Consider the following 144,179-nt stretch of genomic DNA (forward strand, 5'->3'; position numbering starts at 1 on the left):
TGAGAAGACTAAAAATGGTGCCATAACTGTGCTTCGACCTGGTAGATGGATCAACGGGTGGGTGGAGTGTTATCCTATGTTTTACATTTACTCTGGTAGGTCGAGATTGATCATGGAGATCAGATTGCATGACAAAATTGATTATCTTTGCCTCCTGGTTCATGAATCCATCAAAGTCAAAAGATTAACCGAGCTCCTTATGCATCAACTAGGCCGTGCGGGCCAATCGCATTTCTTTATTTTTCCACCTGGAGGTCCTCCCATGGTTAACCACCCTTTATTAGACTAACTGCGCCACCTTGAATACTATCATGACTGTGATGGTTACACTAACCGCCAACTGCCATCCTAGACTGCACTGACAGGATGCGTGTCGACAAGGCGCTGTGTCGCCAACATAACCCTCGCACATCTCCGCCATAGCGCGATGGTGCCTACCGTTGATCAACCTCGATCCAACGATCATGGAGACTCATCATTCTGCAACCTCTTCCCTTGTAAATCACTGGGCTCACATCACATGTGGCACTTCCCCATTGGTCTGACGATTGCTTAGTCCTTACTGCACCAGCTGTATGAAACATGGTTCCACCAGGACATGTGGCGCACGAGCGCTAACTTGCTATCATAAAATTCATGCAGTTTCTCCATGGCAAGATAGCGCCTGCCGCTAATCCCTATAGATCTGATGGTGTAGAACCCACCACTGCAACGTGCTGGTTGCATCAAGAAACTGGTCCCATGACATGTTCGTGCCCTGACCTCTCATATGTGGCAATTCCTAATTCGCCATGGACCCTCCAATCTGTGACTGGGCCCATCCTATTTGGCACCACCTCAGTGACACATCCTGGTGAGACTTGAATCCACCAACACGTGGCAAAAGGGCGTCAAGTCTCTATGCTAAAAAACTCGCAGCTTCGCCATGGCAAGATGGCACCTGTCGTCGATCCTTTCCAATTCGACAGTCACAAAACTCTCCCTCCTGTGACCCACCTTCTCTATTGAATTTTCGAGCCCGCTGTATGCCGTGCACTAATTCATACACATGGCACCTCCTTATTTGGTTCGATGAAGACTAGCTGGCAACCCGAGACCTGATCCGCAGAGCGACCATGTGTCAGCTAGGTGCCATGTCGCTATGCAAAAATCAAGGCCAAATTCCCATAGCACCATAGAGCCCATTGACAGTGTGCCCTGAGATTTACGTGTGTCGCCAACATATTTTCCATGCTGACTGCACTTGCACAGTACCTAGTGGGACCCATCCATCTGATCATTTCTTGCCATGGTGAACCTTCCGCTTGGGCGCTATATCGCCATCAAAAAATGCATGGGTTTTCCATTGGTGCCATAGCGCCTCACCGTGTTTTTGAAACCTTTGAGCCGTGAAACTTGTTTGCCCACCGCCATGAAACTTCTGACTTGCCGTACTTTGCGATCTACGATTGAACTCTGAATGACACCTGGAAATCCTTGGTGAGACCTTGCCCATGTAGATCCACGTGGCGGATGGTCGCTATGTCGCCATGATAAAATCCATGCATCTCTGCCATAGCGAGATGGCGCTTACCGTTGATCCGAGTTGATCCGACGGTGGTGATCATAAACCCTAACTGTGTTAGCCGTGCCGATAGAAACCTCGACCTGGCACATGTGGTTCCTTCTAATTTGTCACTGTGGCACCTGATTCTGTCAGTTGTTGGAACTCACCACCATGAATATTTATGCTGGGCGCTATGTCGCTATGGAGATTTTCTGGCTGATATGCGATAGCGACATAGCACCAAGGGCATCAAAGAACTTTTTTGACCCACCAAACGCCAGACCCACCCCTACAACTTGTTGATAGGGCATCATCGCGCTATCATAAATATCATGCATTTTCTTTATAGCGTGATGGTGCCAACCGTCGATATCGTTTAGATCTGTCGGCCAGAAAACTCGCAGGTCATAGCATTAAAATACCAACTCTAAGACTAACTATTGAATAAGCCGTGTGTTTGAATCTAAATCCTTGGCGGTAAAACCAGAGGTAACACTTCTGGTGACTCGCAGGGGGCATGAGCCTACTCAATGCATGACTAGTGCTTGAGAATAATCCATTGGGCCATAGAGTCAGAAAAGAGGGCCCAGAAGTTATGGAACCGAGAGCTGCAAGAAACCCTAACCCTTAATGAGGAAATCAAAACATTAAAGAACTGTTGAACTTTGGCTCTGTCTTCTGACTTGAAAACAAAAAATAGGACCTCCTCAACAACCTGAGACTTGTCAAAACTTCGGGAACTGGCAACTCAAGAAGTGAGCCATGTGCACTCGCACTTATTGTGAAATAGGAACAACAGGAAGCAACTAAACTAGCTATGTACATGGATTCACAACTTTCAGAAATAGGGCTTCAAATGGATCCCATTGACTGGAATGGGCAGAATTTCACCATTTGGCCTACTTAGCTGAAACGCATTGGCCTGTTTGCAACTGGAGATCAGATAAGGGCCACTCCATAGTGGATCAAATTTGGAGTGCCTTCCTGGTTTTGCTCTGTCTGAGTCCCACTTGAGAACTAAATCTCCTTCTTTTAAGATTCTAGCCCTTGCCTTCCTATCAAAGCTCTTCTTCATCTGCTGCTGGTGTATCTCCAAGGTTTGCATAGCTTTGTTTCTCTTTTCTTCTAGTTCAATCAACTCTACCATTCTCACTGACATGGGACTATTTTCAACCAATTCCAGCTGATGAGCCAACTCCAAGGATGGGAATTCCAACAAGATTGGAAGTCTGGCCTCCCTACCATATACTAGCACAAAAGGTGAATTCCCAATAGATCTCTTGGGTGTTATCCTATCAACCCATAGAGCAGTCCTTAATTTTTTATGCCAGACCCTTTGATTGTCTTCTATCATTCTCCTTATGATTCTGATCAGATTCTTATTGGAGGATTCAACCAAACCATTACCTTGAGGATAGTAGTTTGATGATGTGCTCAAATAGATATTGTGACTCATTGCTCATGCACAAATCTGGGTTCCAATAAAAGATTTGGCATTATCTGAGATGATAGTAGAAGGAGCTCCAAACCTAGATACAATTCCATCAAGGAATTCAACAACTGATGGCTCTGTAGCATCCTTCAAGGCAACTGCCTCTGTCCACCTAGTGAAATAATCGGTAGTAGCCAAGATCCATTTGTGACCTGCACTAGATGGAGGATTAATGGGGCCTATAAAATCCAACCCCCACTGGGTGAAGGGCTGATCCACCTGAATAGGATGAAGAGGAAGAGCTGCAAGTCTCTATTTGCCTGAGAAAAAGGCACATTTCTCACATTTTCTCACATACCTATAACAATCATGGAATAGAGATGGCCAATAATATCCAGCCCTCATGATCTTCATGGCGGTTGTTCTTGCAGAGAAGTAGCCACCGTCAGGGCCATCATGAAGTTCTTTAATCATCCTCTCGACCCGATCCTCTTCAATACATCTCAACAGGGTCCCATTAAAATCCCTCCTGAATAGGATATCATCAATCACAACATAGGGAATGGATTGCAGTCTATATTGTCTTCTTTTAGCTCTGTCCAATCCCTGAGGGTATCCATTCCCTGATAAAAAGTTCCTCATGTCATCCATCCAGCTCCTTGGGGCATTAACATTTCTTTCCTCCTGCTGCTCTGCAATTACCATAGCAGTCCCTTCATCTCAATCCTGACTTGATAACATTTCTTTGCATAATCCTCTCCCTCTTACCAATTTGGTAATCTGAATATCAACATCATATTCCATTACCCTAGTGATCCATCCAACTCTCTTTTCACTGATTTCCTTGCTTAACAGGAAGTCTTTTATACTCACATGGGGCACCAACAAATGGATCCTATTGTGGGATAAGAGGTGTCTAAATTTCTTCAAGGCTCTAATGACTGCAAGGGCTTGCTTCTCAAAAAAGCTATACGTATCTTCATACTCCTTGAGTCCTTCACTAAAGAAGGCTATGGGTTGCTCCTCATTCTTGTCATTTGTCTGAGTCAAGACAGCAGAAACACTTGACTCACCACCTAAAGTGTAGAGGATGAAATCTTTCTCAAATTTTGGGTTCATGAGAGTGGGGGTTGAGGCTATGGCTACCTTAATTTCTTCAAAACTCTCCTTCCCCTCCTTGGTCCATGAGAAGACCATATCTTTCTTAAGCATGGTTGTGAGGGGTTTCACCATGATGGCAAGATTAGGAATGAACCTTCTTACAAAATTTATCCTACCAAGGAAACTTTGCAGCCCTTTCTTGTGTTTAGGGAGAGGAAGGGCAAGTATTGCTTTTGTTCTTTTTGGATCAATGGTCAACCCATCCTTAGATACAATGTGTCTCAGTAATTTTCCTTGGCTTGTAGCAAAGACACACTTGACTGGGTTGAGGGAAACCCCAAACTCTCTACATCTTAGAAATACCTATCTCAAATGATCAAGATGATATTTTACATTCTTGGAATATACAATTATATCATCAAGGTATACTAAGACAAACCTGTCGATTAATCTTTTGAAAGCTACCTCCATCGCCTTTTGGAATGTGGCACCTGCATTTTTTAGTCCAAATGGCATCTTGCAATAAGCATAGGTGCCCCATTTAGTAGTAAACGTTGTCTTATATCTGTCAGATTCTTTAACCAACACTTGGTTATAACCAGAAAATCCATCAAGAAAAGAGAACCTCCTTGACCCACTGACCTTGGACAGAATTTGCTCCATAGAAGGGAGAGGATGGTGATCCTTAAGGGAAGCCTGATTAAGATCCCTAAAGTCCGCACACAATTTGATTTCTCCATTCTTCTTCCTTACAAGGACAAGGTTAGCCACCCATGATGAGTGTTTGATAGGAAAAATTATGTTAGCTTCAATCAACTTGGATAGTTCCTTCCTCATTAAGGGTTCAATCTTGGGATTCACTGGCCTCTATTTTTTCCTTACTGGTTTGACCCTATCAACTAAATCTATGGTATGCTAAAAAAAAATAGGGTCAAACCCCTTTAAGTCATCATATTACCAAGCAAACACATCATTAAATTATTGACATAGATAAATGAAATTTTCTTGCTCAGCCTCAGAACATACGTTCCCCATGTTAAGAGATTTTCCATCAGCAATAGTAACTGGAGCATGATCATCCTTTTCTGCAAATAGATTTATTCCTTTGACCCTTGTCTGATCATTAGGATTAAAGACACTCTCCAAGGTAATGAGACCCTTGGGAAACTTGTTGGAACTGAGGTGAATGATCTGATCACCATACTGATCTTGTAGTCTTGACTGATTTCTTTCTGAAAATTCTACTTCATTCTGCAAGAAACTCACAATCTTCTCATCAGACTCAAACACCTGCCAATGAGTGTTATTATCAGGAACAATAGGCCTTACTACCACCCTTATTTGTTTCTTCCTCTCTTCCTCGAGATTCCCTAGCACATCAAAAGATGCACCCACTGCTGCAAGTCTATCAGCATATTTGTTTTCTTTCCTAGGAATGCTTTGGATATTAAATGCTTGGAAACCCTCAAGAAAATCCCAGACTCTGTGTTTGTAAGACTTGAGAAGGCCATTTTTGGTGATATTCTAATTTCTCACTTGGTTCACTACCAACTCACTATCTCCATATACTTTCAAGGATTGAATTCCCCTCTTTTGGGCAAGTAGGAGACCTTGGATCAAAGATTCATACTTGACCACATTATTGGTACAATTGAATTGGTGCCTAAAAGAGAAGTAGTATCTTATTTGTGTAGGAGAGATCAAAATAACACCGGCCCCTGCTCCATTTCTATTCCTTGAGCCATCAAAGTACATATTCCATATTCCACTCATGTCATCATTAGCTCCAACAAGATCAGGAACTTGAGCCTCCTTCTCTATTATGCAATATGTACTAAGGCCTATCTCAAGAGTTTTCAACATAGGCTCAAACTAACATGTATTTGCCCACTCATCTAAGAAGAAATCAGGAATCTCTACTATGGAGGTGGCAGGCTCATTTACTATGTCATTTTCATCCATCTCCAAAATGGGGCAATTCATATTAATGAAGTTGGGAGTGTAGGGTTCAGTGTGATGAAGGGCTTGAGGTTCTGCTCTAATTGAAGCGTTGGCCCCATATCTAGTCTTAAATGACATATAAGACCAATCAGCAGATATGAATCCACCTATTTGGGCAGTGAAGTCTCTTGAAAGACAGATGGCAAAATAGGGCTTGACTTTAGCAACAGATATGTCTTGAATCATAGTACAACCAGGGCATGCATGTAGGGCCATTTCCACATTCCTAAGGATGCCTACGATTTTGACAGTACTCCCATCTAGTTGTAACACATCCCTAATAATGGGCTCATATTTCATTCCTAAAGCATCAGCAACACACCTAGGCATTACTGAGCTACTAGCCCCTGAATCTATCATGCAATTATGGACTAACTTGCCCCCTATAATCAGAGAAACATAGAATGGAGGAGGTCTAACCTTTTTATTTTTCTCCACGTCACCTGATGGTTGTACTAAACTAGTGTCACCCTCCATGGTAGATGACTAATCTTTGGGCTCAATCTTTTCCAATTCTTGCTGCAGCATCCTTTTCTGCATTGGTATGGTGGCAACTGCATCCCACATGGAAATGCTTACATTGGTTTTCTTCATTTGCTCTACCACACTCAAGGGTGCATTAGAAATTTTGGCAAAAACTTTGGGAGCTGTACCCATGAGAGGCTGAGATGAAGCAACATAGGGATCACTTGCATCCTCCTTTCTTGGACCTTGCCTTTGCTGTTGTGAAGTGTTTGTCTTCTCATTTGCTTTTTGTGTATGAGGTATAACACTTGAAGTTGAGGCCTACTCAGGAGAAAGGGGGGCAATATGTTCCATAGCTCTCCTCTTGCTTCTTATGTTATGAGCAACAAAATCCTGGTTTACATTACAATGCTCCTCCATCTGGTGATTCATAAAAGAGCAATCACCCTACCTCTGAACATATGAGGCCTCCTTGGGATGATCTTCCTTGTGTGATTGCTTTACTGCAAACTCCTGGACAGTTAGGGCCAAATAAGATTATGCTTTCTGACATAGGCAATAGGTATAAGAATAGTTACATGAAGGATAGAAGTCTTGATCTTGGGCTAAGTTATTTTGAGGAACTAAAGCTCTACTCTGATTTGAGCTTGAAGCAGCAGCATGACTATTTTTCCTATTTTGATCAAAAGAGCTATTCCAATGATTAGGAGGCCTACCACCACTTAGAGCCTGATGTTTTAATTGGGGGGGTTTGCCACTTTGGGCTTGCTGCCTTTCTAAGGCCACCACCTTGTTACTCATTTTTTGTATTAGAGAAAAAATATCCTCTAATCTCTTCCCTTGGTCCTTCAACTCCTTCCCCTGCTCTTGCAATTTTTTATCCAGAGTCCTCTCTCTTTTATCTGTATTCAGCACTAGACCTTGGAGCATTTCCTTGAGTTCCTCTATTCCGTTTGAGGATGTGGAAGCTTGGGGAACTAGAGTAAGGGCTTGTGATGTAGAAATTGTAGGAAGGGGGGCTATCACTGGTTGGTGGTTGGGAACATCAGGAAATAAAGGAATAGGAGGCCTTGGAGCCAACTTTCCTCCTTGTATTAGGATGTTCTCAACTTTTATAGCTGTCTCATAAGCATTCGGTAACGTATCTCCTCCCATAGTTTGGATTGTAGTGGCAATGTCACTGTTGAAAGCTCTAAGGTAATGCAAGAAGGCATTACCAGGGGTAGGTTTCACTATAGTAGGTATTCTATCCCATGTCTTTTGGAACCTGTAATTAAAATCAGTCATACTTTCATGGGGGGCTCTTTTTATTGTAGTCAACTACTCTAGTAGTGACAAATGGTCACTCTTATCCTCAAAATGTTTGCATAATCCTGCTCCTAGTCCATCCCAATCAGTTATGGAACCATGAGCTAAGCCTTTGTACCACTGTAATGCTTTTCCTTTTAAAGATGAGGCTAGAAGTCTGACAGCAACATCATCTTTTGTAATACCATGAATATTGCAGACATTCGCTACCTCTTGGATATGCTTTAAAGGGGAAATAGAAGTTTCACCAGTAAAATTAGGTATACTTTTTAGTGCAGATACTGGTATATCATGTCTTTGGGCTAACAACAGAGGACTTCCACCATTAAAGGTGGCAAAAATATGAACTCTTGGCTGTGCCATATAAACAAGTGTTCTATTGATGAGTGTTGATGGCAATCTAGGCTAAGTTCGAATAGTAGGGGGAGTAGATAAAAATCTTACAGGTATATCAACTGTTATTCTACCCCTAACTGGTGATAATGAAGCTCTAGTCCTTCTTCTCCTAGGATTTGAAAGAGAGAGCTCTTGATATTGAAATTTACCTCTAGAAGATGCCCTTGTCTCAGTCCTAGGCATGAATTACTGCAAACTTGGTCTGGAACCAGGCTTTTGATGTTCAGAGTCGCCAAGTACTTGAAGAATCAGCCTCTTAAAGGCTCAAAAACTGAAGCTAGCACTACTTCTTCAGCATTTATCTCTAGAATTCTTTCTTCTTGACACTAGTAGACCTGAAATCTTCTAATATGAGTCCCACCAGGCGTGCCAAAAACTATTGTCACTTAGGTTTGCACCCTTGTCCAAGGCCTATGCGTGAGGACAACCTAGTCAAACATGGAAACAACCTCCAAGCTGTGGGACTTGAACTGCGAGGTTGAGTCTCTGGAGAAGGCCGGCTTCCTCTTACTGTCAGGGTGCACCTATCTATTCTTAGAAGGGAAAGGGAGAAAGAGAGCATTAAATAAAATCTACCTAGTCTAATCTAAGGCGGTGATGCACCAAAACAAAGTGTTCAGACTCATTTTCCTGCCCATATATGCACTACAGAACTAGGGTAACATTCAAGGTCATACATTCATTCAGACTTATATCAACCACCAGCCACATGTAGATCAGGAGACCAACTGAATAACACCAGGAACAGAAGATTTCACTTGTATATTATTCAATAGGCCAAAGATAGATATAGTATGCAGACCACTGATCTCAACAATGCATCAATGAGAGGAAAAATGATACACATACACGTTGATGGATGAAAGAGATGATATAGGATGTTTACCTAGCTTAGAGACAAAGGGATTTTTCACTGCAAGTCTACAAGTAGCAGCCGAGAAAATCAAGAAGAGTCGACCCTTACAAAATGTACAAAATCTGCCTTTATAATTCAGGCATAACTGAGATCTTTTTTTTGCTGAAATGACCCTACAACTACCTGCCATTGAGTTCCGTGGAAGACAATCATGGAAAAAATCTCCAAAAAATTTGATCTCTTTCGCCAATAATGTCCTGAGAAGACTGAAAATGATGCCATAACTGCGCTCTGACCTAGTAGATGGATCAACGAGTGGGTGGAGTGTCATCCTATGTTTTACATTTACTCTGGTAGGTTGAGATTGATCATGGAGATCAGATTGCACGAAAAAATTGATTATCTTCACCTCCTGGTTCATGAATCCGTCAAAGTCAAAAGATCAACTGGGCTCCTTATGCGTCAACTAGGCCGCACGGGCCAATCGCATTTCTTTATTTTGCCACCTGGAGGTCCTCCCATGGTTAACCACCCTTCATTGGGCTAACTGCGCCACCTTGAATACTATCATGACTGTGACGGTTACACTAACCACCAACCGCCATCCTAGATTGTGCCGACAGGACGCGTGTCGACAAGGTGCTGTGTCACCAACATAACCCTCGCACATCTCTGCCATAGCGCGATGGCACCTACCGTCGATCAGCTTCGATCCAACGATCATGGAGACTCGTCATTCTGCAACCTCTTCCCTTGTAAATCACTGGGCTTGTGGCACATGTGGCACTTCCCCATTGGTCCGACGATCACTTAGTCCTTACTGTGCCATATGTATGAAACATGGTTCCACTAGGACACGTGGCACATGGGCGCTAACTCACTATCATAAAATTAAAGCAATTTCTCCATGGCGAGATAGCGCCTGCCGCTAATCCCTTTAGATCTGACGGTGTAGAACCCACCACTGCAACGTGCTGGTTACATCAAGAAATTGGTCCCATGACATGTCTGTGCCCTGACCTATCATATGTGGCAATTCTTGATTTGCCGTGGACCCTCCAATCCATGACTGGGCCCATCCTATTTGGCACCACCTCAGCGACGCATCCTAGCAAGACTTGACCCCACTGACATGTGGCAAAAGGGCGCCAAGTCGCTATGCTAAAAAACCTGCAACTTTTCCATGGCAAGATGGCGCCTGCCATCGATCCTTTCCAATCCAACAGTCACAAAACTCTCCCTCCTGTGACCCACCTTCTCTATTGAATTGTCGGGCCTGTTGTACATCGTGCACTGATTCATACACATGGCACCTCCTTATTTGGTTCGATATAGACTAGCTGGCAACCCGAGACCTGATCCGCAGAGCAACCACGTGTCAGCTAGGCGCCATGTCGCTATGCAAAAATTGAGGCCAAATTCCCATAGCGCCATAGTGCCCACTGACAGCGTGCGCTAAGATTTACGTGTGTCTCCAACATATTCGCCACGCCGACTGCGCTTGCACAGTACCCGTTGGGACCCATCCTTTTGATCATTTCTTGCCATGGTGAACCTTTCGCTTGGGCGCTATGTCGCCATCAAAAAATGCATGGGTTTTTCGTTGGCACCATAGCACCTCGCCGTGTTTTTGAAACCTTCGAGCTGTGAAACTTGTTTGCCTACCGCCATGAAGCTTTTGACCTGCCGTACTCTGCGATCTACGACCGAACTTTGAATGACACCTGGCAATCCTTGGTGAGACCTCGCCCATGTTGATCCACATGGCGGATGGTCGCTATGTCGCCATGATAAAATCCATGCATCTCCGCCATAGCAAGATGGCGCTTACCGTTGATCCGAGCTGATCCGACAGTGGTGATCATAAACCCTGACTGTGTTAGCCATGCCGATAGAAACTTCAAACTGGAACACGTGGTTCCTTTTGATTTTTCGCCATGGCACCTGATTTTGTCGGTCGTTGGAAATCGCCACCGTGAATATTTCTACCGGGCGCTATGTCGCTATGGAGATTTTCCAGTTGATATGCGATAGCGACATAGCGCCAAGGGCATCAAAGAACTTTTTTGACCCACTGAACACCGAACCCACCCTTGCAACGTGTCAACAGGGCGTCATCGCGCTATCATAAATATCATGTATTTTCTTTATAGCGTGATGGTGCCAACCGTCGATACCGCTTAGATCTGTCGGCCAGAAAACTCGCGGGTCATAGCATTAAAATACCAACTCAGAGACTAACCGTTGAATAAGCTGTGCATTTGAATCTAAATCCTTGGCAGTAAAACTAGAGGTAACAGGTTTCTCAGGAATGGTAATAGGTGTATACAAACTAGTATTCTAACTTACTCCTTTTGCATCTGGAAAAACTCCACAACTCTTTACAAACTTCTAAATTTCCTTATACATCTAAGGCCAATAATATTTTTCTTTCAACAAACTTAATGTCTTATCAATTCCAAAATGTCCATCGTTCCACCACTATTCTTTTATTTAATCAAATTCAATCTCATAGAACTCTTAGGAACAAGGTATTTTTTAGTGGCTAATATTTGTAAATTGGCTAATTTTAGAAAAAAAAAATTGCTATTACTTTGGCTAATAATTTAAGATTTAATGCAACCTAAATCACTACATTTTTATTAAATTTAGCTCTAAAATATTTAAAATCACTGAATAATTTTTATTTTATTTTTAAATTTAAACTCAAAAATTCACTACAATATCCAATACATGATTAGATTTGATTCACCTAAATATTATATATTATCAAAGAAATTTAAAATAATTCACCAATAATTATCATAATTATTAGTTACTTTAGGGATATATCGCTAATATTTAGTTTTTACTATTGATTTATAATATAATGTAATTATCCTCATAATTTCCATGAGATTAAATATGTTCATTTTTTATTTGTAATATTCCATGATGATTAGAAAACTTCCTATTATTATTGAGATTCACCAATATTTTCTAATAAAAAATTATGATTGTAAAATAATCACCAATGTAAATAATATTTAAAATTAAAAAATTGAGAGATTCACTAATAAAAATAGTTTGATTTTTCAAAATAATAAAAGATTCACCAATATTTTATATCTTTTTCTAGATGAGGGTTTCTTAAAGTTTACCCTGCTTAGGAATACATAGTTGAATACCCTTAAGCAACATACCTTCTTGAATATAATACTCATCAAACTTACTTGGTTGTTCTCTCAAACTAGGTATTGTGCACTCTCTCCACATCTTAGAAAATTAAGGATCAACATCATACAACTCCATCTCATCAAAACCAAGAACTTCAAATTTCATCCCAGTTAGCAAAAAATGTCTTCTACTTAATGCATCAACAAATCTATTAGTGATTCCACTCTTATTCTCAATTACAAATGCAAAATTTTGCAAATACTCAACCCACTTCATATGTCTCTTATTCAACTTATTTTGACTTCCTAACTACTATAGAGATTTATGATTAGTATACAACACAAACTCCTTAGGAATAAAATAATGTCTCCATTTCTTCAATTCTTGGAAAATAGCATAAAACTCTAGATCATACACAAAATACTTCCTTTTAGTATCATTCAACTTATCACTAAATAAAGTAACAGGTTTTCCTTCTTGACTTAATATGGCTCTTATTTCACTACCACTTTCATCACACTCAACTTTAAATACCTTATTGAAATTAGGCAAAGCTAATATGGGAAATTTAACAACCTTCTTCTTTTTTTTTTAAGTTTTTAAAAGTATTATCAGCTCCCTATGTCCACTTTAATTCATTTTTATCTCCTCTCATTGTCTTAGTCATAGCATTACAAATAGAACTAAAATTCCTTATAAACATTCTATAAAAACTAGCCAAACCATGTAATGTTCTTACCTCACCCACATTCTCAGGTGTAGGCCATTCTAAATTGCTTTAACCTTCTTAGGATCCATTTTCAAACCACGAGCTAAAATCACAAGTCCCAAATAGACAATCTCCTCTTTCATAAAAGAACACTTCTTTAAATTAATCATCAACTTTTCCTCTTTAAATTTTTGCAATTCTTGTCTAACATGCTCAAGATGTCCTTCTTTAGTCTTACTAAATATTTGAATATTATCCAAATAAATAATCACAAACTTACCAAAGAATCTTTTTAGAACTTTATTCATCAATCTCATGAAAATGATAGGTGCATTATTCAAACCAAATGACATTACCAACCATTCATACAACCCATATTTTCTCTTAAAAGTAGTCTTCCATTCATCACCTTCTTTGATTTTGATTTGATGATAGCCATTGTTCAATTCAATCTTAGTAAATATTTTTCTCCACTCAAACAATTATTTATTCCAACCATCCTTGGCATAATAAACCTATATTTCATTGTGATCTTGTGAATTGATTTGGAATTAGTCATTCTCCATTCTCCATTCTCCTTAGGTGCTAATATAATAGGTACAACACATGGACACAAACTTTCTCTGATCAAACATTTCTATAACAACTCATGCACTTTTTTGTTAAGCTCTTCATTTTTATTGGGTGTCAATCTCTATAGTTAATTTTTAATATGGAAAACGAGCTCCAAGAATCAAATCCATAAAATGATTTATACTTCTAACTAGAGGTAAATCATCAAGTATATCCTCTATAACAATTTCCTTATACTCCTTTAGCAATTTTATAATTTCCATTGGCACTCAGTGAAGACTACCAGTTTCTATTTTCACTCAATTACCATTGATTGACACTCGGTTAACACTTTTTTTTGATACTTAGTTGGAGATGGCACAACTCAGTCTTTTAGGGATTGTAGAAAAATAGATTTGATTATTCTTCAATTTCCTTTTTGAATTGCTTTCCATTAACCATGCAAATTCTCATAGTAGTGCACGTAACCTCATTTGGACTTTCAATCAAAGGAAGAAATATTTTCTTCTTCTCATTCACCTAAAGAGTATATTAATTCAATCTTCCATCATGTATAGAATATTTATCATATTTCCAAGGTGTACCCAAGCAAATATGACAACAATCCATAGGTGTAATATCACACAAAACTTCATTAAAGTAATGTTCAATCTTGAATGTCATAATACATTACTCACTTACCAATATCTTATCTTTGATCCATGAAAAATGATAAGGTTTAGGATTCTCCAACCTCCACAATTGCAACTTCATAACCAACTCTTCTAATTTCAAATTTGTAGAACTTCCACTATTAATGATCACCTTGCAACATTTTCCACCCATCTTACATTTGGTCTTGAAAAGAATTCTTCTAAGGATAGGTTCCTCACCATTTCCCTTATTACATAGGGTTCTTCTCACCATAAAATTTTCTCCAACCTCAACCTCACTAGGTGAACCCTCGATGTTTCCTTGAACCACAACATTTCTATTTCCTTATCCACTTTCAGAGGATCTACATCCAAAAGATCCATGTCCTCCTTTACCACATATGATATGATTACCCTAAAATCCACCTCTAGAATAATAAATACCTCTTCCTCTATAAGAACTACTACGTCATCACTAGGAATCACTACCTTTCCACTTGGTATTTCCTTTATGTTCATTCTTCCATTTAGATTTGTTCTTATCTTGCATAGAACTATCGGATCTGCCACCTTCTACATAAGATCTACCTCCAACTCTCTTAAATCTACCACCTCTACCTCTTTGTCTTTGTTCATGATTCTTTGTTAAGATCTCCTTAGCTTTTAAGGCATAATGATATGTTTCCTCCACACTTTCCAATTTTACAAAACTTATCTCATCTTGAATTCCATATCTCAATCCATTTATGTATCTTGCAATTTTCTCAACATGATTATCGACATGCCCATATCTGATGTCCAATAAATAGAATTTCTTAATATACTCCTTCACAATCATGTCTCTTTGTCTCAAATTTTTCATCTTTTACAATCAGCTAACTTGGTAATCAATAGGAAGAAATTTCTTTTTCACCTTCATCGCCATCTTTTCCCAAGTCTTGATCTTTTCCTTTTCTCTCCTTTATCTATTAGTTTGCAAATTGTCTCACCATAGTGAGGCATGTACTTTTAACCTTGTAACTACAATCTTCACCATCCTATTATCTGGAGTGTTATCTGTAGAAGTTGAGAAAACCAACTTTACAGATCTCCAATAACACTTGCATGCAAATATCCTACAATGAAGAGAAATCAGAAAATGAAAAAGCAAAGCTCAAAAATTCTCAACAATCTGAGAGAAAAATGTATTCCAAGTTACGAAAACAAAAAGTACAAAGGTTCAACCTTTAAAGGTAAACAAAACCCTAGAGGGAAAAAGAAACTAGGTTTGCACAATATAATTAACATAAAATATTAATTATATGCACCTAAGAGAGCTAAAGTAACTAGAGTAATAAATAACTTACTCTAACACCCCCCTTCAAGTGAACCTTAGGAGGAAGCTAACCTTGCAAAGCTATGAAAGCAAGAAAATGGGTCATGAAAACAAGGCCTAATTAGGTACCCAAAACAAGAAAATCTTTGTAAACTATAGATAAAGGAGAAAAACCAATGGGAAAAATTCCTCTTCAAAAGGAGATAGAACAAACATGTTGAAAAAACATGAAGGAAGGCATCAAGAAGACCCCCTAAGGACAAGTTCTAAAACCGCAAGGGTAGACCACAACTGAAGATAGCGTGGTGATGCAAATGACTTGGTGAAGATATCGACAACCTATGCATCAATGAAAATGTACTCCAAAGAGAGAACACCATCCTAGATTAGATGAAGAATGAAATGCATATGAAGCTCAATGTTTTTAGTGCATTGATGCTCCACTAGGTTGTAGGAAATATGAATAGCACTCTGATTATTGCACCACTAAATAGTGAAATGATCAAGAGGAAAACTAAACTCAGTCATCAACTACTGAAGCCATAAAATCTCCTGACTAGCAAGCACTACAGCTCGATACTCAGCCTTTCTAGATGAAATTGCATGAGCATGCTGCTTCTTACATGACCATGTGATAGGTCTAAAGCCAAGACAAAAAACAAAGCCAAAAGAAAACTTTTGATCATCAACGTCAATAGCCCAATTTGAGTTAGTGTAGCCAACAATGTGAGGAGTCCTTGTTGTGTAATGAATGCAATACATCAATGTTCCTTGAATGTATCTCAAAATATGCTTGCCAACATGCCAATGACTCTCATGAGGCTCATGTGAAATTGAGAGACAAGACCCATTGCAAATGAGAGATTAGGACGAGTGTGTGTTAGGTACAACAAGCTGCCAACCAACTGTCGGTACAATGTGGGATCCATTAAAGGAAAAGTGCACGAGGTAGAAAAAGTAACACCCAACTAAAAAGGTGTAGGAGTAGGTTTGAAAGCAAGCATGTCAAATAATCAAAGAATGTAAAGACCATACTTCTACTGGTAAATAAAGATTATAATAGGGGACTAAACAATCTAGAGACTAAAAAAATAGTGTAGCAGGTCAAGCTCAGTCATCTCAAACTATTCCATCAAAGCTCTCTAAACATCCTTAATCATAGAGGATGAGCTACCTATGAGAAGAAGATCATCAACATATAGCACAAGGATCAAAACCTTAGCCTCAAGACACTGAATGTAGATTGTAGGATTAGAATGGTAGCGTGTGAAGCCTGTAGAAAGTAGAAAGGAGTCCATCTTCTCATACCAAGCCTAAGGGGGCTGTTTGAGACCATACAATGAGCATCAGATTCTACAAACCAAGGAGGAATCCTGCACAAATCCTTGAGGCTACTCCATGTAAATCTCCTTAGTAAGATCACTATGCAAGAATGAACTCTTCACATCCATCTGAAAAATGGGCCATCCTTGTGAAGCTGCAAGGGATAAGACAAGGTGAATAGAGTTCATCTTGGTGACAGGGACAAATTTCTTAGAGTAATCAATACCCTCAACTTGTGAAAAACTCTTTGCAATAAGAAAATCCTTGCACTTATCAATGGAACCATCAACAAAAAACTTAGTACGATTCAACCATTTGCATCACACTACCTTTCTTCCCTTAGGAAGAGAACAAAGATCCCAAGTATGATTCTTCATCAAAGAAGAATACTCCTCCTCCATTGCACTATCCCACTTAGGATGTCCTATCACTGTTGCAAATATCTAAGGATCATCACAAATAGCATGAATGAGAAGACTAGAACTCGCAATATGTGAACAAGTGTGACAGGAAGTGGTAGGGTCACCAGCTAGAGATCTTGTAGCCTAAACTATAGCTCAAGCCCATTTAGGCATCTAGGGAGGATCTTGTAGTGGATGTAAATGGGGATCAACATGATCATCATCCTAATCATCCAAAAAAGAGACTAGAAAGGATGAGGAGTGGTGATAAATGAAGTAGACTCTGGAGGTAGGGTATCTGTTGTAGGAAGGTACTCATCAAATTGGACATCTCATCAAAATATGACCTCTCTAGAATAAGGATCAAATAACCTATAGGCCTTAACATCCTTCTAGTAGCCAACAAAATGAGGTGTCAAATCTTTTGCTCCATGGCTCTTCTTTGACAATCTGGTATAAATACCCATGCTTCACTACCAAAAACTTGGAATGTAGATACATCAGGCTTGACATGAGACCAAGCCTCCTCAAGAGTCTTATTTCAAACTACCTTGTGAGGCATCCAATTCTAAATATAGTTGGCACAATTGACTACCTCTACCCAAAAACATGAATGCATGGACTTGGACTGAATCATACAATTAGCCATCTCTTGAAAGGTTTTTTTCTTTCATTTAGCCACACCATTCTATTGAGGGGTGTAGGGCACTGAAAACTAATGCTAAAGACCATGTTCAGAGAAAAAATCCCTGAAAGCTTGGTTCACATACTCACCCCCATTATCTATACATATCTACCAAATAGAAAGACCAAACTACTTCTCAATAAATGTCTTAAAGACTTGAAATGAATCAAAGACATTAGACTTGTACTTCAAAAAGTACACCCATGTACGTCTAAAGAAGTCATCAATGAAAGTAAGCACATATCTGGCACTTAAAAAAGGAGTGGAAAATGACATGATGTCACTATGAATCAACTCCAGTGGTGCCAAAGCACGAGTGGCTCATCCATGTGGAAAAGGATCCCTATGTTGTTTGCCAAGTACACAACCCTAAAAAACACCATCTATGCAAGAAATCTAGGGAAGCCCAAGAACAAGTACCTATGTACTCATTTGCTGAAGATATTTGTAATTGGCATGGCCAAAATGCTCATGCCAAATTTTTCTTACTAAATCTACATGTGCAACAAGACATGAACCTATGTCATCAAATGACTCAAATCCATCAAATCTATAGAGGTGAGATGCAGAGTCAACACTCCCATTAGCCACAATCATCTCAAAATTATGTAAGTCCTAGATAACCACATCATGTGGTGAGAACTTAACTATCTTACTAGAGCCAGAGTGGAAAATCTAATAAATAGACAATAGGTTTGTCAATATATTAGGGACAAGAAGAACATCCTAAAGAGAGCCCCCAGCTAATGCAATAGAACCAGAACCCATGACAGAAAGATGTGATGAGTTCCCAATAGCAAGCTGTGAAGTAGGACAAGGGGAAAGTAAGGTGATAAAATACTAAGTGTTTGTCATATGGTGAGAGGCACTAAAATCAAGAATCCAAATAGGCCCAAAAGTCATAGCTTGTGCAGTAAGAGCATGACCTTTCCCTATAGGTGGGTATGAAGACTTAGGAGCTGAAATGCGATGCTCCTACATGGCTTCCTCTAAAGCCTCCAAACATTTCCAACACCTAGAAACAATATTTCCATCCTTTCCACAAAAACTATAGGTCTTAGTTGATTTCCTCTTAGTCTTGGAGGTAGATTCAATAGACTTTGAAGTAGATTTACCCTTGGAAGGGTTAGTCGAAAGTTTGGAATTAGTTTTTTGTGTATCTTTCTTCAGTTTGGTTTTCTATTTTGGTTTCCCTTGAGAAGTTTGAGCAACGAATGCTTGGCTGGAAGAGCTAGAGGCATCCACCTATTGGATCTTAGCCTATTCTCATGTCAACTAATCACAAAATGTCTCAGAAGAAGGCATCTAATTTCTATTACCCAAGGCATCCATAGTGGAGTAGAAAGTGGAAGAAAAGATCTGATACTATCCTTACAACTTTGAGAGTATCAAAAAAATACACTCATCATTTTTTTTTTACCACATCCCTGCAAAACACTACGCAAAGATTTGAACTTCATCAAGAAGTAGACCTTCAATAGTGGGAAAGTTGGCTGGTGTGAAAGAAGTCAACTCTACATCAAGTTGTAGTGCCCAAAACTCATTCACTATGCCAAACAACGTGTGGAATTTGGTCCAAATAGCCAGTGGAGTGGTCAAACCATCCAAGTGAAATAGTAGACTATCTGACATGTTCAGTGGAACAAGTCCCATGGCTTCATCCATTTTGTTTCTATGCTAAAGAACCTCAAAAGGGCACTACAGATGTAGTGCCTGCCCTCGTTTACCTTTTCCTAGACACATTATTGCTATCATTATCTGACTATGTTAGACTATTGATTAGTGGTATTGTTTTAAGACTATCAGACATTATGTTATGGATTCAATTGATATATGATGAGATCATTTAGACTTTAGATTTCATGTATGCATGATGATCATTACATTGCTTTCAGTTATTGATGATGATTAGTTAGATGATTTATTATCTCATGTGTTTTATTATGGATACTTACCCCATACTTGCATGTGTATGGTGTGTGTGTTTGCTCTTATTGTATGGTGTTTCTGATGTGGTTAAGGAAGGGAATCATAGTCACCTGCTAGTCGGGATCTACATGATGCACCACTTCTTGTCATTGCCTATTTAGCTTAGCATTATATATATTGTATGTACATGCATGGTTTTTATGTAGGTTGCAAGTACCGAGTATTGACTTCCCTAAATTACCAGGATGAGCGTACCCTATTACACTATCTCAATGATAAGAGAAGGGAGATAAATTCTCAAGTCCAAATCCCAAACCCTTAAACCATTTGTCCTAGTGAGGTAGGACAAGTATCTGGATATTTTACCTTCTGAATGTGTCCGATGACATATTCGTGATTTTTAACCCTTTAGACTATTTTTGTGTGCATTGTTCTATGATGGGTTTTCATATTTTATCTTGGAGCTCTATGGTGAATTTTCTATAAATTAAGTCTTAATAAATATATTTAATTAACAAATTAATTATTTGGAAAATTAATATAATATCATGATCTTTGATATTTTGACTATAATTAATTAAATGAGAATTAATTGAAAAAATAATTAAATAAAAATAATTAATTGAAAATTAATAATAATTATAAAATAATAATAAAGTAATAAATAAATAATAATAATAAAAGTTATAAAAAAATTAAAATGAAACTTATATAAAAAAAATTAAATATAAGTTATAAGCTTGCCTAGGAATTAGCCCACCTTTTTATTTCTCATATGTCAACAACACAGGAGTTAGTGCACCAATTAAGCACATGGTGTCTACAACCTTATGCCTCATCTAGAAGGTTGGAAAAAAGAGCTCGTGCTTAGTTGTCTACACCTTCTAGTTGGTTCTAGAGACATTCTAGGTGCTTCTTGAGAGTCTTTTATATTCAGGCACTCCTAGAGGCTTAGGGAGAGCATTTTTGGAGCATTGGAGGACTCAAAAATGTGGGAGAAGGAAGGACCTTGCTCTGCAATTTCTGAGGAGAAGCGAATTAGCATCAGAATCTAGGTAGACACTTGTGATTTTGTTTATGTTATTTTCGCATCTTGCACTTCCTGTCTTCTTCATGTCTTCCATATGCTTTCTGAGGAATTTTCCTATTTTAGTCGTATGCATTCTTAATATGGGTAGTAAAATTTTATTTTGGAAAATCTTATATGTGTAGATCTGAAGAGATTATGGGGCTAGGGTTTAAATTATAGCCAAATCCATTAGAAAATTTATTGGGTAAATTTGGAGAACAAATATTTTATGGAATTTCTTAAAATTGAAAGCCTTTAAAATTGTGTAGATATAGACATGTTTCAGATTTGCATATATATATATATATATATATATATATACATGTATATATATATACATGTATATATATATACATGTATATATATATACATATATATATATATATACATGTATATATATATACATGTATATATATATACATGTATATATATATACATGTATATATATATACATGTATATATATATACATGTATATATATACATATATATATATACATGTATATATATATATATATATATACATATATATATATATATACATATATATATATATATATATACATATATATTTTTTGATATAAATATACATATACATATATATATATATATGTATATATACACACATACGTATATATATATATATAATAATCCGCATGTTAAAATCACTGCGGAAATTTTACCTTTTTTTTTAAAATTTGAATTCACAGTGATTACAAACATGTTTTAAAACGTTATTATAAAATTTATTCATACTGCATAAGTCAGGGGGGATGAAACGCGCACCCCATACTCGCTGATGATGTGGGTACTTGCTACTGCAAGTAATACAACTGCAGGGTACCACATGCCGACAGTGATGTTAATATATATATGTGTATGCGTTTTGGTGGTTACGAAATTGGATATCTCCATTTCATTTTTCTTAAAACATTTTTAATATTTATCATTGCATATTAATAATTAAATAAATATATATTTATATATGTATGTATGTATATATATATATATATATATATATATATATATATGTATGTATGTATGTATATGTATATGTATATATGCAAGTATGTATGCATGTTGTTAGTAAATTTAAATTATTAAAATTGATAAATAATTTGTATTAAAGGTTCATATTTTATAATAGTGAATTACTTGATAATATTACAGTTTAACTATATAGATTTAATTAATTGAATTGAATTATGAAAAGAAATGTTTATGGAATTTAATTGGAATTTTGATGGGGACGTTTTTAATATAACATTATTTTAATAATTGGAAGATCGATTCTTAGAATTATAAAGGAAAACCTGTATTCACCAAACATATACATGGGTTAGAATAAACTTGCAAAACATTTCTTCCATTCAATATCTAAAATTGGAAACGAAAACTAAAACCTCCACACTTAATTCAATTATGTAATTTTAGAAAAACCAAAACATGTGCTTGCATTATGTATTCTTATGCTTCTTTTTTGGGTTTTGGGTTGACTAGTGTTGACTAGTTATAGGACATCCACCAGAGGCTTGGGGGTTATGATTGTGATGTCATGATGATGTTTTATTTTCGATCTTTATAAACCCAACCATGGTTATGTGATGGAATGCTCAATGAAATGTTTGTAATTAGTGATTGTTATTGTTTTCTAGTCTTCTTGTGGGAAGCTGAAATTCTTATGTATGAGACATTTGACTTAACCATTTTTGAGTCATCGATCAGTTATCCTTGGATTACTTTCCAGTTGCCATGATGGGACTAAAATGTTGATTTATGACATCATGTTGTGACATGTTTTGACTCAACCATTTTGGAGTCTTTGATTAGTATTATTTTGAGATATATTTTGGTTATTGAGAACCAATGGATACTTTTGATTATTAGGGATACCTTTAGTTGCCAATCGAGAACTGTTGTGGTCATGATTATTTATTATGCTTTTCAGTCGACTCATGGATATTTGATGTTTATATTGTGGATTATCTTTTGTGATTTTGAGATTTATGATTCCATGAGCTTAGGGTAGGTTATCTGCTTGTAGTGTTAGGAAGTGGCTTGCAATAGGGGTCGGGGCTGTAAGAGGCTGCTAGCATAACTCATTATGAGTATTTTTAATAAGTGAAAACATTCAGACCTAATACTAACTAAATGAACCTAAAATGATAATTATTTTGTTCTCGCCCATGCCTCGAGTGCTAGTACAGACTAGGATGGGATTAGAGAGAATGAATGGTTGCGACCTTGCATTCCATAGTAATGGCCGCATGAGGATCAGTAGGGACCCACAAAGTTATAAGCTAATTGCCAGGGTAACTTCTACATGACATATGCAATGACACTTTCCCGCTTGCATACTAGGTTTCCTACATGTCATTGTGTTCCTTTGGGAATTAGATGTCAATTTTGTGATTGGAACCTTGAGTTAGTATACTTTTAGGATTTGTGTACTTAGAGAGTATTTATACTTTGTGATTGTTAACATGTTTGGGACTTGAGATTATCTCCTCAGCACAATGGGAGTGGACCACTTAGGTTCCATGCAGTCAGGTGGTAGTATTTTTCCACTCTTATCATTTGAGATCTATCTGAGACATCGTGGCTGATGCGTCCTTTATGATGGTGGATATGTATCCTTTCATTGATGATTAGCATATGTTAGATGATGTTATCTGATGCTTTTATTTGCATGTCAAATTACTTTCTGTATATGATGTAGTATGTTTAGGTGTGACATTTCTACTATTTTAATACCAATGATCTCTTCGGTGATTTGGAATGTCATGCACTGAGGGATGGCTAGGACCCACGATGGTCTAATGATGCTATTTATAGTTGGGAGGAACCATGCACTTAGTTTATTATGTTTGATCTTTTATGATGGATGTCTATATCTTCTATGATGATGTATCATGTGTGACTTGTGATTATCTTTACTCTGTTGCATTATGGATTAGAATATGATGATGTGCCTTATTTCACATATATATATTCTTTAAAGCTTTTCAAACCCTATAACATGTATAGTGGATGATTGAGCATTTAGAAATGTAATGTATAAACATTGAACTCATCATTATTATTTCATGTGGATTGTTGTATAAGATGGATTTAATAATGTTAGTTGATTTAGATGTAATTCAACATTAAGGGATCCTTAAAGAATGTAACCTATTATGTATGTTATGTTTACTTTTAGAGGGTTATTGCTATTACTTCCGTATTTATGTATGAGTTGTAATTGGATTAGTTGTAAATGATATTACTTTCAAAAAAAAAAAAGCTACCAAACTTAGTAAAACTTTAGGTTTATTCTTTGGATCCCTTGGTAGGGCATTACATTTGGTATCAGAGCCTGAGTTTCTACATTGGGAGCTCTAGGTATTTTGGAACAACTAGGACTTGAACTATTAAGTGCATCTCTTCAACTTGAAAATTAGGTGAACAGAAAATAGAACTCTTATTTGCATATTTTCATACTTCAACACTTAGTTTTCAAAATTTAAATCTTACTTAAACCTAAACATAGGAAAAATTGAAATTAGACTTAGTCTATTGCAAACATGTGTCTTTTGATTGCAATAGTACTTTGTACTATTGTAGGATGGTATCTGGGACTAGGTCTTTTGTTGGAGGCCATGGTAGAGGCCATGGTAGAGGTTGTGGTCATGGCAGAGCTATTAGTATCCATGAGTCTACCCATGGGAGATCTACTCATGAAGAGAGTAGAGGAGAGCATGCTAGTAAGTAGCAGGAAGAGAGCCATGGAGAGGACTAAGCTGAGTCTAAGGAGGTTAACTTGAGACAGATGATGCAGACCATTCTTGACCATCTACCTCCTATTCAACATCAGCCCAAAGCACATCAGACTAAACAAGAGCATAGACCTAGGTCTAGGAGTCCTCAAAAGGATCGACAGAGGTCCATTATGTCCACTCAGATGAAGGATCTTTCGAAATCCAAGATCAAGCCTTTCAACAAGCAAGGGTCTAGTTATGTGGTCGAATAATGGCTTATTGCCCTTGATAGGATTTTTGCCATGCAAGATTTCAACATCAATGTTAAAAAAAGATTTTTGATTACTAATTTGGAGAATTTTGGGGCCACTTGGTGGACAATTAAGGAAAAGAAGCTGGGTATTGATATGACTAGTGTCACTTCAGAGCTATTCTTAGAGAGTTTTCGTGAATGATTCCTACCAGAGGAATGGAAGTAGCAAAGGGCAGATGAGTTCCATAATCTTAGGTAGTATACTATGATAGTGACCAAGTATGAGTGAAAATTTATGAGCTCATGTCCTTTTCAAGATTTAGTGAAAATTTAGCTCAGTTGACACAACACTTTATTAGAGGTTTGAACAACCATATAATTCTGGGTGTCAAGGTATTTGAGCCAAAAACCCTCAAGGATGCAGTACAATTGAGCCATCCTTGTTGATAAAAGTGTCAACCTTGGTTAAGGAGGCTTTGTAGGAGCGCAAACAGTGTCAGGATATAAAGGCAACTACAATTTAGGTGGTAACAGGAAGCCTTCTTTTTCTAAGGAGAAACAATATCAGCAACAATCTCAGCAGATACAGTAGTAGAAGGGATCAAATTCTTAGGCTCAAGGTGGTGGCAGAGGTTCTAACTCTAAGAAAAACCACAATACTCACTGCAATAAAAAAAATCAACCCAATCAGCCAGCTCAAAGTAGTCAGTCTTTTGTTAGCACGAACAACAATCAGCAATCAAATGCACCACCTATGGGTAAAGCATATGGCAAAAATACAAGATGTTTTTCATGTGGATAGATTGGACATTATGTAGCTCAATGTCCACAATGAGCTCCTCCATTTTTAGGACCTAGGCCTATAGCTTCAGAGCCTACAGTTGGTGATGCAGGTAGAGCTCATAGACTGTTTGCAGCAGTAGATCACTGTCAGGCAGATCATTAGGAGATAGTGGTTGAGACCACAGGTGCTATTCAAGGTATATCTCTTTTAGTATTGTTTGATGGAGGAGCTACATATTCATTTATTTCATCATCTATAGTTTCTAAGTGTAAGCTGGATACGATGAAGCAAGATCATGGTTGGCAAGTGGAACTAGCCTCAGGCAATAAGGTCTCCACAGATTCTATAGTTCATAAGTGTGGGCCTAGTTTAGGAGGATTTGGTACTATAGTTGACCTTCAAGTCATAACCCTAGGTTCTTATAATGTGGTTTTGGGTATGGACTGGCTCAGATCTCATAGAGCCAGTATAGATTGTAGGAATAAGATTATACTGTGCCAAGATGACCAAGGGAATGATGTGAAGATAGTTGGGATACCAAGGCCTATATCTCTATGGATGATTTCTGCTATGCAACTAAAGTGAAGTTTCCATAAGGGATGTCACATATTTGTTGTTATGTTAAATGATCTTTATTAGGAAGATCCTGTGAGGAAGACTTTAGATCACCTAATTTTATAGGAGTATGCAGATGTTTTTCCAAGTGAAATTCTAGGCATGCTTCCAAAGAGGGACATCGATTTTAGTATTGATCTGATTCCTAGAGCAGAGCCTATCTCTAAAGCTCCTTATCGTATGACTACATAGGAATTGGGTGACTTACATCTTCAGCTAGAGGAACTTCTAGCCAAAGGGAGCATTCGACCTAGTGTATCACCATGGGGAGCTCTAGTGCTCTTTGTGAAGAAGAAAGATAGTTCTTTGCACCTTTGTATTGATTATAGATAGTTGAATAAGGTGACTATTAAGAACAGGTATCCTCTACCTAGGATTGATGACTTATTTGATCAGATCAAAGGAGCTATAGTATTCTCCAAGATTGGCCTTAATTCAGGATACCACTAGCTTCACATTAAGGAAGCCGATATTTAGAAGATCACTTTTTGAACTCGCTATGAGCATTATGAGTTCACAGTGGTACCTTTTGGGTTGACTAATGCTCCATCAATTTTCATGAGTTTGATGAATGGTTTTTTTCAATCATATCTTGACAAGTTTGTACTTGTGTTTCTTGATGACATATTGATATATTCTAAGTCTTAGAAGGAGCAATAGGAACACTTGCGATTGGTTTTACAGTGTTTAAGAGATAATCAGCTTTATGCCAATGCAGCTAAGTGCAAAATTTTCAAATTGGAGATTTAGTATTTAGGGCATGTCATATTAGGTGATGGTATTTTAGTAGACCCTGCAAAGATTTAGGTGATAGTAGATTGGCCTACACCGACTAATGTGTCAAAGATTTGCAGTTTCATGGGCCTAGTAGGTTATTATTGCAGATTTGTCCAAAACTTCTCTAGGATAGCACATCCTATCACTTCCCTTTAGAGGAAAGGAAAGAAGTTTATATGGATGGAGAAATGTGAGAAAGCATTTCAGAAGCTCAAGGAGCTTTTGACTAGTGCACCAATTTTAGCCATACCTGATCCAAAAGGTGATTTCATGGTGTGTAAAGATGCTTCCCTAGAAGGGATTGGAGCAATTTTGATGCAGAATGGACGGGTGATTGCGTATGAATCACGCAAGCTCAAGGATCACAAGCTAAATTACCCTACACATGATCTTGAGTTAGCAATAGTAGTCCATGCTTTGAAAAGGTGGAGACATTTCTTGTTGGGGCATAAATTTGAGCTACATAGTGATCATCACAGTCTTCAATACATTTTTACTCAGCCTAATTTGAATGCTCACCAGAGGCGATGGATGGAATTTCTATGCGAGTATGATTTTGAGGTAAAATACATTCAAGGAAAGGAGAATGTGGTGGAAAATGCTTTGAGTCATAGGAGACATGTGATATTATCTATTACTCTTAGTGTGGATTTGAGGAGTCAAATTCTTAAGGCACTTCCTACAAATTTTTGGTATTAGGAAGTGTACAGAGAGATAGATTTAGGAAGACCTTTGGAGGGTAAGTTTGCAGGCTATGTTTGAGAGTCAGATGGTCTTTTGAGACATTTGGGGAGGATTTATGTGCCATTACTAGATGAGCTTCGCACCTTGATCCTAGCAGAAGCCCATCGTACACCTTACTCAGCACATCCAGGTGTCAAGAAGATGCATGCTGATTTGAGACATTTGTTCTTTTGGTTTGGGATGAAGCGAGACATTGCTAATTATGTGTCTAGGTGTCTTGAGTACAAGGTAGAACACCATCACCCGACAAGACTTTTGCAACCAAATCTCATTCCTTCTTGGAAGTGGGATATCATCTCCATGGACTTCATTCTAGGATTACCTATGACTATTTGTCATCATGATGTTGTCATGGTCACTGTTGATCGGTTGATTAAGGTGGCACATTTTCCACTAATTAGGTCTTCCTACAAAACAACTTCTATAGCTAATGTCTTCATGTGTGACATTGTGAGATTACATGGCATTCCTAGAAAGATCATTTCTAATAGGGATCCTATTTTCACATCTACATTCTAGACATCACTGCACCATGAGCTTGGAGCTCAATTGAATTTTAGTTCAGCATATCATCTAGAAATAGATGGTCAGACAGAGAGTGTGAATTAGGTCTTGGAAGATATGTTATGGATGTATGTGATGGATAGGTAGACACATTGGGAGGACTATCTCTACCTAGTGGAGTTTGCTTACAACAATGGGTATCATAGTTCTATTGGCATGGCACCATTTCAGGCATTATATGGATGTCCTTGTCATACACCCTTGAGTTGGGATAGTCTTGAGGATTACATCATGTTGGATCCTAAGATACTTTGTGATATGGAGCAATAAGTAGTGTGTATCAGTGAGCACTTGACTACAAAACATGATAGGCAAAAAAAGTATGCTAATGCTCATAGGATAGATAAGTAGTTTTTTGTGGGAGATAAAGTTTTCTTGAGAGTGCATCCATGGAAGAGTCTGATTTGATACAAAAAGGGTTCTAAGCTAGCACCTCGCTTTGTGGGACCATTCAAGATTTTAGAGAGGATTGGCCCAGTTGCTTACCTCCTTGCTCTATCGCCCAACCTAGCTTGCATTCACAATGTTTTCCATGTTTCAGTACTTAGGTAGTATATCCCTGATGTTGTACATGTTCTTTATTGGAATGCATTGTAGGTAGAGGATGGGCAACTGGCTTTGGAGCTGGTTCATATTCTAGAGTAGCGATATTTGACCCTTAGGGGTCGAACCATCGAGCAGGTAAGGGTCCAATGGGACCCTACTGATGATTCTTCAACTACATGGGAGGATGCAGCTAGATTATGGGAGTTATATCCCTACCTATTTGTAGGCTTCCAAGAGTAAGCCTAATCCAAGGGGGGGTGCATGTAGTGCCTGCCCTCGTTTACATTTTTCTGGACACATTGTTGCTATCATTATCAGACTATGTTAGACTAGTTTTATGTTGATGGATTAGTGGTATTGTTTTGAGACTATCAAACATTATATTATGGATTCAGTTGATATATGATGAGATCATTTAGACTTTACATTTCATATATGCATGATGATCATTACATTGCTTTCAGTCATTGATGATGATTAGATAGATGGTTTATTATCTCATGTGTTTTATTATGGATACTTACCCCATACTTGCATGTGTATAGTGTGCATGTTTTCTCTTATTGTATAGCATTTCTAATGTGGTTAAGGAAGGGAGTCGTAGTCACCTACTAGTCAGGATCTACATGATGCACCATTTCCTACCATTGCCTATTTAGCTTAGCATTATATATATTGTATGTACATGCATAGTTTTTATGCAGGTTGCAAGTACCAGGTATTGACTTCCCTAAATTGCCAGGATGAGCATACCCTATTACACTATCTCAATGATAAGAGAAGGGAGATAAATTCTCAAGTCCAAATCCCAAACCCTTAAACCATTTTTCCTAGTGAGGTAGGACAAGTATCTAGATATTTTACCTTTTGAATGTGTCGGATGACATATTCATGATTTTTAACCCTTTAGACTATTTTTGTGTGCATTGTTCTATGATGGGTTTTCATATTTTATCTTGGAGCTCTATGGTGAATTTTCTATTAATTAAGTTTTAATAAATAGATTTAATTAACAAATTAACTATTTGGAAAATTAATATAATATCATCATCTTTGATATTTTGACCATAATTAATTAAATGAGAATTAATTGAGAAAAAGAATTAAATAAAAGTAATTAATTGAAAATTAATAATAATTATAAAATAATAATAAAGTAATAAATAAATAATAATAATAAAAGTTATAAAAAAAAAATGAAAGTTATTAAAAAAAATTAAATAAAAGTTATAAGCTTGCCTAGGAGTTAGCGCACCTTTTTATTTCTCATATGTCAACAACACAGGAGCTAGTGCACCAATTAAGAACATGGTGTCTACAACCTTATGACTCATCTAGAAGGTTGGGAAAAAAAGCTCGTGCTTAGTTTTCTACACCTTCTAATTGTTTCTAGAGACATTCTAGGTGCTTCCTGAGAGTCCTTTACATTCGGGCACTCCTAGAGGCTTAGGGAGAGCATTTTTGGAGCATTGGAGGACTCGAGAATGTGGGAGAAGGAAGGAGCTTGCTCTGTAGTTTTTGAGGAGAAGCGAATTAGCATCAAAATCTGGGTAGACACTTGTGATTTTGTTTATGTTATTTCTGCATCTTGCACTTCCTGTCTTTTTCATGTCTTCCATATGATTTCTGACGGTTTTTCCTATTTTGGTTGTATGCATTCTTAATATGGGTAGTAAAATTTTATTTTAGAAAATATTATATGAGTAGATCTTAAGAGATTACGAGGCTAGGGTTTAAATTATAGCCAAATCCATTATAAAATTTATTGGGTAAATTTGGAGAACAAATATTTTATGGAATTTCAAAAAATTGAAAGCCTTTAAAATTGTGTAGATATAGACATGTTTCAGATCTGTGTGTGTGTGTGTGTGTGTGTACATATGTTATTCTTAATAAATCTTTGCATATATATATATATATATATATATATATATATATATATATATATATATATATATATATATATATATATATATATATATATATATATATATATATATATATATATATATATATATATATATATATATATATATATATATATATATACACACACATTTTGATATAAATATACATACATACATACATACATATATAATAATAATAATAATTCACATGTTAAAATCGTTGTAGAAATTTACCTTTTTTTTAAATATGAATTCGCAGTGATTACAAACCTTTTTAAAAATGTTATTATAAAATTTATTCATACAACATAATTCGGGGGGGATGGAACCTGAACCCTATACTCATTGATGTCATGGGTACTTGCTATCACAGGTAGTGTGACGACAAAGGGTATGTAGTACCCACTCTCACCATAGGCCCTATGACCGCAGGGTACCGCGTGCCAGGAGCGGTGTTAATATATATATGTGTATGCATTTTGGTGGTTACGAAATCGAATTTCTCCATTTCATTTTTCTTAAAACATTTTTTATATTTATCATTGTATATTAATAATTAAATATATATATATATTTATATATGTATATATATATGTATTTATAAATAAATAAATATATATATATGTATGTATATATGTAAGTATGTATGTATGTTGTTAGTAAACTTAAATTATTAGAATTGATAAATGATTTGCATTAAAGGTTCATATTTTATAATAGTGAATTACTTAGTAATATTACAGTCTAACTATATAGATTTAATTAATTTAATTGAATTATGAAAAGAAATGTTTATAGAATTTAATTGGAATTTTGATGGAGACGTTTTCAATATAACATTATTTTAATAATTGGAAGATCAATTTTTAGAATTATAACGGAAAACCTTATTCACCAAACATATACATAGGTTAGAATAAACATGCAAAACATTTCTTCCATTCAATATCTAAAATTGGAAATGGAAGCTGAAACCTCCACACTTAATTCAATTATGTAATTTTAGCAAAACCAAAACATGTGCTTGCATTATGTATTCTTATGCTTCTGTTTTGGATTTTGGGTTGACTAGTGTTGACCAGTTATAGGACATCTACCAGAGGCTTGGGGGTTATGATTGTGATGTCATGATGATATTTTATTTTTGATCTTTATAAACCCAACCATGGTTATGTGATGGAATGCTCTATGAAATGTTTGTAATTACTAATTGTTATTGTTTTCTAGTTTTCTTGTGGGAAGCTGAAATTCTTATTTATGAGACATTTGACTTAACCATTTTTGAGTCATCAATTAGTTATCCTTGGATTACTTTTCAGTTGCCATGATGGGACTGAAATGTTGATTTATGACATCATGTTGTGACATATTTTGACTCAACCATTTTGGAGTCTTCAATCAGTATGATTTTGAGATATAGTTTGGTTATTGAGAACCAATGGATACTTTTGATTATCAGGGATACCTTTAGTTTCCAATAGAGAACTGTTGTGGTCATGATTATCTATTATGCTTTTCAGTTGACTCATGGAGATTTGATGTTTATATTGTGGATTATCTTTTGTGATTTTGAGATTTATGATTCCATGAGTTAGGGTAGGTTATCAGCTTGTAGTATCGAGAAGTGGCTTGCAATGGGGGCTGGGGCCCTAAGAGGCTGTCAGGGTAACTCATTGTGAGTTGTTTCAATAAGTGAAAACATTCACACCTAATACTAACTAAATGAACCTAAAAAAATAATTTTCTTGTTCTCGCCCATGCCTCGAGTGCTAGTACAAACTAGGATGGGAGTAGAGAGAATGCATGGTTGCAACCTTGCATTCCATAGTATGCCTTGTAAGTATAAGAGGATACTAGTGGCCACATGAGGATCAGTAGGGACCTATGGAGTTGTAAGCTAACTACCAGGGTAACTTCTACATGATATATGCGATGACACTTTCTTGCTTGCATAGTAGATTTCCTACATGTCATTGTGTGCCTCTAGGAATTAGATGTCAGTTTTGTGATTCGAACCTTGAGTTAGTATACTTTTAGGATTCTTACACTTAGAGAATATTTATACTTTATGATTGTTAACCTATTTGGGACTTGAGATAATCTCCTCAGCATGGTGGGAGTGGACCACTTAGGTTCCACGTGGTCAAGTGGTAGTGTTTTTCCACTCTTATCATTTGAGATCCATCTAAGACATCATGGCTGATGTGTCCTTTATGATGGTTGATATGTATCCTTTCATTGATGATTAGCATATGTTAGATGATGTTATCTTATGCTTTTATTTGTATGTCAGATTAGTTTCTGTATATGATGTAGTATATTTAGGTGTGACATTCCTACTATGTTAATACTGATGATCTCTTTAGTGATTTGGAAAGTCATGCATAGATGGATGGCTAGGACCCACAATGGTCTAATGATGCTATTTATAGTTGGGAGGAACTGTGGACTTAGTTTATTATGTTTGATTTTTTATGATGGATGTCTATATCTTCTATGATGATGTATCATGTATGACTTGTGATTATCTTTAATTTTTTGCATCATGGATTAGAATAGGATGATGTACCTTATTTCACATATGTATATTCTTTAAAGCTTTTCATACCCTATGACATGTACAGTAGATGATTGAGCATTTAGAAATGTAATGTATAAACATTGGAGTCATCATTATTATTTCATGTGGATTGTTGTATTAGATGGATTTAATAATGTTAGTTGATTTAGATGTAATTCAATGTTAAGAGATCCTTAAAGAATGTAACCTATTATGCATGCTATGTTTACTTTTAGATGGTTATTTCTATTTCTTCCATATTTAAGTATTAGTTGTAATTAGATTAGTTGTAAATGATATTACTTTCAGAAAAAGAAATGCTACCAAACTTAGTAAAACTTTAGGTTTATTCATTGGATCCCTTGGTGGGGCATTACAGTAGAATAGGTTGGTTCACATCTAGATAGGACCATAAGCCTCTTGACATGAGAAGCTTAGTCATCTATGTCATTTAGGTGTGATAGTTGTGCAGTGTGAGCTGGATCACAGAAGGATCTGACATTGAGAGAAGATGATGGAAGTAGAAGGATCTTATTCTAAAGTAAATTATAGAATAGAAAATGCCCCCCCCCCCCCCCCCCCCAACAAATAAATATATCCCCCAAAACCAAAGCAAAAACTATTGAAAACCACAAAAATTGAGAAAAGAACTTAGAATTCAGATGTAGAGAAGAGGAAAATAGAAGCCTCTACTTCAATTTCAAAAATGGAATCTCAAAGAAACTTAGACTCAAACAAAACCAACACCAGTGTCTCCATCTCTGAGTCATCTTTTTAGCACTTCATTTAGATTGCAAAAAATATGTCCATATGCTCAAGTTATGGACAAAAAATTGACTGCTACTAATTATAGACCTTGTCTTAAATTTGATGCCCATACGACCATCTCAGGCTATCATCAAAAAAAATTTGGTGGCTGGAATGTTGACACCAATGGCTAGGAAGTGACATCACGTGGCCAAAAAATGACATCAATAGAGGCCAAAAAATGTCACTATGCAGTGACATCAGTAGGTTAGATTGTTGATGTTAGCTAATAGAATGCTGACATCAGTAGGTTAGATTGTTGATGTAAGCTAATAGAATGCTGACATCAGCCGATGAGTTGAATGGTAGTGGCACCGCTAGTGGAGGTGGAGCTTGGGTGGAAACTAGGACAGGGTTGAGCATTGATAGAGGAACATGTTATAGTGGCTGCTTGGTAGGGCTACGGTGGCTACTGGGCAGTGCCGCGGTGGCCGCTAGGTGGAGTGTCGATCGTGCATTTTTTATTTTTTTAATCTTTTTTGATTTTTTGTCTATATGATTGTACGACAACATGTAAGGGGGCTAAAAAAATTTCCTAGATGCCTGAAAGCCAAAAATGACAAGTTTTATATGTTTCTTGACTACAAATGACCTTTTGGATCCAATGGAAACATCTATTTGGGCCCAAAGTACCCCAAAAAATTGCCCTTCACCCTTTTAAAGAAAAAAAATTGAACTGACTCTGAATCGTGGCTTCAAGAATCTTTAGATGAGGAAGTAGTAGGTTCACTCTGATACCATGTAGAAGTTGAGAAAACCAACTTCATAGATCTCCAAGAACACTTGCATGCAAATATCCTACAATGAAGAGAAACTAGAAAATGAAAAAAAGAACTCAAAAATTTTCAACAATCTAAGAGCAAAATGTATTCCAAGTTATGAAAACAAAAAGTACAAACGTTCAACCTTTAAAGGTGAATGAAACCCTAGAGGGAAAAAGAAACTAGGTTTGCACAATATAATTAATATAAAATATTAATTATATTCACCTAAGAGAGCTAAAGTAACTACAATAATAAATCACTTACTCCAACATTTTCATTGTCAAATAACTTCTCCATTTTAGAGATCTAATCCAGCACAACATTGGTATCCAATTTTCCATCATAAGGAACAACTTCAGTAGTAAGTTTCAAATTTTCCCTAGCAATACTCTTAGCAACCTTGCCCCATCTTGATCTTTTTTAGGTTTTGGATTAGGGTTTGGTATTTTTTCTTCATCATCACTCACATCATCAAGATGCACTCTTCTCTAGGTTTTCTTTACAGTACCTAATATGACTGCAATCTATCTCAATGCATCCAACATGACATTATCAACATTTCCTCTACCTCAAACCATGATTACAAATTAGGTTCCTGCAAGATCAGAACCCTCTACAAGTTATAGTTCAAATCTGTAGATTTATAACCCCACAACCAAATCCAACTTAGGGTTCTATATGATTGAATCTCCACAAAGATGAACCTAGAGCTCTAATACTACTTGATGAAAGGAAAATGAGATAACGAGGGCCAAAGGCACACCCAGCTATTCAAACCACCTATGAGAGTAAACATAATGAAAATACAACACAAATAAAAAGAACATGGGAGATAGAGGAACAAGATGCCTTCATATATTTATTAGATAATCAAATACATGTCTAGTTATAAGGCCTTCTAGGTTACAATCACATTACAATAAATCTCAAACTTCAATAATCAAACTTCACATCACAAATTACTTATGCTCCTCCTATGCTTCTACCTTCTAAGATTCTATCTCTAAATCTCTACCAAAGACCTGTTTAAATATATACATGGCCAAAAGTCAACTTGTTACAAATACAACCAAAATAAACTCTCATATTAAATGATAGGATAAGCCACAATTTGGCTCACAATAGATACCTATCTTTAAATTAAATGAAAATTTTGTCTTTAACAAGAAACTATACATAGATAAATCAAAAAATGAAGACCAAATGAAATGTTGCAACTTGGTGAACTTAGTAATGTTCAACAACCAAAGGAACTTGGCATTAAAACAATCTTGATAGCCAAAGGAACTCATAACCCAAATAAACTTAGTAGCCAAACTAGGAGAGCTCAACATCCAAAAAATTCTCGGCAGCCACAAGATGACTCGAAAACTAAAGAACACTTGATGACCAAAGGATAACTCAACAACATATATGAAATCGACAATGCAAGACATTGTAAATAAACATCAACAAGAAAGAAGGAAAAATATACAGGATAGCAATGCAACCTAGAATTATCCTACATCAAACTCATAGCTTGGTTAGAACTACATAATCACTGTATCTCAATTAACAAAGAAATCTTAAGATAATGATGTGTATTGACCTTTAGTAACTTAGTTGCAAAAAAATAAAGCAATAAGAAAATAAAATGAACACATGAGATACAAAGATTTTTTTGGAAATATGGTCAAATAGATGACTTGATGGTTATGATTTATTGCAACATATATTCAGCATTTTATTTATGCATTTAGAGATAGAAAATTGTCTAAGTGTTAGACATTTACAACAACATAGAGTATAGATATTAAGAGTACAGATGAGTCATTGAGAGTTAGCTCATGTATAGTTGAGGGTAGCTTCATGAAAACATCACGATGATGTGAACTTGTGAAAAAAAGTTTATGATTAGTACAGTATAAGTTATGATTAAAATACTAGTGCGAGTATCAAATAGTGTAGAAAAGAACATAGTAGAGAATTAAATTATATAGCTTTAGAAATTATTTTGGTTACAAAATAATTACTAAGTTATGAAGAACCAACTATGTGGGCATTATTCTAGAATTTATTTTATATTATGTCAAGTGTGTGAAGACATGAAGGCTGACAATGTAGAGTTTTGTAAATGTAAAAGGTATAATTAAAGATCTTATCGTGCACAGTTATGTGGAAGTTGCATGGATTATATGTGACATGTGAATTGTTGTGAGAACTATTTGTGAGCCTTATGTGTTTTTAATTTTGATGTATGATAAAAAAAATAGATTGAAACACAATAGTGAGAAAAGTATTGTATGTATATCTATTCCTATAAAGAACTAAATTATATAATTGCATGTTAGGGTAGTGGGCTCTTCTTGCATACATTGTATTTGTACTAGCAACTCCTAAAAGGGTTAAGTCTTCTAACAAGGCCTAGTCTCCTAACAAGGACTCGAGACACTATATGTACTTCATAGATTCCTATTAGGGTCAATATCCTTAATAGGATCCTTTTATTTAGTGAATCATCTAGTGGGTATCATCCCCACCGAGGTTTTCCCTTGGCTAGGGTTTTCGTAGTTAGAAAATATTATTGTTCAAATTTTTTGGTTTACTTTCATATGCAAGTTATAAAGTAATTAACAATATTCAGTTGTGGGTAAGAGTTTGTAGAATACTAATTTACTTCCCTCTTAGGATTATCTATTTCTAAAAATTAGCATTAGAGCCTAGTTACATTGAAGAGGCTTAACAACTTAAGGTCCCAATGAACATGGAACAATTGAAGAGGAATCTTGAAGAAGCCCTTGAGTAGATTAATCTTCTTACAGAAGAAAGAGATAAATTAAAAGATAGATATAAATATGCAAAATTTTACATTGGTAAACTAAAAGATGAAGTTGATGACCTAAAATCTGGCAAAGAACCATTTGCAAAAACTAGTGATAATAATGATATAGAAAACATCTAGAAAGAGAATGAGATCTTGAAACATGAGTTAAAAATTATTGAACTAAAGTTGAGTCTTAAGACTAGTGGCAATAATAGTGAGCCAAATCTTAAATCTTAAAATTTATACCTTAGATCCTAGTTGAGTCAAGTGACATCTAAATTAGAATCTATTAAAATATAACATGTTGAGTTGGAAAAATACAACATTATTATGGAAGGAGAGTTTAGACAAGCAAAACAATAGTTGGAAAAACTTTACACAATATATGAGAAAATTAATGAATAAATATTTCATAAAAAAACTTCTTATGACAAGAAAGGCCTTGGATATCTTCTTGGAGAGAAGTCAACAAAGAAAGATGAGATTAGGAAAGAACAAGATCCTATTGCAAAAATTCCTAAAGCAAAGTTCAAGTGGTCTGATGAGATTGAGAAAATTAATTTGTCAAAGAAATTTGATGAACCTAGAACAATAGAGAAAGTTAATGAACCTAAGCAAGATGATACATCCAAAGAAGTCATACATGAATTTAGAGGTAGATGTTTCATATGCAATGAAGCTAGACATATGAAGAGAGATTGCATAAGTAAGTCTTTTAAACCTGTTACTAATTTCTATTGTTATAATTGTCATAGTTATGAGCTTAAAGTAGAATGTAAGAAACCTAAGTTTGATGATGATGATGATAATGGGAATAGTATAATGTTTAGGAATATTAACCTTGTAGGTAAAGGAAGAGGTAGATCCTAGAATAGATATAATGATGGAGAGAAACCTAATGGTGAGAGAAAGTAGTTTGTTTTGTTACAAGTGTAACAATCCTAGACATATTACAAGAAATTGCAAAGCACCTAAAAGTTAGAATGAAAACAATTAGAGGAGAAATGCACCTATATATCAGTTATGTAATAACTTTGGACACAAAACAAGATTTTGTAGAATGGGTAGAAGAAACTTCAATAGGAATCCTAATCACAAAAGGAAAAACAATAGGAATGATAGAAGGAATGTAAATTAAAGTGACAAAAATTAGAAGGAAGTAGTCAAGGAACATGTTGATGAATTCAAGGAATCATTTGTAAAAGCTTGTAATCTAGAAATCTCTTGTATAATCTTGGAAGAGTAGTATTTTGATACACTTGATGGGAAGTTGAAGTCATAGATTATTTGTGGCTCAACCTATTTAAATTTTTCTATTTTAGCAGCAACAAAGTATCAATTGATCAGAATTGATGTTAGAGAGTGAGTTAGAGGTTGCACAATTAATAGAAGATAGTAGACATAAAGATGAAGCTATAGTTGAGTGCACAAGTCTAGATGTGATCACAATAAGTAGCAATTAGGAAAACAAGGTCACTAGTAAAAAAAGAATATATTTTATATTTGTGGTAGATATGCATTTATTGTGCAGTATGACTTGAAATGATTTAAGGATTATAAGAAATATTTAGTGTACCATTTGGTCATGTGAAGCTTTTTTAGTGAACTAAAAAGTAATTTGAGAGCGAATTCAAGTGTGAAGTGAAGTTTGAGAACCCAAAAGTTGCAGAAGCCCTAAATTGCATTTTAAAGTTATTTTATGAAGTATTAAACCTAATTTTTTCTAGTATTTATAGTTACAGAGAAATGGAAAGTGAAAAAGTGTATGACATCAATGATAGACCAAGATATGAGTTCAAGAAACACCCATTTTTTCTTTATTAGATGATCATGTAGGTACATTTTTGTATGTTTCAAAAAATGTGTTACATGTGGAAGACATCAGAAGTTATATACATTATAAAATTGAGAGCATAGGTGATGAAGAGATGCATAAAGATTTATGAAAGGTGTGGCAATAATGACTTATCCCTAAAGACTAAGATTGTCCACCTAGAGAGTTTGAATTTGGTGAAGTATATGTTTTATATGAAATTTGATAATCATGACTAGACCCAAATCACATTGAGCAGGGTACATGATTATATATTTTGGTTGGGAGATGAAAATATTTTTCTTGGAAGTAACCTAATTCACAAGGTCATACGATTAAGAAATGAAGGTTCTAATCCTATTAATGAGAAGAACATCAAGAAAATTGTTGAGATGAACCTAGAGATAAAGTTTGACAAAAGGAACATGAAAGTTGATCCTATTCAAGATAAGGGAGTAAAATTGTTAACCAAGATATTAGGGCACAATTTAACCCACGGATCAATGGTTAACTCAGTACCAACTAGATTTATCCATGCAGCATATGTGATGGCAGTTGAAAGAAGAAAGGTTAATTTATGTAAGATTATCAAATTGCAGCTATTGGACAACATTGCAAAGATCAATAAAATGAAGAGTGCAATGCTCATATTTGAGTCCCTACTGACTCACTTATTTTTCTATGTTACAAAGAAGTTTTCTAGATTGATTAATTGGGATAGCAATGAGAATGCAATGAAGTTAGTGTCTCAATGCTATAGATAAAAGCCTAAGAATGCTAGAGATAATGATAACATAGACAAAATGATGACATAGAAAAAATGATGAAGAATTTCTAGTTTGAGATGAAATTGAGGTATAGAATACCTCCTCATGTGGTGGAAAAGTACAAGGATGATTTATGCTTCATGGTGGAGACAAACAACACCTACATGGAAGCAATGATTCCTAGAATAAAATTCATTGAACCTATGGGTTATGAGATGAGCACAGTGTTGGATACAACTTTTTATTTGTGTGTTATCTTTGATGTTACATAAATGTCATATCAATTGATAGTCAGTGCATGTCAAGCTCATTTAGGTGTCAAAATAAGTTATGCAAAAAAGAGTGTTAACTAAGCTCACTCGATTAACAAAGGGAAAGTTGAACAGAGTTAGTATTAATCAAGTTCACTCAATTACCAAAGGGATTTTGTAAGTTCACAATGTTAACCAAGCTTCTATTGGTTAACATAGAAAAATAGTTCAGAATCAGTTTCTATTGAGCTAGGTTGGCTACAAAATGATTTTCTTATTTTGGCATGTAAAGCTTAATTATTTTACCTATTGATTCTAGCTAACTGAGGTGATAAATATTGGTTATTCTAATTTGTACTTGAGCTGACTTGAATATATAGAAGGTATAAGTAAAAGTTAAAGTTGTGATTTCAAAGGATGTGATATAGAAGTTGAATGAGTTGAAAGAGATAAGAAGAGAGGAAGTGAGCTTGAATGATAAGCAGGTATCCTTGTGGAGTAGAAAAGTGTTATTTGATCAGGAAGGATCAAGTATGAACTAGAACAAAGATCTATAATTAGTAATTTAGTTGCATCACAATTAGGTCATTTCATTGTTACTCTCTAACCATTGTAGTAGTGATCTAAAATCTCTTAATAGAGTTGGTTTGACAACCATTTGTAAATCCTCTAACAAGGTGGAAATTCTATTGAATTGTTTCAAGACCTCGTGCAATGCAACTCCTAATAGGGTGATTAAATTCTTTAATAGGGTCACACCTAATAGTGTGTTTTGTAACCTTTAACAAGGTTAGGTCATAACAAGGCTCACTTCAGAAGAGTGAAAAATAGTAACTAGTTACATTTGGTAGTTTTTCCCAAGTTAGGTTTCCACATTAAATCCTAGTGTCTTATGTGTTCACATTATTTATTTCATGCTTGCAAGTAAATTACTAATAACATCTTAAGATCTATTAAAGTAATACACACTCTACATTTACTAAGTTATAGCAATTTCTGAATGCTTACCAAATATCAATAGTAATCAATTTTATCAATCTAAATTTTATTTGACATCCATAGGATCTAGGACTTATTTTAGTTGAAATTGATTCACCCCTCCCCTCTCAGTTACTCCTCTTATATTTCCAAAAATTGGTATTAAAGCTTTTGGTGCTTGCTGAGAAAATTTCAAAGACCTAAGCTAAAGATTAGGATGTCTTACAAGAGAGAGATTCCAAAGGTAAACGAAGACAACATAAGTGATTTAGGTTGAAAATATCTTGATGAAGAATATAAAACTCCCACTGAAACATTGTCAATTGAAGATATTTCTAAGAAGAAGAACCATAACATCATGATGATTGACATTGCATCTGCTCTCAGTTATGCTAAATTTGATGAGGTCAAAGATTGTAAAATTTCTTTTGATATGTGGAACAAACTAAAAGAAATCTATGGAGGAGATGACAATGTAAGAAGAGCCAAATTAGAAAGCATTAGAGGACAATTTGATCAAATGAGAATGGGAGAAGATAAAAATGTTGCAAAATATGTGAAAAGAATCAAGGCTAGTGTTAGTGCAATCAGAGCATCTGGAGGAGAAATCAAAGAGGAAACTATTGTAAGTAAAATACTTAGAACTTTTCTTCCTATATATGCAATTAGAGTGTCTACTATTCAAGAAAAGAGATGTGATACAAATAACAAGATAGGCTTAGATGCCCTAGTAAGAAGATTAACAACTTTTGAACTAGACAACTTTGACAGCCATGTTCATGTTTTGGTCTCACCACACATGCCCCATTCCTCACTAGGAATGGGGACCTAATACTTTTTTTCAACTCCTGAACTCATAGTTCAAGAGTCAAAAGAAAAGGTATTAGATTCGTCAAAATCAAAAAAGATAAAAAATAAAAAAAGTCTAGAAAACACAAAAAAAATTAGAAAGTTGAAAAAAGATAAAAAATAAAATAAAATAATAATAAATAAATCATCATCATCTATGTCACACAAGGGTACACATGTGGAAAAAGTGCACATCATGAACTAGTGCACCCAACACCCCCCACATGGCATGGGGGGTTATAAAACCCTACCCTCAGTCTTCATTTCTAACTCATTTCATTTGAGAATTGGTGATTCAATTATGAAGGTGAGCACTTAGCATGCCTAGGCACACTTGACATACTATGGCCATGCGGTGCTTTGCACCCTACACGAACCACTCCCTTTGTTTGCACTCACGTGCACTTGGCATGTTGCAACCATGTAGTGCTTTGCACCCTACATGTGCCACTCCCTTTGTTTTAACTCATGCATACTTGGAATGCCATAGCCATGTAGTGCTTCGCGCCCTGTGCATGTCACTCCCTTTGTTTGTGCTCATGCACACATAATATACTATAGTTGCACGGTGCTTCATGCCCTGTATGTGTCACTCTACATCTTCTTCCTAGTGCTTGTGTGTTGTCTTGAACCTAAGGCATGCCCCTTGCATTTGTTTCATTTCCTTGAGCCCACAACATGCCATAAAAAAGTGCCCATGGTGCTAAAAAAGGGTAGTGCCCATGATGCCATAAACAAAGTGCATGGTGCCATAACATTTTGCATCACCACCAATGGCACTTTGCACTCACAACCCTGACACTCTATGTCATGCAACCCTTGGACCATAGCAAGCCTTCCAAAACCCCACATGCACAATCTCACACCGCACCTCCCACATACACACCTATTTTTTAAAAATATAAAAAATTATATAAATATATAAATTTTTTTACTAAAAATAATATTAATAAATAAATAAAATGCCCAAATTGGGAATTTTATTTATTTTATTTAAGTTTTAAATCTTTTTACATTTTGTTTTCTAAGTTTTATCATTGACCTAACAAGCATTCCTTCTATGACATATTGGTGATCAAATGGCATCCACATCCAGAGTAGCACCCAAACCCATTGTGTTCAAGTTCGAAGGCATACCCTCGAAGTCAAGATTCCTTGATGATTATGTAGAAATTAGAGATACCAACCTAGGACACACAAATTTGGGAGAATTCTTAAGAATTTGCAACAAGCCCACTGAGAGGTCAACTCTATTCCCCTCATTGATCCATTCTAGGTTGGTGAATGCATCATCATGTCATATGTTAGTATAATCAACTAAACTAATCATGGCCCTGTCATAGTGTTTTGTTCCTAAAGAAAGGATTGTCAAGAGCATCACTAGAGAGATTGTGTTGGATTTGCGACCTAACAACATTGAGAGGGTCTTCCATCTCTCAAGAGTAGACCAATTTATTAGACTCTCATATGAAATAGCTGAGAGATGGTACAAGGAACACCAAAAGGAGGAAATTGACCTCATACAATCCTTGTACCTCATTAAGAAGCCTCCTTAGGGAAGGATAATAGGAAAAGTGTATATGACTCGGGGGTACATGAAGGAGGACAATGGATACTCTATCATTCTCTTGAGCAAAGTCATGGGCTTACCTGTAGCGGGCCACCTTAGCACCTTCATGGTCAACTACATTGAGACCATAAAATAGGCAAAGATACCATTGGATTGGTCCACCACACTAAGTGAGAACTTGTGTGAGCAATTGAAGATGGTGAAGGGAAAAAATAATTTTTACATGATTTCTTACATGGTATACCTACTTGTAGCAAGGGTGAAAAACTACCCTATTTTATACAGGAGAAGCAATATGCAGGATCCCAATACCTAGCCATACATAGTTTACCCCTAGCTAGTAAAGAAGAAACTCTCAGCATAAAGCAAAGAATATAGAATTTTGAATGATGTGTTCATTTTTGTGATCATTCAATTCATTAAGGGAGACTAGGAGAAGAGGTTATCTAATAAATCAAAAGCATAGATTACAATTCTCAGAGCCTACTTCATCTAATTTAAAACATTCACATATCTTTGGGTAGTTGGTGCTTCCATCAATCCTAAGAAGCTCCCAAGATACTAAAGTGACAAACTAGTGCTATTGGATATTTCCTGGCAAATTGAGTCAGCCTATGAGAAAATAAAGAGACAATGGAGACCTTTTTGGGCATGGCCATTGGTCATTGGACCATATCAGGTGAAGAGGAAGTAGGATATTTTTTCCTTTGAGTTAGAGTGGGAGAATTATCCCCTTGAAGAGTACAACTCTTCTCGGCCATATTTTGACAATATTGGGAGAATGGAAAGTCTAGAAGGAAAGGACTTCCATCATGAGGATGTGGTTGAAGATCACTAGATGAATCTCACAAATTATTATGATGTCTACATAAGGGACTATTGTAGGATGACTTTGTATCTAGTAGAGAAGGCTCTCTAGTTGAACATCCTGGAGGAGATTAGGCAACAAGATTCTAACTAGTTACTAGACCCCCTATTCAACTCAGACAAGATAGGAGAAAGACCCATTATGAATGTTGAGGTTGATAGGGAGGAGGTCAATGATATCAATCATTAGGTGAGGAATGTTTTTAGAATGATGAAGGATTAGATCAAGAAACATTTTCCACTTGATCCAATTCCTGATATAGTGATCTTTTAGGCACATGCCAGCCTTGAAAGAGGTAGAGGGAAGAAAGTGGTAATTCCTACCTTTGTGGCCTAGTCTTCTATCAAGCCAGAGACCATGTACTAGCTTGATCACCCAATTGGATAATATCACCCTCCTGAAAGGAAGGGAAAGAAAAAAAGAAAGAGGACTTCCCCTCAGAGGATTTAGGTAGAAAAAGTTGCAGAACAAGCACCTCGCTAGTGGCAAGAAGAGAGTACACAAGGAGTTACTGAAGTCTAGGATGAACCTCTATTGCCTCCCATTGTACCTAACCAACTAGAAGAGGGAGAGATTCTACAAGTTTCCATTCCTCTTGTGCAAGATGAGCTAGCTTCTCCTTCTACCTCCAAAGAAACATAAGAAAAGGATTAAGATTCAGATGAAAAAAAGGAAAGGGATTAGTAGAAGATTAGTGCCTAATCCATATATCCCTAAAACTATTCAAGAGGGAGATGAGGAGGAGGAAGAAATAGAATCAGAAGAGGAAGAGGAACAAGTTCCATTATAGGGGTAAACTTAGCTAGCAAGAGCCACAGAGTTGCACAGGAGAAAGAGTGCCATGGGTACCTTGTCATCCACCCAAGCAGAACCCTTAGAACAATCTTCTTATAAAGATGAAGTGTAGCAATGGGTGGATGAGAAAAGTGAAGAGGGTGATGATGTTTTTGATTAAGTAAAATAAGTTTTATAGGGATCCTGAAACCCAAAAGTTTTAACAACATATCTGAAATAGAAATATTAAATAAAGTCTAGCTTTAATGCATATGCTTATCAAAAGCCAAAAACAAATGATAGGCCCATGGCCAGGATACAAAAAAAATAGCTACAATAGAAAAATATGAGACAAAAACAAAGTACTAACTATTACTTCTCCCTATCAAGAACTTGCAGGGTTTCTTCAGCTTCATTTGTCTTTTGATTGTCTACATCCTCCTAGTCTTGGTTTTGAGCATTTGTGAGATCCTTGGTTTCCTTCAAATCATCCTCAGCTTGCCCAATGTCCAAGCTATCCTTCTCCATCTTTTCCTCACCAAATCCAGTGCTCCTCAGTGATTCACCTAGACTATTAATATTCTTATTTAGGGTGTTCAATGTAGTAATCACCTGATTAGCCAAGTTTTGATGGAAGAACTCCATGCTTTGGACTCTTTGTTCAACCTTCATGATTTTATCCTCCTAGTCAACATTATGTCCCTACATGTTGCAATTCCATTTTCTTCCATCTTGGCTTCTCTTCTCTTCTGTGTGCCCCTGGTCACTACTGAATCTCTGGCTTTCTTCCTGGCTTGTTTTTCCCTTGAGGTCTTTAATTTCATGGAATAACCATTTGATAGACTGAAAAATTGTCTATCATTTTGTTCTTTGCATTGTTTAGAATATTAAGCCTAGTTTTCCTTGCATTATCTGAGATAATGACTAGAGCAAGGTTAATGAGCTCATTAAAGTGGGCTTTTCCATCATTGTCTTCCATCACTTAGAGATTCATATGCTCCCTGACTATGCCTAGTTTCACAATTTTTTTGTTAAAATTCCTCCAAGACCTCCTCCAATTTTATGTTATCACCTCCCCACTCTCTTTCACTAGAATTTCTATCTTCCCCTTAAATGGGGAAATAAAGAGGTCAGGGCATGGAGTCTTAGGAATTTGGTCAGTGTTTTCTTCCAGTAGCAAAGCCTCATTTTATTTCCTTTTCTTGGGATTCCTTGACATGTCAGCTAAATCCTCCTCCTTCTTTTCACTTTCCCTCCCATTCTCCTCCTCCTTCACATCATCCCCCCTGTTCTTCTCTTCCTCTAATTTTGTATCCTCTTCTTCATCACTATCCTCCTCCTCCTCCTAAAGCTCAAACTAAGAGGGATTGGGGGGTAAGCCTCTGGGGCTCTTTCTACAGGGAATGCATGTAGAAGGAGTGACTTTCCTTACTTCCTACCTTTAGAGGAAGTATTATCCTCTTCTTTCAATTTTATCCTATGCACATCCTCTGAATCCAAACTCCCAATTTTCTTTGATGCACACCCAGTATCACCAAGGGGCTTTCCCCTAGTTTGAGACTTTAGATACTCATAGACCAAGAGGAGTAATCCCTTGTGAAGGGTTGGGTTGGTAGTAGGTTTCCTCTTAAAACCCTCAATACCCTTGCTCATGGAGGTAAAAAGATAAAAAGAAAAAGAGATTTTGATTTCATGCCTAAAATGATTAAGCAAAAAGAAAGGATGCATTATGATCTTATCAAATCTAGGATCCAAAGATATATATATTCAATGATAACCCTTAAGACATACCTCCAAAGCTTTTTAATTGACTCCATCTCATAATATGTCTCTACCTTGATGATTTTCTTCCCCTCATCTTCATGCTTCACAAAATATTTGACAACGTTAGTCAACATTTTCTTATCTCTAAAGAAGTTAATTCCTTCCAGAGGGATCTTCGTAACCTAGGCTATCAATTCTGCATTGACTTGGTGGGTGACCCCATCAATTTTAACTCTCCCATTTTTCTTTGAATCCACCATAATCTTGGTGATCTCCACATCAAATCCATTGAGCTTCTCCAAGAATCTTGTGATACCACCCTTTTCCAACTTATGCCAAACCTTTGGTTTCTTCTTCTAGTTCTCCACCTCCCTCAACGATTGCCACTTACTTCTCTCCCCTACCATGGTTTCCTCAAGTTCAATCAGCCCCCACCTAATCACAGTTCTCTTATAGACTTTGGTCTCCAGCAAAATGTGAAACTTGAATTTTTTTTTTCATTTATCAATTTTAATGGTTGTATACAAGACAACTCATAAAGTGTTCCATATGTACACACTATAATGGTTTGAAAAAAGCTTCACATGATTTTCATTAACTCCCAGTACAATGTGCAATCTAGAAAATATTTCCCTTATTAATTTTGGATTATTTTAGTACTTCCCTAGATGTGGTCTAGTAGAATAAAATCATTCACTGCCACTAAAAGTTTGTTGCCGACATGCCATAGCATCGCCTAATTTTTGGCGATCGCTTCATTTGTGAACCAGTTGGCTACTGAATTGGGCTTCTTATACACGTGGCTGATATAGATCTTGTTGAATTTATCTAGGTTAGATTTTAACTCCTTGATCACATCTGCTATGGTCCAAGAAGGCACAGAGTGGCCGTTTAGACAATTTATGATATTTAAAGAGTCCCCCTTTAGCTAGAGGTTCTCAATCCCAGAAGCCAGGGCTGGTTTAACAATGTGATTAGCCACACTAGCTTTTGTGAAATGATTTTTTTGATGTCCAAGAGGGTAGGAAAAAACCACAACACCTCCTCCAAAGCTATTTTTGATTATGCCTCTACTAATAGCAGGGCCAAGGTTCCCTTTGGTAGCTCTATAAAAATTGGCTTTGTACCAAATTTTAGGGGGAAAAAACCACATGGCCTCCTATCTTTGCCTATCCCTATCCTTTTTCCTTTCTCTACTATTCCCACCTTCTTCAATATTTCCTTCCTTTGTGATGACAAATTTCTCCTTCATTAGTCTTTCAATTTTCTTAGCAATAACAAACTCAGGGGATTCCTTGTCTCTAAAAGTTTAGTTATTCCATTCTTTCCAAATTCCCCAGCAGAAGTACAGAAGGGACCAGGAGAAAATTAATTAGGTTATCATACCAAAGTGTGAGCTCTTCCATTGGTTGAAGAATTCTTGGATGTTAGTCGGGGGACACTAGCTAACCCCAAAGTCCCTGGTTAGAAGGTGCCAAACCTTGGAGGAATAGGGGCAATGAATAAATAAGTGATTGATCATCTCCAAGTCATGCTTACATAAACAACACCTATTGGGGATAATCTGACCTCTCTTAGCTAAATTATCTAAAGTAAAGATTTTTTCTTGGAGTAGAAGCCATAAGAAGATGTTAATTTTTGGGGTAAGGCAAAGAGTCTAAGCCTTAGCCCAAATTGGTTTCTCCATTCTATCCCACAATGAAAATAATCTAGAGGTGATAGAGTATTGCCCATTTGAGTTATCTCCCTAAATGACTTCATCCCTCTTGTTATTAATGATTATAGCATTCAAGCTAATCATTAAAGAATTAACATTCAAAGATATCATAGATAGGTCTTTCTATCCATAACCAGTTCTATAATCACTAACTTTGAGACCATATATACTTATGCGAGGTGATGATGTTTTCTCAATGTTGGATTTTGATTTCACGCCTGTAGGTCTAGAATTAATTGGGGATAAGATCAGGGACACCCCTAAAAGTGAACTTCAATAGGAAGACTGGAGGCAGATGTTGCCAAATACACGAGGTCCTAATCTTACATCCCCATCTCCATCCCAAGTTTTGGTGGTAGATAGTGGCTCGATGACTCCTCCACCTCAATATTTAGAGGAAGAATAGGTTTAGAAGGAGCCATCATCAGAGGAGCAACCAAAAAAAATGGTTACCAATGAAGTTTTGAAGGAAGGAAAAATGGTGGAATATTCTCAACCACCTTCCCAAGACATTGAGGTGAAAACTACAAGATCCTTGGAAACTGAAGCTATAGAAGGGGAGTCATCATAATAGGAGATGACTCCAAATAGGAGTAATAAAGGGAAGGAGGTAGTTGAACACACCCCTTCATCATCAAGAGCCAAGTCATTAGAAAAACACATCCCAAGATGGATCTAAAAGGAAATAATGAGGAGTACTAAGCCTCAATTTTGTGCTTCAGAGGATGATATTTATGATATTACAGAGATCTTAAACAAACCAAAGTCTCCATCACATGAGGCAACGTTGTTGGCATTTGTCACCAACATAAGGAAATATGATTTATTTGCACAAGTGGCTCTCCCTCCTAAAGGCATAGATGTAGAAGACCTTAGCCTCAAGGATTGTGAATTGAAAGATGTTATGTTGGGGAGGACTACATGGGATTAAACCTGACAAATGATGACTATGGGAGTCAAAGAGGTTCTAAGGCACATGGAGCAAGAGGAGGTTGAACTCTAAACACTTTGAAGGCAAGTCAAGATCTTAAAGGGATATCTAGCTAAAGTTGTTGATCCTCTTGATCTTGAGCACCAAAAGCATACTCTAAATACTATACTTAGAGAAGGGGGAGGTGTATAGCTTGATCCATTTTTGAAAGCTTGTCAGGAGTGGAAAGAAAGACTTGAGGATATAGGTGTTACTATAATTACAAGGAATTTGAATTTTCTACATGCTATGCAAGAGAATGTAAATAAGATTATAGCAATTTTGAAGCAAGACTTTAGTATCATGGATGAGGTATGGGCTTGGAGTAAGGAATTGCAAATTCTACAAGCTATAAAAGGGTAAAGGTACCACATTTTGATTGATGTATATATAGGAGAAGAGCTAGATATGATCAATCTTTGGATAGAAAATATTGAAAAAAGCAATAAAGTAATGGGAACATTAAACGAGGAGATACATCAGCTCAAGGACGAAGCCCGAGAGTGAATTTTGGAAGTAGAGAAACTGTATAGTGATGCATGCTTGGACATTTTTTAGGATGAAGAACAAGAGAAGCTATTTCCAATTGAGGTAGTAGTAGAGAATTTTAAGAAGACCTTAGAGGAGGCATCTAGTGATGAAGATATTAGACAAGCCTTCAAGATAGAAGAGGCCTTGTTAGAATTGGATACCAAGCTCAGTGATTTTGCTGATACCCAAATTGAGGTAGACAATTACAAATAGAAGATAAAAGATAAGTATAAGGCTTTAGATCTTTTGGAGGTGGTTAATATTACTAAGATGATAGAGAAATTCAAGGGCAAACATCCAAACATACCTTTGGTATGAAGAAGAGAAAAACCCAAATGCCAAAGTTTTAATTTTGACACTCGATAAAATTTTGAGATTTTTGACCCTGTCAAAGTCCATAGCTTTACAGGTCTGTAGGTACATAGGTCCATAGGTATGTAGGTCTATAGCTCTACAATTTAGAGGTGCACTGAAAATTAACTACTTGTTCCAAAAATAATGCTTTCCATGTTATAATTCTTTAGAATAACTAAGAGAGGGGGGTGAATCAGTTATTCAAGGTCTAATGCAACTTTTTCTCAAAATCCTTAATGGTACATTACTGAAACTATCATGCATGCAATTTGAAAATTTAAAAAACTATGAAAAGTAAACATGCATCACACCATAATACTGAGAATTTGATAACCTAGAAACCCTCGAGGAATAAGAAGGTAAAACTAGAGTGGGGATGATACCCACAAAATAACTGCACAATTGATTTCAACCACTTCTGATGGTCTGCCTTGTTAAAGGCTACAACACATTGTTAAATGTGACCTTGTTAGAGGATTTCACCATACTATTAGGAATGGGCATGGTCAAAGGACTTTGGAACATTCACTTGGAATGTCACCCTATTAAAGGATTTACCACATGTCTATTAAACCAACCTAAGTCCATTTATTTTAACTGTTACAATTGCTAGAGAGTAACAATAATGGCTTTTGATCTGATACAACTTATGACATGTCTTATAGATTACAGATCACACTTTAGCTCAATCCTTTTGTTGGCTTTAATAACTATAGCTCTATAAGCTTGTCATCTCAAGCTTCATCACCTTGAGTCTTCTTACTCATCATACCAATGCAATCATATCTATGGTCACCTTTTGAAGCAGAGTATATGTGCTCTCTTCCACCTTAGCACCTTCTTCAGCACTTCATGCTTTCATGCTCAACCACCTCACTTTGCTTCGTGACCTTATGACTCTTTAAATAGAAATCTGGAATACCTTTTTTGCTCGATTCTCCCTCTCCACTTTAGGGTTTCAATAGATTAGGTAAGATACAATGTATCTATCCCATATCTTGCTCTTATCTAGAAACTTTGTCTAGAATCCAATTATATTCGTCAAGAATGTTTTACATAGTGTTCTATGTCACCAGCTCATCATTCTTATCTTCTATCTGATTCACCAAATTCTAGATAACTACCATGTCGGCTTAGATTTGGCGAGTCTTCAATTTTCAAAATAATGCAACAACTCGACATTATTGTTTTACTGATGCTTGGCTTCTTCTGTGTTACTCGACACTTGTATCTTGCTCGGGACCTATATCTTTACTCAACACCTATTTCTTTCTCGGCACCTGAAGATTGCTCAGCACTTTTTCTTCACTCGGCACCTGAAGACTGCTCAACACTAACAAGGATTTAGTTGATCCTTGCATCTTTGATATGTCTTGGTGTGTCCATCCTCTATGTCTTAGAGTATGTAATCAATACACTATTTCATCAATGGCTTAGCTGATCCTTATACTTCATTACAACATCATAACTTCAACCTTTCTCTAGGTACTCTAGTTACATCTTATTGATTGCCACCTCCTTGTTAATCAACCAACTTATAGTATTTGGATCACTAAAGCAATTGTCATTCCTGCAAGTAGCAAGTTTGACATCAATGACAAAACAATGATTGAAAAAATTCTTTACCAGTTCCATTACTCTTCATTCATGAGCTTTTTAATTATTTCTAGCAATCTCCCTCTTTGGCATTGATGGCAAACCAAATTGATCACTTGATCAACTTAGTTACCACCAAAATTATATTTGTTTTCTACTACATTATACTTCCTTCTTGACTGTTGCATCCTTTATTATTGATCTCATATATCTCCATATCTTTACCTTTCAATTTCTCATAAATCTCCCTCTTTCATATATATCTCCCTCTTACTTTGTATACTTTGTATTGATAAGTTTTCTTCATATATCTCCCTCTTTGACATAAATGCCAAAGATGTAGCATCTTTTACATGTGAAATATAAGCTTTGCATCTCATGTTGTCTCCCTCTATCACCATGCTTGTGACTAATTTGGAGTTCTTTCTCTTACTGTCATCCTCTGTATCATTTTTCTGATATTTCAATGATTTGTTCCTATTGATGCAAGGTAGCTTCTTTGCTTTAAACTACTTGAGTTAGGGGCATTACCCCCAACTTTCCTCTAAGATATTCATAAGCATCCTTAGGTAATGGTTTGGTGAAGATATTTGTAGTTTGTTCCTTTGTGTGAATGTACTCCATCTTCACTTGTTTGTCTTCTACCAATTCTCCGACACAGTGATATTTGATTGCAATATGCTTGGTTTTTGCATGCATTACTAGATTCTTGGATACATTTATAGCACTTGTATTATCACAATACAATATCACAAGTTTGGTTACCTCTTCTTTCATTCCTTTCAATAGATGTGTGAGCCATACAATGTTTGTGCAATTGACTACTCCTGCCACATATTCTGATTCTACAGTGGACTGAGATGTGCATGTTTGCTTCTTGCTAGTCCAAGTAACTAGTCTTTTACCTAAAAATAATGCTCCTCCACTTGTGCTTTTTGTGTCATCAATGTTGCCTCCCCAATCTACATCTGTGTATGCATTGAGCTCAAACTTTTCATTCTTTTTATAATATAGGCCAAAATCATCAGTTCCTTTGAGATATCTCATTATTCTTTTTACTACTATGAGACAATTTTCTTTAGGATTAGCAGAGAATCTAGCCACTATTCCAACTACTAGTGCTATGTCTAGTCTGCTATGTATAACATATTGCAATTTTTCAATCATGGATCTATACATTTTTTGATTAACTTCAGTTGATACATCATTTTTGGATAGTTTATGTCGTATTTCCATTGGTGTGCTAACTAGTTTGGAGTCTTCCAATCCAAACATTTTAAGTATCTCTTTGATGTACTTTGATTGTGTCATAAATATACCATGTTTTAGTTGATGTACTTGCAATTCAAAAAAAAAATTGATCTCTCCAAAAATAGACATTTCAAACTCATGTTTCATTTTGTCAACAAAACTTTTTCAAAGCACTTCCTTTCCTCCAAACACTATGTCATCCACAAAGATTTTAGATACAATAATATCCTTACCTTCTTCTAATTTGATGTACATGTTGCTGTTATCATCAGTTCTTTCAAATCCTATTTGCACTAGATACTTGTGAAGTATCTCATACCATGCTCTAGGTTCTTTTTTCAGACCATAGAGTGCTTAATGTAGTTTACAAACCATATCCCTATTGTTCTCATAAACAAATCCCTCTGGTTGTTCAATATAGACTTCCTCTTCCAATATACCATTCAGAAAAGAAAACTTTACATCCATCTGATAGACTTTAAAACCTTTATATGTAGCATATGCAAGTAAAGTTCTTACTCCTTCTATTCTTGCAATAGGGGCAAATGTTTCCCCATAGTCTAATCCTTCTTCTTGAGCATAACCCTTACATACTAGTCTGGCTTTGTTTCTAGTAATCTCACCATTCTCTTCTAGCTTGTTTCTGAATACCCACTTGGTGCCAATCACATTCTTGTCAACTGGTCTGGGAACCAAACTCCAGGTTTTTATCTCCTTTATTTGATCAATCTCTTCTTTCATAGCTTTATACCAGTCACCATATTGTAATGCATCATACAATGTCTTAGGTTCAAATCTTCTTAACATACTTGATTCATTTCTTAGTCTATTCCTTGTCATTGGTCTTGCATCTTTGTCACCAATTATCTATTTAGAAGGGTGATGCCTCTTCACATATTTGGACAATCTTGGTTCTATCCTTGTTTCCATGTTTGATCTTTTAGATTTAGGATCACTATGTACTTTGTTGTGAGGTAGTTCTACATCTCTTTCATATGTATTGACTTTAGAGTTAGAATGAGCATTTCCTTCATTCTGCAACTCAACTTCAGAATGTAGCTTGGCATTCACTAGTTATGACTTGACTGAGACTAAAACTTGCTGTTGAATCCCAATTTTATTAGTAGTACCCTCATCAATAGGCATTCCTTCATAAGAATACACAAAGGTTCTATAGTCATTCATTCTCTTTAGTTTTTCAACTTGGACATCTGCATGCTAATCAAAGTTTACATTTGCACTTTCCACAATTTTGTCAATGTTATTATTTAAACACTTATATTCTTTACTTCTAGTGGAGTAAAGGAATATGCTTTCATCACCTTTTGCATCAAATTTTCCATTTCTAGCATCTTTAAGGATAAAGCATTTGCAACTGAATACTTTGAAATGCTTTACATTGGGTGAGTGACCATACCATAATTCAAAAGGTGTTGCCTTAGTACCTTTCTTGACTTGTACTCAGTTCAGTGTATGAACAACCACACTTATAGCTTATCTCCAATATTTTAGAGCAACAGTGTTTTCAATCATTAATGTTTTAGCACAATCAATTACAGATCTATTTCTTCTCTTAGCAATTCCATTTTGTGGGGGAGTTCTAGGAGCTTATGTTTGTCTCTTGATTCCTTTGTCTTTGCAAAATATCTCAAATTCATTTGATGTGAATTCACCACCGCTGTCTAATCTCATGCATTTCAAACTCTTTCTTGTTTCTCTTTTGATTCTAGCCACATACCACTTAAACATTTGAAAAGCATCAGATTTTTGCTTTAAGAACATAACAGTCATCATCCTAAAATAGTTATCAACAAATAACATTATATATTTATCTCCTTTGTAGCTCTGTACTTCTATTGGACCACATAAGTCAGTATGGACTAACTCAATTACTTCTTTAGATGTATAGTTTTTACTCTTGAAACTTGACTTGGTCATCTTTCCTAGCTCACATTGTTTGCACATGATATTGTCAAGTTTCTTCAGTTTAGGTAAACCTCTGACTTTCTTCATTTTACTAATATTGATTAGATTATCAAACTTGACATGATATAGCCTTTTATGCCATAACCATACATCATCAAATTTTGCAACAAGACAAGAAGTATTTTCCATATCAAGATAAAATAGATTACTTCTTGTTTGATCTCCTTTTCCTATCAATTTACCATTAGTATAATAGATTTTTGTAGTTTTATTTCCAAATTCTACTTTGCACCCTACATTGCCTAACTGTGAGACACTTAGCAAATTGTAGTTTAGTCCTTCAACATAGTATGCATTATCACATGAAATTTTCTCTGTAAGCTTAATGGAACCTTTTCCTTTGATTTGACATGGAGCATCATTACCAAATCTAACATTATTTCCATCATAATGAGTAAAGTTAACAAACTTACTTTTGTCTCCTATCATGTGATGTGAGCATCCACTATCTATGATCCATATGTCATTCTTGTTCATACATGTTACCAGTGTTGTAGGCTCTTCTTCATTAGATTGGTCCTTCATGGCCACGTAAACAACTTCATCATCATTATCATCAGAATCTTCTTCAACAATATAGAACTTCTTGCCTTTGTCTTTGTGATCTCTCTTATCATCTTCTCTTCTATGTTTGTACTTGTTACCTTCCTTGTATTCCTTTTTCTATGTACACCTTGTAGCAATATGTCCTACTACACCTTGCAGCAATATGTCACGCATTTCAAACTCTTTCTTGTTTCTCTTTTGATTCTATCCACATACCACTTAAACATTTGAAAAGCATTAGATTTTTGCTTTAAGAACATAATAGTCATCATCCTAAAATAGTCATCAACAAATAACATTATATATTTATCTCCTTTGTAGCTCTGTACTTCTATTGGACCACATAATTCAGTATGGACTAACTCAATTACTTCTTTCGATGTATAGTTTTTACTCTTGAAACTTGACTTGGTCATCTTTCCTAGCTCACATTGTTTGCACATGATATTGTCAAGTTTCTTCAGTTTAGGTAAACCTCTGACTTTCTTCATTTTACTAATATTGATTAGATTATCAAACTTGACATGATATAGCCTTTTATGCCATAACCATACATCATCAAATTTTGCAACAAGACAAGAAGTATTTTCCATATCAAGATAAAATAGATTACTTCTTGTTTGATCTCCTTTTCCTATCAATTTACCATTAGTATAATAGATTTTTGTAGTTTTATTTCCAAATTCTACTTTGCACCCTACATTGCCTAACTGTGAGACACTTAGCAAATTGTAGTTTAGTCCTTCAACATAGTATGCATTATCACATAAAATTTTCTCTGTAAGCTTAATGGAACCTTTTCCTTTGATTTGACATGGAGCATCATTACCAAATCTAACATTATTTCCATTATAATGAGTAAAGTTAACAAACTTACTTTTGTCTCCTATCATGTGATGTGAGCATCCACTATCTATGATCCATCTGTCATTCTTGTTCATACATGTTACCAGTGTTGTAGGCTCTTCTTCATTAGATTGGTCCTTCATGGCCACGTAAACAACTTCATCATCATTATCATTAGAATCTTCTTCAACAATATAGCACTTCTTGCCTTTGTCTTTGTGATCTCTCTTATCATCTTCTCTTCTATGTTTGTACTTGTTACCTTCCTTGTATTCCTTTTTCTATGTACACCTTGCAGCAATATGTCCTACTTCATTGCAATTGAAACAAATGATAGGTAGCTTACCTTTGAATTTTCCTTTGCCTCTATGAAATCTTCTACCTGGTAATGCTTCTAATTATTCCATGTCTTCCTAATCAGTACTACTATCACTAGATACATATTTCATCTTTCTTCCCTTCTTTGATTTCACTTGTTCAACATCTTTTAGTGATAGCTTGGCCTTGAAAGTAGATTCAACATTCTTAGGTCTGTAGTTGTCAAAGTTAGATAATTCAAATGCAGTGAGTCTACCCACTATACCTTCAAAACTTAGATTATTTCCTAGCACACATCTTAGCTCTTGTATAGCTGATACTCTAATAGAATAGATAGGGAGCAAGGTTCTTAAAAACTTACTATTAATAGTATCATCATCTAATTGACCACTCAAACATCTTATTGTACTTACCACTTCCTTTATTCTAGAGGCATACTAAGTAGCATTCTCACTTTCTTCCATTTTCATATCATCAAACTTTCCTCTGAGGCTTTCTCTTTTTGCTCTTTGAACATTCTGATCTCCTCCATAAATGTCTGATAGGGCTTTCCACATCTTGAATGTAGTATCACATCCTTTGATATCATCAAATTCAACATAGTTGAGTGTAGAAGCAATTTCTAGCATTGTTTGATTATGTTCCTATTTGTTTTTCAAATCTTCTATAGTAAGAGTACCAATTGGATCAACATGTTCAGTAACAATTGAATTTTGGGTATAATCTTCTATGGATCCAAGATGTAGCTTCATAAAGCTTTTCCATGCAACAAAGTTTTCTTTGTTGAGCTTGGGAACTTCTCTCTTAGGCATTTTGATCTTTTTCTACTTCTAGTCCCTTTAAACTAAGTCAGCAGAAAAGCTCCTATACCAATTGTTATAATTTTTTAGAATAACTAGGGGGGGGGGGGTGAATCAATTATTCAAGGTCCAATGCAACTTTTTCTCAAAATACTTAATGGCACATTACTGAAACTATCATGCATGCAATTTGAAAATTTAAACAACTATAGAAAGTAAACATGCATAACACCATAATACTAAGAATTTGATAACCTAGAAACCCTCCAAGAATAAGAAGGTAAAACTGGAGTAGGGATGATACCCACAAAATAACTATGCAATTAATTTCAACCACTTCTGATGGTCTTCCTTGTTAAAGGCTACAACACATTGTTAAATGTGACCTTGTTAGAGGATTTCACCATACTATTAGGAATGGGCTTGGTTAAAGGACTTTGGAACACTCACTTGGAATTTCACCCTGTTAAAGGATTTACCACATGGCTATTAAACCAACCTAAGTCCATAGGATTTATTTTAATTGTTACAATTGCTAGAGAGTAACAATAATGGCTTTTGATCTAATACAACTTACAACATGTCTTACAGATTACATATCACACTTTAGTTCAATCCTTTGCTTGGCTTTAATCACTGCAGCTCTATAAGCTTGTCATCTCAAGCTTCGTCATCTTGAGTCTTCTTACTCATCATACCAATGCATTCATATCTATGGTCACCTATCAAAGCAGAGTATCTATGCTCTCTTCCACCTTAGCACCTTCTTTAGCACTTCATGCTTTCATGCTCAACCACCTCACTTTGCTTTGTGGCCTTATGACTCCTTAAATAGAAATATAGAATACCTTTCTCACTCAATTCTCCCTCTCCAACTTTAGGGTTTCAATAGATTAGGTAAGATACAATGTATCTATCTCATATCTTGCTCTTATCTAGCAACTTTGTCTAGAATCCAATTATATTCATCAAAAATGTTTTACATAGTGTTCTATGTCACCAGCTCATCATTCTTATCTTCTATCTGACTCACAGAATTTTAGATAACTACCATGTCAGCTCAGATCTGGTGAGTCTTTGATTTTCAAAATATTGCAGCAACTCGGCATTATTGTTTTACTGATGCTCAACTTCTTCTATGTTACTTGGCACTTGTATCTTGCTCGGCACCTATATCTTTACTTGATACCTATTTCTTGCTTGGCACCTAAATATTGCTCGGCACTTGATCTTCACCCAGCACCTAAAGACTGCTTGGCACTAACTAGGATTTAGTTAATCCTTGCATCTTTGATATGTCTTGGTGTGTCCATCCTCTGTGTCTTAGAGTATGTGATCAATACACTATTTCATCAATGGATTAGCTGATCCTTATACTTCATTACAACATCATAACTTCAACCTTTCTCTAGGTACTCTAGTTACATCTTATTGATTGCCACCTCCTTGTTAATCAACCAACTTATAGTATTTGGATCACTAAAGCAATTTTCATTGCTGCAAGTAGCAAGTTTGACATCAATGACAAAAAAATGATTGAAAACATTCTTTACCAGTTCCATTACTCTTCATTCATGAGCTTTTCAATTATTTCCAACATTCCATGCATCAGGAACACATTTTGACAATAGTTTAACTTTGACACATGCATAGTGAAGGACTAACTTCCAATTTTGGCACCTCTAGACACTCCTACTTTGACTGAAGGCTCCCTCTTACTTTCTCTCTCATATTTTCTTTCTTTTTTACATGTAAATGGTTCATGCATCCAATTAATGAATAAAATATGGATGGAGTCCCTCTAAGCACTAGATTAGTTGTTAGTTTGTATATATTTAGTTCATTTTTATTATTTAAAAGCATATTATTACATGGAGAATACCTCTCACTCTCAACACAAATTGAAGAGACAATTTCTTATAAATACCCCATTGTAATATGTAACAAGGGTTACTGTTATTATGTAATAAAATTATGCTTTTGCTACTAGCATCTAGAGTTTAGTGATTCTTGCCTGAATGTGTCATTGTTTTGTGAAATTTGTTCATGAGATTGTGATTGAGCCAAAGGTTTATTGCATTATTTATGGTTGTGTGATTTTTTAGTTCTAGTGTTTGCTATAGATTTATGAATTCCGCTGACATATCTAGCTTGAGAAGAGATCATCAAATTGTGTCTGCATAGCTTTTCATCTAGCATGAGTGCACTTTTCATGGCCTTGAGATTTGATGAAAGGTGATATATCATATGACTATTAAATTTTCTTACTGACGATTGCATTAGTGGATTCTAGGAAGTGATGCTCCTATTTTCATTGGTTTTCTGCCAATTTATTTGAAATCTTAACTCACAGCATGTTGTTTTCTATAGCTTATGTCCATTAGATTTTTAATTTCATGTTATTTCAATTTCATGTTATTTTCTTTTAGTTTTGTTATTTTCTTTGCTTAGCCCTTGATCAAATAGGAACTCATTTTAGTTGCCTTGTTAGATCGCATTAATTGAAAAATAGAAATACAAAAAAAACATTGTTCTTTAGTGTGTTATTTTTAGAAAACAAATAAATTTTACTTTATTCTAAGATAAAAAAATAGAACCAGCAAAGGCCTCCTCATGAACAATCACATTTATCTTCAACTAAGTGGATTTTGGTATGTCACAAGACAAATACAAAACCTTAGAGTTGATCCCAAAAGATTAGATTTTCAAGAGAGGAATTGTGGGAAGGATTCTTGCCATTGGCCTTGTATAGAATGACCACCCAATAGAAGTGGTGCTAGAAGGAGGACTACATTACAAGTTCAAAAAAAAATTTGAGTTTTTGAGAAATTTAGGTTTGCAGCTTTGTAGGTATGTAGGTCTATAGATTCACAAGTACACAGGTCCATAGATTCACAACTTCATAGGTGCATAGGTGCACAAAACTTTGTGGTGCACAAAATTTGGAGAGGTGAGAAAGTGTACTTCTATAAAGGTATGCTTTTAATTGATACAAGCTAGAGGATATTGATCCAAAATCCCCATTTCAGTGAGCATTAAGGTCTACACCAAGTGCACACAAGTTTCTTGAGCTTACCCACTTCTGAAAACCATGTAATGACAAGGGAACATCTTGAATTCAACCACTTCCATTCAAAATTTCATCATCTTCTTCAACTCCAACTCCACTCCAATCACCTGGTGGACTACCACATATTCCAATAGCTACTCCTCAACAACCGTCGTTAGGTATGCCAAACCCTCCAATGGCATTTTTTGCGAATGCCATGGACTCACCAATAAACTTGAGAGGTGCACTCCATGACCTCCCTAAGAATCTCGAGAAGTTTTGCCCCAGATTCATCTATGGTGAAACATGAACTACTGAAGACCATATCAAAGTTTTTTCAAAAATTTGTAGTTGAAAGAAGATTTCCAATGAGGATGTGGTTCTTTATTTATTCCCCTATTCTTTGAGGGAAATTGCCTTTAATTGATACATTAATTTGCCACTAGGATGTATTGGAGATTGGGATACTTTCAAAAAATTGTTCTTGGAACAATTCAAAACTTTTATCAATCTAGTTGTGATAATCAACAATTTATATCAATTAAAAGGGACCCAACTGAGACAGCTTCTCGCTTCAACCATTGCTTTCATATGGCATATCGCAAGCTAGAGATGCCATACACTATACCAGTCAAAGCTTCCATTTAGATTTATCTAAATATTATGGACCATCTTACTAGAATTTTTTTGAGAAGACTTCTTGCAGCAAATATCAATACATTGGATAAAGTCTTTGTAGAGGCAATTACCTTCACTAAGAAAGCTAATCCTAACAAAAGAGGATTAATGCTTCTATCTCTATCTATCACAATGATGCCAACATACCCTGTCAGAGTACCCATGATGCCTAGTCAATTCATACCTATGAATCTAGTTCCATTACAATAGGCACCCACTTTGCAAAATCCTGCTCTAACATACCCAAGGTTTGAACCTCCAAAAGATGCTTTCTTTGAAAAAAAGGCAGTAGCACTTACTGAAGCAGACAATGGTTTTGTTTCCAAATTTGGTTAGATGAAAAAGAATATGTCCCAAATGAGCAACAAATTGACTCATCTTAGGTTGTCTCAAGGACAAAAAAACAACTTCCAAAGAAACAACACTGGCCCTTACAACAACAATTATGGCTAGAATTACAATAGGAACTTTATTGGGAACAACAATAATAATGTAGGAAACAACAATGGGGAAAGTAACTTCAATCCTTTTGATCATAATAATGGCTTCCAAAGATAGAATTATTAGTGGAACACTCGACCAAATAATGAAAGCATTCCTCTCAAAAACAAAAATAACAATGTTTAGTATGTATATATCAATTAGTATGCCGATGGTCAGAATGCACCCAACAATGATGGTTCATATTACAATGGGAATCAAGAGATGACTCAAAGTTCACAAGTAAAAGATAATGCTCCTCCTATGTAGTTTAATGCTATGTTACTAGAATCCTATGATTCTAAATAGAATGTACAGGTAGAACAACTTGCTAGCAAAGAGTTCTCTTTCCCATCCAGTCAATAACTTAATCTTCAACATGATGAGATGTTTTCTTTTCACAATGACAATAAAAATACATATAATTTGAGAAATAGAAAGGAACCTTTGATGAATGGGATTCCTGTGGGTTTACAACCAAATCCTCCCAACCTAAGAGTGAGTAAAAATCTAACACCAATTAGGCCACCATATGGAGGACAACAGAATCAAAATCAAGTGAATGCACCAACAATATTGAAGAATCCTACTTGATCTACTGAAAAGTATAATGTCATCAAAGACTTGAAGTGAACCAAGACAAATATGTCCATGTTTAAAATGTTGCAAAATTGTCCACAATAATGAGAAGCACTCATGAAGACTCTGGATCACACAAAGGTATCCCACAATACGAATACTATCCCTCAAAAGATAGTATCTCAACAAGTCAATGCTATAGAAGTGATGCCCACTATGTTTAAAGACAAGGTTGAAGTACCCCCATTTCTACTTAGCATTAGGATATATGGAAAGAATCTCCACAGCTACTTAATTGATTCCAGAGCGTCATGTAATGTTATGCCACTATCAATAGTTCAAAGGTTAGGGGTAAGTCCTCAACCTTCCAATTAGATAGTGATACAGTTGGACAAAACTGAGGTGAAAGTCATCGGTGTGTTGAAAGACATTCGAATATAGTTAATAGTTGATCCTTTGATTCAAGATGTCATTGATATACATGTGGTGGACATTTTAGAGACATATGGGTTGCTCTTGAGTAGAGAATGGATGCAATGCCTAAGAGGATGGTTCTCTATAGATTTCACTCAGTTGTGGTTACTATGGAAAGGGTTGAACAATCAAATCAAGATAGATGCCGAAACCAAGTTGAAAATGATGATTATAGACTAAAATGCCCCGAATGAGATAGGATTCTTACAATCAGATTTGGGCTCATACAAGGTGATGGCATTTGACACTATTTTGATCTAAGCATCCCAAGATTAGGATAAGGAACTCAAGATACCAATCCAAAGGATGAGATCATGACACAGTTCATAGATAACATGGTGACTAATTTGCAATGCTTGGGAGAAGAAATTGACCCCAACATCTTACTTCTCCCTAAATTCTATCAATTAAACAAAGTTAGTCACTCTAAATTTGAATGCTCATCATGCCAAGAAGTAGTTGCCAAGGTGTTAACACATATAATGCAAGGCAAGGATAATCGCACTCTAGAAAAGGGACTTGTAAGAGATCAAAGTAATATAAACTCAACTAAGTTGGCAGAGTAGATGAAAGAAGAAATTGAAGATTTAAATGTGCCATATAGTGATACCTCTTCAGATGGGGGAAGTTTGTCTTCTCCTCCTCTAAGGATTATTAAAGTCAAAAGAAGAAGATGATATGTGAAAGGTAAAGGATGGACTTCAGTAGTCATTCATTCTGAACCTAAAGTTGAGGAAATCAAAGAAATGATAGGAGAAATCCAAGATCAACAAGAAAAACATACACTTCCTCTATCTCAAAAATTGCAAAAGGCAATCATCAAGCCCTACACAAGGAAAGTTACAATGAATTCCTAAGAAATAATCATTCAAGGCTCAAGTGAAAGAAAAGCTAAGGAAAAATAAGCATAAAGTCAAAAAACCCAAGGAAAATTTAATTTGGACACTTTTCTTCAATGGTTCTCGGTGCAAGTTGGGGGCCAATGCAGGTATCAAATTGGTCAACCCAAAAGGTAGGTCTTTCTATGCCACATATCAATTATAGTTTAGATGTACGAACAATGTTGTAGAATACAAGGTGTTAATTTGAGGACTTCTCTTTGCACTGGAGAAACGAGTCACAACTATCATAATTGAAGGGGATTCTCAATTGGTCATATGAAAAGTAAAATTGATATACTCTTGCAATGATAAGAGGTTATTGGCTTACAAAAAAAGGGTATGGGTATATTGGATGATTTTTAAGCTTTGAACATAAGATCCATTCCAAGAAGAAAAAATAAGGTAGAAAATGCTTTTGCCATTTCAGCAAGTGCTTTACAACTAGTTGAAAGAACCAAGTTGAAAAAAATTTCAGTGGAATTTTTTGTGGTTCTATCCATCCCTAATATTATCACAAAATTTTAGGTATTTCAAGATGATCAACATATACTTGATTTTATTTATGTGTAATCACCATTTTGAGGGACAAGAGATTGATGGTACACTAGATGACAAACTTGAAGATGATGAGCTTGAGGATGAAGATGGGATTCTTAATCTAAAAACCAACAATATTCCAAAAGGAATGGTTGAAATAGAATGCATCTTTGATCATGATGAATCAGCACTCAATAGAAGGATAACCCAAGAAAAGGGAATCAAAGACTATGAATTGTACGATTTGGGTACTGATGAAGAACCAAGAATGGTATAGATAGGAAAAGTGTGCAACTCATAGGAAAGGGAAGACATGCTCAAATTACTCACCGAGTATAAGGATGTCATTTCTTTGAGCTATGAAGACCTGAAGACTTATGATCCTAAGATTATCACACATGAAATCTCGCTAAAACTAGATGCCAAACCATTCTGAAAAAGACAAAGACCGGTAAATCCTATCATTGAACCACTGATCATGAAAGAATTAAAGATATTTTTGGATGCAAAGATCACATTTCCCATTCACCATTCTACATGGGTGGCTAATTTGGTCCCTGTTCAGAAGAAGACTAGAGAGATTCATCTTTTTTTAAAATTTCTGTAACTTAAATCTGGCATCCTAGAAAGACAATTATCCTTTTCCCTCACTAGATGAGGTCTTGTAGACCATTAATGGTTCAAAAATGATGTCTTTCCTGGATGGTTAATCAGGGTATAGTCAAGTGATGGTTGATGAAGAAGATAGGCTAAAAATGGCCTTCATAATGAAGTGGGGAAATTTTTCCTACAGAAGAATGCCTTTTGGACTAGTTAACGCAGGACCTATATTTCAATGAGCGATGGATGAAACTTTCAAAGGATTGATTAATAGATGTATAGTCATCTACATGGATGAATTGACTATATCTTCAAAAGATTGAAGCACCCACATTACTAACCTGAGATAGGTATTTAATAGATGTTGTGAATGTAGCATATCTCTAAATCCCAATAAATATTCATTTGGTGTTACTAAAGGAAAGCTCCTAGGACATGTCATTTATGAAGCTAGAACCTCTATTGATCTTGATTGAGTTGAAGCTATTCTAAAATTAGCACGTCCACATAGTCAAAAGGAATTGAAGTCTTTCTTTAGGAAGATAAATTTTGTATGAAAATTCATAACTAGATTTGTAGAGATAGTTCATCCCCTTAATGATTTACTCAAAAAGGGGGCTAAGATGGAATCGGTTCTAGAGATAAAGAAATGAATTTCTATGGCCTCGATTTTAGTGAGTCCTAATTACAAGTTACCTTTTAAGATCTATTCCTTTGCTTTTGAACACTCTTGTGCTGGGATCTTGACATAGAAGAAGGAACATGAGGATGAAAGACCAATTGATTTTATGAGTTTCCCTCTGAAGAACATAGAATTGAATTATTCAAACCTTGATAAAAAATCCTTTGCATTAATCAAGGCAGTAAAGAAATTTTTTCATTACATACTAAGAAGTAAGGTGTATGCAATTGTACATGATTCAATAGTAAAGATTCTTTTGATGCAAAATGAACTTGGTGAAAGGAGAGGAAAGTGGATGGCTATACTTCAAGAATTTGATCTTGAAATTCAATCTATGATATTAGTCAGAGGTTAAGGGTTGTCAAAGATGATAGCTGATAACTAGGATGGAAATGAAAAGGAATTCAAGTTTGATGATGAAACAAATGAAGATGATCAAAAGAGGATGGTTGTATCACAAGTTGACATTAATAAAGGTGTGGTGACAAATATTTGGTATGAAGACATTGTTTATTATCTTCTACAAGACCAATGTCCTAGTTGGATGAACAGTTCACAATGCAGGGGACTTAAAATGAAGTGTGAACCTTATATGCTACATGACAACAAGTTGTACAAGAGAAATTATGAAGGGATTTATCTAAAGTGTTTAGGCTATGAGAAAGAAAAGGACATCTTGGAACACTTTCATGATAAGTATGGTACAAGACATGGTTCAAAAGAAGCAATGGCCCACATGATTCTAAGATTGGGTTATTTTTGGCCCTTGATATTCAAAGACACTTTTGAGCATGTACGCTCTTGCCATATCTGTCAAACTAGTGCCAATAGAGAAAGGAATCTGACAATGCCCTTATAGTCTATGGACGAGATATGCCCCTTCACAAAGTGGGGGCTAGATTTCATTGGTCTGGTCAACCCACCATCATCAACAAGACATGCATTTATTCTCATAGCTACGAACTACTACACATGATGGACAAAAGAAAAAACATTCAAAAATTGCACTACTAAGATGGTGATAGACTTTTTGGAAGAACATATTGTTAAAATATTTAGAAATCCATTTTCCCTTGTGTGTGATAATGGGTTTTCTTTTGCATCAGCATTCTTGACCTAGTGGGCATTCGAAAATCAAGTCATTATCAAGTTCTCTTCGAATTACTACCTACAATGAAATGGGGTAGAAAAATCTACAAATAAGAACTTGATCATAGTAATAAGATGACTATTGAAGGAGAACCCTAGGGATTGGCATACACAGCTCAAATATGCCTTATGAATAGATCAAGTGAGAGTCAAAAATGCTTTGGGGACTTCTCTGTATTTGTTTGTCTATAGAAAAGAAATATTGTTCCCACTTAATCTCAATATTCCTATTTTGAAATTCATGAGTGGGTATGTTGAAGAGCTGACAAAGTACAAATTAGATTGATGAATCTTTTAGAGATGGATGAGAAATGGACAACTGCATTGGAGCACATGGCTAAACATCAAGTTGTTGTGAAAAGATGGTTTGACAAGAGAGCCCCAATAAAGTCATTCATGATTTTTGACCTTGTTCTACTTTGGGATAAGGTGAAAGAAAAGTCTGGTAGCCATCCTAAGTTTCAATGCTTGTGGATGGGCCCCTATCAAATCGTAGAAATTCTTAGAGAAAACACTTTTAGGCTTAGTTCCATACAGGGGGAATTTCTTCCCCTGCCCATAAATGACCAGTTTCTAAAGCATTATTTTAAAGCCTAAAAGACACAAAAAAAAAAAAAATTTAGTTAGATTTTATTTTTGCATTTAGCTTAGATTTTTATTCCTGTAAGTGTGTTTATTTTTGTAAGTCTATTTGCTTTCATATTGTGTGTTTCCTTACATTCGTGTGTTTCCTTTCAAAGTTGTGTCAGTCCTAGGGGGTAAGGTGTACTTGAGATTTTCTCTTGATATTTTTACTAACCACTCTTTGATTCTAATTTTAGGAAGAGGTATTTCTTTGTCAAAACATTTGGATGATTGGGTGTTTTATACCAACTGAGCAACTAACATTTCTTGTGGAAATAGGGAACTTTTAGTTTGGAAATCAAAAGCCTAGACCAACAAGTTCTCAACACTTTGAAATTTTAAAAGTTTGATTATTTTAGCTATTGTTGAATTGGAGTCAAAGCTAACAAGGGATGATCCAAACTTCAACTAGTTTAAATAGGAGGGGTCTCCTTGAAAGGTTGCTAAGGTCATTATTTGGCATGAGAGTTTCTACAAGTTCTAAAAGAGGAACTCAAGGGATGTTCACAAGAGATCGAATCCAAAAAATGACATCGATGTCTTAACTACATAGTCTAAGCATAGTCAAGATATAGAAAAAAGAGGAAAAAAGAAAAAGAAAAAAGAAAGAAAGAAAAGAGAGAGAAATATGGTGTTAAGATTGAAGGATTCTAAATATTTGAAATGGCAAAAAATATGTCTTCAAAATAAAGTGTCTTGTATTCAAAATATTATTTCATCAAAAGTAACATTTTTGAATGACATGGAGTGATTATTCAATTTTTTTAGAAAATTAAAAGAACATGGCATCCTGTCAAGAGCCCTCAAAATAATTCTCTCATCTGGTTAGGCAAATGATTGATGATTAGAATTCATAGAGATTTTGAATGAATGAGCCAAGTGGAGTTGTTAGAAAACTTTGATAGACTTCATCCTGAGATGTCAAAAGGAATGAATACACATGCACACACTAAGCTTGAAGGTTTCAAATTATGAGATGTTGATTGCAAAGTCATCTGAAAGATGCTCGAGATGTTCAAAGTTTGGTTGGTGTTTGACACACATTGGAAGAATGTTTGTTGATGAAGAAATGTCTTGGTCATTTCTTCCTTTTTTCAAGGCTATTTATTGTGGTCTTACAACACACACACCATTCCTCACTAAGAATGGGGACCCCCTACTTTTTTTTTTACTCCTGAGCTCATACTTTGAGAGTCGAAAGAAAAGGTATTAGAGTCATCAAAATCAAAAAAGACAAAAAAGAGAAAAAGTCTAGAAAACACAAAAAAATAGAAAGTTGAAAAAAGACAAAAAATAAATAAATAAATTGTTATCATCCATGTCATGCAAGTGTGTGCATAGGAAAAGTGTGTGTAACATTTCAATGCACTACATACCCCACCTAGCATGGGGGGTTATAAAACCCACCCTCGGCGTTCATTTCTAAATCATTTCATTTGAGCATTGGCAATTCAATTACAAAGGTGAGTACTTAGCACACCCATGTGCACTTGACATATCATGGCCACATGGTGCTTCGTGCCCTGTGCATGCTGCTCCCTTTGTTTGTACTCACGCACACTTGCCATGTCACTATTGCGTGGTGCTTCACACCCTGCACATGCTACTCCCTTTGTTTGCACTCACATGCACTTGGCATGCTATGGGTATGTGGCACTTTGTGCCCTGCATGTGCCACTGCCTTTGTTTGCACTTACACATGCTTAATATACTATGGCCATGGTGTGCTTCACATGTTATGCGCATCACTCTACATCTTTTTCCTAGCACCTATGGTGTTTCCTTGAACCCATGACATGCTCCTTGCACCTAGTTCATTGCCTTGAGCCTGCAACATGCCATAAACAAGCACTCACAGTGCTAAAAAAGAGCAACACCCGTAGTGCCATAAATAAAGCATGTGGCATCATAACATTGTGTGCCACCACTAGTGATGCTTTGCACTCACAACCTTGACACTTTGTACCATGTGGCCCTTGGACAATAGCGCACCTTCCAAAACCTTGTGCACTCTCTTGTGCTGCACCTCCTACATACATACTTTTTTTTAAAAACATAAAAAATAAAAAAATATGTAAAATTTAAATATTAATAATAATAAAAAATAAATAAAAATGGTCAAATTGGGCCTTTCATTTTTGTTTATTTATGTACACTTGATTTGTGTCACTTTCTAAACCCTTCTATCCAAATGATTCCATGAGTTTGGAATGTTCGAATGCCGGCTTAGAGCTCCCTATCCATGGAGTGCAAGAGAGTATATTTCAAGAATAAGAAAGCTCTCAGATGAGCCTTAGAGATACTCTTCTTGCTAGTAAACCATGCAATGGGAGGTTCCAAAGACAAGATGCAAGAATGCAAATGTCCCAAGGAGTTCCTCAAGAATGCAATGCAACTAAAGATTAAACTAGAATGAATATGAAAAGTGCAGCTATTCTAAGCATGAATGAGAATGTTACAATCCAAATATTAAGCTATGTGAGATATATTATTGCAAAATAGAAGCTAAACTAACATGCAACATGAATCTAAGCTAAAATGCTATGGTATGAGAGAATGTAGACAAGAAATAGAAGTTCTCCACCAAGCTCCAAAGAAACCTATTAGAAAACCTGCAGCATAACAATATTCAAAATGAGGATTGATCCTTTGAGGGGAAAGCTCTCTCCCTTTTAAAGATGTACAGATGGTGGAGATCAAGATGAAGATGGTGGATGATCAACGGTTGAATTCGAAAATAGGAGTGATCCATGTGCACACACAAGTCAACCAATAGAATATAAGTTGACTTGTCATTTAAGACAAAAGTCTCACAAGCCTTTTCTTTTATTTGTAAAATAGAAAAAGGACTTTATGTGTGCAATTTAAGTGGGTTAGAAGAATGGGGTCTTTTATTTAATTAAAAGGGGACATGTTCTTTTAATCAAATAATGAGCTTAGGATAGCATAGTCAAACTATAGGTTATAATCAAATAAATTGGTTATTAGCAATTTGGTCTAGGTAAATGATTGAATTAATTTAGCCAAAATGTTGAAAAGGGGGCTAATAGTCTAGATGACCATTTTTAGGTGATTAAAATTTAATGTTCAAATCTTTTTATGTTTTATTTTCTAAGTTTTATCGTTGACTTAACAAGCATTCATTCTATGACATACAGGTGATCAAATGGCATCCACATCCATAGTAGCACCCAAACCCGTCATGTTCAAGTTCCAAGGTGTACCCTCAAAGTCAAGATTCTATGATGATTGCATAGAAATCAGAGATACTAACCTAGGACACATGGATTTGGGGGAATTCTTAAGAATTTGCAACAAGCCCACCAAGAGATCAGCTTTGGTCTCCTCATTGATTTGTTTCAGGTTGGTGAACACCATGTCACATCCTATATTAGTACAATTAGCTAAACTAATCATGGCCCTATCATATGGTTTTGTTCCTAAAGAAAGGTTCATTAAGAGCATCATTGGAGAGGTTGTATTGGATTTGTGACTTGACAACATTGAGAGGGTCTTGCTTCTCCCAAGAGTGAACCAGTTTATTAGAATCTCATATGAAATAGCTGAGAGATTGTATAGGGAACACCAATAGGAGGTAATTAACCTCATACAATGCTCCTACCTCATTGAGAAGCCTCCTTGGGGAAGGATAATGAGAAAATTGGATATGACTCAAGGATACGTGAAGGAGGACATTAGATACTCTATCATTCTCTTGAGTAGAGTCATGGGCTTACTCATAGTGGGCCCCCTCAACACCTTCATGGTCAACTTCATTGAGACCATCTGACAGGCAAATATACCATTAGATTGGGCCACCACACTAAGTGAAAAACTTGTGTGAGCAATTGAGGATAGTGAAGGACAAAAAGAAGTTTTACATGACTTCTTACATGGTATACTTGCTTGTAGCAAGGGCAAAAAACTACCCTGGTTTGTATAGGAGAAGTAGTATGCAGGATCCCAATGCCTAGCCATACATAGTCTACCCCCAGCTAGTAAGGAAGAAACTCTCAGCATAAAGCAAAGAATATAGAATCATGAATGATGCATTCATTTTCACAATCATTCAATTCATTGAGGGAGACTATGGGAAGAGGTTAACTAATGAAGCCAAAGCACAGATTATAGTTCTCAAAGCCTACTTCATCGAGTTTAAAATGTTCACATATCTTCGAGTAGCTTGTGCTTCCATCAATATTAAGAAGCTCCCAAGATACCCAAGTGAAAAACTAGTGCTATTGGAGATTTCTTGACAAATTGAGTCAGCCTATGAGAAAATAAACAGACAACGAAGACCTTGCAGGGTATGGCCATTGGTCATTGGACCATATTAGGTGAAGAGGAAGTAATATATTCTATCTTTCAAGTGGGAGTGGGAGAATTATCCCCTTGAAGAGAACAAATATCCTTGGCCATATTTTGACAATATTAGGAGGGTGGAGAATTTGGTAGGAAAGGACTTCCATCATGAGGATGTGGTTGAAGATCACTGGATGAATACCACAAATGACTACAATGTCTATATAAGGGACTATTGTAAGATGACTTTGTATCTAGCAGAGAAGGCTCTCTAGTTGAATATCTTAGAGGAGATTATGCAATGAGATTCTAAAGAGTTAGTGGATCCCATGTTCAACTCAGACAAGATAGGGGAAAGACCCATTATGAATACTGAGGTTGATAGGGAGGCGGCTAATGATATCAATCATTGGGTGAGGTATGTTGTCAAAATGATGAAGGATTGGATCAAGAAACCTCTTCCACTTGATCTAATTCCTGATACAATGATCTTTCATGCACATGCCCACCTAGAAACAGGTAGAGGGAAGAAAGTGAAAATTCCTACCTTTGTGGCCTAGTCTCCTATTAGGCCAAAGACTGTGTACTAGCTTGATCACCCAAATGGATACTATCACCCTCCTGAAAGGAAGTGAAAGAAAAAAAGAAAAGAAAGAGGACCTCCCCTCAGAGGATTTAGGTAGAACAAGTTGTAGAATAGGTGTCTCCCCAATAGTAAGAAGAGAGTACACAAGGGTCCAAGGATGCTAGAGTTACTCAAGTCTAGGATGAACCTTGATTGCCTCCCATTGTACATAGACAACTAGAAGAGGGAGAGATTCTATAAGTTTCCATTCCTCCTACACAAGATGAGCCACCTTCTCCTTCTACCTTTAAAGAAACATAAGAAATAGATTAAGATTCAAATGAAGAAAAGGCAAAGTATCAGTAGAAGATTAGTGCCTAACTATCTATCCTTGAAACCATTCTTGAGGGAGATGAAGAGGAGGAAGAAATAGAATTAGAAGAGGTAGAGAAAAAAGTGTCATTATATGCAAGAACTCAGATAGCAAGATCCATAGAGTTTCAAAGGAGAAAGAGTGCCATGGATACCTCACCATCCATCCAAGCAAAATCCTTAAAACTCTATTCTTTGAAAGACAAAGTGTAGAAATGGGTGGATGAGAAAAGTGAGGAGGGCAATGATGTTTTATCAATGTCAAATTTTAATTTCATGCCTATAGGTAAAAAATTGAGTGGGTATAAGATCAGAGACACCCCTATAAGTGAACTTCAATAGGAAGACTAGATGTAGATGCTGCCAGATATACAGGGTCCTGATCTTACTCCCCTATTTCCACTACAAGTTATAGTAGTAGATAGTGGCTTATTGACTCCTCCACCTTAGATTTTAGAAGAAGAGTAGGTTTAGAAGGAGCCATCATTAGAGGAGTAACTAGAAAAAATGGTGACTAATGAAGTGTCAAAAGAAGGACCAATGGTGGAATATTTTCAACCACCTTCCCAAAACACTGAGGTACAAGCTACAAGATCCACAAAAACTAAAGCTATAGAAGGGGAGTCCTCACAATAGGAGATGACTTCAAGTAGAAGTGATAAAGGGAAGGAGGTAGTTAAACACTCCCCTTCATCATCAAATCCAAGTCCTCAGAAAAACACATCCCGAGATGGATCCAAAAGGAAATAATGAGGAGTACTAAGCCTCAATTCTATGCTTAAGAGGATGACATTTGTGATATTGTAGAGATCTTAAATAAACTTGAGTCTCCATCACATGAGGTAGTGCCATTAGCATTTGTCACTAGCATAAGGAACCTAGATTTATTTGTATAGTGGCTCTCCCTCCTGAAGGCACAGATGTAGAAGGCCTTAGCCTCGAGGATTATGAATTGAAAGATGTTAAGTTGGGGAGGCCTACATGGGATTCAACCCAACAAATGATGACTATGGGAGTCAAAGAGGTTCTTAGGCACATGGATCAAGAGGATGCTAAACTCCAAGCACTTTGAAGGAAAGTCAAGATCATAAAGGGATATGTAGCTAAAGGTGTCAGTTCTCTTGGTCCTGAGCACCCCGAGCATACTCTAAATACTATACTTAGAGAAGGGGGAGGTGTACAACTTGATAAATTTTTGAAGGAGAAAGCATTGAGGATAGAGATGTTACTATAATTACAGGGAATTTTAAGTTACTACATGCTACGCAGGAGAACATGAATAAGAATGTAGCAATTGTGAAGCAAGACTTTAGTATCATGGATGAGGTACGAGCTTGGAGTAAGGACTTGCAAACTCTACAAGCTATAAGAGGAAAAAGGTATCATATTTTGATCAATGTATATAAAGGAGAAGAGCTATATATAATCAATTATTGGATAGGAAAGGTTGTGGAAAGAAATAGAATAATGGGAACATTACACAAGGAGATACATTAGCTCAAGGACCAAGCCTGAGAGTGAATTTTGGAAGAAGAGAAACTATATAGTGATGCATGCTTGGATATTTTTGAGGATGAAGAATGAGAGAAGCTATTGCTAGTTGAGGTAGTAGTAGATAATTTTAAGAATGCCTTAGAGGAGGCATCCAATGATGAACATATCAAACAAGCAATTAGGACATAAGAGGCCTTATTAGAATTGGATACCAAACTTAGGGATTTTGCTGATACCCGAATTGAGGTAGAAAATTATAGACATAAGATAAAAGATAAGTATGAGGTTTTAGATCTTCTAGATGGGCTAAGATTACTGAAATGATAGAGAAATTCAAGGGCAAACATCCAAACATAGCTTTGGGATGAAGAAGAACAAAATCCAAATGCCGGAATTTCAACTTTGACACTCAGTAAAATTTTGAGATTTTTGACCATATCAAGGTTTGTAGGTCAATAGGTGCACAAGTTTGTAGGTACATAGGTCCACAGCTCTATAATTCAAAGGTGCACCAATAATTAACTACTAATTCCAAAAATAACATTTTCCATGCATCAGGAATACTTTCTAACGATAGTTTAACTTTGACACATGCCTAGTGAAGGACCAACTTCCAATTTTGGCACCTCCAGATGCTCCTACTTCAACTTAAGGCTTCCTCATACTTTCTCTCTCTCATATATATATATATATATATATATATATATATATATATATATATATATATATATATATATATATATATATATTTGACATGTAAAGGGCTCATGCGTCCAATTAATGAATAAAATATGGATGGAGTCCCTCTAAGCACTAGATTAGTTGTTAGTTTGTATATATTTAGTTTGTTTTTATTGTTTAAAAGAATATTATTGCATGAAGAATATCTCTCACTCTCAACAAAAATTGAGGAGATGATTTCTTATAAATAACCCATTGTAATATGTAACAAGGGTCACCATTATTATGTAATAAAATTATGCTTTTGGTGCTAGCATTTGGAGTGTATTAATTATTGCCTGAATGTGTCATTGTTTTGTGAATTTTTTTCATAAGATTGTGATTGAGCCAAAGGTTTATTGTGTTGTTTCTAGTTCTGTGATCTTTTAGTTCTAGTGTTTTCTATAGGTTTATGAATTCCACTAACATATTTAGCTTGAGAAGAGATCATCAAATTGTGTCTACATAGCTTTTCATCTAGCATGAGCACACTTTCTATGGCCTTGCGTTTTGATGAAAGGTGAAATATCATACAATTTGTTAAAGTTTCCCACTGATGATTGCATTAGTGGAATCTAGGAAGTGTTGCTCCAATTTTCATTTGTTTCCTATTGATTAATTTTAAAGCTTAACTTGTAGCGTGTTGTTTTCTATACCTTATGTCCATTAGGTTTTCAATTTCATGTTATTTTCTTTTAGTATCCTTATTTTATTTCCTAACCCCTATCTAGAATGGGAACTCATTTTAGTTTCCTTGTTAGATTGAATTCATTGAAAAATAGAAAAAAAAAAAAAAAAAAAGTTCTTTAGTGTGTTATTTTGAGATAGTGAATAGATTTTACTTGATTTCAAGATAAAAAATAGAACTAGCAAAGGCCTCCTCATAAACAATCACATTTATCTTCAATTGAGTGGATTTTGGTACATCGCAAGACAAATACAAAACCATGAAGTTGATCCCAAAAGATTAGCTTTTCAAGAGAGAAATTGAGTGAAGGGTTCCTATCATTGGCCTCATACAAAATGACCACCCAACAATTCCCACTTCTAAGAATATTGAGTTTGCACTTGAAGCTAAACTCTCACTCAAAGAAAAGGGCAAGAAAATAAAAGATGATCAATCAGAAAGTGAAGAAGAAACTAAAGAAAGTTATGATAATGATCTTGAAATTGTTGAAGCTCTACTTACAAAGAAATATTTCGAGAGCAAATGAATGTACAAAGGTAAAATTGCTTTAATTTTTTTTTCTTGTGAAGTAATTGGTCATATTACTGCTAAGTGTCCAAACAAAGAAAGCAAGGAAGAGAAGAAAAGCCACAAGTATAAAGGCAAGAAGGAATTCAAAGGTCACAAATCCTACAAAGAAAAAGGTAAGAAAAATTATTTTATGGCTAAAGATTCTGATAACAATGAAGATGAAATAGTGTATATTGTTGTAAAGATGACTTTGATGATGAAGGAGATAAGATGGAACTTGTCTCTCATGTTAGTAAAAATGAAACATGGATCATTGATAGTGGATGTTCTCACCATATGCCTCAAGATATAACTAAGTTTGAACACTTTGAACACTATGATGGAGATAGTGTAAGGTTTGGAAACAATGAACCTTGCTGCATAAAAGGAAGAGGTTGTATTTCATTAACCAATGAACTTGTATGTGACAATGCCTATTGGGTTAAATGACTAAAACATAATTTACTATGTGTGGCATAGCTGAACAACATTAGATTCAAGGTAAAATTAATGAATGACAAGGAAAGATTACTAGATAACAAAAGAAATCTGATTGGATCAGGTAGGCAAATAAAACGTAACGTATTTTATCTTGATCTTGGTAATTGTTCATGTTTTATTGCTCAAGTAGAAGAAAGCTAGCTATGGCACAAAAGACTATGTCATTGTAAACTTTGATAATATAATCAAGATAAGAAAACTCATAAGAGTAAGAGGTCTTCCTAGTTTGAAAAAACTTGATGTTGGGTTATGCAAAAATTGCCAAATTGGTAAAATGGAAAACACTAGTTTTAAGAGAAAAAACTATTAGTTTGAAAATGTCTTGGAAATTGTGCATACTAATTTATGTGGACCCATTGGAATAGAAACTTATAGTGGAGAAAAAAATTTCATTTTTTTTGTTGATGATTATTCTAGAATGATGACTGTTATGTATTTGAAAGAAAAATTAGAAGCTTTTGAGAAATCCAAATGTTCTCTAGCTGGAGTAGAAAAAGAATAAACTGCTTAAGATTAGATAGAGGTGATGAATTCATCTCAAATGAATTCAACAATTTCTTCATTGAAAGAGGAATCAAAAGACAAGTATCAACCCCTCGTACTCTTGAGTATAATGGAATAGATGAAAAAAGAAATTGGTCCATCATGGATTGTGCAAGAACGCTAATGATTGAAAATGATGTTGCTATTAAATACTGGAAGGAAGCTATCAACACTGTAGTTCATACTTTGAACTGAGTTTAGTTGAAGAAGGACTCAAAAAAAACTCCCTATGAACTATGGTATGGCTACAAACCCAATGTAAGTTACTTGAAAGTATTTTGCAACAAATGTTATATCTTGAAAGAATCTAGAAAAGGAAAATTTGATTTAAAAGGTGATGAAGGTATATTTCTAGGATATTCCTATAGAATTAAAGCATACAAATGTTTGAATTTGTCTTCTCACAAAATCATAGAAAGTGCACATGTGAGAATTGATGATTTTACAAAAAGGAGTGAAGAAGAAAGAAAAAAGGAGCTAGAGGATTATAGAATATTTGTCTATTATGAACCTAATACATTTCCAAACACATTTGAAAAAAAGGAGACTTCATCTCCCTAGCTCTCCAAGTCTCCATTAGTTATTGAGTTGTAGGAAGTGCAAACTGAGTCGCAGGGACCTATGTCACATTTAGAGGCTACCGAGTTAGTGCATACCAAGTCTGAAGAACCTAAGTTATAGATAGAAGGACCCAAGTCTAAAGTCTAGATTCAAAATGAAGACCACACAATTCATTCAAAATTCAAAGAACCTATATTGGCTAAATATATCAGAAGGCATCATGCACTTGATCAAATCATTGGAGAAAAATTAGAAGGAACAATGACAAGAAAAAAACTAAAAGGTACATGTTTACTTGTTGAATTTGAATCTAGAAGTGTTAAAGATGCATTGAAAAATGAAATTTGGATTGAGACTATGAATGAAGAAATAGAATAGATAGAAAAGAATAAAACCTAGACTCTTGTACCTAGGCCCAAAGATAAAAATGTGATTGGTACAAAATGAGTATACAGATAAGTTGAGTGAAGATGGAAAAGTATCAAGAAACAAAGTAAGATTGGTATGTAAAGTCTATTCTCAAGAAGAAGGTATGGATTATGGTGAAACTTTTGCCCCAATTGCAAGATTAGAAGGTGTTATGACTTTACTAGAATATGTAACTCATAGAGGATTCAAATTATATAATAAATGTACATTCTTGAATGGAATTCTTGATGAGGAAGTCTACATTGAACAACCAAAAGGTTTTTTTGATCCATACAAAAGGGACATGGTCTAAAAATTACACAAAGCCCTATATGGTCTCAAAAAAGCTCCTAGAGCCTCGTATGAAAGATTACATAACTATTTGATATAGATTGGTTTTCAAAGAACAAATGATATCAATAGGCTGTATATCAAGGAAGGACCAGATAAGAAGATTGTGTTGGCAGAAATATTTGTGGATGATACTCTATTTATAGGAAATGATGACTTATGTAAAGAATTCTTAGAATAAATGAATAAATAATTTAAGATGTCCATGTTTGGTGAAATAAAATTCTTTTCTGGATTATAGATACAACAAAATAAGAGATAGTCAAGAAATTTGGAATGGAAGATTCAAAACCAATTGGAACCCCCATGTGTACTAGACTTAAGCTTACCAAAGATGATCACTCCAGAGAAGTAGATTAGACCTTATATAGATCAATGATTGGGAAATTAGTGTATGTGGTACGTACAAGGCCTGATATTTCCTTAGAAGCTGGGATAGTGGAAAGATTCTAAACAAAACATAGAGAAAACCACATGATGACAATAAAAAGAATATTGAGATATCTAAAAGGTGCTGAAGACTATGGGTTATGGTACAATCTTAGAGGCAACCTTCACCTAAAAGTATTTACTGATGTTAATTGGGCAAGAAATCTTGATGATAGAAAAAGTAGTAGTGGTGGAGCATTCTTTCTTGGTAAAAGGTTAGTATCTTGGACAAGCAAGAAGCAAAACTACACATCTCAATCCACAATAGAAGTAGAATATGTAGCAGTAGTAGTAAATTGTTCTAACATTGTTTGGTTCAAATAGTTGTTGGAAGGAATGAAGGTTAAAATCAAAGAGCCAATAGTCATGTATTGTGATGACACTAGCACAGTCAACATATCAAAGAATCCAGTGATGCATTCCAAAACAAAGCACATTGCCATAAAATATCACTTTGTAAGAGAATTAGTATAGGAAAAAGAAATCAGATTGGAATATGTGCATACAAAAGAAAAAATTGTAGATATATTCACCAAGCCATTACCTAAGGATGTATTTTTGTATCTAAGAGGTAATTTAAGGGACATTCCCCTATCTGAAGCTCACTAAATAAAGTTTAGTGGTGCATCAATAGGAACTAAGCTGAAGATCAATCAGTTGATGCAGTATTGACAAGGACATATTATAGATGAATCTATACTCAAGATGCATTGGAACTAGTTATAATTGTCTTTGGCATGTGTTGTCAAAGAGGAAGAATTTTACTATCATATTTTTTTGAAAGTTTGTAGAGGGAGAAGTTAACTAGTTCCTTCACAAAGGGAGAATACTATAGGAGAAGTGTTCTATGTAAAATCAAAGAGGGAGAAACTTTCTAATAGAGGGAGTCTTGTTCTAAAAATTTCATTGTGCTATAGCATGTTGTGTTTCCATCAATGCAAAAGAGGGAGATTGTTGGATACAATTGATTAATTGTGCGTTGTCCTTGATGTTACACAAATGTCATATCAATTGATAGTTGGTGCATGCTAACCTAACTCAGGTGTTGAAGGAAGTTATGAAAAAAAGAATGTTAACCAAGCTCACTCAGTTAACAAAGAGAAAAATGAACAGAGTTAGTATTAACCAAGTTCACTTGATTACAAAAGGGATTTTGTAAGTTTGCAATCTTAATTGAGCTTTTATTGGTTAACATAGAAAATTGTTTCTGAATCAATTTCTATAGAGCTAGGTTGGCTACCAAATGATTTTCTTATTTTGGCAAGTAAACCTTAATTATTTTATCTATTGATTCTAGCTGACTGAGGTGATAAATATTTGTTATTCTAATTTTTACTTTAGCCAACTTGACAATCTAGAACGTATAAGTAAAAGGTCAAGTTGTGATTTCAAAGGGTGTGATATGTAAGTTGAATGAGCTAAAAGAGATAAGAAGAGAGGAAGAAAAATTGAAGGATAAGCAGATATCCTTGTGGAGCAAAAAAGTGTTATTTGATTAGGAAGGATTAAGTATGAACTAAAACAAAGATCTATAATTAGCAATTTAGTTGCATCACAATTAGGTCATTTCATTGTTACTCTCTAAACATTGTAGTAGTGATCTAAAATCTCTTAATAGAATTCGTTTGACAACCATTTGTAAATCCTCTAATAAGTGGAAATTCTATTGAATTGTTTCAAGACCTCTTGCAAGGCCAGTCCTAACAGGGTCACAACTAACAGTGTTTTTTGTAACCTTTAATAGGGTTGGCTCCTAACAGGCCTCACTTTAGAAGAGTGAAAAATAGTAACTAGTTGCATTTGGTGGTTTTTTTCAAATTGAATTTCCATGTTAAATCCTAGTGTCTTATGTGTTCATGTTATTTCTTTCATGCTTGCAACTAAATTACTAATAACATCTTAAGATCTATTAAAGTAATACACACTCTGCATTTATCGAGTTACATCAATTTCTGAATGCTTACCAAGTATTAGTAGTAATCAATTTTATCGGTTTAAATTTTATTTGACATCCATGGGATCTAAGATTTAATTTAGTAGTAACTAATTCACCCCTCCCCTCATAGTTACTCCTATATTTCCAACACATAGAAATCATAGAGGGTTACACACAAATCATACTTGAATCTGAGTAGGACATGACATGCCCTAGATTGGGAGCCTATGAGGAGAGATCAAAAATAGTTTAGTCTAAACTATATAGTAAAGAGAGTAAGAAAAGGGTTCAAAAGGAGATAGATTCCATCCTCAAGGAATATGGCTAACAAGGGAAGATTTTCTAAGTATGAAAATGGTTTACAATAGAATTATCTTGTGTATGCAACTTATTACTAACATCATATTATGACTAGCAAGGTTACATGGAGGTAGAAAGAAGTGAGCTCAATATGTGATTAGAATTTCTTGTAGGAATACTAACTCTAACACTTGTTATTCATGTTCTAGTGAATAAAGTTATGTGTCTATCAAATAGGAATAGAGAATAATATTTGAAGTATAACTTGCTTATATGATATTATTATTGAGAGAGAAGTTATATGGAAATAATGTACATGCTGATGATGATGTGTATAACCTTAGACATTAGTATGGATAGTATAGAAAAGAGAAGTTTCAGATTTATAGAATAGTGAAATAGTAAAGGAATTATTTTGTTACAATATAATTACTTGACCAATTAGGGACAACATCCTATATGTTTACTCTAAATTGGAAAGCTTATTTTGGTCTTAGCAAACTTAGTAGAAATTTTTGAAAAGACATAGTATTTATGCAAAGAAATCTGTGAAATTATGTGTAAGTGATTTGAAAGTGAATTGTAAAGCAATTTGTGATATGTGATTCAAGTTGTAAATGCAAAGTTTGGTATTATATGCAAAAGTGAATTTCTAATAACTTGATTTTATAATTGATCTAAGATCAAAGATTAGTTGGAAAGAAGGTAGGAAATCTATATTTATATATTATAAGGGTAGTGAGCTCTTCTTGCATCTATTGTACCAAAACTCCTAATAAGGTTGGAATCTCCTAAAAGGGATTCAAACTCTCCTAACAAGGACTCTTATGTATTGAATGTGTTTATAGACTCCTAGCATGATCCATTCTCTAACAAGGTATATATATATATATATATATATATATATATATATATATCATTGTGGGCATCATTCCCACTAGGGTTTTCCCTTGACTTGGGTTTCCCTAGTTAACAAAATATGGTGTTATGATTTCTATTTGTGCATGGTTACTCTTACTATTTGAAATTACTTCTTTACTTTCTTATGGATGGTTCAAAGTAATAAATAATATCTAGTTGGTGAAAAAAGTTTGTAGAATACTGATTCACCCTCCCTCTCAATATTCCATATTTCTAACAATTGTACCTCATGTAGAAGTTGCACAAGTACAACAAGTAAGAGCTATATATGAATAAACTAGGAGATAGCTAGAGGTGGAAGCACCTACTACACAAAGGAAGTCTGGAAAATAGTTATAGAATGTTATAAGAAACATGATTTTGAAGAATAAAAGGTTTGAGAATATACAAAATAAGACTCTAGAGGATGTGTATAATAGAATCATAAATAGGGAAAGAAGAATATTAGAGGAAGATATGAATATGAGGATCACAATGATAAATAAATTATATGATGTTGGATCCAAAGTGGAATCATATAAAGTTTTGAAGGTTATTAATAGAGCCCTTGCTAAGGAAAAAAAGAAGATGAATTCTTTTGATGGGAGGCAATTACGAGGAAGTTAGGAAAGAAAAAAAGGAGGCTATAGTAGAATATATATGCTCGATACCTAACATGAGTGCATAGACCAAAGTTGATAGTTGAGTATATGTATAGGTAGAAGAACATGAAGATGAGACAAAGTAGGCACTTTCATCACCTCACATTATTATGGGGTACTAAATCCATGCAAGTGGATAGTGCACACATAATATTAGATACCAAAGAAAATTCTTTTGCATCATTTGTCCAATCTATTGTTGGCAATATCACTGCATACAATAGTTTTGATGATGAGAAAGAAGAAAACAAGAAACAAGAAGAAGAAGATAAAAGAAAAGAGGAGAAGAAAAAAGAAGAAGAAGAGAAATGAAGAAAGAAGAGGAAAAGAAGAAGAAAGAAGAGGAGAAGAAGAATAAGAAGAAAGAAGAAGAGGAAAGAAGAAGAGGAAAAGAAGAAGAGAGAAGAAGAGAAGAAGAAGAAATAAGAGTAGAAAAAAAGAAGAAAGAAGAGGATGAAAAGAAGAAAGTAGAGGAAAAGAAAAAAAGGCAATTATACTTATCCCAAATATAACTTTATAAGTATCACTAGATAGAACATCAGTAGCAGTATCTATTACATATAATGATGAAGATCAGAAAGGTCTAATGAGAACCTTAAGAAAGTTATTTGAAAAGAACAAATTTGTAAGGTCTTTGGAGAAGACTCTTGCTAAAGTCTTGGAGTGGATGCAGAAGATAGTTTCCACAACTGTAGCAAATCCAAATGTATAGATAAAGGCCAAAGATTTAATAAAGACCTTTCATAAAGAATTCAAAAATTTAGCTAAAGTAGCTATAGAACAAGCTAAAGTTACTCATGATGCAACTCTATTTAACACAATGTGCATGAATGTGTGCAATGATATGAAGGCACTTGATAAATACATCAAGGAATTGAGAAAGTGTATTGATGAAGGTAAGAATTTGTATTGATAGTAGAAAATGTATTATGATTACTTATTAGATTTTGATGTAAAGATAAAAGGAAATTTAAGTGAGCTTTAGATACTCACTACAAGATTACAAAAACCAGAGGTCAAAACTGAAGATTTTGAAACTAAGATTGAGAAGATCCACAATGCTATTAAAGAAATTGAGTTTGACAAGGATAAGGTATTAAGGAGATTCTCTATTCTTAGAGAAAATCTATCACCCAAAGTTGTAATTTTGTAGAGGACGTTGGAAGAATGTCTTGCAACAAAGAATTCCTATGACATATTTACCTATACTGACTTGAGTGTAGTTGAAGTGGCATGTTATGAACTTTTCACACTCATTAGTATATTAGATATAGTCAAAGGTAACTAGAAGAAGGACATTAATAGACTAAAGATTGATTTTGTAGATTGAATTTCTAGAATGATGAGCTGATCAATAACAGGAAATAAATTTTTTGATATAGTGTTTGGCTCCTTTTCCATTGATGTCAAAGGGGGAGAATAATATGTAAGGAAAATTGTAGTAAGGAAAATATGTAAGGAAAATGTATGTTTGTAAGTACTAAAAAGGAGTATATACAAAGGGGGAGTAATATTGTATATGTAAGGGGCAGTATACTTATGTATTAATGTGAAGGAGTGATAAGGTATGTAATGATCCATCAAAAAATGAATACAATTGTTATGTTTTGAAGGTAATTTTTGTAGATACTTTTATTTTGTTTTGTTATGTATGACATTATTTTGGGACTTATTCAATTTTTTCAAATTTTTCCATCAATTCCAAAGGGGGAGAATTTTGGAAATATGGTTAAATAGATGACTTGATGGTTGTCATTTATGGCAACATATATTCAGAATTTTATTTATGCATTTAGAGATAGAAAATTATCTAAGTGTTAGATAGTTTCCAATAGAATAGAGTGCAAATGTTAAGAGTAAAAATGACTTGTTGAGAGTTAGCTCATATGCAGTTGAGGGTAGCTTCATGATAGTATCATAATGATGTATACTAGTGTCCATAAGTACATGATTAGTATGATGTAAGTTACGATTAAAACACTAGTGTAGGTATCAAATAGTACAAAACATATCATAGAAGAGAGTTAAATTGTACAACTTTATGAATTATTTTGGTTACAAAATAAATACTAAGTTATGTTAAGCCAATTATGTGGAAATTATTCTAGAGGGTATTTTATATTATGTCAAGTGTGTGAAGACATGAAGGTCAATAGTGCAGAGTTTTGTAAATGTGCAAGGTATAAGTAAAGATGTTATCTTGTGCAGTTATGTGGAAGTTGCATGGATTAGATTTGAGATGTGAATTATTGTGAGAACTATCTACAAGCCTTATGTGATGTAATTCAAATGTATGATTAGAAATAGTGTGAAGTATAGTACTAAGAAAAGTATTATATGTATATATATTCCTGTGAAGAACTAAATTGTATAATTACATGTTAGGGAAATGGGCTCTCATAATAGGGACTCAAGACACTATATGTACTTCATAGACTCCTAACAGGGTCAATATCCTTAATAGGATTCTTTTTTTTTAGTAAATCATCTAGTGGGTATCATCCCCACCGGTGTTTTCCGTTGGCCAGGGTTTCCCTAGTTAACAAATAATGTTGTTATGATTTCTCTATGTGCATGGTTATAGTTATAGTTCAACATTGTTGGTTTTCTTTTATATGCAATTCATAAAGTAATTAACAATATTTAGTTGTGGGCAAAAGTTTGTAGAATACTAATTTATCTCCCTCTTAGTATTATCTATTTCTAATAGATTTAACATGGAAACCCAATTTGGGAAAACCACCAATGCAACTAGTTACAAATTTTTAATCCTCTAAAGTGAGCCTTGTTAGGTACTAACCCTATCAAAGGTTACAAAACACACTATTATGTATGAACCTGTGAAAGGATTTAAATCAACTTCTTAGTAGTGGCCTTGTTAGAGGTCCTAAGAAACTTCAATCTAGAAATGTCACCTATCTATGGGATTTACAAAATGATTGTTAAGTCAACTTTGTTATGAGATTTCTTCATTTTTGTCATTTTTAATAATAAATCCAAAATTTTCTCTTTGAATTACATATTTTCAAATTAAGAAAGGACACCTACTAGACCTACAAATATCTTTCAACATTAGTGAGACTAGAAAATGGATGGAGCATGAGATGGGAATAATCAATGATTCTAGATTGCAATAAAAATTAATGAAATTCCCTTTTAGTAAGAATCTATCAAGTTTTTCACCAATGTGGATGAAACCTAGTCTTCAATTAGCCAAAGTTAAATTTCATTATCCATTTTAATCTTCATCACTTCATGCCTACACACCAATCCTTGAATTTAGAAATGGTTTGGAATAATTTAACTAAGAATTTGTGAGTACTGCTATATATAAATTGAAATGAGTACAACTCAAGATAGGTATAAACAAGACACCTTATGAACTATGCTATGGAAGAATACCTAATGCTATTTATTTCAAAGTATTTGGTAGTCCATGTTATATCAAGAAATATGAGATGAAAAAAAACTTTTATACTAAAAGTGATTAAGGAATATTTCTTGGTTATTCTACTAATAACAAGGCATACAAGTAGTTAAGCTTAAGGAAAGACTAAGAAAGACATACTAAGAAAGGTATCTATATCATTTAGTCTATGTATATCAAGGAAAGACTAAAAATATTTGGTATGGAAGATTCAAAACATATAGGTACATTGATGATTACCAATTGAATGTTGTCAAAATGTTGAAGGGTGCTCCCATTAATACCATAAATGTATAACAAAAACAAAGAAACAATGACATTTGTAAGAATAAAATAGGGGCTTCTTATTATTGCTATAAATGTGTAATTAAAAAATTCACAATTACAATATGCTAACCCACATGGGTGCCTTCATTAAAGTAATCTACAAGATAATGTTGTGAACTATCATCTAGAGTTGCTCTAGACAATATCTAGAGGTGCCACTTGGGAAGGTTCTAGACATTCAAACATAATACCTAGGGTTGTAAGACCCTTACAATACATATAGATTCAACCAAATACATCTTTGACAGTTATTTTAGAAATTTCAAGTAGCTCACTTTAGAATGCCATAACTCTTAAACTATTGCTCCAATTGGCTATTAACTTTGTAGAAACACTAGCTCCTAATCTATAGGCTTGAAACTGCTCAAACACCCTTTCATTGAGTTCTTAGACCTCATTCAAGGCCTCTAAGGCCTTCAAAACTAAGTTCAAATATTTTTCCACAAAATTTTCTACCAAAAATCTGCAATAACTTGTCTGATACTTAAGCTCAAGCAATGTGATTTTTATGGTAGGCTTATAATTCTAAAATAAAACTTCCCATAGAAAATTAGAACATTTCAAGCTCATATGGAACACTTACTAAGAATGGTGACCCCCTTGTCTAGTAGTCCTGATGAAAATGGAAATGACTAAAAAATAAAAATATATTTGTGTGATGCAAGATTGCCCTCACACCCAGGATGCTCTTACATTAAACACTTATGGTAATTTGAGAAGTGACTCTATCACATCTCATGTGTTTAGAGGAAAACCAAGATGGTTAACCTCCTCCCTTTCTATTCATGATGAATCCTCTACTAGCCTCCTTTTCCATTTGACTAGGTATTCCTCATCAATCTTTTTTCTTGTACTTTTTCCAACACAACTATCCAGTATCTCCTCAATCTTGTTTATAGCCAGACTAGCTACTAGAATACTCCATTGTGCTTTTGTAACTTCATATCCATCACCTCCTTCATAATACTCTATCAAATCTAAAATATTAAATACTAGTGAAATATTCAATTGAGTAAGAAACTCCACTTCATAAGCATTTTCAAAATCATGCCTTTTCACTATCTTGCATGGTCCAAACTTCTTCATATTTAGCTTATTATATGTACCCACTAGAAAACACTCCTTTCTCAAATGAACCATGAATTCATCTCCAACCTAAAATTTTGTTACCTTCATTTCACATCTACCTTAGCTTTATACTATGTATTCATATTCATAATGTGCTTCCTTATCTCTTCATGGATGTACTTCAAATGTTCAACAAATTCTTCTACTTTAGCACTACTTATCTCTCCTTTATCCAACTATCTTAGTTCAAATCATTTATGGGACTAATCCCATATATAATTTGGAATGGTGATTTACTAGTACTCCTATTGACAAATTTATTATATGCAAATTCTACTACTGGTAAAATTAGATATCGTCCTTTTGGCTTGTCTCCAACCAAAAATCATAGTAAATTCCCAAACTACTATTCACCACTGCTATCTATCCATCAATTTGTGGATGATGCAATGAGCTAAAATTCAAATCTATCTTCAACTTCTTCCACAATGTATGCCATAAATAACCAACAAATTTGGTAGCTTGATTTAAAATTATACTCTTTGGTAGACCATGTAGTCTCACCACTTCTCTAAAAAATAACTCTGCCACATGAACAACATCACTATTTTTCTTATGGGGAATGAAATGTGCCATATTTGAAAACCTATCAACCAACACAAAAATAGAATCATGACCATACTAAGTCCTAGGTAATCCAAGAATAAAATCCATGCAAACATCCTCCCACAACTTCTCAAGTACAGGTAATGGCTGATACAACCCTATATTTTGCTTTACTCCTTTTGCCATCTGACATACTCTACAACTCTATAAAAAATTCTTCACATATTGCTGCAACTATAGCCAATAATAATTCTTATCAACCAAAGCTATGGTTTTATCTTTGCCAAAATGTCCAGCCAATCCTCCACTATGCTTCTCCTTAATGAGGTTCTCTCTTATTGAACTTTTGAGAATGTAAAACTAACTTCCTTTGGACAACTTACTATCTTAGATCATGAAATCCAACCACTTTGTCTCATCAAGTGTAACAAGTTTTGTACAAGTCTTCCATACTTCACCAAAATCTATATCATCTAGATACAAAGCACTAAACTCTTTGAACCAAACCACCTTTATCTATATTTCTATTAGCAAAATTTGTCTTCTACTAAGAGAATTTGTAGCTCTGTTAGACTTTCCACTCTTATATTTCAAAACAAATGTATAACTCTATAAAAACTTAACCCACTTCAAATGCCTTTGGTTTAATTTTCCTTGACTATTCAAATTTTGCAAAGCTTGATGATTAGTATACAAAAAAAAATCTTTAGGAAGAAGATAATGTCTCCACTTCTTTAATACTTAAACTATAGCATAAAATTCATCATCATAAACAAAATATTTTCTTTTTGCATCATTCAATTTCTTAGTAAAATAGAAAATAGGTCTATCTTCTTGGCTCAAAACAACTCTTATTGTAGTACCACTAGCATCACAATCTACTTGAAACACCTTGTTAAAATTAGGAAGTGTTAAAATAGGTAGCTCAATAACTTTCTATTTAAATAGATTAAAACTCTTATCTTCTCCTACAATCCACTTAAATTATTTCCTGTCCCCTTTCAATGTTTCAATCAAGGGTGCACAAATACTGCTAAAACCTCTTATGAACTTTCTATAAAAAATAGCCAGTCCATGAAAACATCTTACCTCTATCAAACTCTTTGGATTAGGCCATTCAAGGATAGCCTTCACTTTCTCTAGGTCAATTTATAGACCTTTTGTTGAGACTACAAATCCCAGGTACACCAACTCCTTTATAAAGTTGTACTTCTTTAGGTTTATCAACAACTTTTCTTTCCTCAAATTATCAAACACCTTTCATATATGAATCAAATGCTCCTCCAATGTCTTACTAAAGATCAAAATATCATCTAGGTAAACAAAGAAAAACTTACCTAGAAACTCCATCAGTACTTCATTCACAAGACTCATGAAAGTACTTGGTGCATTGGTTAGCCCAAAAGGAATGACTAAGCACTTTTATAGTAGTTCCCTTATCTTGAAAGCAATCTTGCACTCATGACCTTCTCTGATATGAATCTTATGTTACTCACTCTTTAGATCTATCTTTATGAAATAGTCAACCCCACTCAAATAGTCCATTATATCATCCATCCTTGGCAATGGAAATCTATACTTGATTATGATCTTGTTGATAGCATAAGAAATTTTTCACATCCTCCATTCTCCATTCTTCTTTGGTGTTAATATGGCTGATATGACACATGGGATGAGACTCTCTTGAATCAACCCCTTCTACAACAACTCATGAACTTGTTTGTTTAACCCTTCACTTTCTATTGGTGTCATTTTGTGCACTTCCTTGTTTGGAAAATTGGACCCTAGAATCAAATCCATCTGGATATTGATATTCCTCACTAGGGGTAATCCATCAAGTACATTATCTGACACAATATTAGAAAATTCTCCAAAAATATTTGCAACTTCTACAAGTACCTCCTCTACTTCTTCTTTACTATCTTTTGAAATTTAAAAAAACACATATGCTCACACTTCATACCTTTGAGAAACTCTTTTCCATCAACAAAACATATTATGGTAGCACTACATACCTTTTCTTCTTTCTTCTTCAATGAATTCAACTTATGCTTCACTCCATCCTTGGTTAGAGTATAGGTATTTTCTCACCCATCATGTACAACATGCTTGTCAAACTATGATGACCTACCCAAAAACATATGATATATCCATAGGTATGATATCACAAAGTACCTCATCCTTGTAGCTTCCAATCTTGAACTTCACTAAACACTCCTCATTGACCATGACCTTGTGGTAATCTTGCATCCAAGCAACACATGGATGTGGATGTTTCTTTCTCTTTAGCTTTAACTTTGTGACTATCTTTTTTGACACTAGATTTTCAGTACTTCCACCATCAATGATTACATCACAACACTTGTCTTCACCTCTACACCTTGTGTGAAACAAGCTCCTTCTTTGATCAAGCTTACTCTCACCACTCAGCAAGACTCTTATATTAAATAAGACTTCTCCTCTTTTAGTATTATTAGAATGTGATGATCTAGCATCCTTACCAACATGTACAACTCTCGCCTAGCCTTTTGTTATTCAATCTTTCATTCCTTGGTAGTGGGAACATTCAAATTCTCTATGTCCTTCTTCTCCATAGTGAAACCATTTCCCATGGAAGCCTCCTCTTCCATATCCTTATCCTTTGCCTCTTCCTCTCTAATATCTATTGTTCTAATCATGGTAATGATTGGAATTGTTTCCCCTTTGTTTTTGATTGCTACTTCCAATCTCATCCTCTTACTTTTGATCATCATTTCAGCTACCATAAGATCATCCTGTAGATCTTCCACCACAATATCTTTTACTATTCTTGATGTAAAAATTCTTGCTCAATTTCTCCTCAACTCTTAGGGAAAAATGTTATGCCTCCTCAACACTATTCATTCAAACTAGACTCAGATCCTCTTGAATACCTAGCCTTAACCCATTGAGATAATGGGCCACTTTCTCCTTATCAACTTCTGCATGGTAGGTTCTAATGAGAACTCAGTAGAACTCTTTGGTATACTCTTGAATAGATTTTTCTAATTTCTTCAATCCTTGCACACTCTTCAATAGATAAAGCTCATAATCCACATGAATAAATTATAGCTTTAGTTAATCTATCATCTGATCCCATCTGGTGATTTTGTCCATTACCTTTCTATTTTGCTCCAACTAAATCTATTGCTACTAGATCTTTGCATGTCCCTTCAGTTTTGTCTTCACAAACTTGATCCTATCAAGATCCTTAATATCTTCATACTCACAATACTCCTTCCATTCATTGATATAATCAATCATCTCCTCTAGGTTAAGATTTCTTGAAAATGTGGGAACCTCAAACTTAGGTCTTTTTCAAATTTTGGAGATGGCCTAACAAATTATCTCTTCCTCTAGGTTTAGAACTACCTCTACTTTGACAATGTTCTTCTTCTTCATCCTCATCCTCAATTCATCTTTTTTGGCAAGATTTATTTCTCTACACATTTTTTCTTCCAATGCTTGCATTTTCCTTTGGAGGGCTCTAAAACCCTTACGTGTAAGATCTACAACTCTTCTACCACATTCTCTTCATGGAGGCATTTTCACACTTCTCTTGAAATTCTAGTGCAAATTTCATCATAATCGGTGATCTTTATACATGCTTAGCCCAAACCATGGTCCTAGTGTGAACTACCTCATAGTCGATGATCTATCCACACACTCATGAACTCTAGATCTGATACCACTTGATGAAGAATTCTCCCCTTAATACCATAAACACATAATAAAAATAAAGGAACAACAAAAATTTGAGAAATAAAAGGGATTCTTATTATTGCCATAAATGTAGAATTACAAAATTCACAATTATAATAAGCTAACCCACATGGGTGTCGTAGTTATAGTAATTTGCAAGACAATGATGTAAACTATCACCTAGAGCTATTCTAGACAATATTTGAGATTTTATTAAATAAGAAATTTTATGCCACGTGGGAAGGTTCTAGAAATTAAAACTTAATACTTAGGGCTGAAAAACCCTAACAATACATATAGAGTTGGCCAAATACATCTTTGACATTTATTTTAGGAATTTTAGGTAGCCCAACTTTGGAAGGCCATAACTCTCAAACTATTGTTCTAATTAACTATTATAACCACTCTTCATAAAAACTAGCTCATGATATATAGGCTCAAAATCCCACAAGTACCCTTCTATCAAGCTTTTGGACCTCTTTTGGGTCCTTTAAGGCCTTCAAAACTAAGTTCAAATATTTTTCTCCAAAATGTTCCACCGATAATCTGCAATAACTTCTCTAGTACTTAAGCTAGAGCAATGATATTTTTATGGTAGGATTATAATTATGAAATGAACCTTCACATAGAAAATAAGAATATTTTTAGCTCATATGAAAAACTTACTAAAAATAGTAAGCTCCTAGAAATAGTAGCCCCCTGTCTACTAGTCTTGATGAAAATAGAATAGACTGAAAATAAAAAATATTTTTGGGTGATGCAAGATTGTCCTCACACCCAAGATTCTCCTATATCACAAAAGTAGATGATTCTAGTAAGGTAAAGGAAACATTGTATAGATTAATGATAAGAAAGATAAAGTATGTTGTTCATAGTCGACCATACATTATGCATGTTGTTGGAATAGTTGTAAGGTTTTCATCAAATCCTAAGAATTCACACATGAGTGATTTTTAAACAATATCTAGATATCTAAAAGTAGTTGAATAATATGGATTATTGTATGGAAAACAAGGTAATTTTGATCTCAAAGTATATACATATTTTGATTGGGCTAGAAATGTTGATGACATAAAAAGTGCAAGTGGAAGAACATTCTCTCTTGGTAAAAAATTATCCTCACAGACAAGCAAGAAATGGAACTATATTTCACAATGTACTACTAAATATGAATAGTTTGGCGCTTTAGGTAATTGTAAAAAAGTACTATGGACTAATAAAATATTAGAAGGAATACATGAAAAGGTAACAAAAATTGTTGTATAAACACATCAAAGGACCCAATAATGCATTCAAAGACTAAACATATTTTTATAAAATCTAATTTTCTAAGGGAATAGGTACATGATAAATAAGTAAGGTTGGAGTACATTATTTACTAAAGAATAAATTTTAGATATATCTACTAAACCTCTACCCAAAGAAAGTTTGAGTATCAAAGAGGTAGATTGGGGGTCCTACCCCTATCAACTATTGACTAAAAGAAAATACAAGTTGCATCAGTTCATAGTACACAATAGAAAATCATAAACCTAAATTGATATATAGGTGGACTACTCCACATAGGGAGGAGTCATGAAAATATTAAGAAAAGAAGAATAAAAAAGAAATAGATTTAAAAAAGGAAAGGGATGACAACATTGTAATTGGGTACAAGAAAAAATAAGAAGGTTGTTCACCTTTGGCATTTTTTTCGAAAGGAGAGAAGAAGTTAGAGATAAAAAATAAAGGAGTTAGATATAGAATTAATATTTAGAAGTAGGATAAGAAGTCATAAATAAGAGATATAGTGCATGAACAAAGATTGAATGATCAGTATAAAATATAATGAATACTCAAATGGGGAGTAATGTATACACATAATGAGTGATCAATCAATGTGATGGATGTAAGAATATGTACTTGATTTTTAGGTATAAGAGAGAGGAAAGTTTTTCCACTTCTTTCTATAATTTCATAAATATTGTCTATCAATGCCAAAGAAAATATTATTGTTGATTGGACACATATAGTTATAGATGATATTATTAGCATGGATGATTTTGATTGATGATATAAGGCTACAAAAATCAAGATAATCATTTATACCATTGTTATTGATGTCAAAATATTTGGCATGCTATTTTGACTTCTTACCACATATCTATAGGAATAAAGAATGAGTTACAATATGAATTATAATACATAGATGTTATGCAATGTTTTGTGAAGATTTTGAAGACAAGAATCAAACAAGGTAACTATTGGAACAAGACAATGAGAATAGTTGAATGATGTGAATGGTTTGTTAGATACATGAAGATGTTGAGATGATTTAATTATTTGGAATTGATAAGATCATATATGTTATACTCATCTAACCCTAACACATGACTTAGGAAAAATTAGAAGTAATGTAGAATCCTGGTGATTTTTCATACACTAGTTAGTTTTAAAGAAGGATAATATATTGTTAATTCATGTTTACATATTTCCAATTCATACCTCTTTATTATTTAGAAGACAGTGTTTTGATCAACTAATGTTTAGATTCTCATTGATAAAATTATTTTAAAGAGCTATTACATTTATTTAATTAGAATTTGATCTAACCCTACTAACCCATTATACTTTGTATACATATGTTTATTTTTACTCTTCTTAGCATATCTTCAAGATGAGGGGAGGTAGTCATAGTCACTTCTTTGGGAGATCTATATGATGTCATACTCATACTTTATTTTATGTCATTATTTGTGTGTGGGTTTATTCATATGTATTATATCTTGTTAGGTTGTGATATAGGTGTGTGCAGGTACCAAACATTGACTCCACCTAGCTATAAAAACATAAGAATTCCTCAAAGTACTCAAACTATTTATTGTTAAAAGGGATATGAGACCTACTGGCTCTTGATTTAAAAATATTTTAACCACCTTTTGAAATTAGACATAATGCCTAGGAGATATCCAAAAACCATAACAAGTATTCTAAGGCAAATCAAAAGGGAAAACTATTAAGACTATTTTAGTCTTCTTTCCTTTGAATTTTGTAGGATTTAGGTAGATGTACATTGGAATTTATAAGACTTCCACATATTTATCAATTCTTGGTATAAATTTCATATAACAAATGAATTTTTTTTATTCTTCTAATTTAAGGGCTTAAGAAGGGATGCAAGGTGGCTAATTCCTCAAACCCTAAGACTCCTTAAATCAAATGTAGTCTATACTTTAAAATTTATAACAATGAAATTTAAAGATTTGATTGATTAATTTTGCACTATATAGTCCATTCATATCTTTCCAATTTTGAATATGACCAATACCTTATCCATTTTGGCTATTACTCATAAAACTTTAACACTTAATATCATATCCATCTTATGAAAAGGAAAACTCCACTCAATCTAAAATCTCATTCTTGTCATAATATTCTTTTGATAAATCTTAATTTTCCAAATTCACATCAATAATTTACATAATACATTAAATTATTAGAAAAATATGAATTAAGATATAATTAAAAGTGAATTATGACTGAGATTCAATGGACATTGTCATCAAATTTCATAAAAGTAAAAGCAACACAAGAAGAGACAAGATCTAGATTAAGTAATGAGTGAGTAAGAGATTTTGTATTATCTTCCTTTAAAATATACACTGTAGTATCAATTTCTATGACAAAAATCATATAAAGTTAGCAATCTATCTTTGTATTTTCATTAATGACATTTTGGGAACAACACGACTATACAACAATGGACCAAATCCAAAACATGAAACAATACATTCATTTAAAATTAACACTTGGGCCCTTCTCTAGCCTTGGGAGGTCATTATATAGGGTGAGTTGAAGCAAGCTTCAATCTTAGAGAAGAGGAGACCTATTCTTTAACAAAACATAGTTACATTCAAGACAAAAAATCATTATTAGTGAACTCACAAGACAACCAATTTAAGTAAATGTGGCATGTTTTTCATGTTTTAAAATTAGTTTCATGATTTTTTATGTAGGTATACCCATAGTGGAAAAACCACAAAAGTAAGTTATCCTAGTATGACAACTTCTTTCTTCTCTTTTGATAGCCATTTCCTGACATACATCCTAGTTGTCTGTGCTTTCTGGTGGGGCATTAACCTCTTCAATTTTTTCCTTTTCAAGCTTAGTAAAAACATTTTGTTCTTTTTCTTTTATGGGTTGTGGGGCCACCTTTTCTTCTTCTTGACATTGTTTTTGCTATCTCTGCCTATGAATCCTTGTTTATTACTCCATATTTTGTCGAACATTCATCATAAATTGAATCACTTGACCAATCAAAATTAATGATCTATTTCTCCTTATTAATGTAATATTTTTCCATGCTTTCTTTAACTTCTTGATCTTAGGATTAAAAGAGTCAAAAAATATTTGGACATTCAAAATTAATTCAACTGTCCTAGTGAAACAGTGTTGTCTTCTTTATTTATGATATCATTCATTCATGAGCCTAGAACTTCTTTTAGTATATTTCCCCAAGCTTCTTTAGGTTTAATACTTTTTGGGCTATTAATGACATGAGGGAAAAGGTCAAAATTTCTACTAGAATACCTAGAAAAATATCCTTTTATTTTTCTTTGTAGTATTTCTCTCCTTATATCAAAATCTAATAATTCAATGGTTTGATCATATGTTTTCTCAATGAGTCTGTTGATATTAGTCTGGTCAATTATACGAGCACATAGGATGACCATATCCTTATCTCTACCAATCCACTTATTCAATATTTTCCTTAGCACAAAATTATTTTTACTCACATCAATCCACAATTTTTTGGGTAAATAGATTGTTCTTTTATTCTACTCTTTGAATGCCCAATATTCTTGAACAATATTTGGTTACTATAGTTGGGAAATCATAGCTAAGTGATTAATTTCCCTCTGAATTCTTAGGTATAGCTCCCTTGGATTTTTTGATTGACAATAAATATTATTTATTCCTAAACATAAATGGGGGTTTTTCTTAACTAGATAATAGGAGAGGTAAACTAAGTTAGGCCTAAATAGTAACTAACTCAGGCAAAGATTTGGGTCTTAAAACTAATCAAGTCTATCAACTCGCACATATTATGAACTCAAAAAAATTGATGAAATGATAATAAATTCTATTAATGAATCAATTTCTTAACTAAAAGCTTTTAACTTTAAAAAGGAAGAGACTAACTTGAAGGAAAAACACAAAAAAAAAATCACTTTAAACTTTCAATAATACTACTATTATCTATAGCTTGTTGCGTTGAATAGGGAAATGAAGCTTTGTTAATTCCTTAACTCAATTCAACACAAAGCAATATCCTACACTATGACAAAAAAATAGAATAGTAAATAATAAACAAAAAATACATTCAACTTGTCTCTACAACATGAAGCACTTTCAATTAGATACATATAGGATTTTGAGATGACCATTACAAAATGAAACTCGAACCAGTTCACCTCTTCAAAATTGACAAATGGAAAGGAGTCAATTATCAATTACAATTATTACATCAAAATATGAAAGGGTAGGATTAGAATTACTTAGCCTTCTTTCCTTTCTCTAAATTTTCCTTATAGGCTTTGGTGGCAACAATGATCAGGATTAACCCCTCATGTCTATGAACATGAAAATTAGTTTATCTTAAGAGCCACTTGGAATCCTCTCTAGCTATGTATATGATGGCATTCAACTACTCATGCATTTCTTCCATAGGTACATGGACATACTTGCAAAGCCTTTGAAGCACTAACATTCTATCTTGATGGTCATAAGATTTTTCTTTTAAGCTATCCAGATAATTGGAGAAGTTCTTTTGCATGGCAACAACTCCATCTATCCCTTTCCCATGTCCATATGCTTGGGAATCTCTATGTAGACCTCTTATAATTCATAGTCTATGTCCTAATCCTTTTTAACTTTAACCTTTATTTTCTTTAATCATTCTTCTACCACTAGGATCATTTTAGATTTGAATTGCATACTATATAACCATTCAAATAAAGGCTCATCTCCCTTAGGAAAAATCTTTGCCTCTACTACTTCCTTAGCTTTCATGTGGATAATCATCTTCAATAAGGAGACATAGTCTTTGATCTTAGCCTTTTCTACTAACAAGGTAGCCCAAATAGTTGAGATATTATCTTTCTCCATTTTGAACCTCATTACTGCATTACTGAGATGCTCTATGATTGCAAGTCCCTTAGATTTGAGTTTTTCTCTTCATTCCCTACCAATTTGTTTGAAATGCTTATCTTCTTGTAATTTGGAGATGATAGCCTAAATGTCAGTAGCTATAGGATCTTTGGTGGTTGACATTCCCAAGATGCTTGCCGGTGGGTTGACTAGTTTCATGATGAAGCAATTAAGTTCATGAATCTCCATCTCCATTTTGGCTTTAGCTAGTTTAAGGCTTTTGATTTGTCCTTCTATCACATCATTTTTTGATTTCCATAGGCCCATCTTGGTGTCATGTATAACATCTTTGAGGTCTACAAAATGCAATGTGATGTACTCTATAAACATATCTTCAATTCTCCTCTCCTTGGTGGGATTAGCGATCTCCATATTCAAATGCCCTGTATTAGGATCATGTCCAAGGATTGATAAGGTCTTTTGCTTCTTAACTTTACTTAAAGCTAATCTAGAATGGATAGCTAAAGATAAAGTGTCTTTATTTGGGAATCCCTCTTCTTTCTTCTTCCTCTTTATGTCTAAGGTGTCTTCTAGCCATTATTCTATACCAATCACCTTAGATGTAGTCCCCAGAGTGTCTACACTGAACATTTTCCTTTTGACTAGGGTCAATGTCTTTGTAGTTGAAGAGAAAGGATTCTTTAAAACCTATGAAATAAGCTTTGAAGCTTCAAAACCTTTCTCTATTTCTTTAGTTTTCTTTATAGCTTTGTTTGAATCAATAGACTCACTCTCACTACATCCACCATCTCCAAGGTCCACCACTTTTATTTGAGGACTACTTGGTAGGACTAATATAACATTTATAGATGGGATAGGACTATTATGGGGTGAGAGAGAAAATCATAACTACATTCTACTTCAACTCCTCTGCCTTCTTCTTCTTGGCCTCCATTTTAGTCCAATCACTAGTACTAAACCATCATAACAATTTATATCAAGAAGGATAACCTTGTTAGGAGGTTGGTTACCCCCATCAATTGGTTGCACAGGTCCTTAAGTGATAGGAAAAATTGTGCCTAAGGAACCACCTTGAGAAGATGAGATTCAAAGATGCTTGGGTGGTTGTGCTTTTTCTCCTGCTTTGTTTTGCCATGGTCCACTCAACCTGTTGGTGTTTTGAAACACTATGGTTTCAAATTACCCTAATGAGAAAAAGATACATCTATGGGCAGCTACCTCCCATACTAAACATATCCTTTTAGACACTAGGCCAACTATATGGCTAGACCCTTCTTCTACTTTAGGCTCTACAAAACCTAGGTGTGTGTACCTCATATTCACTTATATGGTAGTAGTGCAATTAAACATATAATCTAAACCTATCAATAGTGGATGAAGCCCTTATTTTTTCTATTGACACATGCAATAATATAGATCTACAATAGCTAAATGCAATATAATGCAATTGATAAGCTGAGTGAGGGCATTCTATTCTAGTTCTTCAAACATAAAATAATGAGATGATTTGAATTTGATTTGATTTTATGTGTGTGGGGAAAGTGGATGATGACCAAGTATGGACAAAAAAGCTAATTATCCTATGGCTGATCAATGCCTCATCCATTGGGAAATTCACAAATATCTCTCATGCATTTTGGATATCTAAGACACATATCCTATGCCAAGACTCTAGATCTATCTATTTACCTTATAAATTGGATATCAATGTTCAATCTAAATCTCATTCTTACCTAATATCCTCCTCAATAAACTTGCAACCTTGTTTATTTCTCTAAAGAATTTACATAATTCTTTGAATTATAAGCAACAATGAAATAACATACAACCTTAAGGGACTACAACTATGATCTAGGCTCTGTGTTCAAAGATCATAAACATTACACATCATTGAGAAAGGAGAGAAGATTTAAAATGAAACTCAACACATTTTATTCTTTGTATTGATTTTCTTGAAATAATACATGAAAATGCATGAAATTGACTCCCAAAATACCTAATAAACTAGGTTGTACAATATACATATGTTGCCAGACAAGAGAGAAAATGGTGGGAATGAGAAATTGATAGGATGGGAAGGGGGTATCACAGCCAAAGTATAGCTTCATGATTTGGAACTAGCACATCTCAGATACTTTCAAATTAGAATTTATCAATTCCATAAACCACTTCTGCTTCAATTTCTAACTCCTAGCTTTTCCTTATTTTTTCCAACCTCAAATGAAAGAGAAGAAAATACACATATAGAATGAAAGAATTTTAATCCTGACCTAGAGATTGTAGACACCTAAATCTAATTACACCGCTTTGGTAATCCTATTTAGCTATCTCTAAAGGCATCATTAATTAAATTCCTATTTAATTAATCCTTTGCCATCCCCTAGCTGATTAATTTAATTAATCATCTATAGTCCTAATTGATAAATCAAATAACCCATTATTTATCAATTAAATCCTATTCTCCTATCTAATTCCAAATCCCAAATTTATTAAATTCGCTTTAATAAATAAAACCCTCAAATCTAATAGCCCCTAACCTATCCTAAATCCTCCATTTAGCCTAATCCACCCCATCCACCCATACTAACCTAGCTTAGCCACTAACTCACCCACCCTCATGAATGCCATCCACTTGCAAATCTGTATCATCCTTAATCTAATCCTAACCCAATTCTAATCCCCCCCCACCCAACCTTGTCACATTCCCTAAGTGAGCTTAAGACTTTCCTAAGCCAAACCAAAGTCTCCTCCCTCAAAATATCCCAACCATAAAACTTTATGCTAACCACAAAGCCTTCAATGCTCTTACATGCTCTTAAAAGCTCTTACAAGCCATTATGAGGGCCATTTAAGGCCTTGATCCTCCTTTGTTGACTCATCCTTGCCCTTTCCTCCACCCAATGACCCTATGACATGTGTCACTCCCTGATTGGTGCTAAACAAGCACAATCCATGTGCTCCCCTTTAAGTGCATCCTAGCCCTCCCTCACCATCTTTCCATCCTTGTATATTAGCCCTCCATCCCTCAAGCCTTTAGCCTATAAATTGAACCCTCTCCCTTCACTAAAATCAATCCATCCTCTATGCAAAGTTATAATGCTATTTTGAGAGCTCATAAACTACCAAAATACCATTATAATGGCAAAATCACTCCATGACTCAATTGTTGAAACCTTGCCTCATTCACTTCATCCATCCATCTAAGCTTGAGCTATACTTGTGAGCATACATACTTTAAATTGGGGAAAAATCCATTGCATCATTGTGTTATACCATTTGGAGCTTATCATTCTTGGTTTGCCTGCATTTGTGGTGATAACAAATCGGTCCTATCTTAAGTGTTAGCTTGATTAGTATTGTTAATGCTTTCATTTAATAGTTAGTATTCAATTTGCACTACTAAACTAGGTGATACAGAGATATTTTAATTTTCTCTTTTCATTCCAAAAAGATCTGATTCTTCAATCATGACTCCACCTTCCATCCCAAAATGTATCATAGTTGGAAAACAAATATTCCTCACAACTAAGAATTGGAGACAAATTATACTAGAATGGCATAATATTCTCAAATATAACCCAACAAACCTTTTACCATGTTTTTTACCAAGCTTGTAACTATATTTTCAATTTTTACCCATTTCACTGAGAAGGCCCAAATTTCACATTTTTGCCTATAACTTGAACCAGTGACTTCCTATGCAAAAATGAACTCCATAATCGAAATGTTGTTATTTCCTAGCTTTGGTGATATATAATATGCCTATATTTTCTTATTAAGAACTCTTAGGATATTACTTTGAAAACTAGGCTCCACTCAAGACTCTTCAGATAGCACTTGCGCATATATTTAAAATTTTCTAAAGTTTAAACTTTAGAATACATCAAATTTTATTTAAAATTCTAACTAGACATGATTTTCTAAGGGAAAATATAATAAAATATTATAATTAGCACTTTTGAAAATTTCCCACCATTGTCCCTTTGAATCAAGCCTGGTGAGTAGCCCTACCACATGCTAGCATTGGATTGGCTTATTTCCTACACAGTCACCTGACAACCTCTATCTGGGTCCCACATGGCACCATCTTATTGGCAACCTATTTTGCCACATCATCACACCACATCACTATGCCATGTCATCAGTCACTATATCACTATCCCAATTAGCATTTTTTCATGTCATCGTGAGATAATGACCTTGCAATAGGTGTCATTTTCTACCACATCAGCACCTCAAGAAGTGTGCCACATCTAAAACCTCTACCATATGTCACTTTCTAATTTTTCCCCATCACAACCAACTGGCACCCAATCACTATCCACCTCAACCTGACATATTCCCACCACATCACTTGGCTAGCATGTCACCAATCCATCTTAGCTGGTCACTATGTCGCATACTTAATGTTCGAGCATCTTTCTTTTAGCAACATAACAACCACCATCAGATCTACCACACATCACAATTTGGTGCATCAAACATCTTCCATGTCACTACCATTTGTCATGTGCTAATTAGTGCCATTTCATTTTCCTTGAAGTGCATGGCATTCAAAATTTTACTCTTCTTCCTTTGGTTGAATGGGACCCACATGCATGGTTCAGGCTTCAAAACACTTATGTCTTAAAGACACTTTGTTATAGTTTGATCCTTGATTTAAACACTTCAAAACCACTGAGCATGGGCAATGTGGGATAATGTTTGTGAGTTTTCATTCTACTCATCCTTTTCTTCCATGGCATGGGTGCTCCCCTATGGCTTTGACAACACCTTTCTCCGATTACTGCTTGTTATGTTTGAAATTGATAACTTGTCCAAGTGTCTGAAATAGTTATATTGTAAAGACCAAATCATAGATAAGGAGGGCACCAGTTTGGTGTTCTTAAATGCCAAGAAGTTAGGCTCATGAAAAGGGTCAAAGGATCATAGAAAACTCTAGTTGTTCAAAGACCCAGTCATAGTGAAAATCAGGTGAGGCTGCTCTCATTTGGATAGTTGAAAATACTCTAGATTTCTTCATAAAATGGTTCCCAATATTTAACAAAAACCTAGTTATCACTACAATTTTTCTTCATGAATTTATTGATAAGGTCCTCATCTTGATGGGCTACAAATCAATCATTGATAGATATTTATGACACATCTTAAGCTTTCAAGATGCAACCATATTATGTTGATAATAGTAGAGAAAAATCTCAAAACCCATGACTATATAACTAGGTGTAATGTCTTCATCACCAAATGGCAAGGTATCAAGCCCATCACCAGCTCCCATAACTCTAGAAATGATATTAACCACATCCTTGTGCACTAAAATTGTCAATTTCAAGTGGTTGAAAATGGTGATGCTTTTCCGGCTTCTCTGCTCCTCATGCCCTCTCTTTCTTCACATTGGAGATGCATCAAAACTACAACTTCTTCCTTTATTGCCATCTTTGGACTTTATCCCTCTTCACATGTTTCCTAATGGTGGATGTTGCCTCCCCTTCTTCAATTCCCAAGTCCCTCCAAATTTGGTGTGAATGTTATAAGACCCAAATTTAGAATTTGCCTATGACCATGTCAAATGAAGGCATTCATTGCAGCAAATATGGAATGCATTGTCCTGAGGGTGAGTGAAGGCATCATGCATTGATCAAGAAATAATAATTGTTCCCTACTTTAGCTATTGCATAGTGAAAACTAGTAGTTTTCACGACTTGCCAAGTTTTTGCAGTCTTCTGCATATGACATTAGCTATTACGCTAAATGAAATCAAAATAAGTAGTTGTGTCTTACATGGATATACTTAAAAAGAAGGAACAAAAGCCTCACTAAAAACATCATAAATTTTTATACTACTCTTCCTTGTCATAAGATTCTCTTTTATTCTACTTTCTCTCTTTTATTGTCCCCTTCTTCTTTTGCTATTTCTTTATGAGCTAGTTAGGATGGGATTACACTACTTTATCTCTCAAACTAATTTTTGCAAAGTTCTTATCAGTTTGTTGAAGTTAGTTAGAACCCAAAGTGGGTTTGGCTAATTTATTTTTTCTAATTTTGGACAACTGACATCTCAAATTGATCAATAGATAATCTAATTCCAACTAGAATCAATCTACCTCATTTCTTCAACTATTAAAACTTAATTCACCTTTTTTTGTAACTTGTGAATTTCATGCCAAGAGGTCCTTTGAATGGCTTTAAAAATTGATCTAGACACCTCATGAAGCTCTAAAATAAATCATACCAATTCTCTATTACACACACTCTTACCCTATTAAATTTAGTCTCATGATGAATTCTCAATCAAAAAGTATTGACTATCAAAGTTGCTTACTCAGAACTGCCTACAAGAAAACATGTTAGAAAATAATAAATAGCATTTGGAATTGGTTCTAAAAAATGGAAAACTAACACTTAGGGGCATGAAAGTTGGGGCATTGGTTCATTTTCATGAGGAAAATATGAATCTATGAATAGGGTTCATGATGAAAAATAGGATGAAAATGACAAGTAGTCAAAATAGGCTACTCAAAATTTGTAGATTGAAACACTGGCAAAAATGTGATTTTTTGCAAATGGAATGGACCTAGGAAACTGTGTAGATGGATTCATCAAGACTTACAAATTGACACACTTAAATTATTTTTAGAGTAAAATGCAATAGTATAATCCATTTGATCTCACCTATCATAGATTCTGAGTTATGACACCATGAACAAGGGTACCAATCAATCTGCATTTTATGACATTAGTAAAACTTTACAAATTACATTTGGAATTGAATTTGAAAACTAATCAAATGGATTTGTCATAAGCTTAAATTTAAAAAATAGAAAGTATCTGACCTCTAAAATGAAATGCAATAGGAATTTTAGCATTTCAGTCAACTGGATCAAAGTTATAACAAGTCAAATAGGGCCTCCCAGAGTTCTAAACAATATGCATCAGCATGACAACAATAAATGACCAACTTTGAGGGATTCAAAACCTAGTCAAACGAATTTGAAATGACTCAAATTCTAAAACATAGGCTCTCTGGTATGGATACTAAACACTCCCAAAGTGGAAAGTCATTAAAATTTACTATGTGTGAGATATTCAATTGCAAACACAACCTCCTATCATTGTTTGACATAGGCAAAAAATGTAGATTTGAACATTGTTCAAAATAGGACTTCATGAAATGACTCACAAGGACAATTTATCTTCATGGAACACATAGATGTACTGAATGCAAGGTGTTAGAAACATTACACACCTCTTAGGCCTCATAGATATAGCTAGGTACGTATACTTCAAAAGTGCTTATAGGGCTTAATTTTTGAATAGTACTCAAAATTGGGGTTTCAATTTTGAGTCCCAATAATGGCTTTTTTTGGGGATGCATGTCCCTTGTGGGCATGGAAAGGATTCAAATATCTAGAACAAGCAAACCATTCCCAAAACTTTTCTCTTCAAAAACTTTATCGAAAATAGGGAAACTACACTAACTATACAAGGGGTAGCCCGAGGCCACCAAAACTTAAACTTCTTGCCTTTGTCAAATATCTAATTTTCATTTGAATTTTGCTGAGGTAAGCTACAAATTTCACTTTCATTTATTTTTTTGATTTTCAACAACACATTCACTTAGCTCATGAGGCAAAATAAAATAACTACCATCATTCTCATAGTGCATATAAAGCTCAAAGATTGTTTCATCATCATTCTCACTATGAAAAAAAACATTAGCATGCTCATGATTCCACAAACTAAACTAACAATCAAAATCCAACAATGATTCATGCATGTTGTTAATCAGAAATACAAAAACTTCATATACTACCTTATTCAACAAGTTGCATATATCAAAATTTTATAACTCACCTTGTGTATCCGAAAATGAAGAGTATGTAAAATTTAATTGTTGTCTACTTGCAGTCATGTCATTCATTAAGTCATATTTACATTTTACTAAAACCTCTTCATATTCAAGCAATTGACTAGTCACCAAGCATGAAAACTTATTTTGAAAGTGTTGATCTAAACAGTGTTGATCTAAACTATGTTGATCACAATCATTTTCTTTATCTAGAAAAATGTCAGAATGAAGCTTGAACTTATCTCTATAAGAATTATTAGCACATAAAGAAAGTCCATATTCAGATCGATGACTTTCATTGTTTTCCTCTTCATCACATGAAACATCAAAATATATTGCATTGAAATCAATATGAGAAGAATCTAAAATAGTATCAAACTTCCCTTCACTAACATCCCTCGTATCCAACAAGTTGTCATGTGCAAAGGCATTTGAGGTACTATCATATACACCTCCAAAATATGATAAAGATTGTTTAGATTCTATATCTCTTTCAACATCAAACTTTGGGGAAGTAACTTGACTGAATGAAGAAATATTATGATGGAAAATATGAGCATCCTTAGAAACACTTACATGTTTTTCAAAATCATGAGCCAAAAAAGCTAAAATTTCATCAAGACTCAAGAAGAATGCCTCAAAAATCTTGTCCTAGCTATGATTATTATTCAGATGACATGAAGAATTCACAACATAAAAATAATTAGTATAACAATCTGAAATACTAGCATTATTATAATATTTGTTCTTATAATGGCAAACACTACCTCCACTATTGTTATAACTTTCTTCAAATTCATATTCATTGTAAGAAAGTTTACTTTTACTTTCATATCCATCTTCCTTATTTTGATTATAATTACCCAATTCATTAACATTTTAATCCACCTCTTCACATTCTGAAGACAAATCATCTTTTTGTATGGATTCATTATATTCATTGCTACCTTGACTTTAAACACACCCATTATTATCATTAGGAGATATATCATGAACTCTATAATTATAACTTTAAATCTCCTTAATGAATCTTTTAACTTGAAAAAACCTTTGTAATCTTATAGGTGCTAGCCAATTAACTAAATCAGGTACTAAAACATCAAGGAAAATATTAGGTAGGGATGATTCCTCAGGTCTAGAATGAAAAGGCATCTTTCTTATTACTGATTTAAGCTTTAGATAACATTGTTCAACATTTAGACCTTGAGTACTTCCTACTTCAATTCTTATAACATCGATAATATTTTTCTAGATCAACTTATTTAACATAACAACATTACTGGTCATAGTCTCTAAACTTTTAGATCTTGGCAAACTAATCTCAGATTTGAAATTTGATTCCATAATAAAATAAAATTTCTACCTCTTTATTTTAGTGTTGAAAATCATTGAATAGAGGCAACCATTTTTAACACTTGACTTCCATGAAAGAAAACATGAAATCTAAAATACCTCAAGTGCTGATGCAAGACATTGATTTTCTAATTTGACATGGGTGCATACTAAAATTCCTTCACACCATTGATAAAACCTTATGGAACTACCACCTCCTTGAGAGAGGATAAAGGAATCACTATTTTGATTTACCTTTTACATTTCACTTTTTTACAACATTAGATTGCAAACAACACTTCAAAAACTTATCAAGAATTGAGAACTTCCTTTTCAAGAGACTATCAAAAGCCTTAGATCTACCCATACAACTGAAAGTCCTTCAAAATCTTGCAATAAAATCAACTAAGAACAAACTAGTATAGATATTGAGAGTTACCACTCACACTTTGAAAGAAATAAAACATAATTTGTCACTTGAAAAATCTGAACCAAACCTTCAGTGTAGGAGAAACTTGTGAGTGATTAACACCTTGAAAAGAAAATACACTTCATAAATCAATTCTTGACTCTAGACTTTCTCAATAGCACTTGCCAAAACTAAATTAATTGAAGATAGACTTATAACAATCATAGAACACAATTTACATCCAATTTTATAGCATATTTTTGTCCATGAATGAAGCTTAATTGGGGAACACAAAATTTTGCATACAAGACTGAATATGCACAAAATATCAGAGGTTTCTAGCTCCATAATTTAGGCATCTACAACCTTATTCCCTAGAAGAGTTGCCATTTTGTTGGTGTTTTGAAACACTATGGTTTCAAATTACCCCGATGAGAACAAGATACATTTGGGGTAGCTACCTCCCATCGTGAAGATATCCTTTTAGACACTAGGCAACTATAAGGCTAGACTATTCTTCTACTTCAAGCTCTGCAAAACCTAGGTGGGTGTACCTCAAATTCACTTATATGGTACCAGTGCAATTAAATATATAATCTAAACCTATCAAAAATAGATGAAACCCTTATTTCTCCTATTGACTCATGCAATATCATAGATCTAAAATAGCTAAATGCAAGACAATGCAATTCATAAGCTAAGTGAGGGCATTCTATTTTAGCTCTTCACTAATAAAATATAAAGATGATTTGAATTTGATTTAATTTTATGTGTGTGGAGAAAGTGGATGAAAACCAAGTATGGACAACAAACTAATGATCCTGTAGCTAATTAGTGCCTCATCCATTGCAATTCACAAATCTCTCTCATACATTTTGGATATCTAAGACACATATCCTATGCCAAGACTCTGGATCTATCCATTTACCTTGTAAATTGGATATCAATGTTCAATCTAAATCTCATTCTTACTTGATATCCTCTTCAATAAACCTACAACCCTATTGATTTCTCTAAAGCATTTACATAACTCCTTGAATTATAAGCAATAATGAAACAACATACAACCTTAAGGGACTGCAACTATGATCTAGGCTTTGTGTTCAAAGATCATAAAACATTACACATCACTGAGAAAGGAGACAAGATTTAAAATGAAACTCAACACTTGTCATTCTTTATATTGATTTTCTTGAAATAATACATGAAAATGCATGAAATTGTCTCACAAAATACCTAATAAACAATGTTGTACAATATACATATGTTGTCATACAAGAGAGAAAATTGTGGGAATGAGAAACTAATGTGATGGGAAGGGGGTATCATAGCCAAAGCATAGCTTCATATTATGGAACCAACACATCCCAAATACTTCCCAATCATAATTCATCAATTTCATAAACTACTTCTGCTTCAATTTCCAACTCCTAACTTTTCCTTACTTTTTCCAACCTCAAATGAAAGAGAAGAAAGTACATATATAGAATGAAAGAATTTCAATCCTGACCTAGAGATATTTTCATTTCTTCTTTTCATTCAAAAAAGATCTAATTATTCAATCATAACTCCACCTTCCATCTTGAAATTCATCACATCTAGAAAATAAATATTCCTCACAACTGAAAATTGGAGCCAAATATACTAGAATTGCATAATATTCTCAAAACTAACCCAAAAAACCTTTTACAATGTTTTTTTACCAAGCCTATAACTATATTTTCAATTTTCACCCATTTCACTAAGAAGGCCCAAATTTCAGATTTCTACCTATAACTTGAACCAATAACTTCATGTGCAAAAACAGACTCAAAAATTGGAAAGTTTAACTTCTCCCAATTCTGGTGATATATAATATGCTTATATTTTCTTATTGGAACTCTCAAGATCTTACTTTGAAAACCAAGCTCCATTTAAGGCTCTTTAGATAGCACTTTGGCATATACTTAAAAATTTCTTAAGTTTAAACTTTAGAATACATCAAATTTTATTTAAAACTCTAAATGCACATGATTTTCTAAGGGAAAATATAATAAAATATTAAAATTTTCACTTTTGAAAATTTCTCACCATTTTCCCTTTGGGTGAAACCTGGTTGACCAATCCTACCATGTTTCAGCATTGGATTGGCTTGTTTCTTACACAATCACCTGACAACCTCCATCTGGCCACCACATGGCACCATCATATTGGCCTCCTATTTCACCACATCATTGTACCATGTCATTGTGCCACATCAAAGGTCACTATATCACTATCCCAATCAGCATTATGCTACATCATTGCAATATAATGACCTTGCAACACATGTCATTTTTTGGCACATCAGAACCTCAGGAAGCATGCCACATCTAAAATCTTGGCCATGTGTCACTTTTTGTTTTGTCTCCCTCATTGCCAGCTGGTGCCTAGTCATTGTCCACCTTAGCCTGAAATGTCACCACTACATCATCTGGCTACCACGTTACTAGTCCATCTCAGCTGGTCACTATGTCTCATACTTAACATTTGAGCATCTTTCCATTAGTGACATAATGACCACCATTCAATCTACCATGTGTCATGATCTGGTGCATTTGATATCTTCCATGTTACTGCCATTTGTCACATACTTATTGGTGTCATGTCATTTTCCTTGAACTGTGTGCTCATTCAAAAATTTTATCCTCTTCCTTTGGCTAGCTGGGACCCATGTGCATGGTTTAGGCTTTAAAAGCCTTATGTCTTAAAGACACTTAGTTATAGTGTGATCTTGGATTTAAACACTTCAAAACCACCCAACATGGGCAATGTGGGATAATGTTTGTGAGTTTTCATTTTTCTCATCCTTTTCTTCCATGGTGTGGGTGCTACCCTATGGCTTTGATGGTGCCTTTCTTTGATTACTGCTTGTTATGTCCAGAATCCATAACTTGTCCAAGTGTCTAAAATAGTTGTATTGTAAAGACCAAATTTTAACTAAGGAAGACTCTAGTTTGGAATTCTTAAATTCCAAGAAGTTAGGCTCATGAAAAGGGTCAAAGGATCATAGAAAACTCTAGTAGTTCAAAGACCTAATCAGGGTGAAAATTGGGTGAATTTTCTCTCATTCGAATAATTGAAATGACTCTAGATCTCTTCATAAAGTGGTGTACGATATTTAACAAAAACCTAGCTATGGATATGATTGTGCTTCATGAATTTCTTGATAAGGTCCTTGGCCTGATGGGCTACAAATCAATCATTGATAGATACTTTTGATACTTCTTAAGATTTCCAAATGCAACCATATCATGTTGATAATAGTAGGGAACAATCTCAAAACCCATGATATATAACCAAGTGCAATGTCTCCATCACCAAACAGAAATGTATCAAGCCCATCACTAGCTCCCATAACTCTAGAAATGATATTAACCACATCCTTATGCACCAAGACTATCAATGTCAATTGGTTGAAAATGGTGATGCTTGCCCAGCTTTTTTGCTCGTCATACCCTCTCTTTCTTCACATTGGAGATGCATCAAAATTGTGGCTTCTTCCTTTATTATCATCTTTGGACTTTATCCCTCTTCACATGCCACCTGCTAATGGATGTCACCTCCCTTTTTCAACTTGTAGGTCCCTCCAAATTTGGCATGAATGTTATAAGACCAAAATTGAGATTTTCCTTTGACCATGTCAAATGAAGGCATTCATAGCAACAAATATGGAATGCATTGTCCTAAGGGCAAGTGAAGGCATCATGCATTGATGGAGTAAGAATAATTGTTCCCTAATTTAGCCAATTTAGAGTGCAAACTAGTAGTTTTCATGACTTGCAAAGTTTTCACAGTCTTCCATATATAACATTAGTTGTTATGCTAAATGAAATTAAAATGAGTAGTTGTGTCCTACATAGCTATACTTAAAAAGGAGAATCAAAAGCCCTTCAAAAACATCATAAATTTTTATACTACCCTTCCTTGTCACCTAATCCTCTTCTATTCTACTTTATCTCTTTTGTTGTCCCCTTCTTCTTTTGCATTTTCTTTATGAGCTAGTTAGGATGGAATTAGACTACTTTATCTCTCAAACTAATTTTTGCAAAGTTCTTATCAGTGTGTTGAACTTAGTCGGACCCCAAAGTGGGTCCAGCTATTTTTTTTTTTTTACTTTTGGACAATTGATATATCAAATTGATCAATAGATCATCTAATTTTGATTGGAATCAATCTACCTCATTTCTTCAACTTTCAAAACTTAATTCACCTTTTTCTACAACTTGTGAATTTTGTGCCAAGAGGTCCTTTGATTGGCTTTAAAAACTAATCCAAACACCTAACTGGGATCTGGAATCAATCATATTGATTCTCTATTCTACACACTCTTACCCTATCAAATATCATCTCATGACAAATTCTCAGTCAAAAAATATTGACTGTCAAAGTTGCTCACTCAGAACTGCCTGCAATAAAACATGTCAGAAAGAAATAAATCACATTTGGAATCGGTTCTGAAAATAAGGCAAACTAACACTTGGGGGAACAAAAACTAGGGTATTGGTTCACTATGATTAGGAAAATATGAATCTATGATCAAGGCTCATGAAAAATAATAGTATGAAAATGGCGAGTAGTTAAAATAGGCTAGTCAGAATTTGTAGGCTGAAACACTAGTAGAAAAGTAGTTTTTTCCCAAATGGAATGGACCTAAGAAAGTGTGCAAATGGATTCATCACGACTTAAAAATTGACACATTTAAAGTAATTTTGGAGTAAAATGCAATGGTATTTGATCTCACCTATCATAGATTTAAATTTATGACATCATGAACAAGGGTACCAATCAATCTACATTTTATAACACTAGTAAAACTTTACAAATTGCATTTGGAATTGTGTTTGAAAATTAATCAAATAGATTCTTCATAAGCTCAAATTCAAAACATATAAAGTATTTGAACTCTAAAATGTAATGTAAAAGGAATTTTAGCATTTTAGTCAACTAGGTCAAAGTTATAACAAGTCAAATAGGGCCTCCCAAAAATTTTCACAATTTGCATCCACATGACAACAATAAATGACCAACTTTGAGGGATTCAAAACCTAGTCTAATATATTTAAAATGACTCAAAATATGAAACATAGGCTCTATAGTATGGACACTAAACACTCCCAAAGTGGAAAGTCATAAAAAGTTACTGAGTGTGAGATATTCAATTGCAAACACAACCTCCTATCATTGTTTGCCACTTAACGCAAAAAATGCAGATTTGAACATTGCTCAAAATGGGACTTCACAAAATGGCTCAGAAGGGAAATTTATCTCCATGGAACAAATAGATGTACTAAATGCAAGGTTTTAGAAATGTTAAACACCTCTTAGGCTTTATAGGTACAATCGAGTAAGTATGCATCAAAAGCACTTATAGGGCTTAATTTTTTAATGGTACTCAAAATCGAGGTTTCAATTTTGGGTCCCAACACGACCCATTTTCCAGTACTCTTGTAGATCTTTGCCATCATCATATCTAGGTCTTCTAGAGCTTCTTCATAAGGTTCTAAACTTATGGGAGTACCTCTTAGCTTAGTCAAGTAAGTATTGTTATACATCTTTTGACTATCATCTTTGACTCCTTCCATGTCAATATTAACATTATACATCTTCACTTGGTTGACTATCAATCTAGAAAAGGCTTAATCATATCTCTTGAACTCATCTTTGCAATCAGCCCAATAGTCCTCAATGGTAGTGATGTTCTTTATCATGCTCCCTATCTACAAACATCTTTGGCATACCCATTTGAGTCGAACATGGGCCTTAGGACTTCATACATGTCCAACTTATATTTCTTCTTGAACATCTTCATCATGTTCTTGGTGTTAGACTAGGTGTCACAATTGAAGGCTCCAACTTTCATGGGGAATTCATACCCTTTTTTCTTTAGGCTCTCACTTAGTATATTCACTTGTAGGGCTTGTTGTATGATCTCAATCAATACAATCATGTAACTTGGATGCCTTGGTAGCTTTATGAGAAATCCTTCAAATGTTGCAATATGTAAATAATAAAATGATGAGAATTTAATGAAGTGACATCCAAATTGACTAATGGTGGTCATGGCTTCTGGGTTGAATATCCTTTTGGGCATCCCTGTAGCTCCCTAAAAATCCTCATAGTAAATGGCTTATTCACCTTAACATAATTTGCATAACTATTTTTTCATTGTAGACAAGGATAAAACTCATTAGATTTAACATTATTAGGAAAATGGTTTAATCTTGGGAGGTTAGGACATAATTACAATGATGACAACATGTAAATAAGAAGGAAGATATGTAGAATGTATTATAAAATTTGGAAAAATAGAGAGCATTGGACATAATTTCACTTACCTCTTGTGCCCAATCAATGTATTGGGTATCTAAGAAAAATACTTTAACTAAAAAGAAATAATGCTTGAGGAAATTTAAATATTTTACCTCACCTTTCAACCTATGTAGAAGGACCAAAATATCAATGATTTTTGGTTTAACGTTGGTCCCAAACAAGGTTTTGGGAACTTTACTCTTGTGATTCTTTAGTTTCTAAAACCAAGTCCTCATGATTTCTTTCCTTCAGATCATCTTTTTAACTGATAATTCTGAGACAGTTCCACCAAATTCTAAATTGGAGAACTCCTCCCACTCTAGCACATGAAGGCAGTTCACCACTATTTGCCTATTATAGATGCCCAAAAGTGGTTCATGTCTACCATTTAATCACATCTCTGTACTAACTCATCCTATTTTCTCATTTGACTAATTCTAATCTTTTGGATGACTTGATTATATCTCAACAATATTCTTCATCATTCATATCCTCTTTTACATCATTCAAAGATCATTTTGGAACCATTTCAACATCATCAAAATCATATCAAATCAACTTCGAATCATATCAAATCAACTCAAAATCATATCAAATTAATCTAGCATCACCCTATATCTACCTAGAATCAACCATAATCAACTTGAAACATGCTATACATCCTTAAATCAAACATCATCTATTCAATCCTAGGCATTGTTGTGGCTTTTAGTGCTTTAGAAAGCTATCAATCTATCAAACTTATCAATTTTACCTTAGTATTGTCATGGCTCTTAGTGGTAGGTCAAACCGTCATTCTTGTCATTTGATCATTAAAATTGTTGAGTCCCTTAGTGTAATATCATGACATCTCAAACTAATTTAATAACATTGATAGTGTTTGTCGATGTTATTATGATCAACCATATCAATCAATCTCAATCTCGTAGTATGTACGATATTGGTTATATGTTAAATGTCCTTAATTCATGTCATGTTTCCTTGGAATGTTATAAATTTTAATCAATCAATCAATTTGACCATGGATTTTTTCCACCCATCATCATCCTAGTCAATCTATATAATCATCACATTTTCGTCAAAGAATATTGTCGCACTTATCTAATCAAATTGGCCAATCATCTACTAATTTTCTCTCTAGGATTAAATGAACCATAGTTTAATCCTATGTATTTTCAATCATTTTTCATCACACATTGCTAATTATTCTTCCTAATTAACCTTTTCAATTAGTTTATATTTTATTAATTATTTGATTCATCTTTATAAACTATGGGAATTCAAAATTTCCTAAGTTCAATTTTGCACTCATAATTTCCAAATTTCAAATTTCTATTTGTGTGGATATATGGATTTTTAATTCAGATATTCCACATGATATTGACACAATCTTGATATCATCATGAAACATGGGCATGACACATCATAGATTCTCTATTTCTTGGCTAAGATATATCATAATTCATATATTCTTATTCTTTATGCATGTCTATATTTGGCTTCCATTGTCATAGATTCTTGGTTTTAAGTGGATTTCAGGTGTCACATGACACATCATAGATTCTCTTCCATTTATAGCCATTTTTAACTTTCACTAGCATACAATCCTACATTTGGTATCCTATGTCATATGTGTCATGGATTTTTAATGGAATCTCTTGCCAAGTCACATATCCAAGGTGAAAAGTCCATTGCTATCATCTTGCATGTTGATTATAAGTTGAGCATTCTTCCTCTCTTTTTTGGTCCTAAGTATTTCTAGTCCTAACTTCTTAGTCTCTTGATAATTAAAATCACTTCTTCTACTACTCTCATATAATTATCATTATCATAGACTTTTTCTTTCTAATTGTGTGCATATAGGCAATTGTAGCTACATCATGTGGAGAAGAAAGAAGGACATCGGAGCTACAAATGAAAGATGGGGTTTTAACTTTGTGTTGCTTTCTTTGTTTTTTGGATTTCATGGTAGACTAGAGGGTATCAATGTATGTTTATTGAGTTTGTGATTTTCTCATAGTATGTTAGATATTATTCAATTTTCTAGTCCTACAATTGGTGAACTTGATGGGAAGATCATGCTTAACTAACTTGGGTTTCTTATTTTGTGTGCTTGTAGGTGCAAGGAAAAAGCTCATTTGGAAAGGTATAATGACTATCTTCTCTTTCATATCACATATTTTCAAATTAGGGAACCTACTAACAAGATTATATGCTTTCATTTATGCATTATATTAGCTTGTTGTCCTAGGGTGCACCCACTTCTATCAGGGCACACTTGGGACCTCTAGTAGCCAGTTTGAGGAGCCTAGGAGTCACCATAACTTGTATCTATTGTTCACAACTTACCAAATATGCTTAAAAAAAAAAAATATGCCCTTATGGGCTCCAAGTGCACCATGGGTATAGTTTTAACTATCTAGGTGCACTTGGTAAAGTAGATTTCAAAATTTGAGTTTTTGGGTATTGTTTAGGCACCATTTTTGCATAACCTACTTCCACTCTCCCAATTGTGTCCAAAAACTACCAACTACAGTATTATAGGCCCCAAGTGCACCATGGACATAATATAGTACCAAGTAATAAGTTTAGTCTTCTCTATCAGAGCACAATTGGTTCACAAAAAGTACCTAGTTTGATTAGAATCTGCATCTAGGGTTTTAGTTTCATGTTAGGACCTAGAGTAGATGATTTTGTATCACTAATGATCTATTTTCAGCATATGGTAATGATGGGGACACAACTCAAGAACCAAAATGGACACAATAGAAAGGGAAAATTATATTAACTGAGAAAATAAGCTAGTACAAATAGTACAGGAAAATAAACTTCGAAACATGCCCTAAGGGCTTACAATAGCATAAATCTAGAGATAATTTCTCCTTTCAGTACCTCCTCTCAAACTCCACTCCAAATTGCCTTTTACAATGCTAGAAATCTCCTTAAATAGACCCCGAAGGGTTAAGGACTAGGAGTAAATTCTAGAAAGTGCTAGTAGGCATCCACCAACCAAATAGAAGGTTCTAGAAGCTGCGTTAGAAGTCGGTGCAAATCTAGAAGAATCCAGAAACAGTAATCAAACTTTTGGGAGGCATAACTTTTGAACCGTAGCTCCGATTGATGAATTGTTTACATTTTTGGAAAGCTCTCAAAGTGCTCTATAGCCCTATGGATAGGATTTTCTCATCCTTGGCCCTTTTTGAGGTCATTTAATGCCCCTAACCTGATTTTGAAGCATTCTTAGGAGGTCTCCAAAACCAAAAAATTGCAATAACTTTCAAACCGTGGGGCCTTTTGACTTGATTCTTTTTATAGAATGCTCTAAATAACACTTACATTCATCTAGCCAATTCACACCTTATTGGTCACCAAAATGATGGCCAAATTACATGCTCCTATTTTTTTGGGATTTTCTAGCACATTGATAGTTGAACTATGAGAGTTGGAACCTTTATTTGACCCAAATGGGTGTCCAAAAATGAAAACACATGAAACAAAAACTAAGTCTAAGTACATTTTTTTGGGTGACACAGGATTGCCCTTATGCCTCTGGATGCTCCTACAATTTACCACTTCTGTTTGGCCATCAGTTTGTGGGTGATGCGTGGAACTGAATTTCAAGTATGTTCTCAACTTCTTCCACAATGTCCTCCAGAAATACCCCACAAATTTAGTATCTCTGTCAGAAACTACGCTCCTTGGAAGACCATGTAGTCTTACCACCTCTTTGAAAAACAATTCTGCAATATGGACAACATCATGGGTTTTGTGGGATGGAATGAAATGTGCCATTTTGGAGAACCTATCAACCACCATGAATACTGAGTCATTACCCCTTTGTGTCCTTGGCAATCCAAGAACAAAATCCATACTTATGTCCTCCCATGGCCTTGATGGAATAGGCAATGGATGATATAGGCCAGTATTGTGACTATACCCCTTGGCAACTTGACAAACTTGGCGACTCTATACAAACTTCTTCACATCTTGTGAAATTTGAGGCCAAAAATAATGTTCTCTAAGAATGGAAATGGTCTTATCTCGACCAAAATGTCCTGCTGTCCCTTCACTATGTTTCTCCTTAATTAGATTTTCCCTCATGGAACTTCTTGGAATGCACAATTGACTACCCTTGAACAACATGCCATCCTGAATCAAATAGTCTAACCACTTGGTTCTATCTACAGCAATAGTTTCTTTACAAGCTTTCCATGCTTCAGCAAAATTAGGATCCTCGGGGTACAAATTCTTGAGTTCATCAAACCCAAATACTTCAACTTGCATTACTATAAGCAACAATTGTCTCCTACTTAGTGCATCTGCAACCCTGTTAGATTTTCCACTTCTATGCTTCAACACAAATGTATAACTCTACAAGAACTCTACCCACTTCATATGCCTCTGATTCAATTTACCTTAGCTATTTAGGTATTGTAATGCCTGATGATCAGTATACAAAAAAAATTCCTTTGACAATAAATAATGCCTCCATTTCTTTAAGGCTTGAACTATTGCATAGAAATCTTGATCATAAACAAAATACTTCTTCTTTGCATCATTCAATTTTTCACTAAAATATGCAATAGGCTTACCTTCTTGGCTTAATACAGCCCCAATAGAACTACTACTAGCATCACAATCTACCTAGAAAACATTTCTAAATCTGGAAGTACCAACATAGGCTGTTCTATTACCTTCTTCTTCAGCAATTCAAAACTTCTCGCAGCTACTACAGTCCATTTGAACTCTTTTCTATCCCCTCTTATTGTATTAGTTAGGGGTGCACATATGCCACTGAAATTCTTAATAAACTTCCTATAAAAACTACCAGACCATGAAATGACCTTACCTTAGTAGCAGACCTTGGAGTAGGCCATTCCAAGATGGATTTTACTTTCTTTGGATCCATTTTGAGACCTTCAGGTGATATAACAAATGCCGAATAGACTAACTCCCTTTTTGCAAAGATACATTTCTTCAGATTAATTAATAGTTCCTCTTCCCTTAGCCTTTCAAGGACACTACGAATATGTAGTAAATGTTCTTCCAAAATCTTGTTGAAAATTAAAATATGATCCAAATAGACAATAACAAATTTTCCCAAGAACTTGTTAAGTACCTCATTCATGAGCCGCATGAAGGTGCTTGTGGCGTTCGTCAACCCAAAGGGCATGACTAACCACTCATAAAGACCCTTCTTGGTCTTGAAGGTTGTTTTTGACTCATCTCCTTCTCAAATCTGTATCTAATGATAACCACTCTTCAGATCTATCTTTGTGAAGTATTGAGCTCCACTCAAGCAATCCATAAGATCATCCATCTTTTGCAAAGGAAACCGGTACTTGATGGTGATCCTATTTATAGCTCGAGAATCTGTACACATCCTCCATTCTCCATCCTTCTTTGGTGCAAGTACTATAGGTACTGCACATGGACTTAGGCTCTCTCAAATCAAGCCCTTCCTCAACAACTCCTAAACCTATTTATTTAGCTCCTCTGTTTCAGTAGGAGTCATCCTGTGAGTAGCCTTGTTAGGAAAACTAGCTCCTGGAATCAGATCTATTTGATGATTGATTTTCCTTACTAGTGGCAATCCATCTGGAACATTATCAAAGATAATATCTCCAAATTCCCCTAGTAAATCTGAAACTTCAAGTGGTATTTCACTACTACTTTCTTTATCTTTCCTAGGAATCAAACCATAACACATATGCTGATGTTTTATGCCATCTAAAAACTTCCTTCCATCAACAAGACAAATCCTAGCACTGCTACATACCTTTTCACCTTCCTTTTTCATGGGCTTCAATTTGTGACGAACTCCATCCTTTGTGAGAGAGTATGTGTTTGCATGTCCATCATGCACTACATGTCTATCAAACTGCCATGGTCTACCCAACAATAGATGGCAAACATCCATCGAAATAACATCATAGAGAACTTCATCATGGTAACTCCCTATTTTGAATTTTACTAAACATTTTTCACTTACCAGGACCTTATGATCATCTTTTACCCAAGCAATCTGATAGGGCTGGGGCTATTTCTCCTCTTGAGCTTCAGCTTAGAGACCATCTCTTCTGATACCAAGTTATCAGTGCTACCACCATCAATAATCATGTCACAACATTTATCCTCACACTTGCATCTGGTATGGAACAAACTCCTCTGTTGTCCTGGTTCAATCTCACCACTTAGTAGGACTCTTTCATTTACCAAGGTCTCTCCTCTTTCTGCATCCTCTGAATGTGATGATTGTGCATCCTCATCCACATGAGCAACCCTAGCTTGGCCCTCAGCTCTTCTATCTGTCCTTCCTTGTCATTGAGGGCATTCAAAGGCACAATAAACTTCTTCATTGCAATGGAAATAGGTACCACTGAAGCCTCCTCTTCCTTGTCCATGTCCTCTACCTCTTCCTCTCTGATTTCCAAAGTCTTGATCATGGGAGTGGTTGAAACCCTCATTCCTCTAGTTCCTGCTAGTACCCACATCTTCATTTTTCTTTTGGGTTTCATTGCAGCCTCCAGATGAGCTACCGCTTTCCCTTCCTCCTTAACCGCACCCTCTTTGTCTTCCTTCAAACCTTTTATTTAGCTTCTCTTCAACTCGTAGGGAAAACTGGTATGCCTCTTCAATGCTGGTATAACGAGCAACCTTCTCCTTATTTGCTTCTGCATGTCCCACTCTAATCAAGAGTCGGTAAAATTTCTCTATATATTCTTGGACTGATCTTCCTGCTTGCTTTAACCCATGCATCTTCTTAAACAAATCAAGCTCATAGTCCACATGAATGAACTGCTTCTTCAATTTGTCCACCATGCAATCCCATCTTGTTATCTTCTCCTTTCCTCTTCTATTTCTTTCCAATTGAACCTCTTACCACCAAATTTTGGCATGGCCTTTGCAAACTTAACCCTATCTGGGTCCCTGATATCCTCATACTCAAAGTATTCTTCCAGTTCATTGATCCAATCGATCAACTCATCTGGTTTCAGATTTCCTGAAAATACACCCACTTCAATTGTGGGTCTTTTCCCAAACTTAGTAATGGCCCTAAAAATCCTTTCCTCTGCATGATTCAGAACTTCTCCATCAAATTCCCCTTCTAGTCCTATTACTTCTTCTTCATTTTCATCCTCATTATCATCACCTGCGACAACATTTGCTCCTCTATAGAGCTCCTCTTGCAATTCTTGTACCTGCCTCTAGAGGGCTCTAACCTCCTTAGGATTAATAGCTCTGGCCCTTCCACCATTCTCTCTTCATGGAGGCATCTTCCAACTTGAACCCACAACCACACAGTCCTAGTGCAAACTACCTCACAATCGGCGCTCTGTCTACACACTCAAGAAAACCTGGTCTGATACCACTTGATGGGGACACAACCCAAGAACCAAAATGGACACAACAGAATGGAAAAATTATATTAACTGAGAAAATAAGCTAGTACAAATAGTAAAAGAAAATAAACTTTGAAACATGCCCTAAAGGCTTACAATAGCATAAATCTGGAGATAATTTCTCCTTTCAATACCTCCTCTCAAACTCCACTCCGAACTGCCTTTTACAATGCCAGAAATCTCCTTAAATAGACCCCAAAGGGTTAAGGACTAGGAGTACATTCTAGAAAGTGCTAGTAGGCATCCACCAACCAAATAGAAGGTTCCAGAAGCTGCGTTAGAAGTCGGTGAAAATCTAGAAGAATCCAAAAACGATAATCGAACTTTTGGGAGGCATAACTTTTGAATCGTAGATTCGATTGATGAATCATTTACATTTTTGGAAAGCTCTCAAAGCGCTCTATAGCCCTATGGATAGGCTTTGCTCGTCCTTGGCCCTTTTTGAGGTCATTTAATGCCCCTAACTTGATTTTGAAGCATTCTTAGGAGGTCTCCAAAACCCAAAAAATTGCAATAACTTTCAAACCATGGGGCCTTTTGACCTGATTCTTTTTTTGGAATACCCTAAATCACACTTACATTCATTTGGCCAATTCACACCTTCTAGGTCACTAAAATGATGGCCAAATTGCATGCTCCTATTTTTTTCAAGAGTTTCTAGCACACTGATAGTTGAACTGTGAGAGTTGGAACCTTTATTTGGCCAAAATGGGTGTCCAAAAATGAAAACACATGAAATAGAAACTAAGTCTAAGTACATTTTTTTGGGTGACACAGGATTGCCCTTATACCTCTAGATGCTCCTGCAATAGGTAATTATTGGGAGAAGACATTCAATGTAAAACTAATAATGCTTGTTTGCAGGATGTTGTTGAAGACCTATTTTCTTGTCCAAACTCTAAGTGTGGTTTTTCTAGATTAGGTAACACTTTATTTGGTTCACTAAAAAGAACTTTCTATACATATACATATCCTCTCCCCTCACCATTTGTGGATCTTAGTTGTAAGAGAAATTAGTGTGACTTTTATAAAGAGGCTTGCCTTGAACCCAAGATGCACCACTTGGTGAGCCCCAAGGGATGACCTCAAAGTAGTAATGGGCCAAAGAGAGGTCAACACTCTAGCTGCTATAAAAACTAAATATGGTTAATTTCATGTTAGTGGTATGCATGATAGCTCTCCTTCAATACCCTTGTAGTGCATCAAACCTCAATTCTCATGGCTAGGAGACCTTCTGAGGAATTTTATCATTCACTTTTTGAACATACTACCTGCACTAAATACCTTGTTTAAGATGCCAAAAACCTTTCTATCCATTGGCTTAGGGGATCACCCATGCCCATAAAGATATCCCATATTCGTGTGGTCCTTAGTAGAGACAACAATCCCTTAGGAAGTCATGCCTCTTGGGAAGTGGATCTTGGTAGCCCTAAGAAGTGAGTGCATTGTAAGGGGGAGTATGTGGTGCCAAAATTTTAAGTTGTCTACTCTAGATAAGTTTAGCTAAACTTTAGTTCAAGTAGGAATTCAGTGGATATAGTCTTAAAGCCTCGGTTGTAGTGTGTCTTTTCACTTTAACAACTATTGTTGTCTTATTGTGTCATGTGTGTAAGCCATTAATCAAGATAAATGCCAACTTGCAAATTTATACCTCATTCAAACATTAACAAAGAATTAGACCTCTTGTCAAATCATTACAACCTTTTTCAAAAATTTTGCAAACTTTTGTCCAAAACTTTCAAGACTTGGAAAACATGACAACTTGTAACCTTAGATGTTCTTGGCATGACTTAGATTCAACTTTTCCATAGCATCCACTTGCATTTATCACTTTTTGAGCATCATAATTACATCCTCTAGGTCTCATATTGCATCTTATTAGTTCTCATTTTGTATCTCTCATCATTCATATTTCATTCATTAGGGTTTACTTTGCCTCCCTTAGTCTTTGTATTTCAACCCTTAATTTGCATCTTGCATCTCTTGTTTACATTCTTGCATTACCCAACCTTTAACTCGCATACTTCGACCATCATTTTGCACCTCCATTCTAGTCTTAGTACTATTCTCTACTATTTGGTTGACTAGAACATTAATCTAGAAACCACAAAACCTAAAATCATTTTAGTTTTAGCCTAGCTTACCAATTGTGCTCTGAAACTACCAACCATGCTCTAACTAGCCCCAAGTACACCATCGGTGTATTTGGTACTTTTTAAGTGCACTTGGTAGTCTAAAAACCCAATTTAGGCTTCCAAACATCATTTTAGGACCTTAGGAGTGTCATTAGGTACCTAGATAGCCCCCTATCTTAACATGTCCTTCTCTGCATTTTGCATGTCCTAACCTTCATTGTCTTCACTTAGAGCTTCATTCCTTAGGTCATAAACTTTATTCTACATCTACTATCCATTCATAAAATCATTCCTAGTATCCTATCTCTTTGGTATATCAACTTAACAATCACCTAGCTCATAATCAACACATATTCAACCTATTCTCCCAATTGCAACATGAAACTACCAACCATGCTCAAACTAGCCCCAAGTGCACCATAGGTGCAGTTGATGTTTTTGGAGTGCTCTTGGTTATGTTAGAGTTCATTTTGGTACATGCATAACCATTTTGGGCCTCTAAACTACATTTTGGGACCCTAAAACTACATCTAGAAGCCTCTATAGGTCCTCATTCTACATATGACCCAAAACAACATCTTTCACCAAAAAATTCATTTCCATCTTAGGACCTTTTCATATTGTATATCCAATCAGTATAACCATCATTTGGATCACCCTAAACATCATTTTGAACTCAAAACCTTTGAACTTGGTCAAAAATCAAAACAAATTATGAGTCCTAGAGTATCTCCTAGTGTTCATGGATGATGGATCTTGACTAGTCCTTTTGTCATTTTTATCATTTTTCTTTTGTAAAAGTGTATCAATATCTTGATGGATTTACCTTGTTTTCTTATCAGCTTGACCTTTTTTTCTTTTATCTCTTTTGGTCAAGATCCAAAGTCCATCTTCACAAGGTTAAACTCTTAAATAAAATACTTTCCAAAGATTTGATCCTAAGTTCAAAACATTTTCATGCATCCTTGTCATAGAATTATTAAATTCCTAGTCTCCCTAAATCTCATTTTGACTTACATTAGTTTCATAAACACTCCATCTTGTATTTTCCAAAAACCTTAGCATCATTTCCACTATCAAACCCTATCAACTTGCATATCAATCAACTTATATCCTTGGTCACATATCCTCATTTTTCATACCCTAAATATCATTATCAACCTTAGTGCATCATTCTTTACATATTACACTTTTCATACATTAATCTTCAACATCATTCCAAAGTCCAAGGTCCAACCCTAATCTTCATTTTTCATACCATAAGGTCATTTTCATCCCCTCTAGTCATAATCCAAAATGTCATTTACATTTTCATTTGCATCATTTCTCTAGGACATTTGCACCTTGCATATCAAAACCCTAGTTTATTTGGAACTTTCTTAGGTTTCATAACATCCCTAAATATTTAAAAATCCAAAAACACTCATATCTTGCATACCCACTCCTAGATTTCCATGTTTTTCCCTATTTTACCAATTGCACACTTCATGTGCATAATTGGTATTTTTAGAGTGCACTTGGTAATTAGAGATTTAATTCTAGGTTATAGAACCCTAATATACACTTCCATAGCTCGCATTGCATCCCTAGACCCTATAAAACACTCAAAAACACTCAATCATTCATATTCTACATTTTAGTCCCCCTAACATATATTTTTACCAATCGCATACCTTTTTCTTGCCAATTGCTTACCTTAAAGGCCCCAAGTGGGTGCACTTGGCACTATCTAATAGTTGTTGGTAGTTTAGGTGTACACTAGGGAGGTAGAGTGTCCATTTAGGGTTTTTCCATTTCATCTACATCCTTAGGTATCATGCCAATAGTTACAAGGACTCAATCAACTTAGAGACCTAAAGCAGTTTATCAACCAGTATTTTCTGAGGTACAAACACAACCCAAAGTGCAACCTAAAACTCATCCAAGGAAAAAGAAGAACAAGAAGCCCCAAAAAATGTTTGACAAAGACCAAATTGAAGCATTACAACCTTGACTTGTGGACCCCTTAAGCATGTATGTACAAGATCAAAACCATCAAGGAATGTCACAATCAACCCTACACAACACACCTACTATGAGATTCCCTTCAATCACTTCCCATACACATTGAATGGTTTAATGGAGTCCTAATTTCAAACCTATATTTGTACCTATACCACCCAGATGTGGAAGTGTACCAATGACTCCTAAGGATAAAGAGACTCATTTGTTTGAATTTAGTAAACCTAACACAAGTACCTTTAATCCTCTAAACATATAGGTTAATTTTCACCTAATTGATTATTATGACATAGATTATGGCATCAATGATGAAGAAATGGCTAGAGCTTTCCATGATAAGACTTTCCACAAAAACTTTAAACTTTTGGCATCCCAAGAAATTGTCAAATTCAACCCAAACTTGGAGGGGCCTAAGTCCAAACATCATACCAACCCAACACTTGAAACCATGCAACCCATGATTAATTTTCACATACACAAGTGAAAAAAAACCTTTTGAATTTTCAAATACAATGATGACACCTATAAGATCCCATCACAAATCAACCATTGAAATCCTCCAAAGTATGTTTGAATACATCAACATCAATCCCTTGTTTGACAAACCACCATGAATAAATGGAAATAAGACTCTTCCTAAATATGTCAAAAGGATGTTAAGATTTGATCTCAATCACATAATGCAAAAACAAGATGTTCCTAAAGGGACTTGCACTGAGTAAAATCAACAAAGCACACCCTTGCTCCTAACTTTACCAAATGTTATGGAGCCTCGCATGAATACACCATATGAAAAATCAATTGTAACAACCCCTATTGACATACAAAGGAAGATTCTTACTGATATTTCACCCATTCCCAAAAGGAACATGTCTCATTTAATGCACCACCTAGAGATCCTTGGAACAAGGATTCAATACAAGCCAAGATATTTTTTTTACAAGTATGAATGCACATGAAAACATCATACAAGGATCACAAAGATCGTAACGTAAGACTTCATCAACAATCTCAACAACCAATGGATCTCTAAATGTTACAACTTAACTGACACAACCAAACTAAAGAACAAAAACCCAAGACAACATCAGAACATAAAATCTCTAATCTATCAAATCATGGAACCAATAGAATTCCTAAAGGGTACTTAAGAGTACAAATTTCATTCTCTAAAATATAGCAGAGGTGCCCCTTATTTTTCATGCAAGACAATAAAAAATAATAGTCTTGCATGTGAGGAAGTACCTCTTTGCACAAGAAAGTACACTGAGCCATGTGAGGAAACACCATCTTCTACAAGGACATGCTTGGCCTAATAGCCAAAACACCTAAACTAGCGTGGGGTTTTGTGCAAAGATTCATGAAGTTGTCTAAGGAAACCCAACACACCACATGAACATTTGCATTCTTGTGCAAGAAAATACAATTTTGTGTGAGGATATGAATTAGTAAGCCAAAAAACATGAAGGTAAAAGGATAAGAAAATAACTTTCCTCCACATCAGGGAGTACAAGATCTATGATCAAGGTGAAGATACTTGAACAAAATAATTGAAAGATGAAAACTACATCTAAAAATCTAACATAGCAGTGAAGGAAAATAACTGAAACCAACATTGAAATGTATAAAAGCAACATCACAATGTACATAAATAACATTGCAATAACTAAGCAACCAAACTAAGCATGCAATTCCTCTCAACCATTAATATCATCATAAGACCATCGTGGGCCCTAGCCATCCCTCATGTGTAACATCCCAAACCACCGACTAGATTGTTGGAGCTATCTTATGAGGATGTCACTACTAAAATGTGTTACAATATAAGAATAAAGAAATCTAACATGCTAGTAATAAAGCATAAGATAATATAATAAATCAGCCACATCATCTATCATATGCTAAACATCATATGAATAATCTAGCATGCTAAACCCAAGCAATAGATACTCCAATAGAGCAATTCACATTATCTAATCATATGCTAAACATCATAATATAGGAATGTTTCAAATAAAATAGCATCATCTGAACATGATATCCAAGCATTCTAGTGAAAATATAAATCACAAGAAAGCATACTCTAGAACCTGAAGTACTATATGAAAACATACAACAACAGTTGCACTAGGACAAAAGAGAATTTTTGTACATCGATCCTTAGTAGTTGTAAAGGTAGCTACACCTCTCAACCATGTGGAACCTATAGGTCCACTCTCACCATGCTAATTGATATAATGATCCAACCATAAACACACATAAAGTACAACGTCCATGGCTAACACTCACGCCAAATAGTATGATGACTGATACCAAGAATATAGACAATGCATAATAATGGGCTACTATGTAGGGGCTAACATCATGGAGAGTTGTTTGGCATCAACAAGCCCAAGATCAGATTCTATGTTTGAACTCCTCAACGAAGTGCACCACACACACATTTTATTAAATTTTATTATCACTCGTACATTTTATTTAGTTATCACTTACTTCAACTTCCTTTGCCAACCCTATGGGACAAGGTCACTAGGCTATGAGATAGAAGCCCCCTCCATATGCCACCCTACCCTACCCATGCTCATCCAACAATGAGTGCCCATAGGCATGCAAATTCCCAACCCAACCCCAAATGATCATAACTTTTGACATGTCCATGAAAGATCGGGCCTCTCAAGTCACCCAATAAATGTACATGCACATATTCATGTGTGGTGCACCACCATCACATAGATCATAACACAAGGACTAGATGGGAAGACAATCAAAATATCACTTAATTGAAAGTAAACTAGAGAGGATGAATTCTATATAAATCCCAAGAAATAATAAAACCATACACCATGTACTTACTCGACTGGCCTCAATCTGGAATGATGGATTCTATATGAATTCCAATGATGCAATAGGTCCAAACATCATGAACTCACTCAATTGGCCTTAATCTAGGAGTATGGATTCTAGATGAATTCTAGTATCCACAAAACAATAACAAGGATTTCAAAGAAAAAATAGCACTAGGTATAAAATCACTCAACCAAACACAAAGTTAGGAGTATGGATGCAACATGCATCCTAATGCAACATAAAAAGTGCAACAATGGTTTGACTAACATCATGTAGATAATCCAATTCCACGACTAACATCATGCCAAGAAAACTTAAGAAAACTAGGCAACACATAAACCGAGGTGAAAAACCTCAAAAATCAAAAAATTCAAAATTAAAACCCATTTGATCTTAGGGCACAAAAACCAAAAAATCAAATAAAATATGGGTTTGGAGTCTGTATGCAAAAATGGCCACCATAATGATGCAAAACCCCAAACCCTCATCCTAGAAAATAGGGAAATGCTCATACTTGACTAATTGGGCACAACCAACAAACATAAATAGAGGGGAACACTAGTTCTTAGCCTCCTAAAAGACAAATACAAAAAATAGAAACTAAAAAAACTAGAAATAATAAAATGGTGGAGCCTTACCTCATAGCCAAAAGAGCAAAAACAAGAATCTGAACCATAAAATAAAAACCTCATAGAAGTAACCAGAAATCATGGCAATCCAAGGTCTCCTTGAGCTGGATCCAACGAGACTAACCTCACAATGATCCCATGCCTATAGCTCCCACAACAAACAAAATAGTAAATCCTCATAAAGAGAATTTTGGATTCTACTCTCAAACTTTCTAATTTAGAAGTGAGAAGCTGGAAATTAAGTTCTTTTTTGGATATTTATTCAATTTTTAGGTGAATAATCAATTAGGGCAAATAACTAGCCAACCTAGTTAAACACTAAATCGACCCAAATGAAAACATGATATTCTTAGTAATAGTAATTCATGTATGGAAAAGCTACTAGAAATTAAACTTGAATAAAACTAAATCCTAAAAACCCAAAATAACAAAAAATACCTTAATTTTTGTGACAATTCAAACTTCTAAATTTAGAGACACACTCACTAGTCTAATCACATAATGCAAATGAGTTTAGATTTGATAATAACTAAAAGGATTAATTAAACAATTAAAATAAGGATATGTCAACCATACATAGATGACATTGGCAAAATATGAATGGTTTAACCACTAACTCCATGTGCCATTGCTAGGGATATAAATTCTTCACACTAAACAACATGATCAAGTACAATTGCATATAATAACATAGCTAAAGTAATAAAATTTTTAAATGAATAATTTAACCATTTATTAAATTATATAAAAATAATCCATTTAAATCACTCACACTCACATATGGCATAATTAAGTAAGAATGAAGCAAATAACCATAGCATTAAATCCACCACATAACACAATCAAAGATATGTCCAAATACCAAATAACTAGATATCACATAAAACACACTATCATCTCAAAATGGCATCATCATGCAATATGATCAACTAAAAAATGTAGTAGTCTAACATTTATGATACTAAAATCAAAGTATAACATCTAACCCTCAGGTCATCTCAAATGTAAACCATAACATAAGTAACAAAATATCTCTCAGATCAAAATATAACAAGGTAAATATCTGCAACACATAACTAATGATTCCAACATGGAAAATTCATTTCTAATTATTCAAGCATTTAATAATGGTAGTTTACACAATGTTAAAAAGGTACTTAGAACACATAAGCGAACATAGTCATAAACATGACTAACCACTGCTACAAGAACCTAGTCTAGTGTAGCATGGTAATAGTACATAGTGCAATCATTACACACATCTCAAGGTAATCACAATACAACATCATGATACCATATCAATCCTAGTATTCACTATTACAAACCTCAGTGAACCATAATTCACATCGTAATCTCATAAATCAGCCATAAGCATAATCGAAGAAACTGATATAGTAACATAAATCTAATTGATGAGAGCCGAGTACAACCTATTTGATTCCATATTTTAATCCATTTTATGGACTTACCTACTCACTTCCTTATTCCATTTCTATTATATTAATCCCATTTTATTGTTTTACATTGCATATGGCTTAATATTTATAAGCAATATTTAATATTGTTTTGGGATTAAAATACAAAAAATACATTAATTGAATTCTTTTACTAATCTTTACTACTATAGCATGTTGATTTTTTATTGTGGATCTTCCTACCATTTAACAAACTTCTTGTTGCCTATTAGTCAGGACTGCAACTTCTTATTGGCTACTAGTTGGGACTGTAACTTCCTGTCTCATTTGGACATGAACTATTATTCTTCTAGAATAAAATGTCTACTATTGCAATCACATTTAAGAATATATGCTAGTTGGACACATGTATTACAATCTATATGGAGTTTAAACTAATTAATAGCTTCCTTTGTTTCCATCACACAATGACCTCTAGCCATGCAAGGGAAACAATAGAAAATAGCCAAGGAAAAATTATGTTGCATATACTCACGTTGGAAACTTTATTAGTATTTAGTTTCCTATATTTATGTGTAGTTATAAATGTAAGTCATGTGGGATTTTTTTGTTATATTTTCTTGGTCATAAGCCAGCCATGTAGATATCTTGTACATTTTCTATTTAGTGTTTGTTTTATAGCAATGGTATATATATGGTCAAATATCATAGCAAAGGGAGGCAGGTTTTAAATACACAAATTTCTATAGAAGGGATTATTGTACATAGACTATTATTATTATTCTAAAATATAAGTTCCATATTTGCATGATTACAAAGGTGTAAGACTATTTTTTTCTTCATCAAGTAGCTGAGGAGGAAGGGCTCACTCTGAAGTTACCTAGTGATTATTTTTTGTGAGTTATGTTTGGAGTGCATTTAAATTAGTTTTCATTTGTATGTTAATTATCTTAGCATTACATAGTATGGGTTTAATCATATTATATTATTTTATGTGTTTAATATCTATATTTGATTGTATAATAACATTTCATATGAATTAGATTACAAAGAGTTGTAGTTATTTTATCATAGAATATTTATGTTATACTTTAGTAAGTTTTTGCTACTAGAAGTGATAGTTCCTATTGCAAAAGCATTTTGATTTGGTGTGAGTTTTTTTTTGTGTGTTATATATGCATTCATAAATCTTCATCTCACAACTACCAACCCTTGATAACATATTGCTCAGATGCATTTCGCAAGCTTACACTCTTGGATAGACACATATAGACCAAGTTGAATTTCATCATTTGAAGTATTAAATATTTTTTATTATCTTCCCCAGTGTTGGCCTATCATTTTGGTGCCATTGTTGGGAAAGGTGTTAAAGGCATGTTAGTTTGATGATTTGAGTTAGGAACAATGCATTAGGATGAAAGCTTTTACAATTGCTAGCCTTGCTTATGTAATTAATCTTAATTTGTGTTGGTTAAATCATATAGATGCATTGCTTTAGAGTTTTGTTTTAGAGTTTGCAAGTAGGCTTAAAAATTAGATTCATTAGTTGCTTTAGGAACTAGATTTAATTTTATATTATCATTAGTTGTTGTGAGCTATTAGTAAAGAAAAGATAGTTTTGAAGAAAAATGTTTAAAATAATACATCCTCAAGGTTGTTCAAGTACATCAATTTTGTGTTGCCCCTTGACCCCACTAGTGGCTGCTGCCAACAGACCCCCGCTTACAAATTTAAAAATAAATAAAGAAATTGGTGTGGAAATCATGCTAACCAAAAGTGATATTGTAATACCCTCTCTACCTAACAAATTTATCTTAAAATATATTGATCTTATATCATCGTAGGTATGTATAAATGGCATCTTTATGTCTGACCAAGAAAATATCATTGATGAATTCTCAGAACAATGTGATTTTGATGATGAAAATCTAACCACTTGTTCTAATTGCTATAGGAAAGATAACCAATGTATATGCCTAAACAATCATTAGAACATGGTGAATGAGGTGCAATCTATTTCTAATCCTTACCATAATGAGGGTGGAAGTGACCACATATTCCTTATAATGGGTGAACAATCTCAAGAACCAACTTAAGAAGATCATGGTATGCATTATGTTGGTAACATGTATTCTCACTCTATTTCATTACAAAGCTAACATGTTTCTTCAAAACACATTTCTTTACATAATATGCATGATGACTGGAATCAAGAATGCTCACAACTTATCCCTCTTATATTGTACCATATCCATCCTTACCACCTTCATTTCACCCATCCTTCTTATTTCCATCTATTTTATCTCCTTTACACTTCTTACCAGATTCATTATCCCATTCACATTGCAATCCACCCTATCCACCAAAGGAAGCTATATTGCCTCATACAACACTTTATAATAAGGTGGCTAGAAATATATATAATATCAAGCTTTCAAGGATTCCTATACAATCTAATGATTTGCTTGAATTTAATAAATCAACATTGGAATGTATTGATGTATATAAGGGATGTGGTTTTGGTTTACTTAAATTAGAACAATATTACTTATTGAATTATAATCAACTTTGTTCTTCTTTTCATCTTAGTGAATTCCAAATACCCATAAATGAGCCCATACTTCAAATTTCACCAATTTTAATTATTGGACTCATAAGCATGTGTGCTAATATTAATCATTCACTAAGTAATATTGAACCATATACATTCCATATTTCAAAAACATGGTACCATATCCTCTACAATCTATATTCTACTACTTTTGTACTTATACATATTGATATTTGGAGGCCTATGGTTAAAATGCACATTCCTTGCATACTTGTTGATTTGGGACCAATAATTGATTAAGAACAAGGGATTCTATGCATTAATGACCAAAATGTTAAAACTAGATGATTGTTATTCCTCATTCTTAAATGACCAAATAAACTATGGATGATTTGTTTAAACAAGGATCAAGGTATTAATATCCATATATTCTTCATTCTTGGTTCCTATATCTTATGATGATCATTCATTTATAACAAGTACTAAATCCATTTCTTGATTTCTTGGATAATTCAAATTCTCTATGATTTTATGACCTAGAGTTAATTTGGGAGTACATCCATTGAATTATTGAACTATTTGATTTATCTATCATTCAAAAAGGCTCACAAAATTCTAATGATGTGTTGCTCTCTCATGGGTTGCCTAATTTCTTTGGTTATACTAATGATTTCATGACCTTGTAGGATGAAGTTAAGTTGGGGGAATTCCCTCCAATCTTGTGGTTCTTAGATGATTTCCAATCAAGATTCAATGATTGTTTTGGTGGTCTTTTTAGAAAACTTCACCATGTGGCTCTCAACAATTCAAGGTATGTATTCTTATGTTGATTGACATTGGTATAATCATTGTAATCACATTCTTTTGTTTTTATTGAGTATTTATTTATATTAATGAATCTACCTACCATTTTTATAAATGCATTACTTACTTAATGGTAGGGTTATTAATTGGATAAAATTTCTTTACTATACTTGATGTGCTTGGTTTCAAGACTATGGTTACAGATCTATTGTTTTGGTGAGGTACAAAACTAATTAATGATGTTTCTCTACACAAGCATTGCAAAACACACTATGTTAGTTTTCTTAACATTGTGTGGGCTTGTTAGCTATCTGGTGCATGTCTATTGTGCTTCATTATTCAAGATCACATGTAAATTTTGGCATAGGGTTTTCATTACCTTGAAACAAGATTTCCTTTCTTTGGTGATTTCTCACATGGAGGAAAATATGCAACTTGGTCTATGAGATTCATGACCATTTTTGAGCTACACATCAAGAAAAACTTTGAAGATATTGTAGATCATCACACTCCTTCCTTGAGTTGTGTCTCCTCCTCTTTGAAGTTCTATAGATACATTGTAGACTATCATTGGTATTTCACTCTATGACCTTGTCCTTGGTAACAAAAGTGTGTTTATGGATCGATCTCATTCTTTACAAGGATTGGATATGTAACATAACTTCATGCTAGGTGATCTAGCTTTGTCATTATTAGAGCACTATGTCATAAGAGTATCATCATCCTTGTGAGTATTTATTTCATCCAAATATCCTAGTATGTTCTAAATCTCTTCAAATGGTTTTCAATTTCAGAGGCATGAGATATGTAGATCAAAGTTGATAGTACAATGTTTTAGTCTTTCCAACCTTTTGGAGAATTATTCCTAAACATCATTTCAAGTTCCTTATGCAATCAAGCTTCAACAGTGCCTTCTCTGAGGTCATGAAAAAATAGAGCTTTGGATGGTATCATTTTTCATCATCCATGTTAGGATTTCATTTCTTTGGTCATTGTATGGAATTATTAAAATAAAATAAAATAAAGTAATAAAAGATCAAACAATGAAAACCTTCAAGCATTGTTGGCCAGTTAATATGTGAAAATCAGTTTTCAGTGGATGTTAACTAAAAATAAATTCTTAGTGGTGAAAACTATTTTTACAACACCATTAAGTACTGAGTGATTGAAAAGTGGCTTTTTAGTAGTCACTTGTCATTATCAAAATTTGAAAAAAATTAAAAAAATTAAAAAAATTAAAAATTAAAAATGCAAAAATTGGTGTTCTTGGTTTCTTTGCTAATCATTCTTTTTAGGAACACTCATTGGCTTCAGTGGTTCTTTTGCACCTCATATCACTCTAGTCCTCTTGCAACTTTGTGTGGTCTTCAAATCTTTGATCACCACTCATATGTGTTGCATGCTTAGTTGAGGTGTTTCACTAGAATTTTCTATCTACTATATGATCTCTAGTACTTAAATTGATGATGGTGATCCCTCAACATTCCCTCTTTGCCCTAGTTTAATGGTTCCTTCTAGTGGTCTTCTATGGTGTTGCAGTTTTGGATGCCTTTCTTTGTTCATTATTGACGATTCATCCATTTTGGTGGTCATAGTTGCTAAGGTTCTCTATGTTCCAACTGTGGTCTCTCTTCACATGTTGGTAAATCAATCAATTTTATTTTTTCTTATTTTATCTCTTAACTTTATTTATATTTCTTATTATGTTAATCACTATGCAATGTCCCTCCCTATCCTCTTTTTGTTTCTTGTGGATGGTCAACCTTTAGGTTGGGGGGAAGCATGTCATCCTATTATCTTCCATCTATCACCCTTAATAATTCCATAATACTATCCATTCTAGGCTTTGTTTTGTCTCTCATCTCTTCTATTTCACCCATTTTGAACCATTATGCTATTAAGAATGGAAAACACGAAAAAGAAAAAAAGGAAAAGAAAAGAAGAAAGAAAAGAGAAAAGAGAAATAACTTATGAAAAGTTGAAAGAGATATCCCTATTAAAGAAGAAAACAATAAAAAATCCTATCATGTGAAGCAAAGAAAGAGATTTGCATTTATATATGAGTTATCATGGTTCAAGGGGGGGACAAAGCCAAAATCCATAAACCAAAGAGGCTTCTAGTCAAAATTAAATACCTCATGATCATTATTATTGCACGAGGATGTGCAATATGTTAAGTTGGTGGAATGATGAGAGCTGAGTAAAACCTATTTGATGCCATATTTTAATTCATTTTATGCACTTACTTACTCACTTCCTTATTCCATTTCCATTATATTCCATCCCATTTTATTGTTTTATGTTGCATATGGCTTAATATTTATAAGTAGTATTTAATATTGTTTTGGGATTAAACTAAAAAAATACATTAATTAAATTCTTTTACTAATCTTTACTACTGTAACATGTTGATTTTTTTTGTGGATCTTCCTACCATTTAACAAACTTCCTGTCAACTATTAGTTAGGACTGCAACTTCTTATCACCTGCCAATTGGGATTGTAACTTCCTATCACATTTGGACATGAACTATTATTCTTCCAAAATAAAATATGTACTATTACAATCTCATTTGAGAATATATGTTGGTTGGACACATGTGTTACAATCTATATGGAGTTTAAACTACTTAATATCTACCTTTGTTTCCATCACACGATGACCTCCAACCATGCAAGGGAAATAATAGCAAACAACCAAGGCAAAATTTTGTTGCATATACTCACATGGGAAACTCTATTAGTATTTAGTTTCCTATATTTATGTATAGTTATAAATGTAATTCATCTGGCATTGTTTTGTTATATCTACTTGGTTGTAAGCCAACCACGTAGATATCTTGTACATATTATATTTAGTATTTTTTTTATAGAAATGGTGTATATATATATACCATTGTATAGCAGAGGGAGGTAGGTTTTGAATACATAGATTTCTGTAGAAGGGACTATTGTACATAGACTGTTATTATTATTCTAAAATATAAGTTCTATATTTTCATTATTAAAAAGGTGTAAGACTATTTTTTTTTTTCACCAAGTAGCTAAGGACAAAGGACCCACTCTAAAGTTACCCTATGATTATTTTCTGTGAGTTATGTTTGGAGTGCATTTAAATTAGTTTTCATTTGTATGTTAATTATCTTAGCATTACATAGTATGGATTTAATCATGGTATATTAGTTTATGTGTTTAATATCTATATTTGATTATATAATAACATTTCATATGAATTAGATTATGAAGATTTGTAGTTATTTTATCATAGAATATTTATGTTATACTTCAGTAAGTTTCTATTGCTAGAAGTGATAGTTCTTATTGTAGGAGCATTTCAATTTGGATTGAGTTTGTTTGTGTGTGTTATAGATACATTCATAAATATTCATCTCACAACTACCATCCCTTGATAGCATATTTCTTGGACTCCTTTCACAAGATTACACTCTTGGATTGACACATACAGACCAAGATGAATTTTATCAATTAAAATATTAAATATTTCTTATTATCTGCCCTAATGTTGGTCTATCACCAATCACCTAAAGGGTGTAGACCACTCATGGTTCTAATCATGATTCATCACAATGAAAGATCAACAAGGTTGCATCCATTAGGACAACTTATAGAAGTAAAATGGAAGAGGCACTACATCTCATTGCCAAATCAATATTATGTCCCAAGGAGAAATATCTAACACACAAAGGTATCAAAATAACAACTCAAACATGATGTTCAATTCTCAAGGATATAACCAACTCCCAAGACAACAACAACCTACAGTAGTATAGGGACTTAACATTTCTAATGCACAACCAAGTCAAAATTCACATAAAAAATATTCAACATATCAATAAAAGTATCAATGAAAATAATAACCTCAAGTGGTAGAAGCATACAAAATTCCTAACATTCAATCTAATTTAAATCTACTCAACTTTCACGTAATGTACCAACAAAAATTCCAACAACAACAAGCCATGCTTGCCAAACAACAAGACTATCTAAAACAATAGATTGAATACCAAAGACACCTTGAGGAATAAATTCCCTATCAATAACACTTGTTACAACAAAAATATATGCCACAAAAACCTCAATAGATACCTCTACAACAATAGTCACATACATGGTCTCTAATGCAACCAACAAAGGTATCTCAACAACAACCACAATAAATGGCACAAAATAACTACAATAAGTGATGCAACAACAACACATGGTACAAAAATCACAATTAATACCACAACATGTACCACAAAAAAGACCCCTTTGTCTTTGAGGTACTAACATACCTCCACCACCCTAGTGACACATCACCGAACACTTCAAACAAAGAAATGTTAGAATCGAGTAGACATAGTTCTCACCATAGCAAAAAATCTACTTGTAGACACAAAAGACTTGAACAGAAGACTATCATTCAAAACCCTAATGAAAACTTACTACAATAATTCAAACAAATTTCCAAATAAGTTGAGGCATTAAGAATCTAGAAGAAATAGGCTCTATATACATAAAGGGACATACATCTTAATCCATTTAATAAAAGTTTGTATATGCCTCCATTCCCAAAACACTTTGACACTCCAAGATTCAAAAAATACTAAGGGAAAGGAAACCCTATTGATCACATTAAGGAATTTTTTGCCTCTTGTACCGAACTTAGTGATGAGCCAACCTACTTCATGAGATTGATACCTCAAATGGTATTCCAAACTTCCTGGTACCATAAAATCTTGGTCAAAACCAGTAGAAATTTTCATTTTCCACTTTGTCTTCAACATTACAAATGAGGTGACACTTTTTGATTTGTGCAACTAAACAGAAGGTGGGAGAACCATTTATGACATTCTTATTATGTTAGAGAAACTTAGTCATTCAATGCTCACTAAACATTTGTGAAGAACAACAAGTTAATTTGTGTGTTGAAAACCTAGTCCCCAACTTAATGTACAAACTCAAGATCAAAAGTTCAAGCACCATTTCCAAGCTGAAGAAAAAAGGGTTTAGTATTGAAGACTCTTATCCATAAGGGAATCCTGATAATGAATAAGGAAAACACAAACACCAACTCATCTAATGACAAGGCAAAATTTTTCTTCAAAAACAAAAATGTGACCAATGATGGTATTGTGGATGCACAAAGAATTAGCACAACACAAGCTCCACTGAATTTGAAAGGTGAAAACCCTAAAAATCCACAAACTCCCAATAAAAAACCACCTCAACAATAGAAAACTGAGACTTCCACATAGGAAAAACCTCGAAGACATCCTAGAACCAAGGACAGAAAACTCACTTCCTTGAGGATACCTCTTGACACCACACTTCAACAATTACATAGTAATAATTATTGGAAGATTGGTAAGATTTTTGGAAGATTGGTTTGATGATGATATGTTACATTCATGACTAATTTTGTCATTGATGTCAACATAGTATGTTTGAGGTCTTATGTGGTATCTGATAGCATAACAATGGAAAGTTTAAATTAGTATGGATGGTTGGTTGAGCATAATAACCACTTGAGGTTATGAGAGATACTTCTAAGTATCTGGTATACATAGTTAATGTTAGAAGTAGAAAATAAAAGTCTAGAATAAGTTATGTAAGTTTTGGTGATATTTGTTCTAAGATAGAGTTTATAGAGGCATGTTCTGGTAAACTTGTTATATCTCCTAGCAAATTTGATATCTTGAGGATCGAGGTTGAGGACATGGAGAAGAAATGTTGGTGATGATGTGATTAAACTTGCTCATCATAATATTGAGTGTACAAAAATTTATTCAAGTTACAAGATGGAAGATTTATGGTATTGCTAAGTGTAACATGTTCTTAATGAGGTCCCATAATAATTAGTTGAGAAGGACTAACAACCAACTCAAGAATTGTTTTATGGACTTAGTATAAAGGAAGGATATTTCCATTTATCATGATATGGATATATGTGACGTGGAAATGTTTAGAAAGTAGCAGAGTAGTATAGAAAGTGAATTTGAGTAGAGTAGTGTGAAAGTGAAGGAAACTTCATTGTCAAGGTTTTTTTGAGTTATCTGAAGTTTAGTATTTGGATCTGAGGTTTCCAACCTAGTCTACAAGGTTTGATAGTGATTGGTATAATTGATAGGATAGAGAAAAGTATAGAGGAAGAAGAAGATACTAGTAAATTAATTATTTGAGAAGTGAGCTCTTCTTGTAGTTGAAATTGCATGTTTGGATAGTAGGCTCTTCTTACATAAATTATACCACAACTCCTAATAGGGTTGGAATCTCCTAACAGGGACTCATTATACTAAATGTTGTAACAAACTCCTAACAAGGTCTATCATCTAACAAGGAATATTTATATTAGTACATCATCTTGTGGGCATTATTTCCACCAAGGTTTTCCCTCTAATCAAGGGTTTCCCTAGTCAACATCTTTCATGTAATTGTCTATGTACATCTTTGTATGGTTTTTGTTTACTTTGATTGAATGGTTAAGTTTTTTTAATAAAAATAAGTGGTTTAATTATTGGATAATTGATTCAACCCCCCCAGTTATCTTGGTGGATTATTGTTTCTAACAACTTCTTGCAATTACCAAAAATTAGGGATGGGTCACTAACAAAATTAAAATGGTGGGATAAAAAGAATTTTTTTGGTTATCACCATACTAGAGGACACAGGAATACCTCATGTTTTAATTTCAAACATGAAATCAAAGACTTCATTGATGATGGTATAATTACTATATTTCCTTGATTTCTAGCATCTAATACTGAACACACTATTTTTAAAGATCCTTTGGGTAATCATGAAAAAGAAAAGGCATCTAGTTCAAACTCAAATTCACAAGCTAATGTGAATTACACATGCATTGGATATGACTACACCATAAATTGCTTCAATGAGTCTGACTCCTACATATCCACATTCACCTTAAAGGCTGAAGACCCTCATTGCACTATCACTATGAGTCATACCAAGATCACCCTACCTAGAGCTCCTTCTAGACCTACTACCTATACTAGACTTGCACCCCCTAGTAGACTTAATGCTCATACTTATTTTGATTATAGCTTTCTTGAACAACTCAGCAAGACTCTTGTGGAAATATCAATCTTGGACCCACTATGTGCATCACCCCAATATTAGAAGATCTTGAATCAAGCCCTTAAAGAGTCAATAGTCCCAGATAACATCGATGTTGCCCAGTTCTAGGCCATGGTTGGGAACCTATCTGCATCACAACATATGACCCTTTCCCCTTGAGATATTCTAAAGATATACCCAACCACAATGATCCCCTTCATCTCAAAGTCTTTATCCATAATGCCAAGGTTAGATGCATCTTCATAGATGGAGGAGTGGGACTAAACATATGTACCCTTAAATTTGTTAAGGGTTTGGGTTACTTTGAAGAAGATGTAGATCCCTCTTATAGAATCACAATAAAGGTCTATGATGATGGTGAATTCTTCTTTAAGGGTGTCATCATATTGTCCATAAGAGTTGGTAAGACACATTATTCTAGGTCCTAGATATCAAAATGAATTGTAATATGATACTAAGACACCCTTGGATTCATGTTATGAAAGAAGTGTCATCTACATATCATCAATGTTTGAAGTTTTCCTACAACAATGTGGAGGTTACCATGCCTAATGATCCAAATCCTTTCCAATTATATGCTAATATGAGAGATACTACTACATACCAAGTCCCAACAAATAATGAAGCACAACCCATAGATTCCTCTAAGTATGTGGATGTTGATATACTCCTCAGTAAGGCCAAGGAAAAGCTAAAGATTGAAGAAAAAGGGTGTGGAGAATACTTTATGTCTCAAGTATCCCACATTAAGGAGTCACTACTTTCTCCCCAATCTCATGGTAAATCACAACTATTGCAAGAAAAAGATTCTGAGATTAGTGCACAAGATACCACTTCTATCAATGAGAATACTTTTGTATGTATTGAGAAAGAAAAAGTATAACAAGAACCCACTTTGGTATCTCCTAACAAGTATGGACCTAGGTTTATAATCATGTTTAAATAAGGCTATGATGGATGTAGTGGTCTTGGATCTTAGAAACAAGGTATAATTGAACCTATCACTGCAAAAGGAGGACCTCCTAATTTGGGGCTTGGTTTTAAAGCATTAAGAATAGGTCCTCCTAGTAATACAGTACATACATGTGAGACTATGGATGTTTTGAACAATGAAAAGGAATCTAAGGACACCTAACCTAAAATCAATTATACTTATGCACTTGATCATATCCTTATTGACTCAATACTACAACTAAATCTAATATCTAGAGTCCATTTAACACTGATGATGATATACCCTCAAGTTATCCTAAGCTATTGGATTGGGACCAATGTGGACCACTAATTTTTGATTGATTTGATAATTATGGTGCTCTTACAACAAACTCTAAAACCTATGAAGGCACTATGATTGACAATCATAAAGAAGTAGTTTCTCTTGAAGTGAACACATTGGAATATTTTGGGGAGTCAACTCCATCTTCTAGTTACCAAACTGGGAATAAAGGAAAAAATAGCAAGCATAGGATGCTTATTGAAAGCTAAGAGGTAGCATAGAACATGAAAAATAAAGAACTAATCACCTCCCAAGGGTACAAGATGAGAAAGTTGATGTCATGAATATAAGTGTTCTAGTTTTCAACATGCCAAAAAGTATTTTTGAGCTCTCCCTATTGGATTTAATTTTGGAAGGTGTTGGTCTCAATCCTCCTAGTTCTTCCTTATATACATCTAATTGTACCTAAATCCTACTACCTAGCTTATCGAACACCGAAGATAAAACATCTATCCATCAAACCTTTAAGCATGTCATCATCAATGATATCCCATACCAAATACCCTTTAACCCAATTATTCTTAGATTCCTTGATATTTGAGAAGTAGACACTATCTTACATATGGTACATGATGGTACATCTCAAAGCCTTTCCAATGGTTTAATTTTAGTTATAGACTCAGAATGGATTTTTCATAGTTATGGTCGATTATGGGTCTAGAGAGTATCATCTAGTAGCACCAACAATATATTTCTTCTCAACATTCATTAGCAGCGTTCTTGATTTTGTCAAAAATTCATGAAAAAAGAAAATTAAAAAAAAGGTAAAAAAGGTCATGAAAAAATGGATGGCTTGATGAAAACCTAGAAAATAGGTGTCTTGGCACAAAAATTTGAGTCAAGAGAAAATTTTTGTCCAAAAGTGAAAACCTAGAAATTAGGCGCCATTTGTAATTAGTTATTGCTCCTCCATCTATCGGGATTCCAACTAGTTTCTACCCCTTTTGTCATTCCCTGATCATATCCTTGATATTGCAAGACATATTTAGTCCCTTATCATGGCCCTCAATTTGGTTAATGTCCATTATTATCTTACCCAAGTGTCACCAGTCTATACATACTCTGCATTTGGCCTTTGTACATAGTTTGCATCATGTTTGGGGGCATATTACCTACACAATACATGAGTTTAAACTTGAACTGGGAGCATATCCCTAATCACATATCAATCAAACTTATCATATAATAGATTGGAGCTAACACTTGTATATGCTTTTATGATCCTAAAAAAATCCTAAAAATTCAAATATGATCTTGAAAAAACTTCTAAAAATCATAAAATGATCCTAAACAAATCACTAAAAAATTGTAATATGATCTTGAACAAATTCATAAAAATCATAAAAATATCCTAAAAGAATTCACTAAAAATCATATAATGTCCTGAAAAAATTACTAAACATCATATAACATCCTGAAGTAAATCCTAAAAATCATAAAAATGTCCTGAAGAAATGAGTAACACAAAAACATCAAATATCCTC

This window comes from Cupressus sempervirens, chromosome 6, assembly GCF_028749045.1.
Source record: "Cupressus sempervirens isolate cs-2001-9-10 chromosome 6, ASM2874904v1, whole genome shotgun sequence".
NCBI classification, from domain to species: domain Eukaryota; kingdom Viridiplantae; phylum Streptophyta; class Pinopsida; order Cupressales; family Cupressaceae; genus Cupressus; species Cupressus sempervirens.